This window comes from Amblyomma maculatum, chromosome 1, assembly GCF_055883805.1.
Source record: "Amblyomma maculatum isolate TAMU_Amacu chromosome 1, ASM5588380v1, whole genome shotgun sequence".
Lineage (NCBI taxonomy): Eukaryota > Metazoa > Arthropoda > Arachnida > Ixodida > Ixodidae > Amblyomma > Amblyomma maculatum.
The window spans coordinates 312,380,961-312,525,139 of NC_139344.1; the positions used below are offsets into that span (position 1 = coordinate 312,380,961).

Below are 144,179 nucleotides of genomic sequence, written 5' to 3' on the forward strand. Positions count from 1 at the left end.
ATACAGAAATAATTTCTAAATAATGAGTTGACCTTGAAATGCTCAGTTGTCGCGTTTAAGATTGAAATTTGTAGAATATATAGAGGCACAGCACAACATAGAATTATATTAATTTTTTTATATTATTACGCAAGAACAATTTATGCATTGATGAATGCTTAAGACATTTGTGGCACTCCTGGATTGTGAATCCAGCAACGCTGAAGTTCTTTTTACTGCTGTAACTTTTGGCTGCAATGAATAATGTGTTCTTAGCAAGAAAGGAAAGATTTAGGTACATGGTTTCCTCACTTCACCAAAAACACGCGGCCTCTGAGCAAGGGGTTGATTCTGTGGCCAAGTACTCGGTAAGCTTATCTTGCTCACTGCGTGTCTTTCATGGCACCGACAAGGTCGTGGACCGCAGATGCTTTGACTAGGTGCTACGGCCCATTTCTACTGAGGCTTGTTGAGGCCTGGCACAACAGACGTGGAAGAGCTGACAGCATACCGCGAATCTGGAAACTGATACCTAAACATCTGCCGAAGAGGAAGAGACAAGAGTCAAAATTCGATAGCCCACAAGCAGCCCTTCTGCTTGGTCGTTGACAGCTAGCAAAGATCTGTTCATGCCAGGGGTGTGTGGTGTAAAGGTGCATAAACATCTGTATAGAGAATTCACACACTCTTGTGTGGGAAAGATGCTGCAAAATACTGCTGTATTGTGACGCCTAGCACACCACAACCATATTCGTGCCTTTAAAAAAGTTGTGAATACTCTGGATTGGTGTGTCCGGCCTGGCCCCGCCCAAGCTTGAGGCACAGAGCTTCTGAGCGGCCAGAGTACGAGCTTTTGGGCTAAACTGAGCCTTCGCACACCTCTAACGGTAAGGGCCGAGTTGTGCCTCAATCTGGAGAAACCACATTTGCGGGTTCTGGGGTCAGAAGGGTGAAAGGCAAAGTTGCAATGATGAAACGTTCTGCGAGAGTAAGGGCGGCTCTGTAGAGCAGGTGCCAGCTTCAGTCATCCTCTAGTCCTAGGCAATCAGTTGTAGATGTGGTGCTCTAGGTCGCAGGGAAATATAAGCTTCCCACACATTTTAAGGCATAACCAAACTACTGAGCTGTGGCAGCACGTGCCTCCGGCCCAGTACATTCTTTGTTGTCCTCCTCTTGTGCAGCTGCGCTTAAGGCACAGCCAAAGAAGGATGCTGCAAGGGCAGCTTTTCTAACCAATTGTTCCAGTTTATTTTTTCTGATATTTTATGTTGAGCTTCTGTACTCTGTGAAATTTCTGGAACTCAGCGGAGAGTACTATAACTGTCGCAGCATTCAACAAATTCTTTTATTACAGTTCTGTATTCTCTGCATGAACAAGACAAATTTATATAAAAAAAAAAGGAAATGAATACATAACTCCTCAGGGCTGTTTCTTGGACTAGTTAGTGGGGTTTACTCATTTTGGTGAGGTCTGAAGTGCAAAACAGACAGTGACGTGAAAGAAACACAGGGCAAAGCGCTAACTTGCAAATGAATAATACTGAGCTCATAAAAATATTGGGGGAAGGGGGGGGGGGGGGGGGACTTAACTCTTCCTTTAAGGTCATGGCATGCCAGCGTTAATGGCGCCAGTTGCCGGTTTTCCTTGTGGACCTTCGTGTAGACACACTTTGCCACTCACTTGTTCAGAAGCTTTTAACTTGCGGCTGCATTGTCCCATACATAGTCGCAAGATACCACATTATAAAACCACCGCGACAAAGATCTAAAGCACCATTTTAACCAAGCCACACAAAGGTATCTTCGTGGCCTAGGGGTCCTGAAGGGCTGGATTCCGATTTAACCCTTCCATGTCACACCTGTGTTGGCAGCGCCTACCAATTCGGCCATGCCACGTCTCATGCCATCACACAACTCAATGACTAGCCATGCATGACCATGTCGTCTGCCAGCTACCACTTGCCAGAGCCATGCCCATGATTTTTTGCTCATAATGCGGACAATGGCTTTTCTGGGGGACGAAGAATGGTGCTGAATGGGAGAACTAGGGTTGGAACACTTTCATCCAGCGATAGAACTAGTGCAGTTTCTTAGCACCAAGAACAGTCAAGGGCAGTCCAGGCTGCACTTCAAACACAAGTTTGAAGGACGTTGCCTGACATCAAAAACACTGCATAATTGGTGTTTCACTCCTTTTAGCAGAACATTTTCGAGAACACTGCAGGATCTGCACTGGAGAAATGCGTAAGCATGCTCATTGCTGTGTTGTCCGCAAGATGTGTCAGCGGGATTCCGCGAGTAACAGATACTGCGCCTTTCCTTTCCTGTAAACCAATTATAGAAGGGTGGTGAACTGTGATGCGTTCAATGGAACACTAGTTGTGTTCAACAAGAGGCATGCGATGTACCGTGTGCAGCAGCAATGCTCAGGCTTTCGCAAGATCAAAAAACAGCGCGGCTACTTGGGACAAACAGAGAGGAGAATAACGGACAAGCGCTTGTCCGTTATTCTCCTCTCTGTTTGTCCCAAGTAGCCGCGCTGTTTTTTGATCTTGCAATGCACCAGCTAGCTCAGATTTCCGTTCTTCAGGCTTTCGCATTTCTCCACTGCAGATCCTGCAGCGCTCTCGGAATTTTTCAGATTGCAATTGGCTGATTACCTCTCTTTACACACTTTCTAACCATTCCTACCATTTGTGCACGCAAATCACGCCCTTTCCCGCTCGTTCACGTTTCAAACATTTCAAATTTCCCGCCACTGGAAGTTAGTACCACGTGACCCATTTGGATGTTGCCATTACCCCTCTAATTAATTACCTAGTTAACCCACATGCATCAAATTATTTACCCAGCAAGATTTTTTGGCCCATTCTTTTTCTTATAACTTGTTTCGTTCAAATGTAATTGTGATGACAATTCTGGTGACATGAAACTGCCGACATACCTACATAATGCTGACTCATTAAAATGGCAGTGACAAAGCATTACTGCCCTGTGCAGTCATACCTATTTGACACATGGTGCCTCTGTTGCCACAGAGGACATGGGCTCAACTTCAATGTCTTAGCCGTGAGAAGCTGAGGAAATGGAGGTTAGCATTTCATTTACAATCATGCCAGTCACAATACTGCGGTCTGGCTAGCGGTGGTGATCGTTCAAGGGGCAGAACATGCACACCCTCTCTTGGCATGCTACTGCACTGCTCCTTACTACTTGGCATCTCTGCTCCCGTCCGCCTAATGCAATGAACTAGTACTGATGCGACAGCATTTGCTGACCGAGAAGAATGTCAGGCATTCGGCGTCAGTGTCCATGCGAAGCCTTCGCCTACTAACTGTGGCAGGTGGTGTTAAGAGGTATTTCCCGCCCTCCATTTATGGGAGAGGAGGGAGATATTTGGACACGAAAGATTTAGCAAAGTTGAACCAAAAGCCACGACGAATAGAAATAGAATATAATCGGGATTGGAATAATTGGAGAGTGAAAAAACGATGGAATTAAAATTGGATTGGTTGAAACATTCCAAATTGACTGGCTATGAGGGACGCTGTAGTGGAGGGATGCAGATAATTATGACTAAGTGAGGTTCTTGAATGTATGTACTCTGAAATCTCACAGCACGTGGGCACCTTGCATTTTGTCTCTATTGTAACATGGCAAGGGTCGAACCCGGGTTTCCAGGCTCTGTAGTCAAGCACCCAATGACCAAGCCACCACAGTGCACAATGAGAGTAGTAGTACATTGGTGAGTGAATTTCGTCTGCAGTCAGTCGAACTAACCGTCCTTAAATTTGTTTTTCCTACAACAAAACTTCCTATGAAAATGCTCTTTATGAACCGTTCCCAGCACTCAGGGGTGTCAGGCATTGCCCCTAGTATGTGGACCATTCACTTCTGATCTCTTCAGTAGGCACTCCAATCCTGAGTGACCCTAGTTCATTGCTGCAAAGTGGTGGCTGCACAGGATATTGGTGGCTGCAGGAGACAGGATAAAATGGAAAAAGGTCCAATTGAGTTATTTTCAGTAATGCTACTGCACATGTGCGAAGCCTTCTTCTCTATTTCTACATAGTAGGGCAGCAGTTCACTGCGTGTGCGAAAACCATGAAAGATGTCTGCCGGGTCATTGTCGCGACAAACTGTTGCGCAATAATTACATGCATTGCTAGCATGTACTTGGCCCTCAGGACCACATACATTTTCCCTGCCTGCTATTGCAACGAACGAAAAGACGCTGCCAGGTTTGCCTTCTAAGAGATCAAGTGCCGCTTGGAAAATAAACCCACCCTACTATTGTGAAAGAATTTCTGCAGAAAATATGTGAGGGAGCCTCGGTAACCCGCCCTGCCAAACATACCTTGCATGACGTCTGCAAGAAGAGGCGCGACTGGAAAAAGGTCTATAGCAGAGCTACATTGCATGTGCTTAACAAAGTTGTTTGCTGGGTTAACTAGTATAGCATCCTAAAATTTGAAAGTGCTTGGAAAGACAAGGACAAGAGAAGTGGACGAGACAAAAGCGTTTGTCCTTGTCTTTCTGAGCACTTTCACATTTTAAGACTGCAAGTGCTGTTGTGTATAGCAATAAATTTGGTTATTCATAATTTGTCTGTTTTTTATTCTTTTGTTGGCTATTCATGACAAGCTTACAGAGGGGTATTTACATGACCTCACACGTGCCGTTTTATTGCCCAGAAGATAGCTTTTGCTAAGAAATCCGGAGTAAATTGTGGTGAGCTGATGAGACATGCATAGCAGTTTTTTGCAACGCTCCATGAACAGCAAATTGGTGGCCACTGTGATGTTGGTGAATAGACCAAACGTGCACGCAGTTTTATGTAATGTAAACCAAAGGATTAAAAAAAAAAAAAAAGGCTGAGCACTGCAGCTTACTGAAACCGACGACATATTATTCGTCTTCGTGTAGTTCTGTTTGGAGTATTCCTTATATTTTATCTAATTGCTTAATTAGTTGAGATTAATTATTCTATTTTTTTTTTTTTTTTTTATATTCAGTTTAGGCCCAAGTACCCTTAAGTTTTAGAGGGGGTTCAAGTACAAATGACCCAGTTTTTTCTACTAACATACTTCCTGCATGATTGTTTTTTCCAGCATTTAAACAAAGTGCGCAAATATGAAAGGAAAAGAAAATACCACATGACTACGGTCTTGCTTTGCTAAAGTTTGAATTATCCGAATTCAGGTTTTATCTTGCATGAAAGATGACAGAATCCTCTTCATGAGTATGTGGCTTCTGCCCACACTGAAAATCCGGAAAGCCCGTCTTTTTTTTTTTTTTTTTTCGAATCAATGAAGCATACACGCCCACTGTTTCAAAGTGAGCAGCCACCGCCACTGTCAGCCAACTCTGACAAAGCTTTTATCGAGCTGTCCCACTGACAAAATTTGGCAATGGCAAACACAATGATGATCCCCAAATTTTGTCCAGACCACCCTCAAAATTTGACTTCGTCCGATTTGGACCAAAACCGACGTTCAGGCTAATTCAGCTATGTCAAGCATGATGGTGACTTTCAAATTTAGTCCAGGCCACTCTCTGCTGAAGCTGGATTCAGTTTATTGACAGGCACACCGGACAGCACTCAAAATATTGTTATGTCACTAGTGAGATCATGTATGTAACAATACAATAAAACAAGGTGAGCGCTTGTTAAAGAACAGAGAACACGTGCAATTAAAAAAATCATAGACTTTTTCCCGAGACGTGGTTACAGGGATGATGACAGTGTTTCACCGCAAGAGATTCCTTCAGTCGTTTTTATGCAATTTCAGTGCCAAATTAAAATAAATCCTCAATTCTTGGATATTGTAGTGCTCGATCTATACTAAATCAGACATTTTTTTTTACACCATAATCTAATTTAATACATATTGTTACATTTTGGTCCATGTTTTGTCCCTTTACAGGTCCAATGGGCACATTCAAGTGCAAGGCCCTTAGTAACAATTGTGCAGCAATAGTACCGTGTAGCTGTGCACTATCAGACATAAAGGGCCAGTTCTGGAAGGCCTTTTTGGTGTCCATGGGATCGAAACATAAGTTATAGTCCTGTGCATTGTTAATAAATTCAGCCTAGCCCCACCATCCACTGGTTGTCCTGGTTAGATGACTTGGTAGACAAACTGCCCCACATGAGTAACAGTCCAGGGTTCACTCCTTGGACCACGTCAAATTTTTCACTACTGAAGCTTCTGGAAAACTTATATAGCTTTTCTTTTTACCTGTATGGCTGCACTTATATGGGTGCTAATGAGTAAGTAGCCTCTATTTGAAGTCTACTTTATCTTGTTTTCACTAAGTATACATTTGACTGATCTAGCAGCCAATGCGTGGTACTGCTTTCTTTGATACACATCGCATAATTCAGCACTCTGCCTGAGATGAGCAGTGCACCTGCTGCTAATCATATTGCTGTAACGCATGTAGCTCAGCCAGAATGTTCTCCTCAGTTGAACAAATCAACCATTTTCTGGTCGGAGCATTTCATCAATTAAAATAATTAGTGGACAACACACTTTGAAACAAAATTATCTTTATTATTTCAATCGGTAAGCTACTATCATTTGCTTACCATGCATGAAACATTTTGTAGATTTTGAACTGTATACTCACCACAAGATGAGTTGAAACGGTTCCGACTGATAAAAGCTACAAGTGAATGGCATCCATCCTTCCACCAGTGTTCTTGTGACCTGCAAAGAGCAAGGCTCCAGAAGTGAAAGCTGCATGGGCCACAATCTCCACACGAAGTCTTGTATCAAGGCATTTCTAGAACAAAGGAGTTTATTCTAGTAATGTTGATAGGCAGTTCACTGAAAGGTTTTGCAGACACAGCTGCTTCTAGCCAAGGAGGAGCTTCAGTTTCTTGGGGTGTATTACCATTTTGTTTTTGTTCATGAACTTGCCGCAGAATACATATCTTTATCTGCCGACAGAACTTTTTTTTTATGTACTTTGTTCTTTTCAAGGCTGAAGCAGTACAATAAAGATAAGGCTGCAAAATAGATTGATTCTTGTGGTAAAGTATGTGAAGTAAATGAAATAGGCTTCTGCCACAGCAAAAACCCTCCACCTAGTAAACACTCTATTTCACTCCGGCAATGTAGTGCAAAGAGCGACGTGTCAAAGAACGCGAACTAAAAAAACTAAGCGCTGTTAAAGCTGATCGCACCATCGATCACTTCAAATCTTGCGTGCACGTTTCTGTACGGTCCTGTCGTTTTTCAGAGAATAACTGGCACTTTTTACATCGGAAACAATAAATTACTTTCTTCCTGCCGATACATTCCGAACATGCTTTTAGTGCGCTCGCCCAAGTTCTGTACTTGCCCCCACGCATTGACATTATAAATGGCACTGAACCATTTTAACCTCGCAGAAGCCGCTGAAATCATTGTACTCTCCTAAGCTCGTTTCCGATGCACGGACATTTTTTTAAATAGGAGCGAACTTACCAAGATTAGGTGAATTGCGCGTATCGGTCGGTGGTCTCTGTTCGCCGACGTTGCAAGTGTACGACAACAATGTTTTAGCACAGCGTTTAAGGGTCTGGTTGCCGACTTATAAAAACTGGGAAAGCATATGACAACCACAGCGGTAAAGAGGAAATGTAACAGCATAATAACGGCGCATATTTCTGCCTCTAACGCCGTACGTTAAATGCTTCAAGCACGGCGCCATGAAGAAAAATGCAAAAGCGAATGCAGCGCCACCGCGCCACTACTGGAAATTACAATTGCAACTTCATGGAAAATATTAGTAACAGAAAAAAGTTCCCTTCTGAATGACATCTAACGACATGACTTCAACATTTAGAACTTTATTCTTGATGAGAAAGCTGAGTATGTTGCATCCTAAAGAGAAAAAAAAAATGATTGGTAAGTGCCGCCATCTGCACCGCTCGCAAATGCAGGTTCGGCGCCCTATTTGAAATAATTATTTTAAACGAGCGCATGTTTGCGCAGATAGACCTCGCAAGGGCCGCTTTGCTCCATCGAAGCATTTGACGCACGACATGTAGCAGTGATCGCAAGGCACATCCGCGCAGACCTGTGAGGAACCAGTGCAAATGTGAAGATATTCCCTTGCTCCTTTTTCTTCTCGCAAGCAATATTCCAAGCACAAATAGAAGTGACTATGAAAATACTTTGCCGAGCCCAAAAGGAAGAATACACTGACGCTGAGCAGTCCCATTACGAATCCAACTGGATTGACATGTTGGAAAACAAGTGGCTGTTTTGAGCCTGGCAGTTTTGTTGATGTGCTCAACTGACAGCAAGCAGCCTAACTACTGGCACCAACTAGAGCACAACTCACCCTTGACGATTTTTTTTTTTTACTTTTTACAGTGACTCATGCTATACAGATATTTTACAAATGCACTAAACAAAGCGGCCCAAGCATACAAACAAGCGATAGTTTGTTTTGTCTCGCACTCTTATTTTTTCCTTCATGCATGAGCGCCCACACACCAGGAGGATGAAAATCCTGCAGGTTATGCACCTGTATGGATATGAACGAGGAATGACCAATGATGCAGCATTTGTCCAAACAAAGGCACATAATGCTCTTGAAGAGCCTATAGAAACTCTCAAATTGAAATAATCTTATACTACAATCCTTCTTTTTTTTCTGGATGAACACAACGCTTATAAAATATCTTCTGTAATGCAAGCACCTTTCCTGTCATCAGCAGGACATCCGCAGCTATGCATCTGAAACTTGCCGCCACTGTGGGGAAGCAATATGAAATGCAACAGTAAGATGCACTGCTTTGATCTAGCAATCTTTTTTCCGCCTCAAATGAGAATTCAGTGTACTCACCACGTTTACAACTATTACAAGGTCCTTACTACCCATCCGGTTAGCCCCTGAATTTAAATCTCCAAAATGAGAGGGCATGTGCTGCACTTAACATATTTGCTAAATATGCACTCAGGCACAACAAAACACAGTGCCTTTCAGGTCTTGCAGACATGCGTTACGTTCATCTGTCAAGAAATGTCTAAATACTTGCGTGTCTAGTTAGAAACAAGCCCCTATTTCACGAAAACTGGGGCAACTAAAAAATGTTAGGAACTCACACAAGCCGCACAGTTTCATGCTTGCAGAATAGCAGCTATGTTCTTCTACCAAGCACATATATGACCAACTGCTTATTTCTGTTATCTGAAACTGCTTCCCCAACAAAATCTTGGCTCTTCAGTAAAACTTCCCATCATGTCAGAAAAGAAAGAAATGAAGCACCATACAACACTTCCTAGCTGCGCCATAGAACTGAGCAGTGTCCACTTATTTTTTTTGGTAAAGTTGTTTTTCTTTTTTAGATACGAAATGGCTGTGCTATTCCAAGTTTGACATTGTGTCCACTCCTATCTTCGTCCAGGTTGGATCGATAGTATGTATAAATCGATAAATAAAAAATGAAGCTAGTGTGACTCGATGAAAATAATGCTCGGCACTTTCTGCACATAGGAAAGTACAAAACACTAGCCATGCAACAATGACTAGCATCTCACAAGTAGGTTTCCATGGATATTGTGTAAGTTTTTATGTAGGGGTGTCTTGCACTTTTTTTTTAGGTGAAGAGGATGCGATAGTGTGCAACAGCAAAGAAAAAAAAAATGGCAAGAGCATAGCCAAACAGGTTCCTCATCATCATCCTAACCAGCCTGACTACACCCACTGCAGGATAAAAGTCTCCTTTAATTCTCTTGTAAGGAGGAAGATGAGCATGCAGGAAGCTCAATGTCGGCAGCCACAGCCAGTTTGCTCAAAGTGGGAGACAAATCATCAAACTGCATGGGAGAAGTTCTAATTAGGCATTAACGCAGATGATGATGATGATGGTGCCATTGTCAGAGAGAAAGTCAAAACCTGAAATGGTGTCACAGCAGCACGACGAGAGAACAAATTCTATGGTACATAATGAGCTGTGAATGGTGGCCCTGGCCGTGCAGGCAGTCAAAGGCGAAAGACACTGCGCATTACGATGTGAGAAGCGAAAGATCAGATAATGTTGTCCACACTTTTATTAGCTTGTGCAGTTTCCTACACATCACAGATACAGTAGCCCCAGTATCAACAAGGAACGGCCCTACATTTGTTGACGTATTCGCAGTTCTTGCCTCAGGCAGTAACTAGTTTTCCTGGGGCAGAGATGCAGCAAAGGAACCGAGTGGCATTATGAGGATGGAGGCGAGTAGGCAGGTGGTGAGTGGAGGTGTCAAAGTTGTCTGCAGGACAGACGTGGCCAAGGCTCAGGGGCGCGTAAAGGCAGACACATCTGCAGGTGGCGACAATGACTCACAATGTGACCAGAAACTCTGCACGCATAACAAATAAGAAGGTTGTCATATATGCACCAGGAGTCCACACAAAGAGTGGACAGTTACGTAGGAATGAAGGTGGCAGGCTACAGTGGAAGGCGGAACGGGATAAACATGTCTGACCAGATCTGACGTTGCCATACATGAGCGTTATTGCAGCAGGAACCTGCAGATGAATGAATGGCAGCACTTCAGTCACTTGCTCTCAAATCAGCCTGAAGGGTCATGGCCAGGCTAGATGGAGATCCCCAAATGTCCTCAATTAGGAGTAGCTGTTATATCACCTCCCCAATCGCAGTCTTTAAACTGGTCCAGCAGCAAGCTGCTGACGGAACTAAGCTGGAAAGTGATTCAAAGTGCACAGAAGGTGGCTGAACCAGAATGCGCTGCTTTGCTCCTGCCAAAGCATGAATATATTGGCAACAGTGATAGGGTTTAGGACAACTGCGTCAGCCTCAATGTTTTTGAGAATGCGCTTTATCTGATCCATCTCTGGCTGGAGACTTCTAGATGTGTACACAGGTTCACAATGTCTTCAGTATAACTGGTGAAGGATCCTTGCAGCTGGGTTTAGGCTCACAAGTACTGTTTGGAACACAGCTTTTGTATGCAAGGGCAGCCAAAGATCTAAGAAAAGGCGCGTTTAAAAGCAGACTAGGTGGTGAAGTTTGCTTTGCGGTTTCTGCTCTACAAACTGGCAATGCCTGTCACGTAAAACACCATGTCGCTCAGCTTCACAGCGTCGTCTCCCTGGTTGTGGATGCTTAACCGCTTGCAAGAGGTAAGCCAATCCTATGTATTTTGGTCATTGAACCCATTGAAAATGGCCGGGTCCCACTATCGACATCAAGGTCCCTACATACCTATCTTAATGTTTAGCCAGCTGTGGCGACCTAATCCTTGAAAACTTCATCTCATTCGCACACTTCATTTTCTGCTGCCCCTTGCTACACGAAGTCAAGAATGTAGCACAAAAATAAAGAACAATGGACGAAGAAGAACACATAAGGCGATTGACTAGCGCTGGTCAATCATTTTATATGTCCTTCTTCGTCCGCTCTTTATTTTTGCGCTAAATTCTTGACTTCATGAATCATCAACTAGCCCGGCAGCAAGCTACACTTGGGAGGGAACGAATAAGGTTTGCCACATGAGGGACGGTGCATGAATTCAGGATCTCTGAACAGAACAGATATTCAGCTTAAGCGACGAAGGCGATCTTAGTCTAGAAGCAATGAGCGATAATTTCAGAGCCATTGATAATGAGTGCATGGCAGAGGTAGGCAGTAGGACAATTAGACAGGCTACCAGTAAACTATCTAAGCAGACGAAATATCTGATTATGAAATGGCAAGGCGTGAAAACCTCCCTCCGATGGGTCAGGATAGAACTGGCAGAGATGTTAAAGGTACTCGGTGAACGTAATTTGTTCGACGCAAGGGGGTATATTACGGAGAGAATCGAGCATGCTCTAAAATACAATGCTAGCCTGAAAGAGGTGAAGGGGAAATTAAGTAGGTGAAAATCCGATGTATGCATACCAAGGTAGCCGAGGAGTTCTACACTTAACCAGGCTGATAATGAGATTAGCAATAGTGAAGAGCAATCAGACGTTCCGTCAGTGACAAAGGAAGAGGTTAAGAAAGCTTTAGAAGCTATGAAAAGGGGGAAAGCAGCTGGGGAGGCTCAGGTAACTGCAGATTTGTTGAAGGACGGTGGGGATATTGTGCTTGAAAAATGGCCACTTTGCACATGCAATGTCTGGACATCGTCACCGGAGTTTTGGAAGAATGCTGACATTATTTTAATCCTTAAGAAAGGGGATGCTAAGGACTTGAAAAATTACAGACCAATCAACATACTACCTGTTGCGTATACGGAATTTACTAAGTCATTGCTACTACAGTTATATATATATTGAACTCGAAGTGGATCACGGAATAGTTAGATACATAGGCAATTTCATATACAAGGCAAACCAACAGATGAGGCTCTCTAACCCAGAAGCATGAATATGGTACATGTATGGCAGTGGTGCGTTGCCTGCCGGCAACACACTGCTCACTAAGGGTGCGGCGATGACCTGCAAGGTGTACACACGCACTGAATGTCACCTGCCACCTAGTGTCGAAAAGGAGAGTACATTGGGAACACTTCCAAATGCCACTTCGCAGGCGCCAGAAATCTTGGCAGGCAGCAGCTGCCATGACTGCACAACCCGGCTCTATGCATGAAAAATGATTGCCGGTGAGCTGTTAAAACAATCCTTTGCAGGGCACGACGCGCAATTCGAGGGACATGAACAACGCTGCTAAACTTTAATGTGGGATTTTCAGGGGGATATTTTGAGAGTTCGATATAGGAAAATGATATATGTGCATTTGATATATCCGGGATCAAATACAGAATCAGGACAACCTTAGACTTTAATCAACCAAATGATCAGGCAGGTTTTCGGAAAGGGTACTCTACCATCGATCATATTCATCATGCTATCAACGAGGTGATAGAAGGATGTTCGGGATATAACCAGCCTTTATAAATAGCATTCGTTGATTAGAATAAGCATTTGACTCAGTCGAAACGTCAGCAGTCATTGCCTAAGGGTGTATATGAGCCGTATGTGAAAGTATTGGAAGATATCAATAGTGGCCGCATAGCAACTATAGTCCTCCATAAAGAAAGTAATAAAATTCCCATAAGGAAAGGCACTAGGCAAGCAGACACGATCTCCCCAGTACTATTTGCCACTTGCTTAGAGGAAGTATTCAGAAACCTGGAGTGGGAACAATTATGAATAAGGGCTGATTTAATACATTGCCTTGTTAATTAACTCAGTGGACAAATTACAAAGAATGCTTAATGACCTAGGCAAGCAAAGCAAAAACATAGGCCTAAAAATTAATATGTGGAAGCCTACGGTAATGGTCAATAGCCTCGGATAAGAGCAGCAGTTTACAAAAATTCCGAGAGCACTGTGCAATCTACACTGCAGAAATGCGACAGCCTGAGTGTTGTTGGTGCACAAGGTGCATCACATTTGCTCTCATTATCATTACCAACTAATTGCATCGTCATTGTTAATTCCATCACTGCCATTATCACTAATTGCAGCATTACTGTTATCGCTACTATCATCCTCACTGTAGACAAGAAGAATTATGATGTGTTTCACAATTCCGGGCATGGCTTCAGTTTGGTAAAACTTCAGTTTTCAGTTTGGTAGAACTGAAAAAGTTTTAACCCGCCGTGTCACGCGAAAGTATGCTGGCACGTTTTATTGTTCATCGTCTTGTTTTGAATGTCTAAGTCGGCAATAAAGAAAAAAAAAAGGGGGGGGGGGGGGGGGGGGGGGCATGGCGCAGTAGGTTAAAGCGCTCGGCAGGGGATCCGAGATATGTTCTATTCCCGGTGGAGATCGGACTTTCATTTTTCTAGATTTAAGGACATAGTTTTCAGCGCAAAGGCAAGCGGCCAAATGAAAGAAGAAGAAGGAAGACTATAGGGACGAACACAGCGCAGTGTTTGTCCCTATAGTCTTTCTTTTTTTTTTTTTTCTTTGGCCACGTGCCTTTGCACTGAAAACTATGTCCTTAAATATAGAATACCAACTAGCCTAACAACTTACTCTACTGAAGTTCATTTTCCTGATGATGTTATTTTCGGTTTTGGGTGATGACGTCATAGGATTGATATCTATGTCTGACCGGACGAACAAACAGCAACAGTATGAGCCATTGAAGGCTTTCACCTTAATAGGTACAGAGGTGGAAGCAGGCTCGAGCATTTTGGAACAGCTCAGAAAGCAGTGGTAATGCCTCTTTGGAGCACTCAAATTATGCTTTGGAACATGTTTCTAGGGTAAACACTTTGAATAACAGCAATTTTTTTTCTGATATACAAAAAAATCCAATTTGATTACTTTTTATTCAAGATTCAATGCTGTACTACCTATGCACGCATATCTCAACATGTAAAGATGTTTAAAGTAACACAGCTGACTAAAAGCTTTTGCCTATTCTGACTTGACAGCTTTAGACATGTCCACGCTCAAGCACCACCACTACCTTGGAATTAAAATAAACAAGCTGCACATCGCCACTTTTTGATTCCGCAGCTGTGCTGATAAATTCCTGGGCACTGCTCAGTAGTACCTTCAGGAAGGATAGATGGCACTGAAGGGTAGCCTTTTCTTCCTTAAGCTTCTTTACTTCATGGTGGTCTCCCAGTGACTCATGTTTTCTTTTAAATAACACTGGGGCTACACGTCGGCAACAGGCTTTCTATGCCTTTCCAACACTCTTGAAAGCATTTTTTGCAATTAACACCGTCCTGGCATCACCCCCATAATGCTTCAAGTATGCTTTTGTCTGATGTAGACTGGACAGGTTTGTTGTTAACAACGATTCTATAGTGAAGTACACACTCATTTTCACAGCAGAACTGTTGGAACAACTCGTGTAGTTCTTTGTAACCAGAAAAGTTTCCTCAACAGCTCGTGGTAGTCTGTGGCAATTGCTTCGCTCCTTGCCCTCACTTCTCTCACCACCGGCGATTCAAAAGGCTGGGAGAAGTTGCTGTCATGCGCACAAAACATTTTTCTCGCAATTAATTCCTCCCAGTCGTTTGTGACTCGTTTTAGAATAACTTGAGATCAAAATATTTCTTATGCTCGCTTTTCTAGTTTATTAAAATTTTATATGTGTTAGCTAGGCCCAGCCAAGGTGCATTGTACCTCCACCACTAGTGTGCTGCCATCGTTTAAACTATGACGACCCTTATAGACCAGAATACGGAGGGTAAATTGATCGCTGCCATATTGAGGGCGCTATAAGGCTACCTAGAGGTGCTGCAGCGAAATGACTGCTCTGCACTACCAAACGAGGTGGCCATGGCTATTCATAGCGCTTACGCCTTTACGTTTCTTTGAAGTTTTCACAACTTGCTGCTCACAAAATCGTCAAAATTGCATTTCTGCCTCATGGCAAGGCTGTTCTACACATCTCGCAATGGCAGAGGCAAGCACAGCGTCCACAAGTGGAGCGAGTGGTTCGGTTAAGCGCATGGTACCTTTCTATGCGAAAAATACTACGGTTGTGACTTTTCTTACCCTCGCGTGGTGTCTGCAAAAATTTGTTGCAGTCCGCACCGCACAAACAGGTGGCATGCCACAAGTGCGAGTAAACCTGATGTCTCCGTTTGCATTTCAGCAAGGAAGTGCCTTTTTTTTTTTTAACAGCCATGATAAGCAACGCCAACCAGTCACAAAAATAAGACCTTGATATCTCCTGTTTGGTTGATGTGCTGCTGATTCATTTTTCAACCCTGCTGGAAAAGAAAAAAAAAACAAAAGAGACACCGGGGAATCATCGCCAATGAGAAGCATTCGCTCGCAGTAGCGGCATGCGGTCTGTTTTGTGAGGTGTGGGCTGCGGCAGATTTTTTGCAGTCACCACGCAAAGGTAAAACATATAGCAGACTGCAAAGGTTTTGCTGGTACATGGGACATTACTTGGGGGTGCAAATCAAATCAGAAAAGTCACAGCCATAGCAAGCCTGCATGCAATGGTACCATGCGCTTATAGGAACCACTCACTTCACTTGTGGACACTGTACTTGCCTCTGCCCTCGCAAGATGTAAAGAATAGTCTTGCTGTGAGGCAGAAATTAACTTTTGACAATTTTATCAGCAACCAGTTGCGAAAACTTCAAAAAGAAACATAAAAGCGCAAAAGCTAGACACCCACGGCTGCCTCGTTTGACAATCCAGAGGCATAGTTTCGCTGCGGCAACTATAGATGGTGCTAGAACGCTCTCAAAATGACAGTGTTCAATTTACCCTCCTTGTTCTGGTCTATAGACCTTTTCGAAAAGTGGTCGTGGGCGCTGCCATATTCAATACTGGGTTGTGCTGCTAGCATAAGAAAAGTTGAGAATTATCTCTCCCAAAGCCGCCCCACAGCCCAGTCAAACCGGTTTCGCCGAGGCTCGTGAAAAGGTCTATAGCACAACATGCCACTGCCCTGCTGCACTTCTCACAGTCACCTAACCAAATTGCATCGAACCGCATTTCTTGTACCTGGCGCAATTAATGGCCCAATACAATTAATGTTAAGCAAAAATCATGTTTCGCTAAATTTTATGGCAAAATACCAAGGCATCAAAACATCATGGCAAAACATCAAGTTTTGGAGTTTTGGAACAATATTGTGTTTTGGGGCAGGATGGCGCAGGCAAAGCAGTTTGGAGCAGAATAAAGCAAACGGAGTGAATGGAGCAGTACTTCCACCCTGCAGGTAACAAAGCTCTGGATGTTGTTGGCAAATGTGTCTGCTTAGGACAGGTAGCAACCGCAGATCCGGACCATGAAAGAGCGATAACTACAGGTTTTCCCCCCGAATTTAATCCTAGTGCTAGTGCAAATAATCTGAGCGCTGACTGATATAATCTGCGTGCCATGTAATTTAATTCGAGTGCCAAGCATTTAATTAAAGCGCCAGCATATCTATTTCGAGCGCGAGCTCAAATAATGCCAGCGCCAACTAATTTAATTTGAGTGCCAAAGCAATTAATACAAGTGCCGGCAAATTTAATCCGTGTGCCAACCAATTTAATCCATATGTGGAAAATGAATGCAATAGAGGGCTCCAAAGCACGAAACATGAATTCCAGAAATAAATCAAAATTGAGATCATCTTTCAGACAGTGCGCCGAATCAGCAAAGTGTCAACGTATAGGATAGCCTTCATCAGTATTATGACAAACATTGCCTTGATGCAAGTGTTTTAAACCTAATGTCTCCCAGAAAATAAAACTGCATTTTAAAGACGGCCGCTTCTGTGCTTTTACAAGCCTGTAGTTTCCTACGCCGCTACAATTACAGCCCAGGCAAATTAAGCACTGCTGTTTGGGTTAAAAGCTCTGCTGTACATAGTTTCAGCCACTTTGCCATGTCAGAGCCAGACTGAATGCAACGGCACGTGCTCTCTCTTTCCGTGGTAGTGGCCGTGTAAAATTGAGAAAGCGGTAAAATGAGATATGTTTCTCTGGCTCCATGTCTTCTCGCCTGAACCAACTCTGCTTTACACTAATCCTTCTTTTCTGCTAGTGGTGTTGAATCATTATTAGAAACACAAATACATTTCTGCACCGGTTGCCATTTCGTAAAAACAGCAGGCTGTTGTGTGAAGGCCGAAATGCCATCAGCATGCAGATTCAGTGCATATGACAACCCATAATAAGCAGTGCTTAACCAGCCAATTAGAAGATGACAGTCATATTTATTCACTTGTCATGCGTCTAAAACTAAAAGCTACAAGAGGCGTGTCATAAACTGCAGTTTTTCAGTTGCGCGTGGTTCTTGGTTTTTGCAAGATACAAGAACAAAGCAAAATAGTGCATGCAGATGTGATGCTTAAGCGTCGCATGGTCTGCGAAGTGATCTCAATTTCGATTTATTTCTGGAATTCATGCTTCGTGCTTTAGAGCCCTCTATCGCATTCATTTTCCACATATGAATTAAATCCGCTGGCGCTTGTATTAATTGCGTTGGCACTCTGATTCCATTGTTTGGCGCTGTCATCATTCGAGTTGGTGTTCGGATTAAATACACTGCCGCTTTTATTAAATGCTTGGCACTAAAATTAAATTACGCGGTGCGCAGATTGTATAAGTTGGCGCTCAGATTATTTCCGCTGGCACTAGGATTAAGTTCAGAAGGAAAACCTGTAGAACAAGTCTAGGATGGAGCGCATTTGGCAAGTTCTTTCAGGCCATGACTAGCAGCTTACCGGTATACCTCAGGAAAACGGTAAACAACAGTTGCATCTTACGAGTACTCATCTATGGGGCTCAAATGTGAAGGCTAATTAAAGGGGTTATACTTAAGTTGAAGTAGATGCATAGAACTGAGGAATGGAAAATGGTACGTGTAGTCTAGAGATAGGAAGTATGCAGAGTGGGTCCAAGAAATCAACTCTAAATAATGGCATTCTAGTCGAAATCAGTAAGAAGTTCGCAGGGGTCAAGTGGATGCAGCTAGCACAGAACCGGGTTAAGTGGAGAAGTATGGGAGAGGCCTTCGCCCTGCAGTGGGTATAATCAGGCTGATGATGATGAGTCGAAATCAAGAAGAAATGGTCACAAGCAGGACATGTATTGCAAAGAGAGGATAACCGATGGTCGCTAAGAGCAACAAATTGAATTCCAAGTGAAGGCAAGCGTGGCAGGGGGCGGCAGAAAGTCAGGTGTGTGGACGAGGTTAGCAAGTTTTCAGGGGTCAAGTGGGTGCAGCTAGCACAAGACCGGGTTAACTGAAGGATTATGAGAGAAGCCTTCGTTCTGCAGTGGGTATAGTCCAGCTAACGATGATAATGATGATGAGCTATGGACAAAGAAAAACCGTATGGACACAAAGGGCTCCTTTATCACATAAAAAACTGAATTGAAAAAAAAAAAAATCTTCCCACCAGTTGAACCAGACTTGCAACGACCTCATTAAAATGGCCAGTTTGCCGCCACTCTGAAATTAATGGCCGAGCAGCATAACTTTCGGGATCTGCACTCGCAAAATCAATATTGACATATACATTTCACTTGAGAAATCTGTCGCCAACGGTGACACCAGCATTTCATCTCTCCTCTTGAGTATACTCGTAACTCCCTGCCACTAAAAAGAAATATTGCTGACAAGTCGTATTGTCTACGAAGAGGCTTCACAAATTCGTAAAACATTTAGCGTAAATATATGTGCGGCTCCAACGCCTCAATTCGTCTTTTAATTAAACTGCACGTGCTCTTTTCTCTCTGTCTCAGCACGTGGAGGGGCAGCTCAACTGTGCATGTGCAAAGGTTATCGCGGCGCGAGACTTGTGCTTGACACGGCAGAAAGTGTAGATAAAGGGACAGAATGGAAGAATCGGGGGAGTCTGGCGGGAGCCCTGCTTGGGGAGCGATCACGTTGTTAGCTGTTGGCGAGCAGCCCGAAGCACCCTGATGTAATGGACCCTGATGTATGTGGAGCAGAGCAATACCAGGATGAAGACGGAAGCGATGCCTCCTGAGCTGGGTTTTTTGCTTGAGTTGCAGCCAGACGAGGAGCAATGTATTTTGTACTGCTCGGAGCCCCTTTTGCCATGTCACATAGGCCATCTTTACACCCCACTATGTTTTGTCTTGCCATGTAAAAGCACTGGCCCCTTACTTTTGTAGCAAAGCATTGTCCTGTCACGAGTCTCGACCACATGCTTCGCATTGCAGCAGCGTGCAGTGTTGTATCTTTGCAAAGTGCTTCTCTGCTGACCCGGAAATAAACTGGCATTTTTATCATCATCATCAGCCAGACTATACCCACTGCAGGGTGAAGGCCTCTCTCATATTTCACCAATTGGTATTTTGGAGCAGAATGGAATTCATGTGAATTTGTGACTAGTAATCGGGCGAGGCCCTGACTCGCGGACCCATTCTTCATATTAAACTACAAATAGATTAGGTATTTTTAGACCTGCATCATTATCATCACCACGTCGCTTTGTTGCTTCAGCAGCGAGTCATGGCGAGTCAGTGTGCCAGGTTCATCCATGCTATGATAGATGAAAGAATTCAGAAAATGTTGATGAATTCTGAATCAACAGTTCTTGAATTCCTGACCAAACCAAACCGAATTCTGAATCAGGTGAAAGTAACACAGATGAAAAAAGAACCTGGAAGGAAGTGAGGAGCAGTCACAAAAAAAAATCTTGGCAGTGAAAGGGTTAATAACAGTGCGCTCTTTGTGATTAGGGTCATCGGCTCTACCTCGTCCATCCATCCCAGAGGTCTTTCATCCTGCCATTTTCCATTCACTTCACGACATCTGCCATCTCAGCATCAGAGCCACATAGTGCCTCATTACCCAGCGGTACGTCTGGCCAAACATTAGACGTTCGCCAGTGGGCCCGCTCGTGTTTTGCTTGCCAGTACGTCAAAATGACTCACTATACAAAGACTCCTCCCCAGTCTTTCCTGCCATCTGGTTGTTGCTTTGACCACGTTCACCTTGACTTGGTTGGACCACCACCTCCATCTAATGGCTGCCGGCACATTCTGATGATGACTGACCGCTTCACTCGTTAGCTCGAAGCAGTGCCCACTCTGGACATTACTGCGCAAACAGTTGCCAAAGCCTTCGTTTCAGCATGGATTTCCCACTTTGGCTGTTACCACGGATCGTGGCCGCCAGTTTGAATGCATCCTCTTCACTTCCCTTACCAGTCTGCTCGGCACTAAACACTGCCGCACCACAGCATACTATCCTTGTGCTAACGGCATGGTTGAGAAGCTCCATCGTCAGCTCAAGACTGCCCTCATTGCTCGCCTAGATCGCGAGCACTGGGCTGGTCACCTTCCTATGGTGTTTCTTGGCCTACGCACCGTTTTTCGTCGCGACCTTGGCTGTTTGGTGGCCGAAGTCATCTCGGAGACTTGTTCGTTCCTTCGGCTTCCTCGTCCCAGCCCCTGCAGTACCTTTAACGCCTTTGGGACAGCATTCAACACCTAAACCCAGTCCCACCTCTATCATCTGACCGTCAGATCTTTGTGCACCCAGATCTTGCGTCCTCGAGGCATGTTTTTCTAAGGCGAGACACTGTAAAGGCGCCTCTTAGCCCCCCCTATGATGGCCCGTACCATGTCCTCAACAAGACTACAAAGTCGGCGACTATCCTGCTGGATGGTCGTGAGAGGTAGTCTCCCTGGATCGCCTTAAACCCAAATATATGGAGACACCTCCCCAGGAGCTCCCCTCGGATGTTGCTGGCTTATCTGTCGACATGCCTGCCGCTGAGGCACCCTCATCCCTGCCCCGTTGGCGCGTACATTTCGCAGCTCCGTTTGGTCGGGGGGCCCTGTAGCGCACAGCGCCGCTGTAAAGCGGAGGCACTAAGATCGGCGTTCACAGCCAGCAAGCACGGCACAGGCTGCTCAGTTCGAGAAGCCTGCCACGCTGGCCCTCTTGTTCTGGTGCTCCGCTGCAACGCCGTAAATTCCTTACATGCTCTTCACTGCAGGACACTTCCTGCCGGCTGCAAATATACATAGAACCAGCACTCCACTGCTTCAATACAATGCTGCTTTAGGCTTGGGCACTGCCAGCTTCGACAATAAAGGAATCTGCCGAAGGCCACGGACACAAAGAAAAATTTAAATGAAGCTGTAGTACAGCAGAAGGATCAGAATTCCCCGCAAAGTAATTTGAGATGCGGATCAAAAAGCTGCAAAGAAGACTGTTCTTTGCCCGCAGCTGCGAGGAGGGCTATCAAATGCAAGTGCCATATTCGGTTTGAGGTCGAGCACAGAGACTGGCATTCAACAAAAACAGTATGGAGCTCCTATCAGGATGGAGTCTGATGCCGATTTACGACCTACGGGAAGTCGGCGCAGCCGTGGGTGAGCAGCGCACCACGGGCGTACTGGCGGCCCATGACCGGTAAGCGAGCCATGATAATTCGGCCCCTTGTGTTTCCTCGTGACTGCGGCGACGGGGATTTCAACAGAAAGAGTCGGATGTACGGCCTGCATGTGGGGCCCGTTCGGCATAGAGGGTGGCCTGCCTCACTTTGGCAGCGGCACCAGGAGCAGAGCCCAACAACCAAAGTCCCGACCCCTGCCCTGATTCCTGTATTACATGGGCCTGCTGAAGGACCAGCCGTGCGACTCCCAAGGGGAAAACGGCACCCAGGTGGAGGTCATGATTAAGGGAGGAGGGTGTGGGAATTTAAGATTACCCACGCTTGCACGACACGGCTCTGTCTGCCTCACGGGGATACCTCATCTCTCTCCTTCCCCTGAAGCAGTGGCGGAGAGGGCAGGGGCGAGAGACCTGGCGTAGCGTGCCGGGCGGCCCCTCCTTCCCCCTACCCTCTAATATCGATGCACAGCATCTCATCGGGGGGAGACAACGCCGCGACGCCAGAGCCCGCGGGTGCTGCTATGACCAAGGATAAAAATTGGGAACTCCCAATAAACAGCCCAGCTCGGTGGCTCTGCCTCAGTGTTTCGTTCTTCCCTGCCACGGATGTGGTCAGAGCTAGCGGCGGGGCGTTCCGTTCTGAGCACAGAGCCCGAGTCCCGTGAGAACCCCCACAAGGTGTTGTTACATGTCTCCTTGACGTCAGCTCCAGCATCCATTGCAGTGAAGAGCAACGCCAGGGTTCAAAGCGATCGCTGAATGGAAATGTTTTTTTTTTCATCTAAAGCACAAATTAGATTAAGCTCTAAAAAATAAATGCCATTGAATGGTACTGTGTCATGCAATATATATATATATATATATATATATTACCCCGCACCTCCACCAAGTGTTAAGTGGGGATCCAGGCACTGGTAGCGGGCACTAGTAGCGAGAAGAACCGGAGCGGTGGTGGCTTAACTTTTGAGTCAGCTGGTCCGCAAAAGCACTTCCTCTTCCTCCTTCTCGGCTATCTGTCCGCTTAATCAAAACTTCTTCTTTACAATACACATATATAACTGCAAAAAATTTGCACATTTAAAGCTGACAGTGCCCAGGCCTAAAGCACCATTGCACTCAAGCAGTGGACTGCTAGTTCGTAGCCAGCAGAAAGTGGGCTGCTGCGATGAGCAGGCACAGAGCAACACCGTGGTTGCCTGCAAAGGCTCAACTTGAGAAATTATTTTCTCACTTAAAAGCACCCTGATTAAACTTTCAGTATTAAATGGCAATGAATGGCTCTGTGCAAACTAGTATTATTCATATCTTTAATAGGGCCACTTCATTACATAACTGACGGAGGAATAAACCTCAAACCTCAATAAGGTAATTTTCTCTGATTTAGAATACTTTTGCAGGTGCACCTTACATTGTTTGATCTCTTTTATAATTTTTTTGCAGGTGCAGCTTAAGTTGTTTGATCTCTTTTATAGGCTTTTTGTCTTCTAAAAAAGTTGGAGAAATAGATTGAGTACTATAATAGTAATAATTGGTTTACAGGAAAGGAAAAGTTTTCCCGTGGACACCTGAATCACGCTACAAGGGAAGGAAGATGGGAGCGAAAGCGGAAAGAGAGAGGCTCCATAGTGGAGGGCTACGGAGTAATTTTGACCACCTGGGGATCTTTAACATGCATTGACATCGCACAGCACACAGATGCCTCTCCGCTTTGCATCCATCGAAACGCAGCTGCCGGCAGTCAGATTCGAACCCAGGCACTCTAGTCTAATGCCTAGACCATAAGAATATAAAATTAGACAAACATTTCAAAATTTCAGCTTTTTGTACCACATTTTATGATTTATATTTGAACAAATATAAGGCAGAGTTTGTTTATTTCCTGCACATCAAAAGAACAATGCATTTTATTAATATGAAAATTTTTGTTTATAGTGATGCATCAAAAAGTTAATTTTTTTACAAATTTATCTCTGTGACTAGGTTTTGCTATTACTTGCAAGCTTAAAGGAGTATAGACCACCTTCACTCTGGCTACGTCATGAAGATGCGGTGGCGCTGTCGTAATTACAGACTTTCGCGTGGTAGGAAAAACAATGCTTCAGTTGCTTTCGCCTATTGTGATTGTGCGATGGTTTACTGCAGCCGAAAAAATAAAAAACAAAGCACCATGCTGACTAGTTGCATCACCGTGGCATGTGCTGGAAGGCAAAGAACGCAAAGTTTAGTAAGCTTGCACAGGTTTCTTATGGGCGAAGGTCGCCGTAAACAGTGGGCCATCGCAGTGTGGCGCGAAGGCTGGATACAGACACCTTTACGCCAGAGCGGTTATGGGCTCAAAGGCCATGAATAACTCGAGTTTGGCCTTCTTTATGACGCGTAATGGTATTTTGTGAGTGCACGTAAAATGTTGACGAGGCAGCCAGTATATTAATGCGTAGACCTGTTTATAATGTAAGCAATTCCTGAAGCAAATTTTTTTTTCACTTTCTAGTTGTATGTATTATGTGCATAGTGAGCTGCTGCGCATGCGATCAGTATTGCACTCCTCCGTGGTTATATTGTATGGCTAATATTAGCTTTGTTCACCTCAAATTATTTTAAATTTTGTGATGAAATATGCGTGTGCTGACAGCCACTGATTTGCTCAATTGGAGATGAATTTTATTATACCGAGGGGTTTGAGTGGTATTCACTGCAGCTAATTTTGAATGCGAGTTGTGGGGTTGAGCGTCCCGAGTGACATATGGGCCCCTGTTTCAGATTTTGAGGATCTTTACATCAACTACGTACTGCATGGCACACTGTCGCATTCAGAGTTTATCCTACATAGAAACGTGGTCACGGCGGCCAGGACCGAACTGGGTAGCCCTAACTACGGAACCAGCATGTGGACGCTGCAGCTTGTAATGCAAGCTAAAAGCTTGAATACCCATGAAGAAATTATAAACGCTAACGCCAATAACCTTCCACGAACAGAACAGTTAGGCGTGCAGCATGGTGATTTAAAGGAATAATGCAAGGATAAGCAAACCTGTACGGTGCCAAGGCACAGTGCCCTTGCTACTGTTGCTATGCTTACCAACAACGCTCATTTGATGCTCGGTATGAAGAATCATCCGAGAATGCAATGATGTTTTGAGCGGAATACTTCCTACCTGGTTTGCGTGTGCTGTTTACGAGCGAGAAAAATCACATTCCACTTACCCGACTGAAAGTTGTTGTATGCACCCAAAGCTTTGCAATTCTCGACGCATTCCGCGGCTAATGTGCTGGGCAAATAGCAAATATATATCAATCAACGCTACTCATTTTCAAGGCAGCAACAACTTCGCTCGTGCGCTTTAAACCCGCTCTTGGTCTGGTACGGTGTGCAGGACAAGGCGATGCATGCTGTGTACGTGAAGTTTTTCCAAGTATTGCTTTTGTACTCACACAGCGCGTGGGTATTTTATCTGCCAAAAAGGTGCCTGCATATCACAATAACACGCTCTTGGCAAGTATGGCCACAGCAGTGGGGTGGCACCACAGTGCCGCTCCCGTGCTTTCCGCCTGCTCTGGGGCCATAGACGACTGCCACGCCACTTTGATTGCTTTGTTTGTTTTAAACATGGTGGAGACCTATAGACACCTAATTTTCGGGTTCGTGTTTAATTAGCTGTAATGATGTGCAAGGTATTACTGTACAGAAAGCACCAGGTGATATCCACCTATGACCGCTAAACAATTTATCATTGAATTTCTTTCCTCATCCGTTTCGGTTTCAAAAGCTGTGTGATGGCTGTGACGCCAAAGTTAAGTCTAGGTCACGTGACGGGTGAAAAAAAATTGTGATATCCTGTGATGTTTAAATTCACTGCAACGCTGAAGCCAGCCTGCCTCAAGAACAGGAATCGCAACAATTGAAGAGCTGGAGATTATACTGCGGCTTTTTCATGCTGTGCATGGCTTGGACTTGATTGTGATGTCACAGCCATCTCTCAGCTGTTGAAACCGAAATTGGCGAGAAAAGAAAATTGAACTGAAAATTATTTAGCAGTCGTAGGCAAAAACCACTTGGCGACCCGTATACAGGAATGTCTTACAAAAATGCCACCAAAATTTGGCGTCTATACTGCTTTAAGATGGTGGTCACGGGCAGAAAATATTTCTTCGCCAAAAACAAGCTGGGATAATATTCTTCATAGCAATACAATTTGCTATGATTTTTTAAAAAGAAATTGAGGATAGTCAAGCCCACAACCTGTATCAGTTGGTGTGGAATGAAACCAGCACCTTTACCTTAGCAGATCATGCTAGCCATAACAGCCTACCAAGATACTTTGTTGGGCGAGTTGGTACTTATTCATTATTGATATAAACAGCGCGAACACGAAAACAAGGGACACGAAACACGAAAACCACAGTACATGCGCTGACTCACAACTAAGCCTAAGCCGTTTACTGCAAGGCCCAGAAAAACAAACATGAAGAAAACGAATCAGTCTCGTGAAAAACCCCTGGGTTCACCTGCTGCATAAAAATTACTTTAAAAATCACTTAAAAAAGACACTTCTTTCCTTGAAAGAGCAAGAGACGTCTTGCTGATACACTTATTGTCCGTTGAAATAAAATACGCTTCCACTATCTCTCTCGTTATCTTCTCTTTGAGGTTCTACCTGGAATCCACCTTCATAGGATGGAAGAACAAGTTATATACACAGAAGGCTGGAGTGTGCATTGGATCGAGTGTTGCACCGGTCTTGAGTGACATCTTCTTAATGTACGTGGACAGACACCTGAAGGATAACTTGGAGGGCTTGCATTATTCCACCTTCAGGTATGTGGACGACTTTTTAGTATTAACAGGCCGTGAGGGATTCAATCAAAGAATGAAGGACATTATGGATGTTTTTACTGAGTGTGGATCCGGCCTGGAATTTACTGTTGAGAAACCAGTGGACGATCAGTTACAGTATTTAGATATTTTGATTCAATTCGGTGATGATCATGTTTGTTGGGAATACAACCCGAGATCGATGAAGCCGTTGCTAGGCTCCAATTCAGGACATTCCAAGTTAGTGAAGAATGGGATGATAAACACTTGCTTGTTAAGTGCGTTGACGAAATCTTGTTACCACGGCATGGCCAAGAGTTTTGAAAGACAAGTGAAGAGAATTGCAAAGGCCGGTTATCGCGAGTCAGTTATTATTGAGGCCAGTTGCCGGGTACTGAAGAACCTTAAAAGAACGCACAGACTGAAATCCCTGCCTAGCATGGGTGAGAGGAAGAGGAAGGTTGCCGTGGTACCGTATGTGCACAGGATTTCGCATGGCCTCAAAAATGTAGGCAAGAGGTATAATGTGGACGTCGCACTGACCGCCCCGCTCAAGATGAAGAGGATCTGCCCGGCTGTTCAAAGGGAAAGAGAAGAGAAGAAGCAAGAATGTGGGGTGAAACATAGAAACCCCTATGTTGGATGCAAGACAGGTGTTGTGTATAGGCTTCCACTCTCTTGTGGAGCCAGTTATATAGGACAAACCGGACGGTGTATAAATAAGAGACTACAGGAACACTGTAACAACTTGGAAATTGGAAAGGACAAAACGTTTCTAGTATCCCATTGCCAGTCATGTGAAATAATGAAGAAGGAGAAGAAGAAATGCACTCCTAAGTTTGACAGTGTTAAGATTTTATATCGCCACAAAGAGAAGATAACGAGAGAGATAGTGGAAGCGTATTTTATTTCAACGGACAATAAGTGTATCAGCAAGACGTCTCTTGCTCTTTCAAGGAAAGAAGTGTCTTTTTTAAGTGATTTTTTAAAGTAATTTTTATGCAGCAGGTGAACCCAGGGGTTTTTCACGAGACTGTTTCGTTTTCTTCATTCTTCATTTTTCTTCATTTTTTCTGGGCCTTGCAGTAAACGGCTTAGGCTTAGTTGTGAGTCAGCGCATGTACTGTGGTTTTCGTGTTTCTTGTCCCTTGTTTTCGTGTTCGCGCTGTTTATATCAATAATGAATAACAGCCTAGCATTATCCTTGATGCATTAGCATGACAGGAAAAAAAAAAAAAAAAAAAGAACAGTGGTAGCATACGATATATACACCATTACAAAATCGAAGAACTTGAAGGTAAGCTGTCTAAAATTGTAAAAACATTTTTTTTTTTTTGTGGAACTGCAGCAGCATCACACTTTGTACCAAAAAAAATTGCCTTGACAAGCACTGGACCATATATATGCTGGTCTGCAAATATGAAACGCCTTTGCCCACACGTACCAGCCACAGCTATCCGATGGAAACTAAGGCAGAATCAAAAGCACAGAAGGAAGCCCCAGGTTGCCTCCAAAGGATCCCTGTTTCAGCACACACACCAAAGACAGGGAAGGACCTGGAAATCAGAACAATGCAATAAATGCCCACTCCTGGGAAAGCTAAGATGTGAAGGATTTTGTTACAACACAGAAAGTATAATGAATGAAAGTATGAATTCCGCAATTCATGGCAGTTGGTTATGTCTACTATCTTATCTTTGCAAACATTTGTCGTCACTTCAAGTAAAGGATCCATTTCTCGTTCCTAATTCTGAGGCAGTTGCTGATTTGCTCCAAAATGAGAGCTTGGTATACAGTGCTGGTTTTAGCGTAGATGTGGTTGATTTGTATAATCTCTTCCACACTCTCAACTCATCCAGTATGTTCAGCAATGTATTACGGAGGACAATGATGAATGCTGGTTCCAAAATGAGTGTGGAACCTTAACCGGATCCTTTTTGGAAATGTTATCTTACTACCTGAGTAACACGTTTTTTGAGTGAGATGGTCGACTTTATACGCAAAAATCTGGTGTGTGCATAGGTGCCAAGATAGCTCCCATCCTCAGCGACATTTATCTAAGCAGGGTTGATATGAAAGTTGAGAATGATTTAGCCAGTTGTTGCATGCACATTTTCCGTTTCGTGGAGGATTTTCTGGTGCTAGCTAGCTCTGTGAATCCTGAATTTGTGTCAAATGTTCTTGATGTTTTTGCACGTAATGGGTCGGGACTATGGCTCACGCATGAAGTCCCCCAAGAAACAGCCTTACAATTTCTCGATTTAAAGTTGTCTTTCCAACCTCACCATGTCTGTTGGCAGTATTCACCTAGGAGTGAAAAGCCCCTTCTGAATTACAGGGCCTTTCATTCAAAGCTCGTAAAAAGTAGTATTGTTACGGGATGCTTAGGCATGGCAGTGAAGAAATCTTGTCATCATAAAATGATGTCCAGTCTCTTAACTCAGGCGGACAAATGCAGGGAAGCTGATTTCCTGAACTCAGTTCTCGTCTCGAGTGCAGACAAAGTCCTCTGCGCGCTAAAATTGTCTTCAAGCATGTGAGGGTGGGAAAGGTGTTTGGAGGAAGGAAGAAGAAAGGTAGTAGTCATGCCATATGTACACACGCTGTTGCACCGAATTAAAAGAGTAGGAAGCAAGCATAATGTAAACGTTCTGTTTCCTTCTCCTAACAAACTAGAAAGAGTGGGAGCCGCGGTTCAAAGAATGCACGAGGGGGCAGAAGAAATGTGTGCAACATAAATCATGAAAATAGATATGTTCCTTGTAAGACTGGCATAGTATATCAAATCCCTCTGTCCTGTGGCCTTACCTACATAGGCCAGACTGTGCAATGCATTAAAGTGCGGCTCATGGAGCACGCTAATTCGCTGAAAAAGAAAGAAGCTAACCTAGCGAAGCACTGATTCATGTGCGAATGCACGTCATTTTTTGATGACAGTGATGTTTTGTTCGTTCATTCTTACCAGTGCACTAGAGAAGTAGCCAAAGCTTTTGACATAAGAAAAGTAAAGGGTGCGTGAGTACGCCTTTTGTCACATTATCTCCTCGGGAAATGAATATGCTGCACAGTGGGCAGCAGTTCTGCCGATGCACTCGTGCTTTTAAATGCTTTTTTTTCTTTTTACCAAAACTTGAGGTCGTTGACGTTGCGCATGTGCGCTGTTTCTCTGTGCGTATATATGATGTGATTCTTCCCAATAAAAAAAAATCAGCTGTAAGTTCAGCGCTATTCGTGTGTCTCGTTTCGTTTATTTCTTGGTCTCTGTATTTTTTTCGCTGTTACTCCCCCGCTTTTTATTGCTTTGGCTGTGGCGGTGCTGATCGAAATTCATGCCCTGGCCACATCAAAGTCATGCTGTGGACTATCTTCATAAATAAGGCGAGTTTGATTACATATATCAGCACCCTTGTGAAGCAACCGGTTTTTGCCAGCACATATTTTTACAAGCGGGTGCACTCAAGTGCTACTCACCTTTTCATGAGGCACAAGGCATACCATCGGGAGAGGCCATGAGCAGAAGCTGCGACGAAGCCAAGATCTCACAATCGCCGTGCATCAAGATTATTTCGGTACATACTGAAAGGAAACAGAAATGGTTGCTCTTGCTGGGACAGGGCTAGCCGGGGCCAAACGGAGGCGTATTCGAAAATGAACTACGAAAGGAAAGCCCTTTCGTGCGAGCCGCCGGGACTGCTTTTAAGCGCACGAAAAAGGGCTCCTTAGTTCCTCTACACTTCACTTGAAGTCACTGATAAATAGACTCATAGCAAGATTACAAAAAAAAATAATTGAGATCGCTAAACAATAGAGCGTCGATGCAGAAAAAAATTTCCAAACAATTTGTAACGAGAGGGCAGCGGTGCAATGGGTTGGCGAGGCAAGTACGGAATGCAACACGTGCTTTGCGCTGTATTTCGCAGTACTCACGAAAGTTTGGAGAAAGCAGCAGGGATGCGTGCCACCCAATCTAATTTGCAGAATCCATTCCAGTCCGGTCATTCTGAAACAACGCGACGCGAACAAGCCTCCCGCTTGCTTGTACCACTGGGCGCCAAAATTGAAAAGGGAGAAAAAAAAAAAAAGGCACCTGCGGCTGCGGAGGCGGCGATAAAAAAAAAAGCGTCTGGATTCGAGAGTACACGCAAGCAAAAAACAACAATCAGTTCAGTTCAGTCGTTCAGTCGTGTCCGACTCTTCGTGACCCTATTGACCATGTCACGCCACGCTTTCCGGTCTCTCACTATCTTCCTAACATCAGTGGTTAGAGCGCCCGTCTCGGCTGCGGGAGGTGGTCAGTTCGAAACCCACCGCCGGACACCCACCGGTAAAAATGGGTACAAGCGTCCCCCGGCCTGGTGCTCGGCTTTTACAGGGGTGTGCGTTTGGGAGAAGCTCCGTAAACCCCGCTGCGCGCCCCTCCTCCGCAGTGGGCCCAAACCCAGTTTCGAACCTCGCAGCCTGCAACGGTGGTTCTGTTTGTCTTGCAAAGGTACTTCCTTTGACCCTCACCTGAAGTGCTCCCTTAGAGCCTCAGCTGCAGCAGTCCTAAAAAAACAAAACGAAAAAAAAAACAACAATAGGCAATTTATTACGTCACATCCGCCAGACTACAAACAAATTCTCCTCGCCTACCTTCTTTCTTTTCGCGCATGCGCAGCTTATCAAGATCGCGCGGTGGCGACACCTGCCGGTCGCCACCGCGCGATCTTGGTAAGCTGCGCATGCGCGAGAAGAAAGAAGGTAGGCGAGGAGGATTTGTTTGTAGTCTGGCGGATGTGACGTAATAAATTGCTTATTTTTGTTTTTTGCTTGCGTGTACTCTCGTACCCAGACGCTTTTTTTAATCGCCGCCTCCGCAGCCGCAGGTGCTTTTTTTTTTTTTTTTCCTTTTCAATTTTGGCGCGCAGTGGTACAAGCAAGCGTGCAAGCGGGAGGCTTGTTCGCGCCGTGTTTCAGATTCACCAGACTGGAATGTATTCTGCAAAATAGACTGGGCGGCACCCATCCTTGCAAGTTTCTTCAGACTTTCGTAAGTACAGCGAAAATGCAGCGCAAAACACTTACGGTGGCATCCCGTACTTTCCTCATGGCGCCGCTCTTCTCACGTTACAGCTTGTCTGCATCGATGCGTTATTGCTAAGTGATCTCAATTCTTTTTGCGGCATCTTGCTGTGAGTCGGTGGCTTCAAGTGAAGCGTAGAGGATCTACGAAGCTCTTTTCCGTGCGCCAGGAAGCAGTCCGTGCTTCGATCGGTCGCCGGCGGCTCATTTTCGAGTGCGCCTCCGTTTTGCTCCCAAATAGCCCTGTCTTAGCAAGAGCAACCATTTCTATTTTTTGTTTCAGTGTGTGCCGAAATACTCTTGCTGCACAGCGATTTTGGGATCTTGGCTACGTCGCAGCTTCTGCTCATGGGCTGTCCTGCACCATGAATGCCTTGTGCCTCATGAAAGGTGGGTACAAAATGTGTGCTGGCAAAAACAGGTTGCTCCACAAGAGCGCTACTATATGAAATAGAAGTTACCTTATTTATGAAGCTGGGGCACTGGGCATGCATTTCGGTCAGCACCGTGACAACCAAAGCAGTAGAAAAGGGTGAGGGGGGTGGGGGTGCCAGTACATATCTGCCGGACTGTTCTGACCACTAGATAGGACTAACCCGGTCATACGACTACATTTTAGCTAAGCTACATTTTAGCTAAGCGTGATAATATTAATGACATTTTTGCATCAACTCTAGGTGAATTCAAATTCTGTTTCTAGTTATGACTGTATATTGTCTTGTGCACCATACAAGGTAATTGCTGTTGATGGGCACGGTAAAAAAAAATGTTTTTCAATGTTCACTAGCAAATCTACTCAGTGACAGTGCTATTTCTGTGGCCATTGTATAGATCCTTTTTGTATTCCTGACTAGAGCTGGTGAAATCGCTTCTTTCAGCTGTAGCGCGTTACCAAAATAAATGCTGGTGCATATTTTCCAGTAGCTGTCAAATACAGTGAGAGGGCATTCAGGTGCACAAGGTGGGACTAGGCTGAACCAGTCTGTTCCATATAGAGATACTAGTGCCCACGTAGGCCTGTCATGGTAGAAAATAGAATTGTATAATTGCTCGAAGAGCTTTCCAGTAGCATGCTTTGATGGGCTAGCTGGCACACCACTGCAGTGTGGTTTGGCTGTGCGAACAGGCCAAGGACGAAAGGAACGCACATGGAAATGCCAAGTTTGTTTTATCATTTCTTCATCTCCGTGTTTCTTTGGTTTACACTGCCAAATCATATTCACGCTTTCCTATATGTTATCTTGCAAACAGCAAATGCACTGCTAACACTAGGGGCAAATTTTATTTGCTCTTTTTGGTTGAGGCCAATTTATTTTACTGATAGAGCATTAAATGTTTCCATGTGAGTGCCATGTGACAGCTACTAGCATTATACTTTCATTCTGTGTTGCAGCGGGATCATTCATGTCTTACCTTTCCCAGGAGCCGGCATTTATTGCATTGTTCTGATTTCCAGGCCCTTCCCTGTTTGGTGCGTGTGCTGAAACAGGAACCCCTTGGAGACGATTTGCAGCTTTTGTTCATCATCTTGATTCCGTCCCCACATAGGTAATAGCCACTGCGGTGGCACAGGATTAGGGTGCTCAATTGTTAAACCCAAGGACACAGGATGAAATCCTGGTTGCGGCAGTCCCTTTACAATGGAGGTGAAAAGCAATGCCGTGAACTGTGCGATGTTGACACACATTTAAAGTTAAAGACAAGGTTGTTGAAATTTCTGGAGGCCTTCACTAAAGCATGTATCTATGTCCCAATATGGAAACAGTCTGTCCGGGCAATGGACAGGGAGAAAATCCAATGAGGTCAAGAGCATATTTACCACGGTAGCAGGGGTGAATTTAGGTGCCTACCCTGTTGGGGGGGGGGGGGCACAGCTAGTATTATTGCGACATATCTGTAGTGCTTCCTGATATATATTTTTTTACATAGTGGCCATGCAGACCAGTTATTGCAAACCTAACTTGCTGGACATGGACATGGGAAGCCAAGGACATGGGAACTCAATACAAAGAAGTACATGGGACAACACTGTTTGGTCTGAGACCCATTTCCAAAGCATTTCACCCCAAAAGAGCCAAGCATCAGGTCAGGGGAAATCCTGTACCAGTTGGAAAACTGTTGAGTACCTGGCGGCACCTGGAATCAAACCTGGTACCTTCTGAATGCGCAGCATTTCTTTTTCTTGTGTTCCCGTGTCTTTGGCTGGTCCAATATGTTAGATTTAAGTTTAGTACAATACCCCAAGAAAACAAAAATGACAAAATATTTTTGGTCAGTACATAATCTAATTGCCCACTGTTCTTTTAGTTTTCATGGCATTGTTTGTCTATAAAATATATATCCATGAAATTTGTTGCCGCTTAACTAAATTTGTGCAGAGCTAAACACAAAATTTCACCGATCCAGTTTTTGTGTGTGTGCGAGTGTGTTCAGGTAAAGACTATCAGTGTTACAGAAACATTGTTCTACATGCTAGTTTAACATATTTGACAATGGCTAAGTTTCAGAAATAAAAAGCACAGCTATGAGGTTCCTGAAAATTTTCAGACAGCTCGTCCCAGTGTATATTATTTTTTTTTAAGAACATTGGTGAGTATGCTGAGCACTGATGTCTTCTTGCAATGAAATTTTTTCTAGCTTGGTCAGTTCTTTCAAGAACAAACTTAGTATTATCCTTTAACCATAATCATCACGGAATGACACGGATCTGGTGTGTGAATCCACCCCAAGTGCTCTGTAAAAAAAAAAAAAAAAAAAAAAAAAAAAAAAAAAAGACGAAAATGTACTGCACACACCAGCGTACCTTTGACCAAGGCCTTTCTGAATTCATGAACGATCATTAAGCTTTTTTAAGATCTTCCAAAGCCACGTTGAGCACCATTAGAACGAGAACCCGAGCAAGGGCTACTACCCCACCAAGGCATGATGGCCTTGTGACAGAATCTGCCTCACATTCAGGAGGTACCAGTTTCGATCCTGGTGCTGGTGGGTACAAGATTTCTCCCGGCCTGATTCTGGGCTCTTCTGAGATAAGATGCTTGGGAAAGGTATTCTAGTTCACTCCAGGAAAAGGGCCATGAACCAAAATTCACGATTCATTCCACCATTAGACAACCCTAAGTCCGCTTCGTGCAGCAGAAGCCCATATACAGTTCCTTTTTCCTCCTTTCCTAAGCCATGAGCCCTGGTAAGCCAAGCACCAGGCTGGGCCATAGCTGGTACACATTTGAGAAAATTGGAAGTGGAAGTCGAACCCACCACATTGCTTTAATGTGGAATGATGCTGAGATAAGGAAATAGTGAGCCAGCACTATTACTAACCATTCAAGAAAGACTACTGATTACTCACACTGTGGTTCATTAAAAGGATGTACTCAGGGGTGCAAAAGCTCAAATAAGATTTGTAGCGATTTTTGGAGCAGCAAAATCTTCGTTTTAGAGCAATAAAATTCATATTTGGAGCAGCTCACAAGAAAAAAAAAAAATGGATTTCTCGGGCGACACTGCAGTTAAAAAGAAAACTGAAACGGATGAAAAAGAAAAAAGCAACTAGTAATTCTCCGGAATTAGAACAAAAGATCAGTTTGCTTAGCTCCCAGCTCAAACAAAACACTATCGCTGACAAACAGCGTTACTTTGAAGAATCGTTACCCAAATTTATCTCGGAGTCTCCCGGGAAATTCTGGCGTTTGGTCTCCCCAACATCAAAGGTTAATAATGAGTTTGAAATCAAAGGTGTTTTGGTCAGTGATGCAAAAACAGTATCTAATGAATTCAATAAACATTTTAAGTCCGTGTTTAATGATGACAATAACATTTTTCCGAAATTTGAAGCTTCCCTCCCGCCTCTGGATGACGTTGTAGTTAGTGAGCATGGCATTTTAAACATGTTACTTAACCTTGACATAAAGAAATCACCTAAACCAGAGAACATACCTAACGCCTTTTTGAAAAGATATGCACAATGGACATCTAAGTACTTATTTGTTATATTTACAAGGTCCTTACATGAGGGTCAGGTGCCGAGAGACTGGGGGACTGCTAGAGTGAAACCGCTTCATAAAAGTGGAGACAAGCGATTAATCAAGAACTACCGCCCTATTTCACTCACATCAACTGCTTGTAAACTACTTGAACACATAATTCACAATCACATATCAAACTTTCTTGAAGCTAATAATTTTTTTACTAAATATCAGCATGGATTCAGGAGGGGTTACTCAACTTGTACACAGTTAGCAGAAACTATACATGATTTCGCCTCGTCAGTTAACAATGGAACGCAGATTGATGCCGTATTTATGGACTTCTCGAAAGCTTTTGATAAGGTTACTCACGAAAAGCTAATTTATAAACTGGATACAATACTTCATAACAAACAATTAGTAAAATGGATATCAGCCTACCTTTCAAATAGAGAACAATTCGTTGTCTTTAACCATCATTCTTCTGACAGGCTTACAGTTAACTCTGGCGTCCCTCAGGGCTCTGTTCTTGGTCCTCTGCTATTTTTAATATATATTAATGATATTGTTGTTAACATTCCTGTAAAAATTAGACTTTACGCTGATGACTGTGTTATTTATACAGAAGTGAGAAATGTGTCTGATCAACAACTACTTAATAGTGCGTTACAAACAGTTTTCGCATGGTGTGAAGCATGGCAAATGTCCATTAACTTTGAAAAAACTGTACTAATGAGAATCACTCACAAAAAGAAAGTCTTACCCTTCGATTATTGTATTAACGGCATGACACTAACTGAAGTGGCAGAATATAAATATCTAGGGCTCTGGGTCAGTAACAATCTTAGTTGGAATAAACATGTTGATCTCATAACGTGTAACGCTTTCCGTAAACTTTTTCTTGAGACGGGCATTGCGGTTGTCTACCCCATCTGTACGCCTGCTTGCTTACAAATCTATTGTTCTGCCTACCTTAGATTATGCTTCAATCATTTGGGATCCATTTACGCAAACTAACATGAATAAATTAGAGAAAGTTCAAAAGAGGGCGGCACGATACATATATAATAATTACCGGCGTACATCAGTAACACACCTTTTAATTCAAGCTGGCCTTCCGACAATAACTGAGCGAGATCGTTGTGCACGACTTAAATTTCTGTACCAATTAATTAAAGGACACTACAGATCAGAACTCACCGATTTGCTTGTTTTTTCGTCCGGATACGCAACTCGACAACGACACCAGCTAACTTTAACTCCTTTTCGCATTCGAAATAACTGCTTTAAATACTCATTCCTTCCACGAACTATTTCCGATTGGAATAACCTCACTGACAATGAAGTGCTGCAGCCATCACTGACGTTGTTCTCGCAACATATAACCTAGTTTCTCTTTATTGCTTTTGTTATTTCACTGCTGTGTTGTATATGTTTGGATTGTTCAGAAGAGCTTCAACTTGCACTGTAATTATTGTTTATTTTTTTGCCTGTTTTGTTAAACTGGATTGCAGTATCAATAAATAAATAAATAAATAAATAAATAAATAAATAAATTCAAATTTTGGAGCTGTTAAACATGGAAGAAACTTTGCTTTCGGCACAAAAGAATGAAGAGGTGTGAATATCGGACTGTATGAATGCGATAAGGAAATCTAGCAAAGGCCACCTATCACCGATGCTGCGTGTATTTATTTTTGTAAATAAGCTTTTTGTACTGCTAGGCATGCTATCACACACACAAAAATGTGAATCATAAAATTGAAGAGGCTAAATAAAAAAAACTAGAGAATATGCCTTTTTTTTTTTTTTTTTTCATTTAGCACGGTTTGACAACCTTAATCATGGGACTTTATGTTGCTTGCAAGGCTCAAAAAACATTGTTTTACTCTCTGCGAAATCCACAGCTCGTGTCGTGCGAGGGCAGCTCCGAAAGAGCTTAATTTGAAGCAGTGACTGCGATCAGCCTGTGTCCAGAAGCGAGCGCAGTGTAAAGACAAAATGTTGATTAAAAAGCAAATACAGAAACGGACAAAAAGAAACGCCGACCAAAAGGCGAAATGGCAAATGCCGAAAGCAAGTTTTAAGCAAAGAAAACCGACGAGCGAGCACATCTTCGGCTTGTAAATTATACTTCTTGTGGACTGGCGGTGGCTTTGACACAATATTTTGATTAAGGAGAGGTGGACGATTATTAGGTTATGTATTTCATGCACAATGCATACCTTATAGTACTTCAATGTTGCAGCATGCATAAATGTTAATTTTGGCAGTCTTGGGCTCCACTACGGCATTATGGAATTCAATAGCTAGGCTGCTGTGCGTTTCTCGACCTTCTGATGTTCGAAATAAATTTCACATGTTCCACCTCCAGTTGTATTAGCACGAACTTCGGCGGTGATGCAGGCATTGCGAAATCAGGGGGTAGACGAGTCGTACGTGAAAGTGCTGCAAGATATATTTAGTGGGTGCACAGCAATCATAGTTCTGCATAAAAAAGTAACAAAATTCCCATACAGAAAGGTGTTAGACAAGGAGACGCTCTCCCCAGTACTATTCACAGCTTGCTTAGAGGAAGTATTCAGAGACTTGGAATGGGAGCAGTTAGGGATCAGGGTAGATGGAGAATACCTCAGTAATCTGCAATTTGCTGATGACATTGCCTTGCTAAGTAACTCGGGGGATGAACTGCAAATAATGATTGATGACTTAGACAGGAAAAGTAGAAAGGTAGGCTTAAAAATCAATATGCAGAAGACTAAGGTAATGTTCAACAGCCTCGGGAAGGAACAGCAGTTTACATTAGGTAGCGAAATACTGGAAGTAGTAGGCGAATATGTCTACATAGGACAGGTAGTAACCGCAGACCCGGACCATGGAAAGGAAATAACAAGAATAAGATTGGGATGGAGCGCATTTGGCAAGCACTCGCAGATTGTAACTAGCAGCTTATTGGTATCACTCAAGAGGAAAGTATGCAACAGTTGCATCTTACCTGTACTCACCTATGGGGCTGAAACGTGGAGGCTAACCAAGAGGGTTCTACTTAAGTTGAGGATAACTCAGAGGGCTATGGAACGAAAAATGGTAGGGGTAACATTAAGAGATGGGAAGCGTGCAGAGTGGGTCAGAATAACTCAAGTTACCGACATTCTAGTGGAAATTAAGAAGAAGAAATGGACATGGGCAGGACATGTAATGCAAAGAGAGGATAATCGATGGTCGCTTAGGGTAACAAACTGGATTCCAAGGGAAGGAAAGCGTAGCAGGGGGCAGCGGATGAGGTTGAGAAGTTCGCAGGGGTCAAGCGGATGGGAGAGGCCTTCGCCCTGCAGTGGGTATAGTCAGGCTGATGATGAAACACAGAAGCCACCTCCTACACTATCTGATGATGGGAAAGTGAGTCTATCGACAAGACAGTATAAAAATAACCTTAGTGTACATGAATGAACCAACAGGATATCGAAAACTTCCATGAGCCGCATAAAAAACTAAGATACATCCAATAAAAACATGCAGCACTTAAAATGCAGGGTTGAAGTATTGCTCCAAAATCACAAGTACCACTACGGCCCACCACGGAAGCAATAGCAGTGGTGCCTTGTCACAAACAGCCCACTTGCGTTATAGGGTTCCTTCAGCGCATAGACAGTGACTGAACTGGAAAGCGGTGAAAGCACATGGATGCAAAGAAAATATGAGTAGCCATTGGAATGCCATGACGCCATCTCAAAATAAAACTAAAATGCCAGTGACGCATGCTACAGTGTCTGAAGCATCGTGATTGGTTATATCACGGCCGCAGAAAGTTGTCACTGAGTATGGCAAACTTTTGTGGATAGTCGGGGCATTTTGGCACAGCATGGCGCAAATTTCACGCTTAATGCACAGCTTGGTGCAGAAATATGTAGCCGTATCAAAATATGCAATTGGTGCAGCTGTTGCACCCCTGTGTGCTGTCCGCTCATCATTCTTGGATATTCAGGCACCAAGCCGCTTCTGCTCGAGGCCTGGGAGAGGTCTGGTGTCTTTGCCTTTTTAACTGCTTGGAGCACGACAGATTTTATTAACCCTATTCAGTATGCCCACTCTTTTCAGCCTTCCATTAATAACCTGGTACGCAGATTTAGGGTGTCTTTGGCAGGCGCACCTCCTGCATATCCTCCACAACCTCTAGCAGTCTCTCCACTGCTTTGAAGCTCCGTTCGATCGATAGCCTTTGTCCTGCGAAGCTCCCTAGAAATTAAATACTGAAACCAAATACTGTGGGAAGTCTCGACACTGACAAGAAAGAAAAAGTAAGGGGAACAAAGGACTCCTTTGCGGCGCGACGGAGTCCTGTATTTTTTCTTCATTGTGCATGATCATCCTTTATAGATGTATCGCTGTCATACCTGCTTAAGTGCTTCCGCACTAACTGGGAACCAACATGGCGGCCCACCAAGCCTGACTGCCGTTTTTAGCCAAAATAGGGAACCCTAGCATGAGATGTCACCACCCTAAGCCGGGCGCCGCGGCGCAACATGTAGGCTCCCTATCCTCTGAATTCGGCGCCATCTATTAGTGTTGTGAGAAAGTGTCTGCTGTCCCATATTGCCTCCGAGATCATCCCCACGCTTGCGGGGGTGATCTCTGAGGCCATGCTTCCCGCCCTTCCTCGCAAACATCTCCTCGCCTTCGACTGTCTTTTGACCGAGCCACTTTTTTAAAAGAGCGAGAATGAGTGGCGACTCACTGAGCGGCCACTCTTTTGGAGAGCAGTCGCTTAGTGAGCAGTGGTTCTTTTGGAGAGCCGCTGGTTCAGTGAGCCATCGGGAACCGTGAGCAGCGTTTCTTTTGGAGTGCTGTTAGGAACCGTTCTGCCAGAGTTAGGTCTTCTGTTTGCTGCTACTTTAGCGCCATCTATTAGCAGTACGAGAAAGCAACTCCAGTGGTCAGGCACAGGTGGATTGGGCCGGCATATAAAGAAAAGAAAAAAGTGTGCTGTCTGCACAATCCTTCGCAGGTAGTTGGTCGGCTGCTTCGGCGCCGTGTCGAGGCTCCGCGCCGGCGACCTGGCAGCCGCAATGTGTGTATGCTTCGGGTGGTCGCCGCTGTTTTTGTGCGTCTTTTGTTTTGCTTTCAATAATTGCTATGTGTAGTTTTCTCAAGCTGCATTACAACAGGGCGAATGTGGAATGCATGGCCCCTTCCGCAGCCAGCCCAGCAGAAAAAAAATATCTGGTTCAGTCATGAACAGCACTGACTGCAGCGCGTCGTGTGCTCAAAACGGGAACAGATGCTTTATGAAAATTAAAACCACACTTCACAGCATGAATGGCGAGCGATTCGGCTTGAAGTAGATACAAAATGAATGAATTAATTAAATACGGTCGGTGTATGTATGTGGCGGCAAAAACAGGAAGGTTGAACAAGTTTGGGTTAGGGGACCGGGCCAGAAACCTGTTGCCAGGAATAAAGGAAGCAGTGGGAGAAGCCGGGGCGCTGAGAGCTGTGGGCATTGAGAAAAACTGTCGCAAAGTTGAACAGGGTTATAGGAATATACGAAAAACGAATCAGCTAGAGAAAGCATGTGGGGGGAGGGGAGATTTAGAAAGTGAAAAAGGACTAACGCGGACTCGAGCTACAAAGCGCACACTGCATTAAAAAAAATTATGCATTTATACTTCAGGCTCCTCCTGAGTTCACTGTCTCCGGGAATATAAGAGGGACCTCGAATCAGGTAATCTGCTTTCTCTATATTTATAATTCACTATCTATATCTGTCTACATTGTCACTATCAGTATTTATTAACAGTCAGTCCACAAGAGATTTTGGGCTAGAGATTGATGGCCCGAAGTATTTATTAAGGATGATTCTCAGTGTGTTTAATGATGGCCAATGTTATTCAGATAATTTTGAAACGATAGGGTACGAAAAGAACGAAGTCCTCTCTTGGACTTCGTGGACATAAAGTGGACATAAAGAGTAAGAATCGAGCCTAAAAAAATATGGATGTTGCTGTTTACTGAGATTTTGTAGTCACCATTAGGGGAGATAGGATGGACACACAAATATTTCCACGCTTTCGTTAAGTTTCGGGAGGTCGAATGGGTGCGTATCAGTGAACGAGAGAGAGGCAGAGTTGGCTTTCTCTCTCTCCAATAGACCACTGTTCGCTCCTGAGCGACCCAGGCTTAAGTGAGCCGGTGAACCGTTAAATGAGCCGGCTCACTTCAGTAAGCTGAGCCGTTCTGAGCCGCTTTGCTGATCTCTAGGTCGTCGTCTCTTCAGCTCACTGTTCCTGAGTCTGCGTCGCTTGGATGGTAGCTATTGGAAGGTACTCTTGAGAAGATAAAGGTGGCAAACACCTGCCACATAGCGGCTGCGACGAGGCACTGGCTGGAGATTCCCAGGATGTTTTACCCAGCACCTCCACCAAATGTAGCGGATGAAATGGGTTTAATACAGGTCAACGTTTGAATAATGAAGGCTGCTTGCAAACGGCCCAAAGCCCAGAACAGTCTGCACGCATCTCTCTCTTCCTCGAACTTCTCAGTAAGCACTTCCTCATTTGAAAGTAAAAATGGGGTATTTCACATATAAACCTCTGGCACCCATTGCATTGACTTATGCTTTAGTCCACTTCAGCAGATCATAATGGTTGCGGAGCACTGCAACTTTCATTTTCAACCGTCAAAATGTGGAGCACATGCAGTCGAACCCTGCAAAGGAATTTTTTTTTTTTTTTGTTCCCGCGAGAATTTCACTCTTGCAAAAGTTGACAAATAAGTAAATATTAGCAATTGGCAATTCAGCTATAAGTTGTGATGGCTCAAAAAGTGAGCATGAAAGCGGCAAATACGCACTTCTCAGAATTCACAACCAGGCCGTGCTGTTGGAGGTGCTGTAAACTGCACGCAGGTAGTTCTCGTTATCTATAGACATATTGCTGACTGTGTTCGCATACATCAATGATCGATGTATGCGAACACAGCTGGGTTTGAGTTGGGTTCTGAAGTCCAACGGGCATCCACACATACTCTAACAGCCCAAACGCAGTTGTGATGGCTGCTTTAGGTATGCTGGCAAACACAGTGGGTATCTGGTGATGTGCCTAACCAGGTCCACTTTGTTAAAAATGGTGCAGCCATTCAGATGTGATGTGAAGCAGTGGATAGCTGTCGTGGACAGTCTTGGCATTCAACACTTCATAGTCACCGCACGGACGCCAGTCACTTGGATCTTTTTTTAGATATGAGATGGAATGAAGCCCATGCGCTGGATGATGGGTGTATAATGTCGAGTTGCATCATGATTGAACTCCCGTTTAGCAGGTGACCACCAAACAAGAGGTGTGATCGTGCTGGTGGTGGTGGTCACACCATATGCTTTGGTGGCTGGGTGAGATTTAAACGCTTTGCCAGTTACTGAAATCACACCGGGATGTTCTCAAAGGAGGTGATGGTATCAGCATGCCGATGCCAGTGGGGACAAGGTTAGACTCGACGCCAGATATAGATAGCCGAGTGAAGCTGTCTGTCGGGCTGCATGCTGAATGAAGCCCAAGTGAAAGTACGATAAGAAATATGCGCTGATGATTGGGTCAACATCAGCGATGACGAACACTCATCAAAATGTGTGGCAGGGTACCAAGTTGAGGGTGAGGGAGCGAAGTCTATATGTCACTATGGTCGAAGGGATGGCAGCCCGTTGCGATTGCCCTGCCAGCTAGGCAAGATGGCTTTTTTTTTTAAGGATCACGCTGACCTCTGCACCATTGTTGACAAGGAACGGATTATGACAGGTCTTGTCAATTACCACAAAAGGACTCCGCCGGGGTGGCGCAGTGGTTACGGCACTCGACTACTGTTCCCAAGGACGCGGGATCGACTCCCGGCCTCGGCGGCCGCTTTTCGATCGAGGCGAAAAGGAAGGCGCCCGTGTGCTGTGCGATGTCAGTGCACGTTAAAGAACCCCAGGTGGTCGAAATTTCCGGAATCCTCCACTACGGCGTCTCTCATAGCCTGAGTTGCTTTGGGACGTTAAACCTCACAAACCAAACCACGAAAGGTGGCCGCATTGGGGAGCCACGAGTTGCCATTAATGGTCTTGAGGGGTTTTTCCCAACCACGAGACATGCACTTGGTGGCAGGATGTAGGAATTGCCAGTCATACCAGCAGTGTTAAGTTATGGCTCTTTGTGCGCGATGGAAAGTGGTGACTGGAATATGGTGAATGGTCTCTTGGGACAGGCTCCTGAGTGTGTCAACTGAGGTAGTAAGCTCATCAGTACAGGCCTCGAGGCAGGAAATTGCCGAGTCTGCCAGTGGTGAGACAGCTGTGGCTTGCTGGAAGGCCACCTCATGAACCTGGTTGGTCAGCTCCATGGTTGTGTCACTGGCCGCTGGGAAGGCAAGATGCAGATGCTTGGGCATCAGCAAGAGCTGAAGAAGAGCTCTCGAAGCAGCAGAACATGGGTGGTGAGTCCTCACCGAGGAGCTGCCAAATCCGGTGAAGCAGTTGTGAAAGGCGACAGTCGTCAAGGTCCACCAGTAAGGAGCTGCTGTAGGTGAGAGCGTTCTTACGCCATAGTTCTCTCGGGTACTTTGGTCTTGAGGTGCTGATGAGGGCATCTCCCATGAGTTTATAAGAATATCCTGCAAGTCACTGATCATGTCAGGAGAGAGCGCAGATACATGATTGTACTAAATCACCTTGTGAGGTTATGCAGTCAGTAGAGATGTGCACGGGCCGAAATTCTGAGCCCGAGCTAGCTTGGAATCTGTGTTACAGACCAAGTCTGGCATGGCAACGTGTTCAGACTTAAAGGGCCCACGAAGAGCTATTTACGAAAACTAGAAAACGCACTCTAGATATATGTATCCTATCAGTCCTCTTTGCAACACACAAATTTTTATGCTAGTGTCAGTAATACCGAAAATATTGGCGACTGAAATGGCGCTCGTCCTCTGCACGCTTAACCTGACGCATGCCGCCACGGAAGAAAAAAAAAATGAAAACAAGCTGAGACGGCACCCCACCACGTTCCATTCTGCCCGGGTCACCTGGGAGCATCCAGTGAGCGGGCACAACCAGCAAGCCCCGATGGAGGTCGCCCTAATCAGTTGAGAGCTTTAACCAGGAGCACTTTTTAAAAATTAGTTGTCAATTGTCTCCACGCAAAGTGTTTGACTCAAACACTCACAAAGACCATCTCTATAAATTTCTTTCACTAGAATATTAGAGCAAATATTGTTTAATGGCCCTTTAAGGCCCTGGTCTGGCCCAGAATGATACAGAAAGAAATAATTTCCAAATAATGAGTTGACCTTGAAATGCTCAGTTGTCGCGTTTAAGATTGAAATTTGTAGAATATAGAGGCACAGCACAACATAGAATTATATTAATTTTTTTATATTATTACGCAAGAACAATTTATGCATTGATGAATGCTTAAGACATTTGTGGCACTCCTGGATTGTGAATCCAGCAACGCTGAAGTTCTTTTTACTGCTGTAACTTGTGGCTGCAATGAATAATGTGTTCTTAGCAAGAAAGGAAAGATTTAGGTACATGGTTTCCTCACTTCACCAAAAACACGCGGCCTCTGAGCAAGGGGTTGATTCTGTGGCCAAGTACTCGGTAAGCTTATCTTGCTCACTGCGTGTCTTTCATGGCACCGACAAGGTTGTGGACCGCAGATGCTTTGACTAGGTGCTACGGCCCATTTCTACTGAGGCTTGTTGAGGCCTGGCACAACAGATGTGGAAGAGCTGACAGCATACCGCGAATCTGGAAACTGATACCTAAACATCTGCCGAAGAGGAAGAGACAAAAGTCAAAATTCGATAGCCCACAAGCAGCCCTTCTGCTTGGTCGTTGACAGCTAGCAAAGATCTGTTCATGCCAGGGGTGTGTGGTGTAAAGGTGCATAAACATCTGTATAGAGAATTCACACACTCTTGTGTGGGAAAGATGCTGCAAAATACTGCTGTATTGTGACGCCTAGCACACCACAACCATATTCGTGCCTTTAAAAAAGTTGTGAATACTCTGGATTGGTGTGTCCGGCCTGGCCCCGCCCAAGCTTGAGGCACAGAGCTTCTGAGCGGCCAGAGTACGAGCTTTTGGGCTAAACCGAGCCTTCGCACACCTCTAACGGTAAGGGCCGAGTTGTGCCTCAATCTGGAGAAACCACATTTGCGAGTTCTGGGGTCAGAAGGGTGAAAGGCAAAGTTGCAATGATGAAACGTTCTGCGAGAGTAAGGGCGGCTCTGTAGAGCAGGTGCCGGCTTCAGTCATCCTCTAGTCCTAGGCAATCAGTTGTAGATGTGGTGCTCTAGGTCGCAGGGAAATAAGCTTCCCACACATTTTAAGGCATAACCAAACTACTGAGCTGTGGCAGCACGTGCCTCCGGCCCAGTACATTCTTTGTTGTCCTCCTCTTGTGCAGCCGCGCTTAAGGCACAGCCAAAGAAGGATGCTGCAAGGGCAGCTTTTCTAACCAATTGTTCCAGTTTATTCTCATATTTTATGTTGAGCTTCTGTACTCTGTGAAATTTCTGGAACTCAGCGGAGAGTACTATAACTGTCGCAGCATTCAACAAATTCTTTTATTACAGTTCTTTCTCTGCATGAACAAGACAAATTTATATAAAAAAAGGAAATGAATACATAACTCCTCAGGGCTGTTTCTTGGACTAGTTAGTGGGGTTTACTCATTTTGGTGAGGTCTGAAGTGCAAAACAGACAGTGACGTGAAAGAAACACAGGGCAAAGCGCTAACTTGCAAATGAATACTGAGCTCATAAAAATATTGGGGGAAGGGGGGGGGGGGGGGGACTTAAACTCTTCCTTTAAGGTCATGGCATGCCAGCGTTAATGATGCCAGTTGCCGGTTTTCCTTGTGGACCTTCGTGTAGACACACTTTGCCACTCACTTGTTCAGAAGCTTTTAACTTGCGGCTGCATTGTCCCATACATAGTCGCAAGATACCACATTATAAAACCACCGCGACAAAGATCTAAAGCACCATTTTAACCAAGCCACACAAAGGTATCTTCGTGGCCTAGGGGTCCTGAAGGGCTGGATTCCGATTTCACCCTTTCATGTCACACCTGTGTTGGCAGCGCCTACCAATTCGGCCATGCCACGTCTCATGCCATCACACAACTCAATGACTAGCCATGCATGACCATGTCGTCTGCCAGCTACCACTTGCCAGAGCCATGCCCATGATTTTTTGCTCATAATGCGGACAATGGCTTTTCTGGGGGACGAAGCCTTTAATGGTGCTGAATGGGAGAACTAGGGTTGGAACACTTTCATCCAGCGATAGAACTAGTGTAGTTTCTTAGCACCAAGAACAGTCAAGGGCAGTCCAGGCTGCACTTCAAACACAAGTTTGAAGGACGTCGCCTGACATCAAAAACACTGCATAATTGCTGTTTCACTCCTTTTAGCAGAACATTTTCGAGAACACTGCAGGATCTGTACTGGAGAAATGCGTAAGCATGCTCATTGCTGTGTTGTCCGCAAGATGTGTCAGCGGGATTCCGCGAGTAACAGATACTGCACCTTTCCTTTCCTGTAAACCAATTATAGAAGGGTGGTGAACTGTGATGCGTTCAATGGCACACTGGTTGTGTTCAACAAGAGGCATGCAATGTACCGTGTGCAGCAGCAATGCTCAGGCTTTCGCAAGATCAAAAAACAGCGCAGCTATTTGGGACAAACAGAGAGGAGAATAACGGACAAGCGCTTGTCCGCTATTCTCCTCTCTGTTTGTCCCAAGTAGCCGCGCTGTTTTTTGATCTTGCAATGCACCGACTAGCTCAGATTTCCGTTCTTCAGGCTTTCGCATTTCTCCGCTGCAGATCCTGCAGCGCTCTTGGAATTTTTCAGATTGCAATTGGCTGATTACCTCTCTTTACACACTTTCTCACCATTCCTACCATTTGTGCACGCAAATCACGCCCTTTCCCGCTCGTTCACGTTTCAAACATTTCAAATTTCCCGCCACTGGAAGTTAGTACCACGTGACCCGTTTGGATGTTGCCATTACCCCTCTAATTAATTACCTAGTTAACCCACATGCATCAAATTATTTACCCAGCAAGATTTTTTGGCCCATTCTTTTTCTTATAACTTGTTTCGTTCAAATGTAATTGTGATGACAATTCTGGTGACATGAAACTGCCGACATACCTACATAATGCTGACGCATTAAAATGGCAGTGACAAAGCATTACTGCCCTGTGCAGTCATACCTATTTGACACATGGTGCCTCTGTTGCCACAGAGGACATGGGCTCAACTTCAATGTCTTAGCCGTGAGAAGCTGAGGAAATGGAGGTTAGCATTTCATTTACAATCATGCCAGTCATAATACTGCGGTCTGGCTAGCGGTGGTGATCGTTCAAGGGGCAGAACATGCACACCCTCTCTTGGCATGCTACTGCACTGCTCCTCACTACTTGGCATCTCTGCTCCCGTCCGCCTAATACAATGAACTATACGAGTACTGATGCGACAGCATTTGCTGACCGAGAAGAATGTCAGGCATTCGGCGTCAGTGTCCATGCGAAGCCTTCGCCTACTAACTGTGGCAGGTGGTGTTAAGAGGTATTTCCCGCCCTCCATTTATGGGAGAGGAGGGAGATATTTGGACACGAAAGATTTAGCAAAGTTGAACCAAAAGCCACGACGAATAGAAATAGAATATAATCGGGATTGGAATAATTGGAGAGTGAAAAAACGATGGAATTAAAATTGGATTGGTTGAAACGTTCCAAATTGACTGGCTATGAGGGACGCTGTAGTGGAGGGATGCAGATAATTATGACTAAGTGAGGTTCTTCAATGTATGTACTCTGAAATCTCACAGCACGTGGGCACCTTGCATTTTGTCTATATTGTAACATGGCAAGTGTCGAAGCCGGGTTTCCAGGCTCTGTAGTCAAGCACCCAATGACCAAGCCACCACAGTGCACAATGAGAGTAGTAATACATTGGTGAGTGAATTTCGTCTGCAGTCAGTCGAACTAACCGTCCTTAAATTTGTTTTTCCTACAACAAAACTTCCTATGAAAATGCTCTTTATGAACCGTTCCCAGCACTCAGGGGTGTCAGGCATTGCCCCTAGTATGTGGGCCATTCACTTCTGATCTCTTCAGTAGGCACTCCAATCCTGAGTGACCCTAGTTCATTGCTGCAAAGTGGTGGCTGCACAGGATATTGGTGGCTGCAGGAGACAGGATAAAATGGAAAAAGGTCCAATTGACTTATTTTCAGTAATGCTACTGCACATGTGTGAAGCCTTCTTCTCTATTTCTACATAGTAGGGCAGCAGTTCACTGCGTGTGTGAAAACCATGAAAGATGTCTGCTGGGTCATTGACGCGACAAACTGTTGCGCAATAATTACATGCATTGCTAGCATGTACTTGGCCCTCAGGACCACATACATTTTCCCTGCCTGCTATTGCAACAAACGAAAAGACGCTGCCAGGTTTGCCTTCTAAGAGATCAAGTGCCGCTTGGAAAATAAACCTACCTTACTATTGTGAAAGAATTTCTGCAGAAAATATGTGAGGGAGCCTCGGTAACCCGCCCTGCCAAACATACCTTGCCCGACGTCTGCAAGAAGAGGCGCGACTGGAAAAAGGTCTATAGCAGAGCTACATTGCATGTGCTTAACAAAGTTGTTTGCTGGGTTAACTAGTATAGCATCCTAAAATTTGAAGGTGCTTGGAAAGACAAGGACAAGAGAAGTGGACGAGACAAAATCGTTTTTCCTTGTCTTTCTGAGCACTTTCACATTTTAAGACTGCAAGTGCTGTTGTGTATAGCAATAAATTTGGTTATTCATAATTTGTCTGTTTTTTATTCTTTTGTTGGCTATTCATGACAAGCTTACAGAGGGGTATTTACATGACCTCACACGTGCCGTTTTATTGCCCAGAAGATAGCTTTTGCTAAGAAATCCGGAGTAAATTGTGGTGAGCCGATGAGGCATGCATAGCAGTTTTTTGCAACGCTCCATGAACAGCAAATTGGTGGCCACTGTGATGTTGGTGAATAGACCAAACGTGCACGCACAGTTTTATGTAATGTAAACCAAGGATTAAAAAAAAAAAAGGCTGAGCACTGCAGCTTACTGAAACCGACGACATATTATTCGTCTTCGTGTAGTTCTGTTTGGAGTATTCCTTATATTTTATCTAATTGGTTAATTAGTTGAGATTAATTATTCTATTTTTTTTTATATTCAGTTTAGGCCCAAGTACCCTTAAGCTTTAGAGGGGGTTCAAGTACAAATGACCCAGTTTTTTCTACTAACATACTTCCTGCACGATTGTTTTTTCCAGCATTAAAACAAAGTGCACAAATATGAAAGGAAAAGAAAATACCACATGACTACGGTCTTGCTTTGCTAAAGTTTGAATTATCCGAATTCAGGTTTTATCTTGCATGAAAAATGACAGAATCCTCTTCATGAGTATGTGGCTTCCGCCCACACTGAAAATCCGGAAAGCCAGTCTTTTTTTTTTTTTTTTCGAATCAATGAAGCATACACGCCCACTGTTTCAAAGTGAGCAGCCACCGCCACTGTCAGCCAACTCTGACAAAGCTTTTATCGAGCTGTCCCACTGACAAAATTTGGCAATGGCGAACACAATGATGATCCCCTAATTTGGTCCAAACCACCCTCAAAATTTGACTTCGTCCGATTTGGACCAAAACCGACGTTCAGGCTAATTCAGCTATGTCAAGCATGATGGTGACTTTCAAATTTAGTCCAGGCCACTCTCTGCTGAAGCTGGATTCAGTTTATTGACAGGCACACTGGACAGCACTCAAAATATTGTTATGTCACTAGTGAGATCATGTATGTAACAATACAATAAAACAAGGTGAGCGCTTGTTAAAGAACAGAGAGCACGTGCAATTAAAAAAATCATAGACTTTTTCCCGAGACGTGGTTACGTGGATGATGACAGTGTTTCACCGCAAGAGATTCCTTCAGTCGTTTTTATGCAATTTCAGTGCCAAATTAAAATAAATCCTCAATTCTTGGATATTGTAGTGCTCGATCTATACTAAATCAGACATTTTTTTTTACACCATAATCTAATTTAATACATATTGTTACATTTTGGTCCATGTTTTGTCCCTTTACAGGTCCAATGGGCACATTCAAGTGCAAGGCCCTTAGTAACAATTGTGCAGCAATAGTACCGTGTAGCTGTGCACTATCAGACATAAAGGGCCAGTTCTGGAAGGCCTTTTTGGTGTCCATGGGATCGAAACATAAGTTATAGTCCTGTGCATTGTTGATAAATTCAGCCTAGCCCCACCATCCACTGGTTGTCCTGGTTAGATGACTTGGTAGACAAACTGCCCCACATGAGTAACAGTCCAGGGTTCACTCCTTGGACCACGTCAAATTTTTCACTACTGAAGCTTCTGGAAAACTTGTATAGCTTTTCTTTTTACCTGTATGGCTGCACTTATATGGGTGCTAATGAGTAAGTAGCCTCTATTTGAAGTCTACTTTATCTTGTTTCCACTAAGTATACATTTGACTGATCTAGCAGCCAATGCGTGGTACTGCTTTCTTTGATACACATCGCATAATTCAGCACTCTGCCTGAGATGAGCAGTGCACCTGCTGCTAATCATATTGCTGTAACGCATGTAGCTCAGCCAGAATGTTCTCCTCAGTTGAGCAAACCAACCGTTTTCTGGTCGGAGCATTTCATCAATTAAAATAATTAGTGGACAACACACTTTGAAACAAAATTATCTTTATTATTTCAATCAATAAGCTACTATCACATGCATGAAACATTTTGTAGATTTTGAACTGTATACTCACCACAAGATGAGTTGAAACGGTTCCGACTGATAACAGCTACAAGTGAATGGCATCCATCCTTCCACCAGTGTTCTTGCGATCTGCAAAGAGCAAGGCTCCTGAAGTGAAAGCTGCATGGGCCACAATCTCCACACGAAGTCTTGTATCAAGGCATTTCTAGAACAAAAGAGTTTATTCTAGTAATGTCGATAGGCAGTTCATTGAAAGGTTTTGCAGACAGCTGCCAAGGAGGAGCTTCAGTTTCTTGGGGTGTATTACCATTTTGTTTTTGTTCATGAACTTGCCGCAGAATACATATCTTTATCTGCCAACAGAACTTTTTTTTTATGTACTTTGTTCTTTTCAAGGCTGAAGCAGTACAAGAAAGATAAGGCTGCAAAATAGATTGATTCTTGTGGTAAAGTATGTGAAGTAAATGAAATAGGCTTCTCCCACAGCAAAAGCCCTCCACCTAGTAAACAATCTATTTCACTCCGGCAATGCAGTGCAAAGAGCGACGTGTCTAAGAACGCGAACTAAAGAAAACTAAGCGCTGGTAAAGCTGATCACACCATCGATCACTTCAAATCTTGCGTGCACGTTTCTGTACGGTCCTGTCGTTTTTCAGAGATTAACTGGCACTTTTTACATCGGAAACAATAAATTACTTCCTGCCGATACATTCCGAACATGCTTTTAGTGCGCTCACCCAAGTTCTGTACTTGCCCCCACGCATTGACATTATAAATGGCACTGAACCATTTTAACCTCGCAGAAGCCGCTGAAATCATTGTACTCTCCTAAGCTCGTTTCCGATGCACGGACATTTTTTAAATAGGAGCGAACTTACCAAGATTAGGTGAATTGCGCGTATCGGTCGGTGGTCTCGGTTCGCCGACGTTGCAAGTGTACGACAACAACGTTTTAGCACAGCGTTTAAGGGTCTGGTTGCCGACTTATAAAAACTGGGAAAGCATATGACAACCACAGCGGTAAAGAGGAAATGTAACAGCATAATAACAGCGCATATTTCTGCCTCTAACGCCGTACGTTAAATGCTTCAAGCACGGCGCCATGAAGAAAAATGCAAAAGCGAATGCAGCGCCACTACTGGAAATTACAATTGCAACTTCATGGAAAATATTAGTAACAGAAAAAAGTTCCCTTCTGAATGACATCTAACGACATGACTTCAACATTTAGAACTGTATTCCTGATGAGAAAGCTGAGTATGTTGCATCCTAAAGAGAGAAAAAAAAAAAATGATTGGTAAGTGCCGCCATCTGCACCGCTCGCAAATGCAGGTTCGGCGCCCTATTTGAAATAATTATTTTAAACGAGCGGATGTTTGCGCAGATAGACCTCGCAAGGGCCGCTTTGCTCCATCGAAGCATTTGACGCACGACATGTAGCAGTGATCGCAAGGCACATCCGCGCAGACCTGTGAAGAACCAGTGCAAATGTGAAGATATTCCCTTGCTCCTTTTTCTTCTCGCAAGCAATATTCCAAGCACAAATAGAAGTGACTATGAAAATACTTTGCCGAGCCCAAAAGGAAGAATACACTGACGCTGAGCAGTCCCATTACGAATCCAACTGGATTGACATGTTGGAAAACAAGTGGCTGATTTGAGCCTGGCAGTTTTGTTGATGTGCTCAACTGACAGCAAGCAGCCTAACTACTGGCATCAACTAGAGCGCAACTCACCCTTGACGATTTTTTTTTTTTTTTTTACTTTTTACAGTGACTCATGCTATACAGATATTTTATAAATGCACTAAACAAAGCGGCCCAAGCATACAAACAAGCGATAGTTTGTTTTGTCTCGCACTCTTATTTTTTCCTTCATGCATGAGCGCCCACACACTAGGAGGATGAAAATCCTGCAGGTTATGCACCTGTATGGATATGAACGAGGAATGACCAATGATGCAGCATTTGTCCAAACAAAGGCACATATTGCTCTGGAAGAGCCTATAGAAACTCTCAAATTGAAATAATCTTATACTACAATCCTTTTTTTTTCTGGATGAACACAACGCTTATAAAATATGTTTTGTAATGCAAGCACCTTTCCTGTCATCTGCAGGACATCCGCAGCTATGCATCTAAAACTTGCCGCCACTGTGGGGAAGCAATATGAAATGCAACAGCAAGATGCACTGCTTTGATCTAGCAATCTTTTTCCGCCTCAAATGAGAATTCAGTGTACTCACCACGTTTACAAGTATTACAAGGTCCTTACTACCCATCCGGTTAGCCCCCGAATTTAAATCTCCAAAATGAGAGGGCATGTGCTGCACTTAACATATTTGCAAAATATGCACTCAGGCACAACAAAACACAGTGCCTTTCAGGTCTTGCAGACATGCGTTATAACGTTCATCTGTCAAGAAATGTCTAAATACTTGCGTGTCTAGTTAGAAACAAGCCCCTATTTCACAAAAACTGGGGCAACTAAAAAATGTTAGGAACTCACACAAGCCGCACAGTTTCATGCTTGCAGAATAGCAGCTATGTTCTTCTACCAAGCACATATATCACCAACTGCTTATTTCTGTTATCTGAAACTGCTTCCCCAACAAAATCTTGGCTCTTCAGTAAAACTTCCCATCATGTCAGAAAAGAAAGAAATGAAGCACCATACAACACTTCCTAGCTGCGCCATAGAACTGAGCAGTGTCCACTTTTATTTTTTTGGTAAAGTTGTTTTTCTTTTTTAGATACGAAATGGCTGCGCTATTCCAAGTTTGACATTGTGTCCACTCCTATCTTCGTCCAGGTTGGATCGACAGTATGTATAAATCTATAAATAAAAAATGAAGCTAGTGTGACTCGATGAAAATAATGCTCGGCACTTTCTGCACATAGGAAAGTACAAAACACTAGCCATGCAACAATGACTAGCATCTCACAAGTAGGTTTCCATGGATATTGTGTACGTTTTTATGTAGGGGTGTCTTGCACTTTTTTTTTTAGGTGAAGAGGATGCGATAGTGTGCAACAGCAAAGAAAAAAAAAATGGCAAGAGCATAGCCGAACAGGTTCCTCATCATCATCCTAACCAGCCTGACTACACCCACTGCAGGATAAAAGTCTCCTTTAATTCTCTTGTAAGGAGGAAGATGAGCATGCAGGAAGCTCAACGTCGGCAGCCACAGCCAGTTTGCTCAAAGTAGGAGACAAATCATCAAACTGCATGGGAGAAGTTCTAATTAGGCATTAACACAGATGATGATGATGATGGTGCCATGGTCAGAGAGAAAGTCAAAACCTGAAATGGTGTCACAGCAGCACGACGAGAGAACAAATTCTATGGTACATAATGAGCTGTGAATGGTGGCCCTGGCCGTGCAGGCAGTCAAAGGCGAAAGACACTGCGCATTACGATGTGAGAAGCGAAAGATCAGATAATGTTGTCCACACTTTTATTAGCTTGTGCAGTTTCCTACACATCACAGATACAGTAGCCCCAGTATCAACAAGGAATGGCCCTACATTTGTTGACGTATTCGCAGTTCTTGCCTCAGGCAGTAACTAGTTTTCCTGGGGCAGAGATGCAGCAAAGAAACCGAGTGGCATTATGAGGATGGAGGCGAGTAGGCAGGTGGTGAGTGGAGGTGTCAAAGTTGTCTGCAGGACAGACGTGGCCAAGGCTCAGGGGCGCGTAAAGGCAGGCACATCTGCAGGTGGCGACAATGACTCACAATGTGACCAGAAACTCTGCACGCATAACAAATAAGAAGGTTGTCATATATGCACCAGGAGTCCACACAAAGAGGGGACAGTTACGTAGGAATGAAGGTGGCAGGCTACAGTGGAAGGCGGAACGGGATAAACATGTCTGACCAGGTCTGACGTTGCCATACATGAGCGTTATTGCAGCAGGAACCTGCAGATGAATGAATGGCAGCACTTCAGTCACTTGCTCTCAAATCAGCCTGAAGGGTCATGGCCAGGCTAGATGGAGATCCCCAAATGTCCTCAATTAGGAGTAACTGTTATATCACCTCCCCAATCGCAGTCGTTAAACTGGTCCAGCAGCAAGCTGCTGACGGAACTAAGCTGGAAAGTGATTCAAAGTGCACAGAAGGTGGCTGAACCAGAATGCGCTGCTTTGCTCCTGCCAAAGCATGAATATATTGGCAACAGTGATAGGGTTTAGGACAACTGCGTCAGCCTCAATGTTTTGAGAATGTGCTTTATCTGATCCATCTCTGGCTGGAGACTTCTAGATGTGTACACAGGTTCACAATGTCTTCAGTATAACTGGTGAAGGATCCTTGCAGCTGGGTTTAGGCTCACAAGTACTGTTTGGAACACAGCTCTTGTATGCAAGGGCAGCCAAAGATCTAAGAAAACGCGCGTTTAAAAGCAGACTAGGTGGTGAAGTTTGCTTTGCGGTTTCTGCTCTACAAACTGGCAATGCCTGTCACGTAAAGCACCATGTCGTTCAGCTTCACAGCGTCGTCTCCCTGGTTGTGGACGCTTAACCGCTTGTAAGAGGTAAGCCAATCCTATGTATTTGGTCATTGAACCCATTGAAAATGGCCGGGTCCCACTATCGACATCAAGGTCCCTACATACCTATCTTAATGTTTAGCAAGCTGTGGCGACATAATCCTTGAAAACTTCATCTCATTCGCACACTTCATTTTCTGCTGCCCCTTGCTACACGAAGTCAAGAATGTAGCACAAAAATAAAGAACAATGGACGAAGAAGAACACATAAGGTGATTGACTAGCGCTGGTCAATCATTTTATATGTCCTTCTTCGTCCGCTCTTTATTTTTGCGCTAAATTCTTGACTTCATGAATCATCAACTAGCCCGGCAGCAAGCTACACTTGGGAGGGAACGAATAAGGTTTGCCACATGAGGGACGGTGCACGAATTCAGGATCTCTGAACAGAACAGATATTCAGCTTAAGCGAAAGAAGGCGATCTTAGTCTAGAAGCAATGAGCGATAATTTCAGAGCAATTGATAATGAGTGCATGGCAGAGGTAGGCAGTAGGACAATTAGGCTACCAGTAAACTATCTAAGCAGACGAAATATCTGATTATGAAATGGCAAGGCGTGAAAACCTCCCTCCGATGGGTCAGGATAGAACTGGCAGAGATGTTAAAGGTACTCAGTGAACGTAATTTGTTCGACGCAAGGGAGTATATTACGGAGAGAATCGAGCATGCTCTAAAATACAATGCTAGCCTGAAAGAGGTGAAGGGGAAATTAAGTAGGTGAAAATCCGATGTATGCATACCAAGGTAGCCGAGGAGTTCTACACTTAACCAGGCTGATAATGAGATTAGCAATAGTGAAGAGCAATCAGACGTTCCGTCAGTGACAAAGGAAGAGGTTAAGAAAGCTTTAGAAGCTATGAAAAGGGGGAAAGCAGCTGGGGAGGCTCAGGTAACTGCAGATTTGTTGAAGGACGGTGGGGATATTGTGCTTGAAAAATGGCCACCCTGCACATGCAATGTCTGGACATCGTCACCGGAGTTTTGGAAGAATGCTGCCATTATTTTAATCCTTAAGAAAGGGGATGCTAAGGACTTGAAAAATTACAGACCAATCAACATACTACCTGTTGCGTATACGGAATTTACTAAGTCATTGCTACTACAGTTATATATATATTGAACTCGAAGTGGATCACGGAATAGTTAGATACATAGGCAATTTCATATATAAGGCAAACCAACAGATGAGGCTCTCTATAACCCAGAAGCATGAATATGGTACATGTATGGCAGTGGTGCGTTGCCTGCCGGCAACACACTGCTCACCAAGGGTGCGGCGATGACCTGCAAGGTGTACACATGCACTGAATGTCACCTGCCACCTAGTGTCGAAAAGGAGAGTACATTGGGAACACTTCCAAATGCCACTTCGCAGGCGCCAGAAATCTTGGCAGGCAGCAGCTGCCATGACTGCACAACCCGGCTCTATGCATGAAAAATGATTGCCGGTGAGCTGTTAAAACAATCCTTTGCAGGGCACGACGCGCAATTCGATGGACATGAACAACGCTGCTAAACTTTAATGTGGGATTTTCAGGGGGATATTTTGAGAGTTCGATATAGGAAAATGATATATGTGCATTTGATATATCCGGGATCAAATACAGAATCAGGACAACCTTAGACTTTAGTCAACCAAATGATCAGGCAGGTTTTCGGAAAGGGTACTCTACCATCGATCATATTCATCATGCTATCAACGAGGTGATAGAAGGATGTTCGGGATATAACCAGCCTTTATAAATAGCATTCGTTGATTAGAATAAGCATTTGACTCAGTCGAAACGTCAGCAGTCATTGCCTAAGGGTGTATATGAGCCGTATGTGAAAGTATTGGAAGATATCAATAGTGGCCGCATAGCAACTATAGTCCTCCATAAAGAAAGTAATAAAATTCCCATAAGGAAAGGCACTAGGCAAGCAGACACGATCTCCCCAGTACTATTTGCCACTTGCTTAGAGGAAGTATTCAGAAACCTGGAGTGGGAACAATTATGAATAAGGGCTGATTTAATACATTGCCTTGTTAATTAACTCAGTGGACAAATTACAAAGAATGCTTAATGACCTAGGCAAGCAAAGCAAAAACATAGGCCTAAAAATTAATATGTGGAAGCCTACGGTAATGGTCAATAGCCTCGGATAAGAGCAGCAGTTTACAAAAATTCCGAGAGCACTGTAGAATCTACACTGCAGAAATGCGACAGCCTGAGTGTTGTTGGTGCACAAGGTGCATCACATTTGCTCTCATTATCATTACCAACTAATTGCATCGTCATTGTTAATTCCATCACTGTCATTATCACTAATTGCAGCATTATTGTTATCGCTACTATCATCCTCACTGTAGACAAGAAGAATTATGATGTGTTTCACAATTCCGGGCATGGCTTCAGTTTGGTAGAACTGAAAAAGTTTTAACCCGCCATGTCACGCGAAAGTATGCTGGCACGTTTTATTGTTCATCGTCTTGTTTTGAATGTCCAAGTCGGCAATAAAGAAAAAAAAAAAGAAAAGGGGGGGCATGGCGCAGTAGGTTAAAGCGCTCGGCAGGGGATCCGAGGTATGGAGGTTCGATTCCCGGTGGAGATCGGACTTTCGTTTTTCTAGATTTAAGGACATAGTTTTCAGCGCAAAGGCACGTGGCCAAAGAAAAAAAAAAAAAAAAAAGAAAGACTATAGGGACAAACACTGCGCTGTGTTCGTCCCTATAGTCTTTCTTTTTTTTTTTCTTTGGCCACGTGCCTTTGCGCTGAAAACTATGTCCTTAAATATAGAATACCAACTAGCCCAACAACTTACTCTACTGAAGTTCATTTTCCTGATGACGTCATAGGATTGATAGCTATGTCTGACCGAACGAACAAACAGCAACAGTATGAGCCGTTGAAGGCTTTCGCCTTAATAGGTACACGGGTGGAAGCAGGCTCGAGCATTTTGGAACAGCTCAGGGAGCAGTGGTAATGGCACGTTGGAGCAGTAAAACGAGTGTTTTGAAGCACTCAAATTATGCTTTGGAACATGTTTCTAGGGTCAAGCGCTTTTAATAACTACAATTTTTTTTTCTGATATACAAAAAAATCCAATTTGATTACTTTTTATTCAAGATTCAATGCTGTACTACCTATGCACGCATATCTCAACATGTAAAGATGTTTAAAGTAACACAGCTGACTAAAAGCTTTTGCCTATTCTGACTTGACAGCTTTAGACATGTCCATGCTCAAGCACCACCACTACCTTGGAATTAAAATAAACAAGCTGCACATCGCCACTTTTTGATTCCGCAGCTGTGCTGATAAATTCCTGGGCACTGCTCAGTAGTACCTTCAGGAAGGATAGATGGCACTGAAGGGTAGCCTTTTCTTCCTTAAGCTTCTTTACTTCATGGTTGTCTCCCAGTGACTCATGTTTTCTTTTGAATAACACTGGGGCTACACGTCGGCAACAGGCTTTCTATGCCTTTCCAACACTCTTGAAAGCATTTCTTGCAATTAACACCGTCCTGGCATCACCCCCATAATGCTTCAAGTATGCTTTTGTCTGATGTAGACTGGACAGGTTTGTTGTTAACAACGATTCTATAGTGAAGTACACACTCATTTTCACAGCAGAACTGTTGGAACAACTCGTGTAGTTCTTTGTAACCAGAAAAGTTTCCTCAACAGCTCGTGGTAGTCTGTGGCAATTGCTTCGCTCCTTGCCCTCACTCCTCTCACCACCGGCGATTCAAAAGGCTGGGAGAAGTTGCTGTCATGCGCACAAAACATTTTTCTCGCAATTAAAGCGCCAGCATATCTATTTCGAGCGCGAGCTCAAATAATGCCAGCGCCAACTAATTTAATTTGAGTGCCAAAGCAATTAATACAAGTGCTGGCAAATTTATTCTGTGTGCCAACCAATTTAATCCATATGTGGAAAATGAATGCAATAGAGGGCTCCAAAGCACGAAACATGAATTCCAGAAATAAATCAAAATTGAGATCATCTTTCAGACAATGCGCCGAATCAGCAAAGTGTCAACGTATAGGATAGCTTTCATCAGTATTATGACAAACATTGCCTTGATGCAAGTGTTTTAAACCTAATGTCTCCCAGAAAATAAAACTGCATTTTAAAGACGGCCGCTTCTGTGCTTTTACAAGCCTGTAGTTTCCTACGCCGCTACAATTACAGCCCAGGAAAATTAAGCACTGCTGTCTGGGTTAAAAGCTCTGCTGCACATAGTTTCAGCCACTTTGCCATGTCAGAGCCAGACTAAATGCAACGGCACGCACTCTCTCTTTCCGTGGTAGTGGCCGTGTAAAATTGAGAAAGCGGTAAAATGAGATATGTTTCTCTGGCTCCATGTCTTCTCGCCTGACCAACTCTGCTTTACACTAATCCTTTTCTGCTAGTAGTGTTGAATCATTATTAGAAACACAAATACATTTCTGCACCGGTTGCCATTTCACAAAAACAGCAGGCTGTTGTGTGAAGGCCGAAATGCCATCAGCATGCAGATTCAGTGCATATGACAACCCATAATAAGCAGTGCTTAACCAGCCAATTAGAAGATGACAGTCATATTTATTCACTTGTCATGCGTCTAAACTAAAAGCTGCAAGAGGCGTGTCATAAACTGCAGTTTTTCAGCTGCGCGTGGTCCTTGGTTTTTGCAAGATACAACAACAAAGCAAAATAGTGCATGCAGATGTGATGCTTAAGCGTCGCATGGTCTGCGAAGTGATCTCAATTTCGATTTATTTCTGGAATTCATGCTTCGTGCTTTAGAGCCCTCTACCACATTTATTTTCCACATATGAATTAAAACCGCTGGCGCTTGTATTAATTGCGTTGGCAGTCTGATTCAATTGCTTAGCGCTGTCATCATTCGAGTTGGTGTTCGGATTAAATACACTGCCGCTTTTATTAAATGCTTGGCACTAAAATTAAATTACACGGTGCGCAGATTGTATCAGTTGGCGCTCACATTATTTCCGCTGGCACTAGGATTAAATTCAGAAGGAAAACCTGTAGAACAAGTCTAGGATGGAGCGCATTTGGCAAGTTCTTGCAGGCCATGACTAGCAGCTTACCAGTATACCTCAGGAAAACGGTAAACAACAGTTGCATCTTACGAGTACTCATCTATGGGGCTCAAATGTGAAGGCTAATTAAAGGGGTTATACTTAAGTTGAAGTAGATGCATAGAGCTGAGGAATGGAAAATGGTAAGTGTAGTCTAGAGATAGGAAGTATGCAGAGTGGGTCCAAGAAATCAACTCTAAATAATGGCATTCTAGTCGAAATCAAGAAGAAATGGTCACAAGCAGGACATGTATTGCAAAGAGAGGATAACCGATGGTCGCTAAGAGCAACAAATTGAATTCCAAGTGAAGGCAAGCGTGGCAGGGGGCGGCAGAAAGTCAGGTGGGTGGACGAGGTTAGTAAGTTTTCAGGGGTCAAGTGGGTGCAGCTAGCACAAGACCGGGTTAACTGAAGGATTATGAGAGAAGCCTTCGTTCTGCAGTGGGTATAGTCCAGCTAACGATGATAATGATGATGAGCTATGGACAAAGAAAAACCGTATGGCAACAAAGGGCTCCTTTATCACATAAAAAACTGAATTAAAAAAAAAATCTTCCCACCAGTTGAACCAGACTTGCAATGACCTCATTAAAATGGCCAGTTTGCCGCCACTCTGAAATTAATGGCCGAGCAGCATAACTTTTGGGATCTGCACTCGCAAAATCAATACTGACATATACGTATTCAGATATGTGGCGCAAACAAACACAAACACAGGAGAGGATACACACCACACGCGCACACTACCAACTGTAAGAAGAACCGGAAAACACTTCCTCTTCTACACTCAGGCACGTCTCAACTTCCTCTTCTTTGCCCAGGAAAATGAGGAAAATGAGAAGAAGAGGAAGTTGAGACGTGCCTGAGTGTAGAAGAGGAAGTGTTTTCCGGTTCTTCTTACAGTTGGTAGTGTGCGCGTGTGGTGTGTATCTTCTCCTGTGTTTGTGTTTGTTTGCGCCACATATCTGAATACGATGATGCACCAACTAGCCCCTCAAGCCGTTATTTTGAGATAACTGACATAAACATTTCACTCGAGAAATCTGTCGCCAACGGTGACACCAGCATTTCATCTCTCCTCTTGAGTATACTCGTAACTCCCTGCCACTAAAAAGAAATATTGCTGACAAGTCGTATTGTCTACGAAGAGGCTTCACAAATTCATAAAACATTTAGCGTAAATATATGTGCGGCTCCAACGCCTCAATTCGTCTTTTAATTAAACTGCACGTGCTCTTTTCTCTCTGTCTGAGCACGTGGAGGGGCAGCTGAACTGTGCATGTGCAAAGGTTATCGCGGCGCGAGACTTGTGCTTGACGCGGCTGAAAGTGTAGATAAAGGGACAGAATGGAAGAATCGGGGGAGTCTGGCGGAAGCCCTGCTTGGGGAGCGATCACGTTGTTAGCTGTTGCCGAGCAGCCCGAAGCATCCTGATGTAATGGACTGTGGAGCAGAGCAATACCAGGATGAAGACGGAAGCGATGCCTCCTGAGCTGGGTTTTTTGCTTGAGTTGCAGCCAGACGAGGAGCAATGTATTTTGTACTGCTCGGAGCCCCTTTTGCCATGTCACATAGGCCATCTTTACGCCCCACTATGTTTTGTCTTGCCATGTAAAAGCACTGGCCCCTTACTTTTGTAGCAAAGCATTGTCCTGTCACGAGTCTCGACCACATGCTTCGCATTGCAGCAGCGTGCAGTGTTGTATCTTTGCAAAGTGCTTCTCTGCTGACCCGGAAATAAACTGGCATTTTTATCATCATCATCAGCCAGACTATACCCACTGCAGGGTGAAGGCCTCTCTCATATTTCACCAATTGGTATTTTGGAGCAGAATGGAATTCATGTGAATTTGTGACTAGTAGTCGGGCGAGGCCCTGACTCGCGGACCCATTCTTTAGAAGGCGGGGCCTACAAATAGATTAGGTATTTTTAGACCTGCATCATTATCATCACCACGTCGCTTTGTTGCTTCAGCAGCGATCAGTGTGCCAGGTTCATCCATGCTATGAAAATGTTGATGAATTCTGAATCAACAGTTCCTGAATTCCTGACCAAACCAAACCGAATTCTGAATCAGGTGAAAGTAACACAGATGAAAAAAGAACCTGGAAGGAAGTGAGGAGCAGTCACAAAAAAAAAAATCTTGGCAGTGAAAGGGTTAATAACAGTGCGCTCTTTGTGATTAGGGTCATCGGCTCTACCTCGTCCATCCATCCCAGAGGTCTTTCATCCTGCCATTTTTCATTCACTTCACGACATCTGCCATCTCAGCATCAGAGCCACATAGTGCCTCATTACCCAGCGGTACGTCTGGCCAAACATTAGACGTTTGCCAGTGGGCCCGCTCGTGTTTTGCTTGCCAGTCCGTCAAAATGGCTCGCTATACAAAGACTCCTCCCCAGTCTTTCCTGCCATCTGGTTGTTGCTTTGACCACATTCACCTTGACTTGGTTGGACCACCACCTCCATCTAATGGCTGCTTGCACATTCTGATGATGACTGACCGCTTCACTCGTTAGCTCGAAGCAGTGCCCACTCTGGACATTACTGCGCAAACAGTTGCCAAAGCCTTCGTTTCAGCATGGATTTCCCACTTTGGCTGTTACCACGGATCGTGGCCGCCAGTTTGAATGCATCCTCTTCACTTCCCTTACCAGTCTGCTCGGCACTAAACACTGCCGCACCACAGCATACCATCCTTGTGCTAACGGCATGGTTGAGAAGCTCCATCGTCAGCTCAAGACTGCCCTCATTGCTCGCCTAGATCGCGAGCACTGGGCTGGTCACCTTCCTATGGTGTTTCTTGGCCTACGCACCGTTTTTCGTCGCGACCTTGGCTGTTTGGTGGCCGAAGTCATCTCGGAGACTTGTTCGTTCCTTCGGCTTCCTCGTCCCAGCCCCTGCAGTACCTTTAACGCCTTTGGGACTGCATTCAACACCTAAACCCAGTCCCACCTCTATCATCTGACCGTCAGATCTTTGTGCACCCAGATCTTGCGTCCTCGAGGCATGTTTTTCTAAGGCGAGACACTGTAAAGGCGCCTCTTAGCCCCCCCTATGATGGCCCGTACCATGTCCTCAACAAGACTACAAAGTCGGCGACTATCCTGCTGGATGGTCGTGAGAGGTAGTCTCCCTGGATCGCCTTAAACCCAAATATATGGAGACACCTCCCCAGGAGCTCCCCTCGGATGTTGCTGGCTTATCTGTCGACATGCCTGCCGCTGAGGCACCCTCATCCCTGCCCCGTTGGCGCGTACATTTCGCCGCTCCGTTTGGTCGGGGGGCCCTGTAGCGCACAGCGCCGCTGTAAAGCGGAGGCGCTAAGATCGGCGTTCACAGCCAGCAAGCACGGCACAGGCTGCTCGGTTCGAGAAGCCTGCCACGCTGGTCCTCTTGTTCTGGTGCTCCGCTGCAACGCCGTAAATTCCTTACATGCTCTTCGCTGCAGGACACTTCCTGCCAGCTGCAAATATACACAGAACCAGCACTCCACTGCTTCAATACAATGCTGCTTTAGGCTTGGGCACTGCCAGCTTCGACAATAAAGAAATCTGCTGAAGGCCACGGACACAAAGAAAAATTTAAATGAAGCTGTAGTACAGCAGAAGGATCAAAATTCCCCGCAAAGTAATTTGAGATGCGGATCAAAAAGCTGCAAAGAAGACTGTTCTTTGCCCGCAGCTGCGAGGAGGGCTATCAAATGCAGGTGCCATATTCGGTTTGAGGTCGAGCACAGAGACTGGCATTCAACAAAAACAGTATGGAGCTCCTATCAGGATGGAGTCTGATGCCGATTTACGACCTACGGGAAGTCGGCGCAGCCGTGGGCGAGCAGCGCACCACGGGCGTACTGGCGGCCCATGACCGGTAAGCGAGCCATGATAATTCGCCCCCTTGTGTTTCCTCGTGACTGCGGCGACGGGGATTTCAACAGAACGAGTCGGATGTACGGCCTGCATGCGGGGCCCGTTCGGCATAGAGGATGGCCTGCCTCACTTTGGCAGCGGCACCAGGAGCAGAGCCCAACAACCCAAGTCCCGACCCCTGCCCTGATTCCTGTATTACATGGGCCTGCTGAAGGACCAGCCGTGCGACTCCCAAGGGGAAAACGGCACCCAGGTGGAGGTCATGATTAAGGGAGGAGGGTGTGGGAATTTAAGATTACCCACGCTTGCACGACACGGCTCTGTCTGCCTCACGGGGATACCTCATCTCTCTCCTTCCCCTGAAGCAGTGGCGGAGAGGGCAGGGGCGAGAGACCTGGCGTAGCGTGCCGGGCGGCCCCTCCTTCCCCCTAGCCCCTAATATCGATGCACATCATCTCATCGGGGGGAGACGACTCCGCGACGCCAGAGCCCGCGGATGCTGCTATGACCAAGGATAAAAATTGGGCACTCCCAATAAACAGCCCAGCCCGGTGGCTCTGCCTCAGTGTTTCGTTCTTCCCTGCCACGGATGTGGTCAGAGCTAGCAGCGGGCGTTCCGTTCTGAGCACAGAGCCCGAGTCCCGTGAGAACCCCCACAAGGTGTTGTTACATGTCTCCTTGACGTCAGCTCCAGCATCCATTGCAGTGAAGAGCAAGCACAGAGCAACGCCAGGGTTCAAAGCGATCGCTGAATGGAAATGTTTTTTTTTTTTCATCTAAAGCACAAATTAGATTAAGCTCTAAAAAATAAATGCCATTGAATGGTACTGTGTCATGCAATATATATATATATATATTACCCCGCACCTCCACCAAGTGTTAAGTGGGGATCCAGGCACTGGTAGCGGGCACTGGTAGCGAGAAGAACCGGAGCGGTGGTGGCTTAACTTTTGAGTCAGCTGGTCCGCAAAAAGCATTTCCTCTTCCTCCTTCTCGGCTATCTGTCCGCTTAATCAGAACTTCTTCTTTACAATACACATATATAACTGCAAAAAATTTGCACATTTAAAGCTGACAGTGCCCAGGCCTAAAGCACCATTGCACTCAAGCAGTGGACTGCTAGTTCGCAGCCAGCAGAAAGTGGGCTGCTGCGATGAGCAGGCACAGAGCAACACCGTGGTTGCCTGCAAAGGCTCAACTTGAGAAATTATTTTCTCACTTAAAAGCACCCTGATTAAACTTTCAGTATTAAATGGCAATGAATGGCTCTGTGCAAACTAGTATTTTTCATATCTTTAATAGGGCCACTTCATTACATAACTGACGGAGGAATAAACCTCAAACCTCAATAAGGTAATTTTCTCTGATTTAGAATACTTTTGCAGGTGCACCTTACATTGTTTGATCTCTTTTATAATGTTTTTGCAGGTGCAGCTTAAGTTGTTTGATCTCCTTTATAGGCTTTTTGTCTTCTAAAAAAGTTGGAGAAATAGATTGAGTACTATAATAGTAATAATTGGTTTACAGGAAAGGAAAAGTTTTCCCGTGGACACCTGAATCACGCTACAAGGGAAGGAAGATGGGAGCGAAAGCGGAAAGAGAGAGGCCCCATAGTGGAGGGCTACGGAATAATTTTGACCACCTGGGGATTTTTAACATGCATTGACATCGCACAGCACACAGATGCCTCTCCGCTTTGCATCCATCGAAACGCAGCTGCCGGCAGTTAGGTTCGAATCCAGGCACTCTAGTCTAGTGCCTAGACCATAAGAATATAAAATTTGACAAACATTTCAAAATTTCAGCTTTTTGTACCATATTTTATGATTTATATTTGAACAAATATAAGGCAGAGTTTGTTAATTTCCTGCACATCAAAAGAACAATGCATTTTATTAATATGAAAATTTTTGTTTATAGTGATGCATCAAAAAGTTAATTTTTTTACAAATTTATCTGTATGACTAGGTTTTGCTATTACTTGCAAGCTTAAAGGAGTATAGACCACCTTCACTCTGGCTACGTCGTGAAGATGCGGTGGCGCTGTCGTAATTAGACTTTCGCGTGGTAGGAAAAACAATGCTTCAGTTGCTTTCGCCTATTGTGATTGTGCGATGGTTTGCTGCAGCCGAAAAAATAAAAAACAAAGCACCATGCTGACTAGTTGCATCACCGTGGCATGTGCTGGAAGGCAAAGAACGCAAAGTTTAGTAAGCTTGCACAGGTTTCTTATGGGCGAAGGTCGCCGTAAACAGTGGGCCATCGCAGTGTGGCGCGAAGGCTGGATACAGACACCTTTACGCCAGAGCGGCTATGGGCTCAAAGGCCATGAATAACTCTAGTTTGGCCTTCTTTATGACGCGTAATGGTATTTTGTGAGTGCACGTAAAATGTTGACGAGGCAGCCAGTATATTAATGCGTAGACCTGTTTATAATGTAAGCAATTCCTGAAGCAAATTTTTTTTTCACTTTCTAGTTGTATGTATTATGTGCATAGTGAGCTGCTGCGCATGCGATCAGTATTGCACTCCTCCGTGGTTATATTGTATGGCTAACATTAGCTTTGTTCACCTCAAATTATTTTAAATTTTGTGATGAAATGTGCGTGTGCTGACAGCCACTGATTTGCTCAATTGGAGATGAATTTTATTATACCGAGGGGTTTGAGTGGTATTCACTGCAGCTAATATTGAATGCGAGTTGTGGGGTTGAGCGTCCCGAGTGACATATGGGCCCCTGTTTCAGATTTTGAGGATCTTTACATCAACTACGTACTGCATGGCACACTGTCGCATTCAGAGTTTATCCTACATAGAAACGTGGTCACGGCGGCCGGGACCGAACTGGGTAGCCCTAACTACGGAACCAGCATGTGGACGCTGCAGCTTGTAATGCAAGCTAAAAGCTTGAATACCCATGAAGAAATTATAAACGCTGACGCCAATAACCTTCCACGAACAGAACAGATAGGCGTGCAGCGTGGTGATTTAAAGGAATAATGCAAGAATAAGCAAACCTGTACGGTGCCAAGGCACAGTGCCCTTGCTACTGTTGCCATGCTTACCAACAACGCTCATTTGATGCTCGGTATGAAGAATCATCCGAGAATGCAATGATGTTTTGAGCGGAATACTTTCTACCTGGTTTGCGTGTGCTGTTTACGAGCGAGAAAAATCACATTCCACTTACCCGACTGAAAGTTGTATGCACCCAAAGCTTTGCAATTCTCGACGCATTCCGCGGCTAATGTGCTGGGCAAATAGATATCAATCAACGCTACTCATTTTCAAGGCAGCAACAACTTCGCTCGTGCGCTTTGAACCCGCTCTTGGTCTGGTACGGTGTGCAGGGCAAGGCGATGCATGCTGTGTACGTGAAGTTTTTCCAAGTATTGCTTTTGTACTCACACAGCGCGTGGGTATTTTATCTGCCAAAAAGGTGCCTGCATATCACAATAACACGCTCTTGGCAAGTATGGCCACAGCAGTGGGGTGGCACCACAGTGCCGCTCCCATGCTTTCCGCCTGCTCTGGGGCCATAGACGACTGCCACGCCACTTTGATTGCTTTGTTTGTTTTAAACATGGCGGAGACCTATAGACACCTAATTTTTGGGTTCGTGTTTAATTAGCTGTAATGATGTGCAAGGTATTACTGTACAGAAAGCACCAGGTGATATCCACCTATGACCGCTAAACAATTTATCATTGAATTTCTTTCCTCATCCGTTTCGGTTTCAAAAGCTGTGTGATGGCTGTGACGCCAAAGTTAAGTCTAGGTCACGTGACGGGTGAAAAAAAATTGTGATATCCTGTGATGTTTAAATTCACTGCAACGCTGAAGCCAGCCAGCCTCAAGAACAGGAATCGCGAAGAGCTGGAGATTATACTGCGGCTTTTTCATGCCGTGCATGGCTTGGACTTGATTGTGATGTCACAGCCATCTCTCAGCTGTTGAAACCGAAATTGGCGAGAAAAGAAAATTGAACTGAAAATTATTTCGCAGTCGTAGGCAAAAACCACTTGGCGATCCGTATACAGGAATGTCTAACAAAAATGCCACCAAAATTTGGCGTCTATACTCCTTTAAGATGGTGGTCACGGGCAGAAAATATTTTTTCGCCAAAAACAAGCTGGGATAATATTCTTCATAGCAATACAATTTGCTATGATTTTTTAAAAAGAAATTGAGGATGGTCAAGCCCACAACCTGTATCAGTTGGTGTGGAATGAAACCGGCACCTTTACCTTAGCAGATCATGCTAGCCATAACAGCCTAGCATTATCCTTGATGCATTAGCATGACAGGAAAAAAACAAAAACAGTGGTAGCATACCATATATACACCATTACAAAATTGAAGAACTTGAAGGTAAGCTGTCTAAAAATTGTAAAAACATTTTTTTTTTGTGGAACTGCAGCAGCATCACACTTTGTACCAAAAAAAATTGCCTTGACAAGCACTGGACCATATATATGCTGGTCTGCAAATATGAAACGCCTTTGCCCACACGTACCAGCCACAGCTATCCGATGGAAACTAAGGCAGAATCAAAAGCACAGAAGAAAGCTGCAGGTTGCCTCCAAAGGATCCCTGTTTCAGCACACGCACCAAAGACAGGGAAGGACCTGGAAATCAGAACAATGCAATAAATGCCCACTCCTGGGAAAGGTAAGATGTGAAGGATTTTGTTACAACACAGAAAGTATAATGAATGAAAGTATGAATTCCGCAATTCATGGCAGTTGGTTGTGTCTACTATCTTTGCAAACATTTGTCGTCACTTCAAGTAAAGGATCCATTTCTCGTTCCTAATTCTGAGGCAGTTGCTGATTTGCTCCAAAATGAGAGCTTGGTATACAGTGCTGGTTTTAGCGTAGATGTGGTTGATTTGTATAATCTCTTCCACACTCTCATCCAGTATGTTCAGCAATGTATTACGGAGGACAATGATGAATGCTGGTTCCAAAATGAGTGTGGAACCTTAACCGGATCCTTTTTGGAAATGTTATCTTACTACCTGAGTAACACGTTTGTTGAGTGAGATGGTCGACTTTATACGCAAAAATCTGGTGTGTGCATAGGTGCCAAGATAGCTCCCATCCTCAGCGACATTTATCTAAGCAGGGTTGATATGAAAGTTGAGAATGATTTAGCCAGTTGTTGCATGCACATTTTCCGTTTCGTGGAGGATTTTCTGGTGCTAGCTAGCTGTGAATCCTGAATTTGTGTCAAATGTTCTTTATGTTTTTGCACGTAATGGGTCGGGACTAAGGCTCACGCATGAAGTCCCCCAAGAAACAGCCTTACAATTTCTCGATTTAAAGTTGTCTTTCCAACCCCACCATGTCTGTTGGCAGTATTCACCTAGGAGTGAAAAGCCCCTTCTCAATTACAAGTCCTTTCATTCAAAGCTCGTAAAAAGTAGCATTGTTACGGGATGCTTAGGCATGGCAGTGAAGAAATCTTATCATAAAATGATGTCCAGTCTCTTAACTCAGGCGGACAAATGCAGGGAAGCTGGTTTCCTGAACTCAGTTCTCGTCTCGAGTGCAGACAAAGTCCTTTGCGCGCTAAAATTGTCTTCAAGCATGTGAGGGCGGGAAAGGTGTTCGGAGGAAGGAAGAAGAAAGGTATGTAGTAGTCATGCCATATGTACACACGCTGTTGCACCGAATTAAAAGAGTAGGAAGCAAGCATAATGTAAACATTCCGTTTCCTTCTCCTAACAAACTAGAAAGAGTGGGAGCCGCGGTTCAAAGAATGCACGAGGGGGCAGAAGAAATGTGTGCAACATAAATCATGAAAATAGATATGTTCCTTGTAAGACTGGCATAGTATATCAAATCCCTCTGTCCTGTGGCCTTACCTACATAGGCCAGACTGTGCAATGCATTAAAGTGCGGCTCATGGAGCACGCTAATTCGCTGAAAAAGAAAGAAGCTAACCTAGCGAAGCACTGATCCATGTGCGAATGCACGTCATTTTTTGATGACTGATGTTTTGTTCGTTCATTCTTACCAGTGCACTAGAGAAGTAGCCAAAGCTTTTCACATCAGAAAAAGTAAAGGGTGCGTGGGGTGCGTGAGTACGCCTTTTGTCACATTATCTCCTCGGGAAATGAATATGCTGCACAGTGGGCAGCAGTTCTGCCGATGCACTCGTGCTTTTAAATGCTTTTTTTTCTTCTTACCAAAACTTGAGGTCGCTGACGTTGCGCATGTGCGCTGTTTCTCTGTGTGCGTATATATGATGTGATTCCTCCCAATAAAAAAAATCAGCTGTAAGTTCAGCGCTATTCGTGTGTCTCGTTTCGTTTATTTCTTGGTCTCTGTATTTTTTTCGCTGTTGGGCCACCATTAATTTCGATACTCCCCCGCTTTTTATTGCTTTGGCTGTGGCGGTGCTGATCGAAATTCATGCCCTGGCCACATCAAAGTCATGCTGTGGACTATCTTCATAAATAAGGTGAGTTTGATTACATATATCAGCACGCTTGTGGAGCAACCGGTTTTTGCCAGCACATATTTTTACAAGCGGGTGCACACAAGTGCTACTCACCTTTTCATGAGGCACAAGGCATACCATCGGGAGAGGCCATGAGCAGAAGCTGCGACGAAGCCAAGATCTCACAATCGCCGTGCATCAAGATTATTTCGGTACATACTGAAAGGAAACAGAAATGGTTGCTCTTGCTGGGACAGGGCTAGCCGGGGCCAAACGGAGGCGTATTCGAAAATTAACTACAAAAGGAAAGCCCTTTCGTGCGAGCCGCCGGGACTGCTTTTAAGCGCACGAAAAAGGGCTCCTTAGTTCCTCTACACTTCACTTGAAGTCACTGATAAATAGACTCATAGCAAGATTACAAAAAAATAATTGAGATCGCTAAACAATAGAGCGTCGATGCAGAAAAAAAATTCCAAACAATTTGTAACGAGAGGGCAGCGGTGCAATGGGTTGGCGAGGCAAGTACGGAATGCAACACGTGCTTTGCGCTGTATTTCGCAGTACTCACGAAAGTTTGGAGAAAGCAGCAGGGATGCGTGCCACCCAATCTAATTTGCAGAATCCATTCTAGTCTGGTCATTCTGAAACAACGCGGGGGGAACAAGCCTCCCGCTTGCTTGTACCACTGCGCGCCAAAATTGAAAAGGGAGAAAAAAAAAAAAAAAAAGGCACCTGTGGCTGCGGAGGCGGCGATATAAAAAAAAGCGTCTGGGTTCGAGAGTACACGCAAGCAAAAAACAACAATAGGCAATTTATACGTCACATCCGCCAGACTACAAACAGATTCTCCTCGCCTACCTTCTTTCTTTTCGCGCATGCGCAGCTTATCAAGATCGCGCGGTGGCGACCGGCAGGTGTGGCGACCGGCAGGTGCCGCCAGGTGGGTCTAGGCGAGCCTGGGCCTGGGATGCTGGGATCGTTTGTAATCTGACGGATGTGACGCAATGAAGTTCCTTCCTCCATGTTGTTAACTAAATATTTACATTTTGTAAGTATAAAATAAACAAAACAAAAACTAAAAAAAAACAACGTAAAAGTTGTTGTTAAAACACAATTGAAAGATGTGTTAATAACTTGTCAAACCAGCAGAAGGCAGCAGAAAGCCGCAGGGCAAAGCTGGGTTGTCCTGCATAATTGTCCTGTGTACATCTCTGTGTCTTTGTCCTGCTGCTAGTTTTAATATCTTTTAATCTCTACGAATATATGACTAGCCCAGTACCTACTAATTTTTGTATCAGTTCTATGTCTACTGAACTTGACGCCTGTGCATGGTAGGTCTGTCCACAATGGTCGCGATTGTGGCGCGCTCTGAAAACACGTGACTCCACCTTTTTTCTCCTTTCACGCAGGCGATCTGAGGTCCTGGACTGTTCTGGATCTCGAATTCCAGGTATTAACACAAAATCCTTAAAGAAACGTTCGTATATGCTGCAAGGCGTTGTGGATTTAATTATAATATGCCTCGTATGCTCGTGTTGTCGGTTGTGTTAAATCAGGCCTTTGAATATCAAGTTTCTGCATGTGTCGTGGCCCATTTGTTAGGGTTAAACGGGAGTGGCGTGGTTCTTGCCCATCATGATTTCGCTTTTCACAACTTTTGATTGGCACTGAAAAGACTTGTAGACTTGTTTTGAATCTACGTACTGTTTGGACTTTTTGTTCACTTGTTACCTTGGGTACTCGAAGTCTGCTTTGGCGTCTAGTGTCACGCAATGTAACTGCTTTTCCAGTGGCAAGGTCTATGAGTGTTGGGCCTTTGAAAAGCTTGCCGTTTGATTGTCGCACCTGTCGTAGGCTTTGACCTATATTTTCTTTCTTTCTCTCAATGCGTAGATAGGTGAAGATGAAGATTGTCATTCAGTGTCAGGAGAGCCACGCCGTCGATGTGACCGGCGACGAGACAGTGGCCTTCCTCAAGGTAGGAACCTGCAGTTAGCGCTAAGCAAAACAATCATTTATCTGACAGACTTTTCCTCTGAGCTAGTTGGTAGAAACGGTTTTGAAGGAAGTGTTGCCTAGAATTAAGGGAGAATCGTGCAGTAAGGCTTCACAAGCAGATAACAGCGAGAGCTAAGCGTTAATTTCGCCGCACGTTAATTCGCGTGTTTTGGCGAGGTGTTGTACCGAGCTTGAGCTTGTCAAGTTTTTGTTTCATTGGGAGCAGAATGCAAAAAAAAAAAAATCAAAAAAGCCCTCCACTATGACATCTTCAATGTTCGAAAGACTGTAGACACCTGATTGTAGTTTTAGTTGCATGTCTTCGTTTCTGTAATGATGCAGAAGACAGTAGAATACATAAATCACCACGAGATGTCCCCTTGTGTCTCCGGCCTCGGCGGCTGCTTTTCGATGGAGGTGAAAAGCAAGGCGCCCGTGTGCCGTGCGATGTCAGTGCACGTTAAAGAACCCCAGGTGGTCTAAATTTCCGGAGTCCTCCACTACGGCGTCTCTCATAACCTGAGTCGCTTTGGGACATTAAACCCCACAAACCATCCAACCCTTGTGTCCACTAAAGGATCTGTAATCAAATTGCTTCTTGATGCCATTCTGGTTATCAGTTGAACGGTGGCTGTGATGTGCCATCATTTGTGTCACATGAGGCATAGAAAAATTTATAGAATCGCTGATATATAACTTAAATTCACTCTATAATGATGAAGCCATCCTCCTTCAAAGGCTGCAAAGAAAATAAACTGAATCAATGATATATGGGTTTTATAATGCATCATGTGACCTAAGCACTTCATGTTCGAAAGAGCATCAAGGAGAAATTCAGTTAAAATATTGAGTAGCTGTAGTGGTAAGCCATGGTGTGGTTCACATATTGCAGTAACTAACGCATCATTTGAGAGAATGTATGCAAGAAAATTTTGGTGTCTGTAGATCCTCTAACTCCAAGAGGAGTTAAAGTTCCTTACCAAGACTAGTTCATCGGGAACTTCTTTTCAAGTGTTGCCTACTGTTAAAGTATCTTCTGGTGGTTTGCAAACTGCAGTAAAATCTCGGCGATACGAATCCGATTGATACAAATTAGTGAAATTTCCCAGCTGAAGTGTGTACAATGTGCAAAATTTTCGGATGTTCCGAACACTGTCCTGCGCCACTACAGATAATACGAGCGCGCATACTGCACTGCAACCTTGAGCACTACGCACTCTTTGCACATTGTTGATTCTGCGACCGCCAGCCGCGCTGTATGTTCACATCACGAGCGGTTTGCGGTGACGCGTGACAGGCACCTCGCTGACGTTGCAATTTGTCGGGCTCGCGCCACGAAAAGTTTTTAGCGGCACGTGGCCCCCAAACCGCAGACGTCGACCCACAGCAGTTAGCGGTGGCGTACGTGGCGGGCGCGCACGGACTGCACATCGCTAGCTCTGTGATCTTGATCCGCCAGCAGTTTGCGGTGCTGCGTTCCCCGCATGTCGCTATCTCCTGTTGTGCTGTACTTGCCGCGAGAAGTACGTGGAGGCAGGTGGACCGCACATCACCGGCATTGAGATTGTTTCCCATGCCGCGGAAAGTTTGGAGTTACGCACGTCTGTTAGTAGTAGGCAGCGCACGCAGCGGGCACCCACGGGCCACACTTCAAAGACTTCGCGACGGCTAGTTTTGCTTTTACGTATCGCAAGCAGTCTGCAGTGCAGAGCGGCCGGCACATCGCCATCTCCTGTCGTGCTGTGTGTGCCGTGAGTGGCGAGCTGTGGCCGCGCGACCGTAATAAACTTTCTTGGACATAAACAGATTTGTGCAAGTTTACTGTCTTTCCCATGCTTCTGCACACTTTTCTTTCATATTGATGATATGAATGTTCAGATATGAATTTTTTTGCGTCCCCTTGAAATTCGTATCAACGAGGTTCTGTAAAATGCCTAAGTGATTGTACTGGAGAGCGTGCTTCATCGCTGAAAAGGGGCACCATCTATCTGGTCACCTTGCTTTCCACTGTCAACGTTGGGCGCAAGCTTCCCGATTGGTGCGAGCGGCGCTAGCATCTTTTGCAAGTGGGATCATGTCATTTGTCTTACTGCTGGGGCAGTTGCTCAATTGAATTCATGCATTTTAAAATTACAGTAGTCACGTTTTTCTCAATAATTTTGCTTGTTAGCGAATGCCTGCATTGCACATTGATATTGCATCGTCGCTGGGGTTGCTGCAGTTTATTTAGGCTGTTGCCATGGCCCATCACTGCTCTGTACCTCAGTGTCGGGTGTATGCGATAGAACCCATCTCTAGCTCCCTGCCTAAAAATAAGGTGGAAAAAGTTTGGTTAATGACGCTGCGATTTGGCAAAGAAGGTTGGTCGTTTTTGTGTGCAGCAAGCAACATTTTGGCTATGAAGTTGGCACTAAACAGTTGTGATGGGTAGCAGCTTAAGGATTGTTATTGTTCCCCTTGCGAGGTAGGCGCTGGCTCGAACAACTGGTGCTCGCATCTCGTGCCGGCGCGCTGGTGCCAGGTCATCTTCTTTACAATATATTTAATATTAATGCATAATCAAACTGCCTAAGAAATCGTAGCACAACAAGAGGTAACGCGCATTATCCGTGCCACAGAAGTACTCATGGCCAATATTGCTGACATTCACAGCACTGCCATCACAAAGGGTGAGGGAGGAGAGTTGGCTATGAGCTTTAAGAAGCTTTCATCAGGATTGTCATTTTTTTGTAACAAAAGGGGAAATCTTAATTTTAAGAGCCCGCAGGCCGTTTAACAACACAAACAGGACTCGTGTTTGATATCTCCAACAGACATCCTCTAATTGGCAGTTCCACATCTCACTTTTCAGGGCTACCTTCAGAAAGTTGAAGGCATTGCGCCTGAGGACCAACGGCTCTACTCTGATGGGGGCAAACCACTCAATGATGAGGATGTGCTTTCTGCCTGCCTGACCGATGGCGCATTTGTCAACGCTGTTGTACCTTTGGTTGGAGGTAAGCTCCTGCCATTGGTGGTGAGGCTGGTATTCTGAGTGTGCTTTCTTGCTGAGCCACGCAAGAACCGCGTTTTTTGACATGCTTGGGTTAAATGGGACTGCATGCTCAGGGGGTGTTTCACTTGTTGCCATGAAGCAGAGGAAGCATCAACTTCCAGAGCTTGCTTCTTTCAAGAGCACTCAGTGCTGCTTTTCTCCTGGCAGTGCGGAGTGTGTCATTCTGCTATATAAATAGATTGCACATAAAGTGACATCGGCAGGGCTACTGCTGTATTATGCGCCTTTGATTCAGGCTTCGCCTCTGGCACTCGCTAAAAACCACCATGGTCATTGATGAAATGAGTTGCACCAGTTTTTTGGTTTGCTCATTCTTTCTTTTAAGCACCACACTGTGGTTTAGGGCACATTATACATGCTTTCGGATTCTTGCCATGTATGTGCGGTAAATTTCATTACAGTAAAAAGCCTGTTAATTCACAACTCGTTAATTCAAAATTTTGGATTATTCGAACTAGTCGTCGTGGTCTGGTCCGCATTGCATAGAAGTCAATCTGTATAACAGCTCGCTAATTCATTCAAAAATTGGCGCTGCCACCGATAATTCAAACTGCGCGCCGCCAAGCGTCGTTGAAAACCACCGTTTGAAGCTTTCACGGCTGAATGACAGTTGGCAGAACCGTTGACACGCTGGTCTAGTTGGGAGACTGGGCAGGCTAGGCCTTTTTCCTTTGGACGGCGAACGACTCAGAGAGACTATTGGTGCTGTGAGCGCTAGTTTTGCACGCCGCTTGCCTTGAGCTTGTGTCTGAGATGTGTTTGTGCGGAAAATACTGCGCCAAGACGGTGCAGGAGAAAGTGGATATTTTGCGTGAAGTGGACTAAGGGAAGATCAGCAAACAAAGCTGTTTCTTGTCTTCTTCCGAGAAACTGTCCAAATATTGCCGCAGGGCACCGCTTCGCCACGTCGCACAAGTCTCTGCGTCCACTTCTTTTGCTTCACCGGACAGCACTCGTAAGACAAGATTATATCTGTCTCTAAAGCGGTGGAACCATCCTTCGGAGGCAACAAAATTTTACACATTCATGCGCAGGACGAAATCTGCCACCTTCGCCATGATGATTGGGCCACTCAGGGTTATATTATTGCTTCTCATTTCCTTCACCCATGTGATGACTGCGGTCTCAACCTCTGGATACTTTGCTGATCGTAGCTTTTTTCTGCTGTTGGATAAATCTGATTAGTATGCATCCTCGATGGCCTTTCTATTGCGTACATACGTCGACAACGGGAAAAGCACGGGCAACCAAAAAAGCCACAGCATCGCATTGCTCTCAGCAATGCACATGTTGGTGCGTGCATGGGAGCAGGTAACGCCGTCTACGATTGCGAACTGCTTCCACCGCTGTGGCTTTGTTGCTGAAATGGAGGAAAGTGGCAACGACGAGTCTGGTACCCCTGCCTGCGGTGATGCATGCTGCTCTTCAGGACATAAGTTTTGATAACTACGTTGAAGTGGACTGCGATGCTGCAGTTGTTGGCGAGCGGTCTATCCCAGAAGATGTGGAAGACGAGGACGACTAAGAGGAAGAGGCGCCCGTGCGGCCATCCGTGACGGAAGCACTGGAAGCGCTGACTCTTGCGAGCCTTTTCTTCAGCTTTGAAGAGGAGGAAGAAGACTCCCTGCGTCGCTTTCGCGTCATGGAAGATAGAGTGGCGGCCGTTGCCTCTTAGAGAAAAGAGGCAGAAGGTGGTAATCTATTTTTTTTTTAGCAAATATGTTTTTCGTGCCCTCCGAGTTTCAAGCGCGTTCATTTTTGCTCACTTTCATTAATTCGAATTTTCGTTAATTCGAACTGGCTTAGTGGTCCCGTGGAATTCGAATTAAGGAGCTTTTACTGTATCTATAGTGAACATTTTAAATTTCTTAGTATCGGCTGGTGCTGCGACATCACTAAGTGGGAAGAGTAACAAGCTTGGTCGCATCAGTCGTGGTTGTGACGAATCGCGTACATATAATGTGCACGCCAACACCTTTTGAAAGTCAGCCATGTATATGGATATGCTGAGAAAATCCAAGCGAGCGAGTGCAGCAATTCGCTTGGGCCGATCTTAGCCCTTGTATTAGCTTTATCACACAACGCTTTGCTGATTGTTGGCGGACGTCTGTACTGGGGGCTCGTAGTCACAGCTACAAGAATAGTCAGTCACCCTTTTCACACATTTTAGTGGCGCAATGCCTGTCTGCACTGGCAACAACTTGCCGCCTTCAGCCGTGTTGCGAGAATGCTCTGGATCCTATGGATGTCGATGCTGTTCGCTTTTTTCTGCTGCTATTTTTTGTAAAACTCACCGGGCAAAACTCACCGAGACCATGCTCAACACACAGAAGTCTTCCGAGGGCTTTCTTTTCTTTCCGCTTCTTCTCAGGGGGCTTGGACAGGTACGAAGGAAAGTCTGAGAAAACTTCGGGACAGTACCTTCAACGAAGCTCCACTTGCCACGCGGTGTTTCAACAACATTCCAATTGATTACATGTACACATACCTGCCAACTCTTCCGAATTTTCCGTAAAATGTACGAATTTTGACCAGTCTTACGATTTTACGAATCTTGAGAAAATTTTATGGAAAATGTTTTATTTTCAGAAAAAAAAATGCAGACATCTATTAACATCATGGCCTCCGAGATAACACCACACGCGCGGAAGGGCAATCTCGGAAGGCCATGTTAACACTATTGTGGTACCTTTGGCGACCACGAGAGGGCAACACATATTTGTGATATCATCATCAGCAGCTGCAAACGTAGTGACTTCTATCGTCTACTCGGGGGAACACGAATCCATATCCAAAACTCAATAGCGCCTCCGCCAGGCTAGTGGCTGTTCCTTTGTTCACGTGTTTGGACAACTTTGGTGTTGGCCTCTGTTTTTGCGTGATCTGCGGCCGCATCCGACTCAGTGTGACTCTGAAGTTTTAGTAGTAGCGGTTTCGCAGTGCAATGGCGAGCTCAAAGCCGCGACAGTACTTCCAAGTATTTTTGAAGTCGTACGCGGCAGAATTTCCATGCTTCGTGCAGTGTAAGAAAGGAGAGAAGTTTGGATTTTGCACCACGTGTGCCTGTGATGTTAACATTTCACATGGTGGCAAGTCCGACATAAAGATCCATATCGCTTCGAAAAAGCACTAAGGATACGTGCGAGCTGTGGACAGCCAGCCGAGCCTGACAAGTTTTGTTCGCAGTGACAGCGACCTCGGTGTGATTCGTGCAGAATGCCATTTCACGGCGTTTTTAGTTGAACACAACATACCGCTCAGTGTCAGTGATCACGCTGCACCACTTTTCTGGAAAATGTTCCCCAAGTGCGAGGAAGCCAAACATTACGCCTGTGGACGGACGAAGACGACGGCAATTGTTTGTGAAATGGCCGCGAACGCAGAGACTCCTTTGCTGGATGCCCTAAAAAAGCAGGTATTTTCGATTGCTGTGGACGGAAGTAACAATAGGGATACGCAGCTTTACCCTATTGTTGCGACATACTTCGTTAAAGAGACCAGTAGAGTTGAAAGCCGCCTCCTTTGCCTCGGTACAATCCAAGGGGAAGCGACGGGTCAGAAAATTGGAAATCTGATTCTGGACGAAATGAAGTCTCGAAGTTTGCCTCTTGAAAACCTGTTGGCATTGTCTTCGGACAATGCCCATGTCATGATTGGCAAAAAAAAACAAACTGCGTTTTGACTGTATTGAGGAGGCCTAACCAGCTTTGATCGGGGTTGGTTGCCCATGCCACCTCATCAACTTGGTCGCCCAAAAAGGAGCTGCATGTCTTCCTGTAAAGGTTGATGAGGCATTGGTTGGCATTTTTTTTTTACTTAGAGAAAAGCTCAAAGCGGAAAGATCGACTGAAAGACTTTCAAAAATTGCACGACGTCGACGTCAGGAAGATGCTGAAGCATTCGCCGACACATTGGCTGTTTTTGGGGAAGTGTTTGAAGAGGCTGCTGGACCAGTGGAAACCACTACTTAGCTTTTTCTTGAATGAAACAAAACAGTGCAATAAGCAGAGCTTGTTTTTGGAGTCTTACCAGATTCCCAAGACTTCTCTACAAATCGCCAAGAACCCTGCGCCGGCCTCAAATACTCAAATACTGCTGCACACTTTCCCAAGGCTGCTGCAGGTGTTGGAAAAAAAAGCACCGATTGTGATGGACCTTCACTAAAAAGAAAAGGAGTTCATTCTGCACCACAAGCAAAGAAACTTAAACTTCAATGCGAGGCATCTGCAGAAGCTAGCCACGTGACCCGTGAAGAGCGCCTATTTCTTCTTTTGTCATCGGAGCTAAGCAGGGCATGCTGTCTTTTTCTCCAAAATGTTATACCTCTTTTTGAGAAGACAAACTGTCTACTTCTGTCACTGGCTCCTCAGATTCATGTGCTCAGGGGCCTCTTGAACTGCCTTCTCGAGGATCTCTTGACTCGATTTGTGTGGCCAGGTGTTCTCAAGGGATGCCATTCATTGCCTGAAGTTGCCTATGGAGCTGTAGATAATCAAAAAGGTGATAAAGACATCGTCATTGGCACGACAACCTCCTCTGTAGTTGAGACGCTGACCTCAAATGAGAAAGAGCAGTTCTTCTCGGCTGTACGTCTCTACCTCACTGCAGCATGTGATTATATTTGCCACAAGTTCCCGCTGGAAGACGTCAGCCTGAAGATGGCTGAAGTTGCCCAAAGAGCAGGCTCTAGAAACTGCTTCATTCAGCAGTGTACTTCATTTCATTATGGCGTTTCCTGCTATTCTGCCCCAGCAGAGTGGGGAAACAAGAGAAGAAACAATTGATGCACTCGAAGTGGAGTTTGCCAACATACAAGCTTACCAGATTCCAGCAGACATACTGAATGAGCCAAGGTGTGACATGCAGAGGTCGCAATTGGGAAGCATTCGAGATGTCGACAAATCAACCAGATTCCGCAGAATCTCAATGGTTATGCTGGGCATACTCTCCATTCCCCACAGTAACACTGAATGTGAGAGAATATTCAGCTCTGTCAACAAAACTCGTAGTTTCGCTCATCTGTTTCCGAGGAAACTCTAGAAAGTCTGCTGATGGTGAAAGGACACCAGAGTGGCACCTGCTTTGAGCAAGCCTACACAGAGAAGTTTTTGAAGTAGGCGAAGTCAGCAACTGCAAAAGCGTTGCAAAAATAAATCGTGACACAATGAAGTTTTCGCTCATTACTCTATGGGACATGGATTTTGCTTGTGGGTGAGTGAGCAAGGGTGTCTCCAAGATAAATTCTTAGAAAGTAAAAAAAAAAAAAAAAATATATTTGAGCACTTTATGTGGTCCAATCACAATAAAATTTCACTTGGTTATGCTTTAGCATGTCCTGAATTCAAAGAAACAACTTCCAGAGCTTTTATCTAACACTTTCAGTAAATGACTTCAAATATTTTTTTGTTGGAAGTGGTAAAACTGAAGCTTTACACAGAAATTTTTTTCTTGACAAAAACGTAAAGGAACTCTACTTTTTTCTGCTTTATTGAATTCTACCGTTCATTAGGAGCAATATGCACTATTTCCTAGTGTTCTGTTGTGCTCTGTGTTATTACCCCAGTGCGCACAAACATACATTGTTTTTACAATTTTATGACATGTAAAGAAAAGAACCAGATGAGCTATCAAAAAACTAAAAGCAGATTTGAAAAGAGCTCAAACTCCATACATGGTATATGTTTGTTGATCTGTGACAAAATTTAAATTTAAAGTTCTTTGCCCGCCAGGGTGGCGCAGTGGTTAGGGCAAGGAGGCGGAATGAAATCCCGGCCTCAGTGGCCGCTTTTTTGGTGGGGGTTGCTAGGCGCTCGTGTGCTGTGCAATGTCAGTGCACGTTAAAGAACCCTAGGTGGTCAAAATTTCCGAAACCCTGCACTGCAGCGTCTGTCACAGTCTGTATTGCTTTGCGAAGTTAAATCCCAAAACCAAAGCAAGAAGTCTTTTCGAGTAGTACCTGCCCTTAAAACAAGGCTCAAGCAGATCGATGGAATTAACCCTTCGACATTTTGCCGTTCGGGTACTAAGCGCTAAGCGTATTAAAAAAAATTGACACTGGGGGTGAATTTTTTTCGGCATATTCGACAGTCAAAGGGTTAATAGGTGAAAAAGGCTTTTCATGTGACAGAGCACCTTCTTTCAACCTTTTCAGTCACCTATGGAGAGAGAAGTGATGCAGTTACTGCAAATTACCACGAGCCGTTGGGAAACTTGTCCAGCTGCATAAAACTTCGAGTTCTGATGGTTCTGTTTTGAAAGCAGGAAGGTACTTCACCATTAAGTCTGTTTGACAATAACAATTGTGCAAAGCCTACTTCAAACAAAAGCATACTTGAAGCGTTTTGGGGATGTGCCAATCACTGGAAACCTTCTCACGGCCGTACAGGGCTTATAGCCAACATGTTTAATTTGAGGAAGTGCCAGTGTTCTTCAGGGGAAAAAAAAATCAGGAACCACTGGCTGAAGGAGGAAAAGACTACTCTTGGGGACAGTAGTGACCAAATTGGTTTCTTTTTGTATGTCAATATAAAATTGCAAATAATCAAGGCGTTTCACCTTAGAAACATGCTACAAAACATAGTTTGAGTGCTCCAAAACTTGTGTTATTGCTCCAAAGCTGTTCCAAAATGCTGGAGGCTGCTTCCACCCCTGTGTCCAGTACATTCAAGATGCTGCATCTTCGAAAGGCCCGCACAAACAGTTCGGTCGGAATTTCGTCCCTTGCCGCGGCAATCCAGTTCACCACTTGGCTAAGTGAAGCATGCACCTGGACTGTGTGAGCTGGTGGTTTTGCAGTGTCAGCCATAATGCTTCTGTAGCCTATCCTTAAATGGTTGTTGATGGCAACTCGAGCAGTTGTAGTCTGCTCGTCATATCTCCCGGTATCACAGCAGTGTCCATACTGCTGTCTTAAAGCACGGCATCTGTCAAGTGGCCACGGTAGGAGTTAAGAACCAGGAGTGACTCTTGGCCCTGGGATGGCGTTGCCAAATGGCCTTCACCCAGTCTTCAACAAGGGCACCACTCATCTATCCATTCTCATGAGCAAAGACGTTTTCAGGGAAAGCCTCTCCGGGTGAAGCGTCTTCAGCTTGAATATCATGTAGGGTGGCAGTTTTCGCCCGTCAGACATGCAGCATAACATAATGTAAAACGTTGCTTCCTGACTCAGCAGTTCTTAAACTTACACTTGCCATGTAACTGTGGACGGCAAGGTTTCTTCTCACAAATATTCCCTCTGCACCTTGCAAAGTGTCATTTGCCACTCGCTGAAATGGTGAAGTTGCAGCACTGCTTTTACAGCATGACCAGGTGCTGTTAACAAATGCACATATTTTTGCAGGGAAGGTCCACGGCTCCTTGGCTCGTGCTGGAAAGGTCAAGGGACAGACTCCTAAGGTCAGATATGCTTACTGCATGCTTACAGCTACTTTGACCTCATAAGCCGGTCTTGCTTCCAAGATCACAAACATACCATGTGCATGTAGACAACAGCAGATTTGTCATTTGGTGCCATTTTATTTAATATTCTCAAGTAAAGCTTTATCAGTGCTTGCAAATGGCCCTTAAAGAGAGACTCGTGAATACTAATTAGAGCCAGCAGATCAAAGGGCCTTGGCGAGTAAAATCTCGTTAATTTGGCCTTCAAGACTAGAAAAAATGTTTGGATAATCAAGTAGCTCTAAAGAACTGCTGAAAACTACTTGTGTCACTGCAATTTTATCTAGTAAATACCGTATAAACTGTATTATAGGTCAAGTGGATATATAGGTCCACCCCTTTACTATGAAGTGAAAAAAAAAAAAAAAAAAGTGAAGCGCATATAATTATAACACCGGCTGTGTTCCTACATCACCGAAGCTATAATCTCACTCCAAAATTTCAGCAGCGTCGTCTGTTGCTCGCCACCTCCCAGAGTGTGTCATCTAGTTCATCTAGCGTCTTGCTTACGCAGCATTTCTTGAAAGGTTGCATGTGAACAGCTGATCATGTCCATGGCACCGCACGCTCTTTTCTGAAACGCCAAACTGTCGCTGAGAGAGCGGCCACGTTGCTGTTCACTGCGGCGAACGCCACTTTTTCTGAAAAGCCATTGCAAACTGCTTCCACGTGCCATTACGCATTGCTAAAGAGGCATTTTATGCTCCCATAGGTCGAGCGAAAGTGCGCACCTGGGACTTAAAAAAAAAGAAAGCCAGCAACTGCAGGATGTCTATACAGTTCTACCTGTCCGTTTGTGAGCAGGCACACCACTTTTTGCCAAACTACGCCTCAAATTCTGCTAAAGGCTGCTATATAAGACAAGGGGTGACTTTAGCTTGCTTTCAGAAGAAAATCCCGACCTATATTCCTGTTTATACGGTAGTTGTGCAGTGGTTTAACAAAACTTGAAAACTGGCTAGATGGTGCATTGCAACTTGACGAAAGATAATAGCGCACGGGAAGACACACACTCGAGAGAAGACAGTGCGGGTCCTGTGTGTCTTCTCTCTAGTGTGTGTCGTCCTGTGCGCTATAATTTTACGTCAAGTTGAAAGTACAGTGGTTGTTTGCATTGAGATAAAACCCAAGTGAAAATGTTTTCTGGTGCCAAGTTTTTTTTTTTTTTTTTTCCCCACACACACTGTTTGGGTATGTTTAATCCTCTCATGCATACGGGCCTCATATGAGGATACATATTTATCTGGCTATAAGAATCTTTCACTTGTTAGGAGCATGTCGCTAACCGCATAGAGTCCTCAGCTGACATATCAAGGTTCCTAACAGTTTCACAGATAACTAGTTTTTAATGCCAGGTTCTAATGGGGACCAGGCTTGTTTGAGGTCATTGAATATTCCTAAGTAAGAAAAAATAATTCGAGTGGCAGTGGCTCTGTCCGAGTATAAAAAGTATATGCGCAAAGTACAACCCTTGCTGAACACTTTCCTCGTGGATGGTCATTTCTCTGAAGAAAGGTTGACTGCCTCGCTGTGGGCACTAAGCGAGACTGGTCGTAGGACACACACTGCTGCAGCTAAAGTTGGGACGAGTCCGGGCGTGGAGAGAAGCATTGAGCGCGCACACCAGTGACATCCACTACTATGTTGCTGTGAAGCGCAATTGTCTGTCAGGCATATCACAGATTGGTGTTATTGTGTTGTGCAAGTTCTGGGGCTGGGGTGCTATGGTATGTCAAGCATCGGCATCACTTTTGTTTTTCAGACGTCTTATAGTTGCGCGAAAGAAGACACACACACGACAGGGTACAGGTCTTCTTTCGCACAACTGTAAGATGTCTAAAGTACTGCATCAACTAGGCCGACAACATACCTTACTGAGGCATCACTTTGCAGATCCAAGGGGCCATCGCTTCTCTGGTTCGCAGTATAATTGAGATCGGGCATTAATATAGATCTTCAAATTAACTTGCTTGGTGCAGTATTTTAAATTAATCGAGCTCAAATTATGGATATTTTACTGTAGTTTGGTACAGCACGATTTTTAAAGTTGTTGAGAGAGAGTTTCTGTGGGATGTCAATATAAAAAACTGCAACTGATAAAAAAAAAAGGGCTACAAACTCAAATGTTTCGCATTGGCACATTTTTAAATATTGTAATGCAATGATGCAGCAGGCTCCAAAATTGGAGGTTAATTTTTGTGAGATTTCATGCCAATGTACCGTTGCAGCATTATCAGCTTACTAACCTGCTGTGCCTACCGTAGAACCTGATGCTTTCAAATTCAGTGGCCAAGAGAAGTGATGCATGCTGGGTAATCCGCCATGTCGCAGCCAGGCTGCCTTCTCTTCGATATCCACTGAGCAAACGCGGGTGTTCATGAGCTGCCCTTATGTGCGTGCAAGATGTCTGCAGATTCCTGTGGAACGTATGTGTCGACGCTGTGCCCGAAAGATTGGGCGCGCTATAAAAAATTCAAATCTGTGCTGCTTGGACATGTTTAAGGGGGGATGTGGGTCTTAAAATTTTTTTTTTTATTCTTGGTCCAATCTGAATAAAACTTGACAGCCTTGTTCAGTTTTTCACACTGATTTCAAATCTGTAATTAGATTTGTGATAGCTGCACTGGTTCATGAAATTCTGAGGTTTAAAAGGAAACAATAGTGGTAATTTCTTACGGGACTTTTTGACAATTTTGCCTTTTAAAATGCAAAAAGCAAGTATGTGGCTGCAATGCCAAAGACATGCTCTAGGGGGTGATGCTATTTTTGTTCATTTTAATGCAATTTATAGGCAGAAAACTGGACCAACATTTACAGTGAATAATTTCGCTCAAATTTCCTCTCATTACTATCCTAATTTGTAATTAGCAGAGTAATGCTACAATGATATAAATAGCATCACCCCCTAGCATTTTTCCTCGTGATTACAGTGATACCATATTTATTATTGTCACTCAATGACAACATAGAAAAAAAGCCCGTAAGATTGAGTGCGGTGTCCAAAAACATCGAACTGAGAAAAACGCATTTGAAGTTTTAGACAACTGTAACTTTTGCTAGAATGCAGGTACAACAATTTAAATAGCATCATTGTGTAGCCCTGCTTTTCAGAAAGAAGGCCATACTAAATATGTAACTGTAGCTTCTCATAAAATTGGCAAATCCCAGCCATAAAGCCATGTACGTACCCCTAGACCAGCATGAGAAACTGAATTTAGCATTTGAGGTGCCCGTTTCAGTGCCCTCCAAGATAAATAAATGCTCAAATTGTGTAAGAAAACGGCCTTGCCATAGACAGACAAACTTACACGAAGTTTAGGTTGAAACATGGTGGCATGTTTATTCAAACGGCTGGTCACTGTCCCAGAATAACTGTTCTATAGCAGACCAGGGCTATACGCAGGATCCCTTGTTGGCTTGTGTCGCTTAGCAAACCTTGCCTTGGCAGCACTGTTCTCCTGGTGTTCTTTCCGAGACTTCTGTAGCCTGTTTCTATCCTTCTCAAGGCTGCGGCGCACCAAGCAATTTCCAGCACTGTAACCGAGCTTCTCGGCAATTTGTGTGCTGCTTTTGACGGCTCCCTGGTTGAAGCGGCTGATAGCCTCAGCCACTGCTCTTTCAGTGCTGCGCAGTGAGGCATGCTGACTTTTTGGGACCTGATCCCAGATCATGGCATGGAGACTTTCATTTGAGTTCTGTGTGATCCCATCACTGCACCGCTTCAACAGGGCATCGTCACTCAGCCTCCTAAACACAGGCTCCAATGCCTCGCAAACGAAGCCAGGCAGGCTGTTTTTGTGTGGTGGCGGCTCCTCATTCATAGCCACGGCCCTGTTATATCTGCACCAAGACTCCGGGCCTTCAGGGCAGAATTCGTGTCTTGGTGCCTCATCCGTTGACGACATGTGGTGCAATGTAGCCTGGACTGCTTTCTGCATGCCCAGCACATCGTTTCTGTGGCTCCGTAAGGCATAGCCATAATAACTCGTGATTTTTTTAATCTTTTCTTGAGTGAGCCTTCCTTTCCCACCAAGTGGCTGACCTTGGGCTTTTTTTTTGTCGACAAGGGTGCGCAGGGCAGCTCCCATGCGTTTGTGAACGTGGTTTATACAGTCCTTTTTATCCACTTTTATGTACCCATATACTTCATCTTCAGTCAGGGCATGGTACGTCCGGCTATCCCCATCAGACAGCATTGTTGTGTATCGCAGCTTGTGTTTTACAAGAGACCGCCGAAACAAGCACAGGGCTGCTTCAACTTCCATCTGGCCAGCCTTGCAGTCAACGTTTTTTTGGCAAAGTGGGGCATGCTGGACCAGCCAGGCTGCATGTCCTTCTTCATTTTCTTTAGGGCCTTTTGTGCAGCCGAGGCAAAAGTTTGATAAAACAACATGGTCTATTACAAGACCAGTATACATCTCAACGATGCACCCCACACAGATGTGGGAACTGTGTCCACGAGTCAGCCAGGTGCCGTCATACACTACGTCGATGTTTCCTGGCGCGTTGCCGAACTCCGTATATAATTCCTTGATGCGAGCAACGCTAGCGGCCTCGCACTCGGTAGCGGTCGCAGTGCAGGCTTCTTGCATCATCTTCATGTGGCCCTGATAAGTTTTGTGATGCAAGCCGCGGTGTGATATATTCATCACGGCGAAAAAGTCGGACAGGGCTGTCGCTCCCTTGCCGATGCTGTGAATAGCTTTCATAGCGCGCACATTCACCTCAAAAGCAGTTATCTTGGCATCAGTCGCACCGGCCACCCTCGGAGATGAGAAACGCTCATCACGCAAGTCGCAGGTGTTACAGGACAGCACGAGCTTTGCACACAGCCCATACTCTGGGCCCGACTTCGATAAAGTCACGCTTTGCGTGCCACACTCAGGGCAAAGCACAAGCCCAAGGAACGTGTTCACCGCGGCTAAGTCCACGATGATGAATTCCGTAGAGTTTTCCTTGTCGCTGTCGCTAGCCTGCAGATCGATGTCTAGAAGCTTGAACTTGCGTTCTGTTGCGCTCTGCGACGCCAGATGCTCTTTCACGTCCGCAGCATTTCTCGCGCACTCGGCAGACTCACCAGCAGAATAAAATACTGTGTCGATGCGGTCTTTGATGCCTCCAGAAGCATCCGTTGACGGTTCAGTAACTCCAAATGTACTGCAGCTGGGCTGGCTAAGCAGAGAACAGGCCGGTTCAGATGCAACAGGCGATCGTGGTAGCGCGCCGTCGTCCGGGGCAGCTGGCGTCAAGGCAACGCCGTCGTCCTTCGGCCGCGCGTTCCATGGACGCTTTCGTTTCTTCCCGTACGCTTGACGCGTCTTCTTCTTTAGACGAGCGTCTCCAGCCATTCCGGCACAAAACAGAAATGTACTGTGTCGAGAAACACGATCGGAAACCAAGACGCGCAAAGCGGCAGTCACGGCGGCGAACGTAGAAAAAAAGAAGAAAAAGGCATGACGTGCCGGTCGCGCCAGCCAATGGGAGGCGCGGAACGGGACGCTTGAAACGCGCGCGCCCCACGAGCCAATCAGCGGCCCGGAAGTTTCCCTCAGAAAACCGGCTAGGGCGGCCGTTCTGTTTGAGCGACGCCATTTTGAAAGGCCGCAAAATGCGCACAAAGAAACCAGCTTCGAAACAAGCCCAAAATGGCGCCGATCGGCCGGCTGCTTTGCTCGTGGCGCGCGCGGGAAGTTCGAACAAATTTTGTCCTTTCTCGGTCATTTCGGGGCTCCCTTGGTGTTTTGAAAACAGATTTTAGCGCATTTCCCGATCAAATTCAGCGTTAATAATTTAATGGCAGGTGCTTGAAGGTACAAACAATCCGAAAATGAGTTTTTCTCAAAATCGATTTTTTGGCTATTTTTGACCGTTCTAAGACCCGCGTCCCCCCTTAAGCCATGTCCGGGCAACTGACCACACAATGTGTCTGGACCTGTGGCCGCCCGTCAACATGCCAACATTCAGGGTTTCAAGTTCTGGCAAGTAGTTTGATACTTGCCCGATTGGCATCGATTTCTCGCGTCTGTTGGCCCGTGCAAGCCATTCGCGTTGGCGTTGCTAGAGGGATCTTTTGCCTTTTCTTACTTTTGCAAACATGTTTTTGGAATCGTGAAGAACCTGCAGAGTAGGCCTGTCCGATCGCACCAGCATTGTCCGCGAAAGCGTAGACAAGGCTGTGTGCCAGTGCCTTGCTACGTCATCTGATGCCCCACCGGGGTGGCGCAGCGATTAAGGTGCCAGACTACTGTGCCCAAGGAAGCGGGATCGAATCCCAGCTTCAGCGGCTGCGTTTCGATGGAGGCAAAACGGAGTGGCGTCCGTGTGCTGTGCGATGTCAGTACACGTTAAAGAACCCCAGGTGGTCGAAATTTCCGGAGTCCTCTACGGCGTCTCTCATAGCCTGATCGCTTTGGAACGTTAAACCCCACAAACCAAACCATAACTACAAAAACATGGCAGATTACCCAGCATGCATCGCTTCATGCAAGCTCCCTCTAGGATGTATTCACTGAGGTCGTACTACCCGATGGTGCGAGCATCGTCATGCCTAGTTGGCTTGTTGGTCTCCGGTAGTATCGGTTCGCGTAGACTTGTGCAATATCAGGTTCGTTATCAAGTACCTGCCATATTTGTCAGGTGCCTGCCATATATTGGAAGGGAAATACTTGCACATCCACTTTTCGTTGTGGAGCCCTTTATGCGCATGGAGCCCGCAGTGGTATTTTCATGTTCGGACTGAGCACTGGGAGACGACACTACTGTTCAACTGCGACCCAGATACTCAACCCTGACTGGCTGAAGACGCCGCCGAAGCTCAAGGGCTAACAGCCGTTGTCTAGGCGGGGTGTGACTTGTACACGACTCGCCTATATCCATTGGACGATGTCTTTCCGTCCATGCTCCGGTACATAACACTGCCTGTTCAGTGTCGCACGGGGCATGCACCCGTTCAACAGCTCGACAGCAAAAGTGGCCGGCTGCCCACTGCGCACAACATGACTTGCAGCTCATTAAATCCATTGTTAGCTGCCACTGAGGCAGAACACAGCTTGAAATGACAGCGCATTGCCCCGATTTCAAAGCTGGCATGGCAATGGAACACACATTTCTAGTGGCAGTAGTCGCAAACTGCCTATCGAAGTTTGCAGAGGCACTGTTCCAGCAGTAAAGTGAAGCAATGCAATTGCTTAATTTGGGTGACAGAAGGTCGAGCAAATACTGGCATGCGCTCGCTACATAAACTGCACACTTAGCGAGCATGTTTTACAAATTTAGTGTTTGCAACATACTTCTGCTTTAAAAGCACATAACCCATGGAACCTAGGATCGCAACAATGCGATGTGGAGCGATAACCCTTGATACATTTGTAACAAGTCACTTTGAAGTCGGCAGAGGTAACAGCACTAGCTAAGCAAACGGACACGTCACAATTTACTCAAAATGGCACGCCGGCCATCGACGCCCTCGTGCACGTGTGGCTCTTGGCCTCGCTCGCTTGCTAAATGCTTCCATGGATTTGTACTTCTTAATTTCTTCACCTGTTGCAAAACTTAAGACCGCAGTTCACAAGACAGGCCCAGATGTCACGGAATTCGACGCGAAGCAACGGTTTGTATGCCGCACACCATGATGAAGTTACGGCAGTTGTACGAGCTGTTTTCACAAAGTAGAACATTTTATAGAGACCGTCGTTTCTCTTGTTCCACGGAATCCATGGGTGTTTTCGCTGGCGCACACCAATTTCGACGGGACGTGAAAGGCGCACGTACCCATTGATCACAACGGGTTAAATACCACAGCTGGTTGTGGCGTCCGCACACATGACCACGCATATGGCAACCGCCGGCTAGCGTCCCTTGCTGATCACGTCGTGTGGATTATGTGGTCATGCAGGAGTGTTACGGGTTGCATGTGGTGTTATGAAGGAGAGGGACTTCCCTTGTTTTGACTGGAGATTGTCTGCATTAAATTTGTGCTGATGTTTGATTTGTTTTGGGACATTGCAGGTGGAGAAACAGGAAAAGAAAAAGAAAAAGACCGGCCGTGCGAAGAGGCGCATCCAGTACAATCGCCGCTTTGTGAACGCTGTGGCCACCTTTGGACGCAGGAGGGGACCTAATGCCAACCAGGCCTCCTAGAGATGCATCGCTGTACAGCTGCCCAGTAAAGGCATTCTCGCAAAAATTGGCCTCTTCTGCATCGCACTGTGTTCATTGCTTGCCCTTGCACTCTTAGATTGGGAAAACATTTGAAGCCAAGCATATGTGGCTTCATGCAGAAATGTGTGAGTGAACTGTTGCTGTGACCTCTGCATGGCAGCTGATTTGCCATGGCTATTGCCCTTTTCTCACAGTTCTAGCCACGGCTATGGTACAGGCGCTCGTTCAAGGTTGAATTGTCACGGAAATTTTATGTGCTGGGAAAAGTCAGTGAAATGTCAGAAACCATCAAAAATTTTGCGAAGTCAGAGAAAAGGCAGAATATATTCTGTAATGCATTTTCAATTATGAGCTGGCGCACAGCAAGGATGGTATTTATGCAGGGATTTTTTTTTATGCTGTCTTGCCAGAGCACGGCCGCGCCGCAAGGCCAGGCGTGATCACGTAAAATATAAGCTAGGTGACACGCCTTTGCGGTGCGGGGATAGTGTACTTGAATGGAGTGTCGAGAGTGTGCACCATTCAGGCCCGCTAGGGTGCCTTGATGCCTTCCGCCTTTGCTTTCAGGGTGGAGGCCCTCTCCGGCGGCATGTTGGGTCCCACTCGCCTGTTCGGAAGCATTGCGCGCTAGGGGACGGCTGGCGGTTTCGATGATAAAATTACCGCTATCGTGCGAATTTCCAACAATTTGATGCTCTACCAAGGCAAGATGGTATCACGCGTGTTGTAGGTGTGAAACCAAGTCAGTTGCGTTAAATTGTGATATTTTGTTATCGTCCCAGAAACTCTGCCTTTTGGGGATACACACGAATCCCCTGCCCCCTTTAAAAAGGCAGTGCGTAATTGCCATTCGGGATTAAGCGCGCTGCTAGGGAGGACCGCGAGGAGGGGGCACACTGGCCACCCCTCACAACCTGCCAGCCTCCCGTGGCGACACTGCGCTAAAGTGAGCTAGAATTGGGTAGTGGGCTCACTCCTCAGCCAGCGCCATACATTGCGATGACGCCGCCTATGTCAGCAGATTCTAGTTCTGCGCGCCTCTGCAGGGGGCCGCCACCGCCGCCTTCAATGTAGCAGCGCGCGACACTGCGCGCCGTTTGCCTTTGCCTGCCTTCCCCTTCGTTGCTGTATTCTTGCCATTGCGGAGGTTTTGTTTTGCGGTGGGCGATGTGACTTCTTATACGAAGAAGCCACCCCGATGACAAAACCATTGTGCTAGGCTGCCGGACATGCTTACGGGAAAGGCGCCACGAATTGAAAGATATGTGGCTCCTGGAAAATAATGGGGGCGAATATAAATACTCCCTAAAGGGTATAAATACACGATGACCTGATCACATCAATGACACGTACACCAGCCTAGTTTTTCAGTTGTATTTCATTCTATGGCCTTGTGGATAAGCCAGGGGAAGGGCAAGCAGGGCCAGCTAGCCGGATTGTCGACATGCTGCATCAAGGAAGCACAAAGCCAGACACGAATGTGAACAAAAAGGAGGACCAGTAGTTAGGAAACAACTTTATTCAACGCATTACTAAGCGTCAGGAATACGCTGGTATATCTGTTGACCACAGCCAGCATATTATAGCCGAAGTGCGTGATTATAGGCTAATATTTCGCACTACTGGATATATGTTGCTAAATAGAGTCTAATGAAATTGAATTGCGAAGCTTGTACAAGCCTGCTAACCGCTTACTCGGCGCAAACTTCCGCAACAATGGGAACTCAGCTATTGTAAGTTCAGCTTTTGCTTCTTGAGCAAGCTCGAAAAATGACTGCCTGTGGGGCAATCATTCATGACTTGAAAACCACTACACGGCGCAAAGACAACACAAGAAATAAAAGAATGCCATGTGAGCATTTGCTGTCCTTTTCTTTCTTGTGTTGTCTTAAATTTGCGCCGTATACATGCAGTGGTTCTCAAATATATGTTCACGGAGTTTTTTCTTTTTTTTCGTGCCATAAACTGCATTCAGGCAGCAAATTAATTGATGCACTCTGAGTAGTAAAAGACACGCTCCCGCGAGAAATCGGATGCTTACAACATATACGTCTCGCGTCTCTCATCAGTTATGAAATTAACACGGGTGTACTTTTTGTCAAGGGAGCCAGCAGTGGAGCCGCCGTTCATCGGCCCGAGATGCCTACTAAATGCTTGTTTTCACACTCCTAGAGCTCCTGTCAGGTACTTCCCTATCGATCAGAACACTGTCTAGACGAATATAGCTAATTCGTAATTGTGCAGTTATTTGAAAATTTTCAGATTAAACTGCTGATAATGGACGGGGGATGCTCAAATGCAAGCTTTTAAGATGTGTTCAATAATGACTTGTGGCAATTTTTATGCACCTTTCTTCCATAAACAGCGTCGACAGTAAATTAAAATTCACGATCCAGAAGGCAGGCGCGACAAAAAGGTGCTGACAGCTGCAGCCTATTAGGAATACGGATACAGCTTTACACGTTACACACGTAAACCTACGTGTCTCTGTACTCTATCATCGCGGCCGTGAATCACAAACCTCATAAAATTGGGCAATCGAGCGCCGCAGTCATTTTCGTACAAGCGCCTTAATTCACTTTTCGCCAAGGACTCCGGAGAGAAATCAGACACGCGTTTGCAGTTAGAAACCTCTTAGTTCATCTTATAGCACCAGTAGTAGCACAACTTGTTAATATATCCAACCTCTGCATAGCTGCCACATACAAATCTAAAAAGTGTGGACGAAGACGGTGCGTTTTTCTAAAGCGAGAAGGTTGCAACCCCTCAACCAGCAGAGCGCTACATTGAAGTCTGCGGTGGCGCCACCTAGCGCATGTGACACAGACTGCGTCAGGGAAGGAGCCCCAGTGAGCCCACTACCCCATTCTAGCTCACTTTAACTGCGCGCTCTTTCCTTTCGGCCTAGCCTGGACACCTTTCCCTCGGTACGAGTCGCAACTTTTTGGGGTCTTTCGACGGTTGAGCGTGGCACGCGTACGGTTACATTAGAGAGATTTAGCACACAGTGATCCGCCACCGCGCGTTCCATTGCGCATGCCCAGATCACTTTCATGCCGATAGATGGCGCCACATACTTGATGTCTGCCCATTGACCTGGCGCATCGGAACCAATCAGCTTGTACGCCCCGCCCACGAGCGGTAGTGTGTCACGGTGGCGAATCGCGGATCACGGTATGCTAAATCTCTATTTTTCTTCGGAGAGACCGCCGCCAATTACCCTCCTCGCCTGGTGCCGCACGCACTTACGCTGTGCGCCGTGAGAACGAAGCCGCGGCTCGCCTCCTTGCTTGTGCTTCCCCATTGCCAGGCCGAACCACGTGGCAGCGTTTCTTCGGCGCCGCGTCAGCCGTCTCGGCTATCGGCGTCGCCGGAGGCGAAATTCTGGCCCTTGAAGCGAGGTGACGCTGAAAGACGCAGGTATCTGGCGGCGCCAGATCTCGGCGTCGACGCCGGAGACTATTCACAGCCGGGGACCAATGACAAACCACGCATGGACAGCTGCAGAACCCGCCGCCACAGGCGCAACTCGTTTCCGCGGAAGAAAGAGCTGCTCTTGTCTGCGTGCGTGCCTGCACCTTTGCCCCCCTTGCCTCCCCCACCCTCCCCAGTAAGTGCCTGTCGTCGCTGAATAGGAAGATTTTAGCTACGGATGGGGGACAATTGTTCGAACTTCCAGGCTTGCCCCGCGCTATGGGTTGCAGACGCACGGCCGGTCTCGAGGGAGAGCGCGTTTCTCTCTTCTCTTACGGCCTCTCCAATGGGGTCTGGTTCCACCGCCCGCCGCTCCTCGGTGGGGTCGCCCCCGCCCCACTGCTGCTCCTCCGCTACAGCCGTTCACGCGCAAGGGAAACGCGCGCTCGCTCTTCGCTCCGCCCGCATCGGTTGCAACCGGCAGGTCCTGATATTTAACCCCTTATGGCTTATAGGAAGAAGCCGTAATCAGCGTCTGATTTATCGTGTATGAGCAATAAAATAGTCAATAATGCGCGTGCGCGCGAGAGCGCGCGCGCCTTCGTCAGTGCTGTCGCGCACGGTCGAATGAAGTTTCGGGTGCACTTACATCAACACTTTTTGCCCCTAAATTTTTCACAGAACTATATGTACCATTTTATGCAATGTGCCTTTGAAAGCTGTAAGCAGGTATAACGCGACCTGACGCTAGTCTGCATGGCAAACTGTTCGGTGGATATTCAAAGTATTCTGCCAACCACTGCCGTTTTCGTTTAGAGCAAAACAGGCACTGACGAAAATTCATAGCACGTCTCAGACTCAGAGTAAGGAACAACAATTTACGCATACAGTTAAAATTTCAGTTGTCTAGTGGAGTGAGCTGTTCTAGCTTCGCTTAAAATAAATCAGTAGGTTGAAAGACAGCAGATGTATACGTAGTCTCGCGACTGACGCACACGTAGACAGTCGTAGTCAGTTTAATACCAGTAGTAAAAAAAAACATTTAATCAAGGAAATATGGGCATAAACAAATATGCGTAATTGAAAAGAGCAGCAAGCAATAAAAAAAACTATCCTTCAAAGTTAACGCATTGCACTCATTCATCAAAACGGTGCATGCGGCTAGAAAATTAAAGACTCAAAATCTTTTTGGACGGTTTGTGCACACAAAGAGCTGGCCTTTCGTTCCTGTCTGTCACATTCTTAGCATAATTGACAAGAAGGAGTCTGAGAAATTTCTCACATATTAAAGAAGCGGACCTTGGCTATTGTCAATGCCTTCCGGGCAACTCAGCAAAGGTGAGTTCTCAAGTGCTGGCTGGATTAAGATTTGAAGGACTTCAAGGTGGTAGGTGCACGACAGCTTTTTCAAAAAAAGACACAACCTTGTCCAAGAGGGCTACAAACCCTGGTTTTGGATAATGCAGTCCGCTAGAATCTTGTCCTCGCAGAATAGTGTACATGGGGCTGCTTCTTTCGCTGGTTTCAAGAAGGATAGCACGTCACACCCGAAGTCACTGATTAACTTCACAATGTATCCAGCGACGTAAGCTAAACCAGAATACGTGACAGTGGGTAATGGGATGACAGGAGATACCATCACTTCTTTCAGTTCCTCGGTTACTGATTGCGGTAGAGCTGAAATGATTTCGTCGGTGTCGACACTAGGTGCCTAGGCGCACAATACAGCGCGACATACAACTCCTATAGTCACCTCTGAATAAATACTTTTATATCCATTATTGAGGAGTGTCCCTTGAGTAACAGTGGCGAATGTGTAATAAGCAACGCATTCTACCAAAATAATGGGGCAGCGATTGCTCTCTAAGGCAGGCATTACTGCACAGATAGTTACAAGGAACTATTAGTTCAAAAACATACTAGAAAAAGAAAGAAAATATTGCTAGGAATTAGTGCTTGAAATAGATTTCCTGTTTTTTTTCATGAAATAATCATGATATCATGTAAACATTTCATTAAACCAACGTTTATTTGCAAAATTAAAATAATGTTTATAATACAACATAAAACATTTGCTGGTCTATAAATTAAAGCAAAATTGAAAACAAAACTTAAAATCGTTTACTCTGACGTTATAATACTAACACTTTATGCCATGTAAGCATTGTGCAACTTACATTACATTTTTATAAAATTATTTTCATCTTCGGTGTTACATCGATGGTTTCTCATCTAGCGCTGAAAGACGGTTTTGCCATTGTTGCTGTTATGTTTGCCTTGAAGCATCGATGTGATCACTGCTCATTCACTTTTTTTTATTCATCTTCTTGTACAGGCTTGGGCAAAAATTCAGATTAAAATGAACAAAAGTAGATACAATGCCGCAATACATGTCATATGCTTGTCGAGCGTGCTGAGCGACAGCGTTTTTTTAATATAAAGACTCCATTCACGTGTGTAGCACGCTGACAGGATGCCGCTGCAGCATCTACCTTCTGTAATCTTTCATTTAGGGGCTGCACTCACCACGAAACCCGCGGGCGACAGCGCAAAACTAGGCAAAAGCCACCCGCCGCCACTGAAGCAGATGCGGAGCGAACAGTGAGCAGGTCGCGCCCCTTGCGGCGGCGGAGAGCGTGACTCAAGGAGAAAAGTTCCCATTGTTCACGCGGCGATTGAGAAGGCCGTAAGAAAGAGCGCGCGCTCTCTCCCTCGAGACCGGCCGTGGCAGACGCCAGTTCGTATGCCGTCATGTGTTTGGTCACCCTCTCATGCGCGCGCGGCCTAGCGACGACGCTCGTAGACGAGGCGCTGACGCGACGCCGAAGAAACGCTGCCATGTGGTCGGGCCGAACGTCCTCTACGCGAGCGGGACGGGACGTTCGCTCGCTACGGCGGTTGTATTTAAATGTGCCTTGCCGTGTCTCGAGCGCAATAAACTTCGAGTACGTAACTCTGTGTTAAACGAAACTGCTGCAATATAGAACACGCAGAAATGTTTGTGAAGTGTGTCACGGGATTGGTTTTACAACAACCAGCTTAAGTGTGAACGTACGTATGTTGGTCAGACAGGTCGTTGCGTGAATGAACGTGCAGGGGAGCATGCTCGTTCAATTCAGTCTCTAGAAGGAGCGAACTTGCCCGCTCACTGCATTGCATGCAACGGTTGCGAGCTAAGGCTCAGGAACATTAAGATTCTGGGCCAGAGCAAAGACAGCCCGTGAGCTTTTAGAAGCGCGCCATATCAAATTAAAAGGCGCTGATTGTGTCAGTGATACTTCTGTAATGGTGTATAATGCTGAAAAGAACTTCCTGCGCGGCTTTCGTTGACTTGTGCGCAGACTTTATTTGCCTTTACCCTCCTCCTTTCCCCGCTTTTTAAGGCATGTGTGCACACTGCCTATATAAGCACCTACCGATATTAATAAAGCAGCTGATAGTTCGCGCTCTTGTCTGTTCCATTGTCCTCTTCCTGTGTTGTGCGCGCAATTTGTCCTTAACAGTAAAGTGCTCAACATGTTGATATGCGAATTTGGAACATAGCAAAAGTCACCCATGCCTACCCCTCAAAACTGCTTTGGACAACTAATTCTCTTCAAGCGACAAAAGCATTTGTTGGGCGAGTTGGTGTTTTTGTTGATCCATAATCGAGGAGGAAGGAAAACTAGGAGGGAGCATGACTTTACGCGGCCAACCTTCGCAAGCCAAGTGCCGATGAAGCCGCTCCCTCCCCCGTTTTTTTCACTCTCCTAGTAAGATCCTATGCTTTGATGTCGGTACGTTTTCGTGCGCGCGTCTGCCATGGCGTGGGAGCGCGGCTGTCTGCTGTGTGGGCTGCTGGGCTGGGTGCTGCGCGCGTGGTAGTAGATATCACCGCACGCTATCACGTGGTCTAACACGTAGGGGCCGACTCGCTCCCCTTTATTTTTTATGACTAGGCTTCACAGATATTGCCGCGCGCTTCCTCCTAGTTTTTCGTTCCTCCATGTCCATAACTACAGCGCAAACGACAGGACAAGAGATTTCAATGGGTACCTCCATCTCTGCCCTGTCGTTTGCGCTGTAGTTATGGATCTTCAAGCGAACGTCGATCGGGGGTGCGCTCAAATCTTTATATTTATTAATATAAATATGTCATCATGCTGGAGTTGTGACCCTTAGGGGGGTCGAAAATTCGCCTTTGCAGGGCTTGCGTATCTGGGGAACCACTGGCAGCACACACGCGGGTTGTATCAACCGATTCGTCTCTACGAGATGTGTGCGAAATTAGATTGAGATGGATAACAGCTTACGTTCTTGCATTTCAAAGCCTGTCTGCGGTGGATGCATCTTTTAAGGCGAAAGCCTTTAATGGCTCATGACTCGCCAGCGTGTCCGTCGTGCGTGCGTCCACGAAGAGTGTCCCACTTCGCGAGATGCCGTGGGATACCTCGAACTGTGACTTCATCACCTGGTGGCGTCATGATGGGATGTGACGTCACATTGTCCAATCACGTATAACAGGAACTGACGCCGTCATGACGTCACGTCTGGTCATGACTGATGACGTCTGGTCACCAGGCGATTCGCGGAATTTGAAAATTTAAGACCAATTTCCCTAACCTCATGCGTAGGGAAGTTGCTAAAGCACATAATACAGACGAGATTAACTTGCTTCATGGGGCAAAACAACCTGTGGCCGCACGAAATGGTCGGTTTCCGACCACACTTGTGCACGCAGGACGTAATGCTCCGACTAAAGCATGATACCATAGACTCGCGATCGAGAGACGCCAAAGTGATCCTGGGCCTAGACCTCACCAAAGCCTTCGACAATGTCAGGCACGAGGCTATCCTCGAAGTGCTCGGAGTAGGGGAGAAAACGTACAACTACATAAAATACTTCTTATCGGGCAGAAAAGCCTGCATGATATTTCAAAATTTAGAATCTGCTACGATAAAGTTAGGAAGCAAAGGCACGCCGCAGGGCTCAGTGCTATCGCCTTTCCTATTCAACGTGGCGATGAGAGGCCTCCCGGGTAAACTTAACCAAAACAAGGGGCTAAATTTTAGCATGTATGCGGACGATATCAACCTCTGGATTAACCGTGGGAGCAATGTGAGTACAGAGGAACGCCTGCAGGCAGCGACCGACATCATTGTCGATTACGCGGCTAAAAGGAGACTTTCGTGCTCCCCGCATAAATCTGAGTTATTCGTTTATAACCCAAAGTACCTCCGCTGCAAGAATAGCGGGGAGTTTCATATTCAGGTGGAGGGCAAGCCGATGTCAAAAGTAGAACAGATCAGGATTTTGGGGATGGTCATCCAATCCCATGGCCATAACGGAGAGATCCTGAAAAAATTACAAGTTACGCGATGCAAACCCTCGGGCTCTTGAGGAAGGTCGCCACTAAAGGAAGAGGCCTCAAGGAGAGAAATTTACTAAAACTAATCCAGGCGTACGTAATAAGCAAAATCAGTTACGCCACGCCCTACCTGGACATCAAGGCCGGCGAAAAAGAAGTTAGAATGCCTGATTCGAAGATGCGTTGAGAAGGCGCTAGGACTGCCCATGGGTACCTCGAGCGAACGACTGCTCGAACTCTGGGTGCATAACACGTGGCCAGAATTGGCGGAGGCAGTACGAGTCTCCCAATTAGAGAGACTAAGCACGACCGAGACGGGCAGGGTAATCCTTGCAAAAGTAGGCCTCAACCCAGACAGAGGAGTTCAAATAAAAGTCGAAATTAATAGTGAAATTAGGAATGCCTTGGTAGTCCCCCCCCTTCCCTAGAAATATGCATCCAGAATTTCATGTCGAAAGAAGGGCCAAACGAGCCGAAGCTCTAGAGCGATGGTTCAAAAACATGGGAGCGAAGGAAATAGTCTATGTTGATGCGGCAAGTGGCAGAACAGGTGCGGTGGTAACTTCGGTAGTCGATGGCCGAGGGGCGCCGGTATCCGCGGCAGCCATCAAAGGCCGCGACATAGAGACTGCGGAGGAAGTTGCGATAGCGCTAGCTTGCGTAGGAACGGAAGCCAAGTTCATAATTAGCGACAGCTAAACTGCCATTCAAAATTTTGAGAAGGGGAGGATATCGCCGGAGGCGGCCAAAATCCTCACCCAAAGAACGCTGAATATGAAAATTCAGTTAATTTGGATACCCGCTCACGCTGCCGTCCCTGGTAACGAGGCGGCTCACGAGCTAGGCCGAGCTCTATACTTCCGGGTAGCCGTCGAGCCCCCCGAACACTGGGCATACGACGAGCGTCTGCAAAATTACGGGGAAATCATCGACCATTATAAATTGGGACGCTGACTGGTACCCCCCCAGATGTTAGACTAAATAATAGAGAAGCTGTCGCGTGGAGGCGGCTACAAACTAATACGTTCATGAACCCAGTCTGGGCGTTTCACGCGCTACCAGACCTTAGGGACAATGATCTGTGTAAACACTATGGGGCGAGAGGGACCCTCGACCACATAATTTGGGAGTGCCCACAACCTCCAGGGATAGGACAAAATATTACGAGTAGCCTGGGATACCCTGCTGCGAAGCGCGGACCCTGCGATCCAGCACCGCACCGTCCATCTGGCGGAAGAGGCCGCAACAAGCCAAGGGCTACCTGCCAGCCTCTAACCCGCGGGCGCACGACTCCCCGTCTTCCCCGGCACGCGTGCCAGGGGCAGGGAAGAAGACGCCCATTTTCGATGGAATTAAAAGTAGTACAACCAACCAACACAGGCGAAGCTGACCCCGCCGGACGTCCGATCCGGGCGCCCGTGTTGTGCCTCTAATTTGCGCTTCTTTGAACGCTGCATCATACAGCATACAAATGCAAAACGCAGCACAGCAGACATCAGAACCGTTGAAAATTGGTTTACAGGAAAGAAAAGGCGCAGTATCTGTCACAATTCTCCGCGGACACCTGATTTAAAAAAAAAAAAAAACATTTATTTATAGGAAGGGAAGGGCGGGGTAACTGTCTCACTTGTTTTCTGTGGACACCGCAACCGCGCCGTAAGGGAAGGGAGGAAGATGGGAGTGAAAGTGAAAAGAGAGAAAGAGGAGCCGTAGTGGAGGGCTACGGAGTAGTTTCGACCACCTGGGGATCTTTAACGTGCGCTGACATCGCACAGCACACGGACGCCTCTTCGTTTCGCCTCCATCGAAACGCAGCCGCCGCGATCGGGTTCGAACCCGGGTACCGAGCCGTAAGGAAAAGGAAGAAGGTGGGGGTGAAATAAGAGGCGCCTTAGTGGAGGGCTGCGGACCACCGCACTATAAAGGCTTTCGTCTCGCCGCACTTTGGTGGTCCAACGTGCCCCCTAGAATCTGTGAGAATGGGAAACTCGAGGCTTCGCACGCACGCGCGCACACACGTTTTTAGAGCGCAGCTCTGGCGCCCGGTCCTGGGTTTTGCATCGCCGTCGGCGTTGTCCCTCGTAACCAGCTCCACTTTCACTCCCACCTTCCTTCCCTTACGGCGTGAATCAGGTGTCCACAGAAACAAGTGTGAAAGATACTGCACCTTTCCGAGTCCTTTGAACCGCTTCAGAGCTCAAGTGGAAGACGTAACCACACATGGTGCACACTGCAAAGATAATTCATGAATAATGCGAGTGCCCACACCGAACTGCAGGGTAACATGTGCAGTAACCGAGAATTCACACACTCACAGAGAAAAGCATTATATTTTGATGTAGTTTGCTAGTTCACCACAGTAAAAAAAAAAAGTGAAAACTGCTTTTCAAAAAATGCTTCGCATCTCATCGTTAAGCTGTTTGGTGTCCGTTCTTGGTTGTTGCGTCATTGCCGTCGCCGTTGTCCTTCGTGAGCAGCGCCGCAGCGAGGGCAGTGCGTGCTCCCCCTTCTCTCTTTCTGCGTGGCGGCGACCGCGCGTGTTCTCCTATTGCTGCGCGCGATCCTGCCACACCTTTCGCTGCTCGTGCACAATTATCTAATTAGCATAATTAATTAGGACCGAAAATTAGCCCATTACAATTATACTCGACATATGCTATCTCGATGACGTTTAAAATTAACAGTTCATTAGCAGTTCATTCATCATGTTTAATTAAGCCTTGCAATTAATGCAGTGCTATTATACTCAACATAAGCCACGCAACTATGCATTAATAGCGTTGCTACGGCTTCACTCAAAGGTTTGACAATGTTATCCGCGGTGTCTTCATACGATTAACACAGCCGAATGCGACGCACGAGCCGACCACGATCTGTCAAAACGCTACTAATACGCTCAGGAACCATTCATGACGCCATACACCAACATTAATTCAAGCGGCGCCATGCAGTAAAGAAATATACGTAAACGGGCCGCGCGCTTGACTGCGGCTGCTGCCGTGAATGTGGCCGCCTGTATGTTTTGCCCCTGCCAATATGACGGCACGTTGGCGTCATTTTTTGGACGTCACATCCACCCCAGAAGATTTTATGTATGTAACCTCCTTGGGTTGGGGTGCGAGAGCAAAGGCGTCGAGCATTGTACAGGAGCACGCCGAGCGAGGATGTAACTGTCCTCCCACGGGAAGCTCTCTGCGTGTCGAGAAAAGCGCGCCCCGACCATGTGACCGCACTTCTCTCCCCAGCATTCTCCGCCTGCCCGCAGCAGTTGCAACCCGAGGAGAGGCCAATGCTCCGTGAAGAACCGCTTGTTTTGTATGCCTTTGTTCTCACAGCGCGGTGACTTGCCTCCTTTGGCCCTTTCGATGCCAGCAGCGACTCTCAAACATGCATACAGCACCTGAACAATGCTTTCCGCTCCTGTCGCGAATGCGCTTGATGCCGATCGAGCTCGCCGAGCTCTGACGCTTTGCAGCCGCCATTTTGAGCGTCGCCGACTCAAGTGAAAAAAAAAAAAAAAAATGGCGCGGATATGACGCTTTATGCCATATGACTTCCTCTACGCTCGCTTTAGACGAGGGAGCAGCCGGGAGTGCACTCGACTGCTCTCAGCGGTGGAAAAGCCCTCCTCCTCTACCATTGGAAGCCAGTGATTCTACAATGTGCTGTGCGATGTCAGTGCACGTTAAAGAACCCCAGGTGGTCGAAATTTCCGGAGTCCTCCACTACGGCGTCTCTCATAGCCTGAGTTGCTTTGGGACGTCAAACCCTACAAACCAAACCAAACCAAACCAAATCAGTGATTCTACTCCTGCTCTCCCACTGGAGGACACCCGCTTGTCTGAGAGCACTTTCGAAGTGCTCTCGAGTGCACCTTCTCTCCCACTCGAATTTGCCATTAGACCAGCCCATTACGGAGGCTGAAGTATGGCGGAGCTTCAAAATTTGAACACATCCTCCAACCCCGGACTGGACAGTATCGCGAACAGGGCACTACTAAATCTGAATCTACTAAATTTTGTGTATCGGTATCAGGTACCGAGAGCTGAAAATCAAAGTATCGGAGTATCGGTATCGAAAATACATTTTTGGTGTATCGTGTAGTGTAACGATACTGGATACTCCGCAAAATATTGAAGCCACTGTGTGTCAGATGTTTGGTCGACGGCGCTCGCTCAGGCGCTAGTACAAGCCGGAAGGCATCTTTGCTTGCAGTGCATCCTGATTTCCCTCCTGCTCGAAGTTTCCTTCAAACGCTCCGTCTTTTTAGCCCTCCATCTATCCATGTTCTATTTCTTTAAAACTGGAGGAGCCAATTGCAAGTAGGCGCTCATGAGGTTGTTTGCTTGTGAGCATCGAGTGCGTACCGCGAAGCCGCTAAGCCGTTAACAGACACGCAGAAACAAAGAACAAAATCGACAAAGAAACCTCAAAGAAGACAAACAGGGAGTAGGGACCACGCGCACTTCATCCCTAGCTGCTCTCCCACCATTTGCAATCCGCCTCCTTGTCCGCCTCTGAGGCATGTGATTCTTGTCAAGTGGCATGCTCAGTGTGCTGACGAACGCAGTAACTTATGCACGACCATAGCTCTCCAGATCCTTGGGCTTCGCATGTCGGCTTTGCTTGGCGGCAAGAACGTGAACGTCTAAGGCCCCAGTTGCGCACGATGCAGTCGCCATTCTTGTGGTTTACAGGGTTTGATTCGAAACAAACATCTTTCTTCCACTAGGCTTTTTCTGTAAAAATTATTACGTCTAAAATATTAAGAAATACACGATGTAAAAGCTATGTAACTGCAATTTTCCAGCACATAAATTTTAATAACAAATACACGGTCAAAGAATTTTTTGACAGTAACATTTCAGCGAAACGTGAATAAAACTTGTGAAGATACCCTTGTTTCATAATAAACTGTAAAAATGTTTTTAAAATATGCGAATTGATTGACGTCATATTAGCCACTCTCTCTTAGCAAGAACGATTTCTTTTATCTAAACCAGACTAAAGGCCCGTTCACACTTGCGACTAGCAGCGGTCGCGCGACCGTTTTGGTTGAAAAGCGACAGTCGCAAATGGTCGCATTGGTCGAAAAGCGACTGCCGCGGGCCGATCGGGCACTGCTCGAATCTCCAGTCGCGCGACTACTAGTCGCAAACCATTTCACCAATCAGCGAGGTCCCGGAAGTAGGTCATGCCTGCGCATATCAGGTTGTCATCGCCGATGGCAAATTGGAAATTGGCGGGAAGACGAGAGAAAATGGAGTACTCGATCGAGCACTTCCTCAATGCAATTATATACCCCCCCCCCCCTCTTTACAACAAACGGCACTCGGAATTCAAATGCAGGGAGAAGGATATGGCTTGGGAGGAGATTAGAAAGATATTCGGACTATCCAGTAAGTACCATGAACTTTTGAGAAATGGGTTTCTCACGCAGGCGCAACATTCTGGAGAACGGAAAGAATTCAACTGCTCGTTAAGCTTTATATTGGCGCCACGGAGATTGACACCGTCTATTCGTCGTCGGCGTTCTCCGGGAAACACGAGAGCGCGGCATGCGCACAAAAAGCTGAAGTGTCTGGCAAGCGGCCGCTACCGACGTTCGCTGTCATCGCCCAGCAGCTCTCCTACTGTGCCTGACGTACTGAACCAGGTGGCGCTCAAAAAGAGTTGCCGTCGGCGTTGTTTCTGCGCCGAGCGCGCTGCAAAACGGCGACGGCGTCCTCCTCCTCAATTGAATCTTCAAACATGATGTTTTGCGGGCAAAAGTATGCGGGACGAACGCAAGGATGGCGCAAGCGTTTCGCGTCGAAACAGACGGAAAAAGCGCTCGAACGGCGCCATTCCCGGTGGTTCTCGTTCGGAACGAGAACAGAATGAGAAGGCGACAGTCGCTAGTGTGAACATCGGTAGTGGCGAGCTCCTCTCCTCATGTCGCGCGACCTCATCTAGTCGTAAGTACCTTCAAGATCCTCGAGTCGGCGCGGCTATACTTCACTTTTACTTCCGGTAAAGGGCCCCTTCATCAAATGTAACAGTGCGGCGTGCTGGACTAATTATATAGAGAGGCTTTTCTTATTTGCCTTGTTTACAGAACGCCCTCGCCCGCCCACACGGCGGGCATATTTCTGAACTCATAAAAACGTTCAGCCATTTTATTGTTGTTATCCTCTAGATTTGCGAGCTTCAAAAGTCTGCTATGGCACTAATATCAATATACCTGCTCAGTTCCTCAAGCGCACGCAGCACTGAGCCTTATAGCAAAGAGAAAATGGAAGCGGCCATCGGGTAATTAACGTGTAGTATATGAAATGGAAAGCCACAAAAGAAGTTCCAGATTTAATTGTATGTAGCCAAGTTCTCAAAGGGTGGCTCGTATGAAGAACACTACATTAAAGAAATTGTTCGCTAGGCTGCTTGAGGAAGCTCTGTAACCATGGCTTGAGTTTAATGTGTTCTGACAAGGCCAGCTGCCCAGACAGCGGAGCTTCAATTAATCGGTGCTGTCGAATTTGTTTAAGCCCTTTCCGAGAAACAAAAGCTGCGATATAGGTACCACTGAAAGTTCTAGAAAGCATGGTAAAATTTTCCAGCTTCGCTAATATTATTACTGCCTTTGTCACATTAGGATTTCAGAGATGTATCGAGTACCTGTATCGGAAATCGATTTCGGTTTGGTGTCTTGTATCGGAAATACAATTTTTCAAGGTATCGAATATCGGTATCGAAGATACGTTATTGAAGTATCTTGCCCAGCCCTGCTCGTCGGTGGAATATCCATCCGGCACTGACCCACGCGAGCTGCACTATAGCTACCCCAAAACACATGCATCAGAACGCACCTTGGCACTGCACAGAGGGATCCCAATGCCTCGCGATATCCATCACGCGCGCCTTGCGGCAACACCACGTCTGAGGCTCTACACTGTAAAAACATTTTGTTGAAAAATACAGAAATTTTCTATTCTGCTTTTAATCTTTCTGTGATTTTAATTTTTTCTTTCTCTTTAGATCGGATAGAAAATTTTTGTAAAAATTGAAAAAAAAAATTCTGTTATACGACGTTTTCTGTTTTTTATTTTTCAGTTTTTTTTCTGTTGCAGTTAAAACAATGATGTAATTATATCTTCTTTAGTCGTTTTCTTCCTGTTTCTTCAATGAAGAGTATTTTTAGGGCGAAAGCCTTGCTAACTCACCTTGCTCGATGGCAGCCATAAAGTTGGCCGCGCAACGGCAGTTGTCACCAAAAAGAGGCGAGTGGAAAAATGCAAAACAGATATCAGTGTGGCCTACGCAGCCGATCGTCGGACAGCGCCTTCGGGTTCGCTTTATATTCTGCATTTATTCAAGTAAAAATTAGTTTGCAGTAGAAACAAATATATATCGAATTGTTTGCCTTCCAATCAAGGTTTTGGCTGGAAAATAGAAAATTACTCTTATTTTCGAGAACTTTCTTCGGTCAATGAAGTAGACCAGATATTCTATGTACGGGGAAAGAAATTTTCCTAAAAACTATCTGTAATTTTACACACATTTTTTGCAGTGATAGCCATCTCTTCCTCGGGCGCCACCAAAATTATATCTGACTCTCAAACAGCCATCCTAAATTTTAGGTCTGGACGCATCTCTCGGCAAGCCAGCGCTATATTCAGGCGCTGGACCCCAACCAGAAACGTAAATCTCATTTGGGCGCCAGCCCATGCGGGACTACCCGGAAACGAAGAGGCACAATCCCTCGCCCGAGATCTTACCCTCCGGGCGGGTGAGCACCCCGTCGCCTCCGTCGATGGGGAGTGTCTGTTAAACTTGAGAAACATTATTGAATACTATCGCTCCAATAGACAGATATCCTCACACATCGCTATCCAACTTGCAATCAACTTTCTGCGGCGGCTACAAACTCCCAATAGTCGGACGCTTCCCCGACCTTTTCTCCGCCTCCTGGCGACCCACATCCTCCCAGAGGTGGCACTCGCTCTCATGTCGCGTTCATCGCTGCAAGATCAGCGACTCACGATCACCAGTGCAACCCTCTAGTGGCTGGTACATCATTTGTAAAGGAGGACGCGTTGCGCGGAGGCCATGAGGGGTGCTCTGCCCCCAAACTGTATTTTTTATGGCCAATAAAATTTACACCACCACCCTTCTGGTCACACCATACTAATCTCGAAAACCACAGACGCATGTCGGTTGAAAACTGTTGAAGGGTACCGTCCGACATACTTATGCAACGTGGACTATAAGATATTCGCGAAGGTTCTTTCTTCTCGTCTGCAGCTTTTGGCATTAGTCTCTTCGCCGCGCAACGTTCCTATGGGCCAACGCGCTGCCTCCCGCAACCTCCCGATAACTTAATTGCCCTCTTCATTTCTCCGACCACAAAACTTCCTTCATGACAGTCAAGAACTGTGAGTGGAGTGTTTCTTGAAGGAATATGTGTTAAAAATAAAAAGTTCTCTGTAATTGTACATACACGTCTTGCTCTAAATCTTTGCCTCAATCTATAGAAAAGGTGAAACAGCTGATGAGCTGCGCTCAAATTTCGCATTAGGAAGTAACGTAATCGTCGGCAAATTATTTTGTTGCGAAATCATTACTTCACTGAGTAAATGGGGAAAACGAGGTGGATGGAGAGAAGACGACGCCTGCCTTCTTCTGATGGAGGCGAAAGAAAGGCGCCCGTGTACTCTGCGAAGCCAGTACATGCTAAATATATACGCAGGTGGTCGAGATTTCCGGATCCCTCCACTAAGGCGTCTGTCATAGAGAGACATTAAACCTTATAAATTAAACCAAACTAAACCAAAGTAACATGAGGGCGGGATCTAGATCGCATTTCGAGATCTCGCCGCCGTGATCGGAAATTAAATGTCGTGTAGCGCAGAACCGGTGTCAAACTACAACGACGTACTTCCTCGAAGGCGCGAATTCCTGCTTCGTGCATTCAATGAAGCATGAAAACCAACGCCTACGCGATCCCCGGAAGTCAAAAGCTACAAAAATGCGGACGTGCGTCGAATGGATGACGAATGGCTTGCGTAAAGAGCGTTAGTTTACTCATTAGTGTAGCCGGAAAGAAAGGAAATCACGAAGGCTGCCCCTCGCGGTCCTCTAGCGGCTTGTGTATGGAGACCTCAGCGACAAAATAATCAAGTATACCCTGAAGGCGAAAGAAAAACGTGGAATGAACCAACTGACCCCAAAATGCTTGCCGTCTCGCCGTTTGGCTAAAAACAAGACAAGCACACATTTCATTGCTGGTGGTCCCGTAACGTGAATGGCCTCAACGAGAGCACGCATACACCGGCCTTCACGACACGAGGCAAGAGCTCGTCCTCGTTCCCCGGTGCATCGCTTCTCATCGTGTGCTTGTTATTCGGGAAAATGTGAGTGCAAGCGCATATCACTTGAAGCAAAACATAGCTTAAACCATGCGTGGCCCAATGCTTCGTGTAGTTTAGCTAAACAGGAAGTGAGATGCTCTGAATCGTAGACAACGTAATTCAGCTAAACTATACCGAGTTGAGCGTCAAGAGCACCTTTTCAGTCCGCTGTTTTTCTTCTTCGTTCAGTTTGGTTTCGGAAGGCGATATATGTCTCGGTGGGCACTTAGCACGCATGTCGTCGATTCGAATCCCCTAACTATGATATCGAATAGGAAGTGGCGAAAACACCCTGTACGCTGCGCAAAACGAAATTACGAGGGACTTTAGCGACTAAAGTAGTGAAAGGCGAAAGCCTGATGTCTCTTTTTGTGTAGCGTTCCTGCCATCTGCAAACCTTCACTTGAATGCGCGCCAAGGAACGCCACGCGACAGGAGCGATGGCTTGCCGTTCAAACACACACTTGTCAGAGAAAGTGTGACAGATACTGTGCCTTTCCATCAGAAGTCTAATTTTGTCTAGCGCTTTCGCCATCTGCAATGAGCGCGCGCCAAGGAACGCCGCGCGACAGGAGCGATGGTGCACCGTCAAAACGCACATTTTTCGGAGAAAGTGTGACAGATACTGTGCCTTTCCTCCAGAAGTCAGAAGTCTCTTGTCTAGCGTTCCTGCCATCTGCAATCCCACACTTGAACGCGCGCCAAGGAACGCCACGCGACAATAGCGCTGGCGTACCATCCAAACGTCGGAGAAAGTCTGACAGATATTGCGCCTTTCCCCCAGAAGTCTCATCTTGTCTAGCGTTCCTGCCATCTGCAATGAGCGCGCGCCAAGGAACGCCACGCGACAGGAGCGCTGGCGTACCATCCAAACGTCGGAGAAAGTCTGACAGATATTGCGCCTTTCCCCCAGAAGTCTCATCTTGTCTAGCGTTCCTGCCATCTGCAATGAGCGCGCGCCAAGGAACGCCACGCGACAGGAGCGCTGGCGTACCATCCAAACATCGGAGAAAGTCTGACAGATATTGCGCCTTTCCCCCAGAAGTCTCATCTTGTCTAGCGTTCCTGCCATCTGCAATGAGCGCGCGCCAAGGAACGCCACGCGACAGGAGCGCTGGCGTACCATCCAAACGTCGGAGAAAGTCTGACAGATATTGCGCCTTTCCCCCAGAAGTCTCATCTTGTCTAGCGTTCCTGCCATCTGCAATGAGCTCGCGCCAAGGAACGCCACGCGACAGGAGCGCTGGCGTACCATCCAAACGTCGGAGAAAGTCTGACAGATATTGCGCCTTTCCCCCAGAAGTCTCATCTTGTCTAGCGTTCCTGCCATCTGCAATGAGCGCGCGCCAAGGAACGCCACGCGACAGGAGCGCTGGCGTACCATCCAAACGTCGGAGAATGTCTGACAGATATTGCGCCTTTCCCCCAGAAGTCTCATCTTGTCTAGCGTTCCTGCCATCTGCAATGAGCGCGCGCCAAGGAACGCCACGCGACAGGAGCGATGGTGTACCGTTTAAACGCACATTTTTCGGAGGAAGTGTGACAGATACTGTGCCTTTCCTCCAGAAGTCTCTTGTCTAGCGTTCCTGCCATCTGGAATCCCACACTTGAACGCGCGCCAAGGAACGCCACGCGACAGGAGCGCTGGCGTACCATCCAAACGTCGGAGAAAGTCTGACAGATATTGCGCCTTTCCCCCAGAAGTCTCATCTTGTCTAGCGTTCCTGCCATCTGCAATGAGCGCGCGCCAAGGAACGCCACGCGACAGGAGCGCTGGCGTACCATCCAAACGTCGGAGAAAGTCTGATAGATATTGCGCCTTTCCCCCAGAAGTCTCATCTTGTCTAGCGTTCCTGCCATCTGCAATGAGCGCGCGCCAAGGAACGCCACGCGACAGGAGCGCTGGCGTACCATCCAAACGTCGGAGAAAGTCTGACAGATATTGCGCCTTTCCCCCAGAAGTCTCATCTTGTCTAGCGTTCCTGCCATCTGCAATGAGCGCGCGCCAAGGAACGCCACGCGACAGGAGCGCTGGCGTACCATCCAAACGTCGGAGAAAGTCTGACAGATATTGCGCCTTTCCCCCAGAAGTCTCATCTTGTCTAGCGTTCCTGCCATCTGCAATGAGCGCGCGCCAAGGAACGCCACGCGACAGGAGCGCTGGCGTACCATCCAAACGTCGGAGAAAGTCTGATAGATATTGCGCCTTTCCCCCAGAAGTCTCATCTTGTCTAGCGTTCCTGCCATCTGCAATGAGCGCGCGCCAAGGAACGCCATGCGACAGGAGCGCTGGCGTACCATCCAAACGTCGGAGAAAGTCTGATAGATATTGCGCCTTTCCCCCAGAAGTCTCATCTTGTCTAGCGTTCCTGCCATCTGCAATGAGCGCGCGCCAAGGAACGCCACGCGACAGGAGCGCTGGCGTACCATCCAAACGTCGGAGAAAGTCTGATAGATATTGCGCCTTTCCCCCAGAAGTCTCATCTTGTCTAGCGTTCCTGCCATCTGCAATGAGCGCGCGCCAAGGAACGCCACGCGACAGGAGCGCTGGCGTACCATCCAAACGTCGGAGAAAGTCTGACAGATATTGCGCCTTTCCCCCAGAAGTCTCATCTTGCCTAGCGTTCCTGCCATCTGCAATGAGCGCGCGCCAAGGAACGCCACGCGACAGGAACGATGGTGTACCGTTTAAACGCACATTTTTTTTTTTTCGAAGAGTTTGCCACAAGGCATAAGTTGAGAAAGGGGGAATGGGATGCAGGAGAGAGCGCCCCGCCGGGGTGGTGCAGTGGTAAGACGCCCGACTACTGTGCCGGAGTTCCCGGGATCGAATCCCGGCCTCGGCGGCTGCGTTTTGATGGAGGCGAAACGAAGTGGCGTCCGTGTGCTGTGCGATGTCAGCGCACGTTAAAGATCCCCAGGTGGTCGAAATTACTCCGTAGCCCTCCACTACGGCTCCTCTTTCTCTCTTTCCACTTTCATTCCCACCTTCCTCCCTTCCCTTACGGCGCGGTTCGGGTGTCCACAGAGCAAGTGTGACAGTTACTGCGCCTTTCCCTTCCTGTGAACCAATTTATTATTTATTATTATTATGCAGGAGATAGAAAGTTAAAAGAAGGAGTGCAGTCCAGTTGTGCTTATGAATTCGAGAAGGTTGGCAGTATAGCGATTGTCCATTGTCCATTTGTCATAATCACTATCGCGATTCCACCGCAGGCCCACCTTCATGATTATCCGTTGCCTGATGTGCGTTGTTGATGGACACGTCCACAACAAGTGGCGCACATCGCAGACGTCAGGTGGAGTGTCACAGTGAGGGCACCTGTCAGTCACTGGTAGGTCTTTTTCCCGCCATCGATGTCGAACAGATGGGGTCAGAGCCGCCCCTGCCCGGATCCGACGCACTGTCACCTCCTCCTGCCGAGTAAGACTACGGGGGAGAGGGTGCGAACACGGAGGAATGAGAGCGCGTGTTCGGTGGCGCAGAACTTGCGAATCGGAAACGTGGGACAGGAACGGATCTGGGGGAAGAGGGGAAGGTGGTGGATCGGCTGATGTGTTTATATGCGTCATAGCATCTGCTTGTGTGTTATGGGGATCGCGAGCATGGCCGCGAATCCAGTGTATGCGAATAGGACATGGGTACTTTGAACATAGCAGATGTATAGACTGTGTTATTTGGAATGTGCGTCGAACGGCCTTAAGCTGTTTAAGGGCAGTGAGAGAGTCTGTGTAAAGATGAACTGCATTGAATGTAGGAACTGGTGGGAGGGAATGTATAGCATTGTAAATTGCTTGGAGTTCCAGTGCCAGAGGGGTGCACGTATCCGCGGTATATGTCACGTGAGTGTTGAGATGCGGATGAGAGGGACTATACACGGCAGTAACTCCTCGCTCTGCAGTATGTGATGCATCGGTATATAATATGCACCCTTCAGGCAGATGTGCGGATGATACCGACGGGGAAGCAGTGGGGCGATTGTCCGTGAGCTGGCAGTACGACCATGGAGGTAGTGTCTTTAAATGATGTAATTGTAAAGACTGTTTGCGAGCTCTGTTTGCCGTCCGCTGATCAACGAGTTCAGTGAGCGTATTTAGCTGGGCATACTCCTGAAGTACTGGTATGGGTGTTAGGCGGGGGAGGTACGTTATTGCACGCATAGCCTCACGATTGATGGCCTCAAGGGAGTCCCACTGTCTGCGGGTGAGACGTTGAAACTGTGCCTGGTATATTATACGTGGCTGGAGTACAGAGCGAACAAGCTGGCGGGCCGTGTGAGCACGCGCGCCGCCAGAGCGCATAGCTATGCGACGAATGAGACCTAAAGTAGCGTGAGCGGTCTTACGGATGGCTGTCAGCCACGGTGTGCCAGTCCCAGAGGAATGTAGAAGAAGACCAAGAATGCGAACGGTTTGTACCTGAGGAATTGGGGTATTATCTATCATAAAATTTATATTGGGAGCTTTCCGTAAGCCAGCTTTATTTCCAATTCGAATGAAACAGGATTTTGTATGCGAAAGAGTTAGGCCCAAAGGAGGGAGGCGAAATGTCAATATATCCAGCGCATGCTGGAGGGCCGCCTGATGGACAGACGTATCTGGGTGACAGCACCATAAGGTTATATCATCGGCATACGCAAGCACCCGTATAGAAGGGATGGCCTCTAGGGCTCGAATAAGTGGAATGAAGGCCACATTAAATAAAGTAGGGGCGAGAACGGAGCCCTGGGGCACTCCTCTGTTTGAGGGGAAGTGACCAAAGGGCTTTCCATGGACACGCACACTGAATGTTCTATTTGTTAGAAAGGCGTGAATGGCGAGGAGAAACCTGTGAGGAAGACCAAGAGTTTGTAGGGAGGCAAGAATGGCTGAGTGAAGGATGTTATCATATGCCTTTGTTATATCTGTAGCGATCACAGTTCTAACAAGATGACTGTGCGGAGAGTGGTGAAGCACGTCAGCAGCCAACGTAGCAAGACCGTCCTCCGTTCCTATTTGCGGGCGGAAGCCAATTTGGGATTCTGGATAACAATCATGGGATTCCAACCACCACGATAAGCGAGTGGCGAGAATGTTTTCGTAAAGCTTGCAGATTGTTGGCGTCAGGGAAATTGGACGAAGGGCCGAGAGAGAAACTGGAGGATGACCTGACTTCGGTATTGGAACAACAATAGAATGCTTCCACTCGTCCGGCATGACACCAGAATGCCACACGTCATTGAAAGCATCAAGCAGGGCCTGCAAAGCAGTCCCTTCCAAGTTGCGGAATAAGGAGTTAGGTATGCCGTCGTGGCCGGGAGCAGAGTTAGATTTGAGGCGTTCAATGGAGGCCAGCAGCTCTGCCATGGTTAGGTCAGAAGTAATCTCATCGGGGGGTTCGGTAACCGGTAAGCAAGGTGGAGAAGTTGAGGTGGAATCATAGTGGGGAAAAAACTGTCTGGCCGCCTGTTTTGCAAATGTGTCCTCATCTACATTCATAGCAAGGCGAATGCTCTCTGTGTAATCAGAAACTTGAGAAGAGCGCTCCATGGCGTGAAACACTCTCCAAAGTTGTCGATTACTCTGCTTGGAGGACAGGCGCTCACACCATGAAGCCCAACGTTGCCTTGCTAGACGCTTTTCATACCGCCTCGCACGCGCGGTAGCCCGGTGAAGAGCGGGGATAGCCGATGGGTCATCGGGGTTACGAGCAGCATAATGATCTGCCTGGCGACGCATAGCCCAAAGATTCAGGAGGTGGATGTCCGGGTTTGGCTCGTCTTCATTTACAGTGGTGGTAATCGTGTGGGACGCAAGAACAGCAGAGAGAGTAGACAATGCTGATGGGGTGAAATCAGATAAGCGATTGTCTGCGCGTACAGAGTCCCAAGATGTTATTCGTACGCTACGGCGTATTTTACGTATCCGCGAAGGAGTGAGAGAGATAAAGATAGGACTGTGATCACTACCCCAGGTATCTGGTTCAACAGCCCAACGAGGGCTACCAGGGCCTAACCACCAAGTCAAATCAGGTGAATAAGGCCCACCTCGTGGACGGGTAGATGTATGCGGGTGGTTTAAAAGGTGAAAAGAATTATCTGAAAAGCTTCCCTGGATGTGTGCACCCCTGGGAGAATCCGATGGGTAACCCCACGAGGTGTGTGCGCCATTGAAGTCTCCACCGACTAGAATAGAGATACCCGAGTAGGTAGAACGCAGAAAACGAACCCATCCAAGATTAGGAGATGCGGAACCAGGACGGCCATAAAAGGAAACTAGTATAAGTGGCGTGCGTACAGGCTTAACTAGGAGTGCTACCACCTCTTGGCGTGTGTTACACCAGCGTGAAAGGTCGATCGGTGTGTGGGGAACTGAAGTGTGAATATAAATTGCAGATTTACCTGGGCTGTGGGAAGAGGTGATGCAACGGCGATCAGGAATGGAAGGTGAATGGTAAGCGCAGAATCCTGAAAGGCGAGGAAGTGAGTTATGCTCTTGAAGTAAGAAGGCCCACGCCTTTAGCTTTTTGTCGCGAAGACGGATGTTCACTTCAGAGGCCTTATTCGCAAAGCCTCGACAATTCCACTGCACCACCAGAGACAGTGCATTATCCATTGCGAGGCCGAAGAGCTTCTACGATGAGGGAGGTCACCTGCTCCATAAGGGCTAATATTTTATCCACTGTCGGGGTATTCGGGGTTAACGTGTTGTCTGCACGTGATTGTGGATTGTTGCTTATTCGAGGTGATTCATTTGAAATCTTATCACGAGGTATTATAGTTCTTCGAGAGGGGTGAGAGCGACGCTGTTCTCGGAGCTGGGTGAGTTCGTCTAGACGTTGGCGAGCCTCTGCAATGGCATTGTCTAAAACAGCGTCTTCATCTGCGGCATCCACATGTGATTGGTGCACTGGCCGTTTTGGTGTACCATTTGATCCACGAGGGTGGGTCGCTTGTGCGTATGAACCATGCTGAGAAGACGTATGATGAGCAGGTGGGTCAAGTAAAGGAAGTGCAGGGAAGTCGGTTTCTTCACATGTAAGAGCAGCGAAGCGATTACTTGTAGGAATATCTTCTTTTCCAGGCGGCTTGCGCGACGGCCTCGTTCTCTTCTTCTTTGGACAAGCGGGGGAGCGCATGTCATGGTCCGCCGATTTGCATAGGGCACAAAGCGCTATTGGTTCATTCATGTCGGCCACAGCTGCCGGATTAGGGCAGGTATTTTGCAAGTGCCCTTCTTTATGGCAGTGATAACAAAATATACGACGAGGTCGGAAGGGCTGTGGTTTGATAATCGCACCATAATAGGTTAGGTACTCAGGCAAAGTCAGCGGGCCTTGTAGAGTGAGTAGGTATGAACCCCTGCGCCCCAGAGGCCGTGCTTGCAACACTGAGTGAGTTGAACAGCGAATGTTTGCTCGCACCTCCTCAGAAGGACTTCTGCTGTCAACATGGTAAACGACGCAGCGGAGGGTGTCAGGGCCAGAGGCAAAATATATTTGCACTGGGACATGCTCATTCGCATCCAGGGGAATTTGAGTAACTGCACACATTTTCTGGGCGTCCACCAAGGATGGCAAGTTCACCGTAATGGTGTTCGATGGGCGATGGACGACAAATCCACAGTAGTTAAACCTAGAACTTGGTCAATTGTGGCTTGGACACACCGGGGAGGGATAGTCGTTATATCAAAGCGCAATGTAGGCTTGATGGTGACGCGGAACGAGTTAGCAGCAAGTGGAAGCGAGGCTCGACTCACTGGCGGCATCTGTGGTGGTGTCAGGGGCTGACACGCTGTAGTTGGCCTTGGAAGGGAAGACTGAATCGGTGCGACAGGCACAGTTCCTTGAGGGAGGGTTACAGGCACCGAGGCGGCGGTGCAATCCATGGGACAAGCCGAAGTCGTTCCATCCGAAGACGAAGCAGACTGGGGGCATGTAAGCGTTGATGATTGCGTGGACGTGGATGTTGCGCCAGGTTGTAACACAGCGGAAATCCGCACACCTGTCGTCGGCGGAGCAGAATCCATGCAGGCGCGTAGCCCAGCCTCGCTCGGCAACGCCGAGCTAAGCCTAGCCTGCGCCTGAGGGATGCGGTTGGACTTTCTTACTTGAGAAAGGGCCCACCGAGTCGGAAATCGCTCCACAGGGGCGTCTTCGTCATTCGTTATTACGGAGGGCACTGTCCTACCCACACAAAACGACAGTTAATAGGCGAAACAAGATAAAAACACAGAGCTCTAAGAAGACACGTATCAGCTCAGGCGCTTCTTCTTCCTTTTCGCACATTTTTCGGAGGAAGTGTGACAGATACTGTGCCTTTCCTCCAGAAGTTCCTTGTCCAGCGTTCCTAATATCTGCAATCCCTTATTTGAACGCGCGCCAAGGAACGCCACGCGACAGGAGCGCTGGTGTACTGAAGGGTGGCAGTTCCTGGCCCTATGGGGCTGGGACGGTAGGTCAATAGAGAGTTTTAGTACTGAGTAGTGAGCGCTGCGTACGCACAGCCCACGTACTTTGAAGAACGCTACGGCATGGTCGCGTACATGTCACAGCAAGACTTTCAGTAAAGCGGAAGCGCATACGTACGCAGGAGCCCAAAACCTAACGCTGGAAGTGCAGTGGCATATGTGGTGCCATCTCGCAGCCATCCAAAAACTAAACTTTCCTGCGCAGGAACACCTGCTTCGTTGTTTTTCCGACAGGCGAGAGATGGAACCCATGCTGCAAAGGTGCGGCTTTGGTTGGTCGTTGTTACAGAGGATTAGAATATAATGAATACCTTTGACCGAATCAGGACACTACTCCCTGCAAACGTAGTAGAAAGCAAAAATTAACAATACAACAGCGTGCAAAATTTGCAAAGAAGCAAACCGTTGTTTCTGTTCCGAGAGAAACGATGTCATTTCAAAGCAGTTATCTGTGTTCACAGTGCGCCTATGATGCCATCATTTGGTGCAAAGAAACTATGAACATCGCAGAACAGATTGCGAAACAATATGAAGTCTCATTAGAGAGACGAATTATATTTAAAACGCCATGAAGTGTATGCCGTACAAGTCGGGAGCACGGCCAACGGAAACATATGCAAAGAAAACTAACCAAACCAATTTTCCGGTTTAGGAGAGCATCAATGAACACATCAGATGGTTAAATGTTAAGGGATGTTTTGAAGAAAAAGTATGACAAAATATGCTTCATTTTTTTTTTTTGGAGCCAAACAACATTTAACGTGCCTAGATGAATCTGCGTTGTAGATACCTACATACGCCTGAAATCCGCTGGGTGCTTCTGAAAGCTTCTCCTGTTCTCCTAATTGTCTTCGCGCAGGCTGAGCTCCCTCTTAAATGCTGTCGCTCAAATGATACAAGCTTTTAAGCTGGAGACAGTCATCACTCGGCACGAAAAACGAACCGTGCACTACAGCAGACGACCAACAGTCCGCTTGCTCACATGAATATCGTTCGCGGTCGCCGGCGTCGTCCGCGCTCGAATAGAGCGTCGGCTCCACCGCCGTCTGCTACAATGGGCCGTTCTCTTCCGTTCTTTTGTTTTGACGTCTAAAAAAGCTTTTTGAATGTAGCTTTGTCTATAGGCTGCTTACTTTGAATAACCGGTACTAACAAAATTTATTACATGAGGCAGCATAGAAGGTTGCGCGATTGGGAGAAGCACCCATCGCATTGCGAGCGTGTAGGCGGTATGTACGGCTTCAGAACACATATTTTAGCGGTGTTTATAAATAGTTTACCCGCGGAATGACGTAGAATACTTTGTCACACATTTATTCAAAGCAACTTTTAATGATCAGCAGCTTCCACTGGTACTGTACTAAATGAGAAGGATACTTGGGTAAGTTGTGTTTATCATGCTTTCTAAGGGCCAACTCACACCCCTATAAGTCTCACAGCGTTATATAAATGCTCCGCCTTTGAAATGGCGTTTCATAATTTCACAGTCTGTTCTAAGATGTTTGTAGTAGCTCTGTACGAAAAAGAAAGACCCATAGGTGCCCCGTGAAAACATATAACGGCTTTGAAACCTTTCGCTTCCACGTATTCTGATGGGTGGTAAGCCTATACATTTCACCTCCAGTCTGCGCGGAGTCGTGAGCGCCCCATTTGTTCGTAAACACGGCGTTTGTCTATAGGTATAAAGCCCACGGGAAACTTGGTACTTGCTGTTCAGGTTTTAGCGATCCTGGCGACGAAGTACACCAGCTATAAGTCGGAGCGTTCGCGCAGTGCATCCATAGAAAACAAAAATTTGTACATCGCATAAGGCACAATTTGCAATTTGCGCTCTCTACTGAGGAGCAACAAATGAATTTGAAGTTCTTACTTCTCGCGAAATGCCAAATCGTCTGCAATAAAAAGAAAAGAAACAAACGCGCCCCGTTTTTGCTGCTTAGCATGCGTGGCCATATAGCCAAGCGTGTCTACCGGGCTTTCTCATATGTGAGAGCAACACGCAGATGATTCAGCTACAGATATTCTAGTACACTGTAATTCAGCGAAAACACGCAGATGTACGGATTTCTGCGTACGCAAGCAATTGCGTATAGACCAACACCGTGTTTACAAACAAAGGGGGCGCTCGCGGCGCCGCAACCGACTGGGGGTGAAAAATAGGCTTAGCGCCCATAGGAATACATGGAATCGAAATATTCCAAAGCAGTTTTCTCATTTAACGGGGCACCTGTGATGTCTTTATTCGGTACAAAGCAACTATGAACATCCTTGAACAGATCGTCAAAATATGAAATCTCATTACCAAGGCGAAGTATTTTTAAAATACCGCGAAACATGTTGGGGTGCGAGTTGGGAGGGCGACCGTAGAAATACATGTAAACACAACTTACCGCAACATGTTTCTCATTTCACAGAGCATCAGAACTGGTGGCCGGTCGTTAAACGTTGACCAGCGCTTCGAAGAAGTGTGTGATAAAGTATGGAGCGTCCTTACGGAGGCAGTCTACTTTTAAAACTCCCCGAATAACCGAATAGCGAATCGCGCAGTTTTGCTTACAGTCTGATATGCTGCCGCATGGGGTAAATAAGCTTGATAATACTGTCGCTCCAGTGATACGTGCTAGACAGAATCACATTTAAAAAGCAGTTGTCAAACTCCATACGACAATATGAACCGAACGAGATTCGCGCATTGCTGCAGACGACAGCGTAGCTGGCGATACCCACTGCGGCCGCCTCCAGCTCCGGAGCGTCTGCTAGCGACAGTGGTTGGTGCACGGTCGTCTGCAACTGTGCGCGGTCAGTTTATCGCGCTGTGAGCGGTCCCGCAAGTCGTGAGACTTGCATTAGTTGCAAGAGAATGTAGTGTGTCATACAACATCGTACAAGACGTTCACCAAAACATCGTCGTACAAGACGTTCACCAAAACATGAGAAGGGTTCAACGCTGCTGAACGGAGCACAATGTTGCGGTAAGTTGTGTCTACATGTATTTCTATGGGTCGCCCTCTCAACTCGCACCCCCATACGTTTCGCGGTGTTTTAAAAATACTTCGCCTCGGTAATGAGATTTCATACTTTCACGATCTGTTTTAGGATGTTCATGGTTGCTCTGTGCTAAATAACGACATCGTATGTGCCCTGTGAAATGAGAAAACTGTTTTGAAATCTTTCACTTCCATGTATTCCTATGGGTGTTAACCCTACTTTTCACCCCCAGTCGGACCACGCTAGCGACAGAAGCGCCACCGCATCGTGCTTACGTCACAGATCGGTGTTGGTCTATATGGTACGAGTTAAAACGAAAGAAAGCAATAGGACGGTAGATCGTAGTTGTATCAGTGCAATCCACTCTCTTAATATTATTATTATTATTATTATTATTATTATTAGTCACTAGACATTAAATTAACCCTTACATAAAAAGATAAATTTAATGTGCCCTTCTCGAAGAATCATTGAACAGACAGGTGACTGACGACTGCTTGCAGTCATTCCTTTCTCATACCTTACGTGAGCTTGCGCCTTTTTCATTTACATGTATGTTTATCGAGGGCCTCCCCTTCGTTTTACAGCTTGCAGCCAAAGTGGCGGGCGCGCCTTTTGTTCGTAAGCTGGCTTCTGCTCTTTCGGCTCCGCAGCCGGTGTCCGATCTCAACTAGCGGACAAAGCGCAGACCCGGGAACCCCACGGCATTTCTTAGAAAGTAAGCCACTGCACATAGGCGCGCCTCTGGGTTTTTGTGAGTTTTAGGTATCTTTAAGTGCGTTTCTGTCAACGGGGCCGAGAGTTACAAGGACAGTGGCAGTGTGGGCGAGAGAGCGAGATGTGTGCGCGGTGCTCGAGCGTGTGAAAGCGCAAGTGAAGGTCCGCGTCTCCTCTTCTCTTTAGTTTTTGAGTACACTTGCACGGTGCACCACCCCTATTTTTCCTCACTTCTTATTTTCGTTTTGTGTGGTCACTTACCAGTGCCCCTCTCGCGTTTGTGCACCCGCGTTTACTCACAACCGGCCGCTTTTCTGCGGTACGGCCAATCGTCACCCTCCCCCCCCCCCCCCCCACCACCTAAGAAACAAAAATCAGAAGATACAATTCTCAGATTCTTCCTTTCGCAACATTCTTTTCTTTTCATTTTTTTTTTGCTTCTTTAGCTTTTAGTTGTGCGCTATACCTCCGACTGGCGTATTCCTGTTGGTCTAAAGAAATATAAAGACAGGCCCTTCTCGCTTGTCAGAACATCGCGGCGGCTGCGTGGATTTCTGTCGCTTGTCGACCATGCAGGCATCTCATCGTTTCGCCGGAGGGACACGCTAGTCAGTGTCCAAACTCTGCTCTTCCTCCGTGTTGACGCGTTGCCACCCTGCTCACCACCCGCTAGTCTTCCTCTCTTGACGGATATTGTGCAGTCGAAGAAAAACTAAACAGCTCCCGTAGCATGGGTTAAGTGTTCGCGTTTCATTATCCCACTGGGCGTGGTTCTCTCGCCGCGACTAGAAGCTGGTGTCTCAACCGCACGTTCTCATTGACACCAATCGTTCCTGGAACGCGTCTGCTTGGAAGTCGCCCCGAAACGGCGTCGGTGAGCCGTCCGAAATCGGCAAAAAAAAAAAGCAGCATCTAAACAACATGCTGTGTTCTTCGCCATTTAGCGTGGCCGTCTTTTTCAAGGGAAGACACGCAGCCATGCCGTGGTCGGCGACTTGCTGTAATTTATGACGGAAGTTTCCACCCTTTCCAGCTGAGGTCTGCCCTTCTTCTTCGAGGTCTATCGCATTGTTGCGTTCGGCGTCGAGGATGCATGACATGGTTGCGGTTATGACAGGTGTGGTTATGGTAGATATAGCGAAAAAATCTAAATATACCGACGATGATGAGTGCGCGCGCAGTTGTCGAATTGACGAAGACATCGAAGGCCTTTTCCGTTACATTAGCCACGCAAAAGAAACGAAAAGCACTGTAAACTTGGAATGCATTCACTGCGACAAGAAACTGTGTGGACAAGGAAACCAGCTTTTGAGCTTCTCTCGGCATCTCAAGGTAATGTGCGAATTATCCCTAATCCAACGTATAATTTTTTAAACTTACATCAATGATAAAAGGAATGTTTTGGGGCTGCAAATTCACCGTTAGTTATTATAAGTAGAAGGGAGGGTAATCTTTCCAATAATTTGCCACGGCATTTGTTCTATACAGCACAACCCACTCGTCAGGATTATCGAAAGTAGCGCAATGTCAAAAGTCAAGCACACTTTACCTTTTCGTAACTAAGTGTCTCTGCAATGGCAACATTTTGTTCTGTCCGCCTTTTATGATATGTCCCACGTCAGAAGTCAATTTGATAAAAGAATGTTATGGTACTACAACTTCCATATATACGTAAGTGGTCGATCTACTTTTTTTTTGTTTTGTAACAGAGACGTAACACTGAAGAAACATTAGATTGCTTGTGATTTTGTCATCCGATTCGATCTCAAATCGCAGGAAAATGTCTTCACTAAGAAATTATGACTTGCTTGTTATCAGGAAACACTATTTGACGGTCACAGATATGTGCGACGTTTCACTGCAGACCTTCGGGGGTTCGTATCCAGCAGCGCCAAGGACACACAAGCATTACAGCGGGAATTAGGTCAAAAGTCACCATATCAAAACAAATAAAAATAAAATTTGAAGATTTGAAACTGATCAATTATACTGCCGTTATTAGGTCAGCCTGCTATGGATCAGTAGCCCCGCTGGAAAATGTTTATTTCAATTCTTTTACTTTACAAGTAAGCCTCATCATATTCAATGTTGTTTAAAATTTATGTCGTGATTCTGGCGTGTCACCGCACAGGACTTGTGCCATGACGTTTTATAGTTAGTGTTCTCAAGTGAAAAACCTTTTCTTTCTTTTTCTTTTTTTTTTTGAGGTCGAGCGACCGACCTCAAACTCACAGTTTGAGTTTGAGGTGAGGTTGAGTGAAGTCGGTGGTGGCATCGCAAAAATTGAGGTGAGATCACCTGGTCAAACCTCAACCTCAAAGCGTGAGGTTGAGGTTGAGTGAGGTCAGGAAATTTTTATTGAGGTTGAGGTGAGGTTGCACTTTTTGAGGTCAAATGCCCACCTCTGTAACTGACCACTGACCGATAAGGATATACGCTCTGGTACAGCGAAAAGGCGAAACCTGGCGTAGTTTTTTTTATAATTGGTTCACAGGAAGGGAAAGGCACGGTCACTGTCTCACTTGTTTTCTGTGGACACCTCAACCGCGCCGTACGAAAAGGGAGGAAGGTGGGAGTTAAAGTGGAAAGAGAGAAAGAGGAGCCGTAGTGGAGGGCTTTGGAGTAATTCCGACCACCTGGGGATCTTTAACGTGCGCTGACATCGCACAGTTCACGGGCGCCTCTTTGTTTCGTCTCCATTGAAACGCAGCCACTGAGGTCGGGTTCGAACCCGAGTACTCCGGACAGTAGTCGGGCGTCTTACCACTGCACCACCCCGGCGGGGCTGGCGTAGTATTGCTTTCGCAATAAAAGAAAAGAAGAGAAAGAGAAAGACGCGCTCCGCAACAGCCGTCGTGCACCACCTCAGCGGAGGCGGGTGCAATGACGGCCTACAACAGAAAAAAATTTGGTGGCTGGCTAGCCCCCACCGCAAGCGGCGTTGAACTACCGTCCCAGCCCCGTAGGGCCAGGAATAGCCACGCTTCACCACCTCCTCCCTCCCCAAGTGTATGTATATTGCCACCTGGTGTCCCCATGTTCTTGCTGCGCCTGAAAGAAGAGGACACTGAAGTTGACTCTCGCGTGCTGTGTGCCGAACTTCGCCTGCTGGTACAGCTTCGTCCCGGCGTTTTAGTCAAGTCTAGCCCTGTTGTCCGTGACATATTTTGGTGTCGGCGCAGGGTATCGATCCCAGTATATGTCCCGCACTCCTCCGCATACCCAGGATTCAGGTCCTGTGCCAATCGACACTCCTGTTCACCGCGCTAGCCGGAGGAACCTAGGCCTACCACCTGAGCACGGGCCGTTGGAATTCACCACCGCAGCCGCCTCTCGACCTGTCATGCAAACTCCAACGTACTACACTCTACAGAGCCCACGACTGCCTAAGGCTTTCCACGGCTGTCAGACGGAAGACGTCGAAGACTGGCTCACCCAGTTTGAACGGGTCGCCGCATTTAATCAGTGGGACGACGCCGCAAAGCTCAGGAACGTCTTCTTTAGCCTGGAAGATGGCGCTCGTACTTGGTACGAGAATCGTGAAGGCGTGCTAACATCGTGGCGCGAGTTCTGCCGCTGCATCCTGGACACCTACACCAGCCCGGATCGCCGAGAACGAGCAGAAAGGGCCTTACGCTCTCGAATACAGATGCCGAACGAGACCATAACCATGTACGTGGAGGACATGACTAGGTTGTTCCGACGATCTGACCCGGCCATGCCCGAAGAGAAAAAGGTGCGCCATCTCATGCACGGCGTTAAGGAACAACTGTTCGCTGGGCTCGTGCGCAACCCGCCGAGCACAGTTGCCGAGTTTGTTTCGGAAGCAATCACGATGGAAAGGATGCTCCAGCAGCGGTCTGCGACCTACGACAGGCCGGTACTCGCCGCTTCGCTCACTGAGCCGCCTTCGGCCTTCGGGGCTAGTCCGGATCTTCTTCGCGACATCATCCGCTCCATTTTGCGCGAAGAGCTCCAGAAGCTTTTCGGTGCTCCCCAGCCGACGGTCAGCTCTGTCGCTAGTATTGTCCGAGAAGAACTCCAGCAAGCACTTCGGCCTTCGGTACCAGCTGCTAACCCGCCATCCTTTTCCACCGAGGCCTGTCGGCCAACGTATGCGGAAATCTTGCGACGTCCCCCGACTGATTCCACGCAATTACTGCCACCCGACCAAGGCTCACTTTATTCAGCCCACCCCGAGCCGTACATCGACAACCGCCGACCACCCCAGCGAAAGGCAGACCTGTGGCGTGCCCCAAATCGGCAGCGCCTGTGCTTCCACTGCGGAGAAGCTGGTCACCTGTATCGCCAGTGCCCATATCGACAACTGGGACTGAAGGGTTTCCCCATCGACATGCGTAACCCTCCTTTAGGCCAACGATCCCGGGATATTGAGGACTACGTAGCCCAGCAGCGCATGGCGCCAACTTTTAGACGACAGTCACGATCTCCGTCTCCACACCGACTATCCTCGCAGCCCAGCTCATCCGGGATGGCTCAGCGACGGTCGCCTAGTCCGAGCCGGGAAAACTAAAGACAGCGACCTCAGGGGGCGAGGCCGCTTCAAATCGACGCGACGAAGACCCCCCGACAACGCGACCTGTGAGTGACCGCGACTTGACGGCCCCGACGACAGTTCGTACACGTGAAGACAGACTCTCGCTGGATATACCTGTGCTCCTCGACGGCTATAAGGTTAGCGCATTGGTAGACACTGGTGCTGATTTTTCGATTTTAAGCGGGAAGCTAGCGGCGCTTCTAAAGAAAGTGATGACGCCATGGTCTGGCACGCAGATTCGAACCGCTGGCGGACATGTCGTAACTCCGAGCGGTCAGTGCATGGCGAGAGTCCAAATTCGCAACTCCACGTTTGTTGTCAGCTGCCTTGTGATACCTGACTGCTCCCGCGACTGTATCCTTGGTGTCGATTTTCTCCGGGAGTATGGGGCCATTATCGATCTCCGGAAGCGCACCGTGACCTTTTCGACCGAGAAAGCTGATGATACTGACACCGCAGACCGCCAAAGCCGTGCCCCTCTTCGAATTTCTGCCGAGAGCATTTCTATTCCGCCACGTTCTAGTGTTTTTGTGACTGTTAACTGCGATGAACTACGTGACGGAACGGCGCTGAGGGCAACCAGTCCCTTTTGCTCACCCACGGCGTCACCTCGGCGCGGAGTCTCATCCATCTGCGTAACGGCCGATCTAAACTCCTGGTGACTAACTTTACGAACGAACCCCGCCATCTTTTCCGCGCTACTGCAATCGCATTCGCCGACGCCTTAGCGGACGTTTCTGAATGTTTTACGTTCGAAGAAGTTGAAAATGTCCGCCCATCCCTTAATCGTCTGGATATTAGTACAGATCTCTCGGAAACACAGCTTTTGTCATCCCAGATGGACTGTATGAGTTTAAAGTGCTGCCATTCGGCCTATGTTCAGCGCCGGCTACTTTTCAGCGCATGATGGACACCGTTCTCGCGGCCTCAAATGGCAAATCTGTTTAGTTTATCTCGACGACGTTGTCGTGTTCTCTGAAACCTTTGGAGAACACCTCGAACGCCTTCGCGCAGTATTAGACGCCCTCCGGTCAGCTGACTTGACGCTCAAGCCCGAGAAGTGCCACTTTGGCTACAAAGAGTTCTCGGTCATCTTGTGAGTGCCGCAGGCGTTAGGCCAGACCCCGACAAAACTGCCGCTGTCGCCAAATTTCCCGTTCCTGCCACGAAGAGGAGTTTAAAACGTTTCCTGGGTTTGTGTGCGTACTACCGCCGCTTCATCGCCGACTTTTCCAAGATAGCCGCACCCCTGACCCGCCTCACGCGGGATGATACACAGTTCGTGTGGGCTGCCGAGCAGCAGGAGGCTTTTGCGGAGCTGCGCAGACGACTGCAAACTACCTCTGTTCTTGCGCACTTTGATGAAGACGCTGCCACCGAAGTCCACACCGACGCCAGCAACATCGGCCTTGGCGCTGTACTCGTACAACACCAAGCTGGCGTGGAAATGGTCATTGCGTATGCCAGCCGCACGCTCTCCCGCGCTGAAACAAATTATTCCACTACGGAAAAGGAATGCCTCGCGGTTGTGTGGGCAACTATGAAATTTAGGCCTTACCTCTATGGCCGTACGTTTAAAGTCGTTACTGACCACCATTCTTTGTGTTGGCTGGCCAATCTCCGTGACCCATCGGGGCGCCTAGCACGATGGAGCCTTCGCCTCCAAGAATTTGATTACTCCATTGTATACAAATCTGGCCAGAAGCACGAAGATGCTGACGCGCTCTCCCGGGCACCCATCGGATTTGTCGATAACGTCACAGATTACAGAGGGTTTCTTGGACTAGTGAATGCCTCAGACATAATGACCCGACAGCGAGCTGACCCAGAACTTCGACCTGTCATTGACCACCTGGAGGGTCGCGCTGCTGACGTCCCCCGTCAGTTTGGAAGGCACCTGTCTGCATTCTGTCTTCGGAATGGCGTTTTATTCAAGAAAAACTCCAGCACTGTTGATCGAGCGCACCTCCTTGTCGTGCCGGCCGACCTTCGCGACGATATCCTTTTTGCTTGCCACGATGAGCCCACATCCGGCCACTTGGGCTTTGCACGCACACTCGCTCGAGTTCGTCAAGCCTATTATTGGCCTAAACTTTCTGACGCTGTCCATAGCTACGTCAGAGGCTGCCGCGAGTGTCAGCGTCGAAAGGTGCCTCCTCTCAAGCCCGCGGGTTTGCTCCAACCTATTATTCCACCTCGGTCGCCGTTTGACCAAGTCGGCATCGACCTACTGGGCCCATTTCCGCTGTCATCGATGGGTAACAAATGGATTATAGTCGCGACTGACTATCTCACACGTTATGCGGAAACCAAGGCAGTGCAGCGGGGCACATCAATTGAGATCGCCCAATTCTTTATGCAGCAAATCGTGTTGCGTCATGGTGCACCGTCCCTAGTCGTAACCGATCGAGGCACCGCGTTTACGGCACAGCTCATGCATGACGTGCTCGAGCTTAGTCATACCAGCCACCGAAAAACTACTGCATATCACCCGCAGACGAATGGCCTCACGGAAAGACTCAACAAAACCATCGCCGACATGATTGCAATGTACATAGACTCGCAGCACAGAAACTGGGATGAAATTCTCCCCTACATCACATATGCCTACAACACGGCCACCCAAGAGACGACGCGTTTTACACCATTTCGCCTAGTCTACGGACGTGACGTTGAGACGATGTTGGATGCCATGCTTCCGAGCTGCATAGATGATCATCCACTCACGCCAGACGCCGAGCAGTTTGCTCAGCGCGCTGAGGAAGCACGTCAACTTGCCCGCATTCACATTCAACAACAGCAGGGCACGGATGCACGCCGCTACAACCTCCGTCATCGACACGTCGCATACCATCCTGGAGAGAAAGTTTGGGTGTGGACCCCGGTGCGTCGGCCCGGCTTGTGTGATAAACTGATTTCCCGTTACTTCGGACCTTACGAAGTTCTGCGCCGAGTCACGGAAGTGACTTACGAAGTTCGTCCAGTGGGTACTGTGCAGCCCTCGCGTCGGCAACCACGCTCCGAGGTCGTGCACGTTGTCCGCATGAAGCCCTATTTCACGCGGTAGTGCGCTATGCGCTTGTTTCGTTGTCGCGTAGGGCACCTTACCCCGCCTCCGTTATCTATGCTGTCAATGTGCTGGTCTTTCGTTTCGCTTACATTGGCCATCGCTCGCGCTCCGTCCCTTATTTCGTTTTAAGAGGGGGAGTAATGCCACCTGGTGTCCCCATGTTCTTGCTGCGCCTGAAAGAAGAGGACACTGAAGTTGACTCTCGCGTGCTGTGTGCCGAACTTCGCCTGCTGGTACAGCTTCGTCCCGGCGTTTTAGTCAAGTCTAGCCCTGTTGTCCGTGACAATATATATGGCTTTCCTTTCATTAAATCTGGGAGGGGAGGTGGTGAAAGGTGGCAGTGTTTGTTAGCAGCTCTCGGGCTTCGTCGGCTACAGCTCAACATGGTGTCAGAAGTAACACGACTCCCACAGTAGGTCAGCCCGGGGCCCCTTCCTGTCGCACGGCTACCCCTTCTACGTCGGTAAACGTCAAGCAGCGTCTACGGCCGGGACTACGCGGCCGGCACACGGCGTCCTTCGTCATTCAGCCGCCCGAGGCCTTCTGCTTCACGACTCCTGCTCAGTGGCCGAAATGGAGAAAGCGGTTCGAGCGTTTTAACGCGGTAGCGTTAAGGAGCTCGTGTCGCAGAAAAGCCGGTGTCGTCGGCGGCGTTGGCCGTGAGCGATAAATCCCGGCATGCACTTCATAAATAAAAAGCAACTTGCAAGATGGGCTGGGTGGGAATCGAACCAGGGTCTCCGGAGTGTGAGACGGAGACGCTACCACTCAGCCACGAGTTTTTTTTTTTCTTTATTGCCTGTTTTGAGTTCACATCAATTCAAAAAAGATCCACAATAATGGTAAAACTCGCAACATCGGCTGTCACGAAAGGTTTAAAATTTTTTGAGGACAGCCAGTTCATCGAGCACACTGATCCAGTCAGGTGGATCAGAAAGCACCCGATACGTTTCTCTAAGGAGCAGCACACTCTCGATAAAGTTCTCGCGTACAGAACGCGTATTGACATCTGCATGTTGCACTTGCATCCTTGTTTTCCACAGGCTGTGGAGGCCCAAGACCATGACTAAATCCAAAGGAATACCCTCACTCTCGACTGGAAGGAACCGTATGCCATACGGATCTAACGGAAGGTCTTTCTTTAGTGTTCTCTAGAGAACATCCCAGTGAAAGACTGGGTCCCAGCAATCCAGAAAGACGTGCTCGATTGTCTCTGGTTTTTTGCAAAGGAGACAGTCTGTTGTCCAGGGAACGAATAAGCCTCTTTCATGTAACCAGGTTTTAACAGGTAATGTGTTGGAATGTAGCTTAAAGAAGAACGTTTTAACTGAAGGCCTAACTGGCATCTTTTTCACACGCTTTAAGACATCCTGTCCGGGGCCTCCACGGTGTGGTGCACGGTAAATCGGCAACGGTATCATCACATCCAGAAGATCTTTGTACAGCTTCTTCTTACACACTTTGCTCAAGTATTCCATTGAAAAACGCGCATGCAACATTCTGAAAGACAAGACAACTTCGCGCATGTACCCTTTTAAAGCACCACTCATATTCTCACCAGAACAGACAACGTATTCTGGAAGCATTTTACACAGTCGTACTTGTATGACCGTCCTCAAGAATTTGTCGTTTTGATTACGAAGGAAAAAAAAACGCGAGACAACCTGTCGCAAAAAGAGATGCACAAGGCCCAAGCCCTGCCTTAACAGGAAGAAAGAGGTTGGTTCTGCTGCATTTTTCCCATGTTGATGCCCACATGAAAACGGCAAAGACACGATGAATTTTTTTAATGCTAACACGCGTCGCCGAAAGCACATTCATTACGTACCATATCTTTGCCACAAGGAAAACATTGCACACATAAGCGCGTGAGAACATTGACAACGGCTTGCCCTGCCATGAATCAGCTTTCTCTCTCGCTCTCTCTGCTTGGCCAGCCCAGAAAGGGGTGGGATCTCGGTACGATTCAAGCGGCACGCCTAAATACTGGGTCGGCAATTTTGACCATTGCAAACGAGAAAAGTATTCAGGCGTAACATCCCAGTCTCCATGCCAGAAACCGGCACTTTTTTCCCAATTTACTTCACAGCCTGTCTGTCGGCAGAATTTTTCAACAAGGGCAGTAACTTCTTGAATGCTTTCTCTGCTTGAACAGAATACAGCGATGTCATCTGCATATGCCAGCATTTTGACCTGTGCTGACTGCAGCATAAAACCAGTTATACGTTCATTGTTTATGATAGACCGGCAGAGAGGCTCGAGATAGGCCGCAAACAGTAGGGGTGACAGGGGGCAGCCTTGCCTCACTGACGACAGCACACGAATGCTGTCAGTGAGCTCTCCATTCACAATTATCCGTGTCGTGCAGTTCGCATACACCATTCGAACACCTTCCTCAATCACTCGCCCTATGTTTGAGTGTGTCAATACTTCGAACAAGGCATCGTGCGAAACGCGATCGAATGCTTTGGCGAGATCCAGCTGTATCATTGCCACTCGAGATCCAATCGCGTCACAACACTCCAAAACAGTTCGTACCACGTGCACATTATTTGCGATGCTTCGACCTTTAATGCCGCACGTCTGGTGTGGCCCAACCAGACTCGGTATTACACTTTGAAGCCTTTTCGCCAGCACTTTCATGTATATTTTCTAATCCACGTTGGTGAGGCTTATCGGCCGATAAGAACCCACCAACAGGCGTTTTCCTGGCTCATCATACTTCGGAATCAAAACAATGTGCGAGGTAGAAAACGAAGGTGGGACCTGCTTACGTTCGTATGACTCATCTAGCACTTTAAGCAAAATCTGGGCTGTGTAATCTTTAAATGATTTGTAGAAAGCAGCGCCAAGCCCGTCAGGTCCTGGCGACTTTCCCATTGGAAGGTCGTCTATCGCACTTTCTATTTCTGTCAAACTTATGGGTCGTTCTAGACGCGTTTTAACATCCTCATCGAGCTTTGGCATTTGGCGCAAAAATTCTGCCTGAAAGCCATTTTTGACTTCGCGTTTACGGCCAAGCAATTCATTGTAGTGTTCTATAAAGGTATTTTTGATAGTAGCAGGGTCACTAGTTACAGCACCTCGGTTGTCAATTTGCCGTATTTCGTTTTGATACGCGTGCCGTTTCTCATCTGACAGCGCTCGCTTAGTTGGCGTCTCCCCCGCCCAAAATTTTTCCGACCTTGCTCTTATCACTGCTGCCTTATACTTTTCAGTGTCAATGTTTTCAAGTTGTCGTTTCAAGGCTTTTATTTCTTGTGCATATCTTCCCGGCTGGACGCTATCTATGCTAAGCAAAAACTCAAGCTCCTCGTGCATTTCTTTCTCTTTTCTTTTTTCCTCATATCGAATTGCGCTTGCAGTTTTGATAGCTAAAAGCTTTACTCTCTGCTTTAGCTCCTCCCACTCAACTATATAGCTTTCGGCCTGCGTCGAAAGTAATTTATCGAGTTCTTTCGTTGTCTCTCTTACAAAACTGTCGTCCTCTAAAAGCTTCACGTTAAATTTCCACAGGTGCCAGTTAAATCGTGACTTCCGCTGTTTCCTGCCAAATGTTCCAATTACTAAGCAATGGTCACTGAAGCTTACGGGCTTAACGTCATACTCTGTGCACAATGAAGCCAGTTCAACAGAGACATAAATTCGATCTAATCTGGCGTGGCTATCCCTTTGAAAATGCGTGTATTTAGTGTGTGCGTCGTAAGAGAATAAATAGCCAACGTCTTCGAGATTACACTCATTAATTAAAGAGTGCAGCAGCTGAGCACTCTTATCCCTCACTGGCAAATTTTTTGCGCGGTCCTGAGCGAAACAAACACAGTTGAAGTCTCCTATCAATATTACTACCTTGTCGCACCTAAGATGCATTTCGAGACTTTCGAAAAATGTTCTGCGCTCGCTCACCGCGTTCGGAGCATAAACACAGACAACACGATAACTATAATTTGAAAACGAAAAGTCAACAACAAGAAGGCGACCGCATTGGGAAGCCACAACGGAAGCAACGTTGATGCCTAAACTTTTACGAATAAATAAAACGCAGCCACCCGACGCGCCTACGGAATGGCAGACGCATACGTCATACAAAGAAGAAAAGGACGACGCCATACGATCAGTTAGCTCTTCGCTTTCAATCTTAGTTTCTTGGATAGCGATTAGGTCAAGGTCATTTTCAAGAATTAGGCGTCGCAGCTGACTTTGTCGTCTTCTTGCTCCCAAACCCCGGACATTTAAAGATGCTAGACGAAGTGTTACATCGAGATTAACCGCCATGTTTAGTAACAAAAGCCCCGCTAATAAGAGTTCGTGGCGGGTAACAAAACACTAAACTCACAGTGCATAAAGCCTCCATGCAGCGTTCCCCAATCCAGTCTTTCGCAGGCGCCGTACAGATCACAGCCAGCACCGTCTTTACTGAGTCCACCTGGCCACACAGGCCAAAGGATTATGGAGGCGGTTTCACCGCCTGCCTTGGCTCGGACGGGACGTTCGGGTTCGGCCGCGATTTGACGGCCGGCCGTCTCCTCCCGGTTGTTTTTGGTGGCGGCTCCCCGCTGCCACTGCCGTCCAGTTGCTCACTCTCGGTATCTTTCTGGTCACGCGGCCGCTTTCCGGGAAGTATACCGGCACCGACGCCAGCTGCTCCCTGAGTAACGTCCATTGCGGGTGCTTCGGCGCCCTCGATGTTCGGTTCGTCGTCGTTCGTCGCGTTATCCAACGCAGATTCCTCTTGGTCGGTAACTATTTGTTTGCTCGGTTGGCTAGCGTGAACACTAGGCTTCTGCGGCACAAGGACTTGAAGATTAGGCTGCAATACTTCCTTGTCCGCTGGTCCTTTTCCTGCTTTCGAAGTCTCCTCAGCGTCCGCCTCATCCATGTACAGCTCGAACGCTTCATCGCTTTTGCCGGGACCGGTGACGCTTGCGTATGTGCGAGTGCACTGACTCTCTTCGTGTCCGAACCGACGGCAAGAGCTGCATCGCGGAATGCGGCACTCACGCCGTATGTGACCTGTACCTTGGCAGCGCAGGCAAAGCGGGGCCCTGCCAGGCACTACCACTAGAGCCAATTCGCCACTGACGCTCACCTGATGCGGAAGGTCGTCGAGCTTGACACCTGGATTCAACTTGAGTGTCACAAGTCTTGTTGTTGAACCCTTATCCGACACGCCCTGTGCTCTCCACTTCTCCTTTGCAACATCTGTCACCTTCCCGAAAGCAGCAAAGGCGAGCCGCACGTCTTCGTCTGGTACACTGTGCAGCAACCAGTGTACCTTCATTCGGACGTCTCGGTTAGCAGGATCGATGACGAGACACCGAGCACCTTTAACCTGCAGGTCTGCAAAGCGAAGTATCCTCTTCATCGAGTCAGCGTCCTTGAAGGTCACGGCCCAGACGTGGTTCATGCGGTACGCCCCCAGGGCGATAACATCCGGCATGAGCGAAAGCGGAGCAAGCGCATCACGAAAGTCTTCCACCCGGTATGGGCGGGCCCTGATGTCACCGTGCAAAAAAACAGTATTTTCAACAAATCGACCTGTAGGCAAACTTGGCAGTACAACCTGATAATCACTGTCCGAAACAAAAAGCCTGTTTCCGCGGCCAGACATGACCGCTGTACCAGCTCCAACGGAGCCCAACATAACACGTCCGTTCGCTACGGCGGCCGGAAGTGGAGTCACTCAGCCACGAGTTCAATGCTTGAAAGCGGTACAAAAGCGCTTCTAGTGAATGCGGTGTTGCCTTAGAAACGTGCCGTAGAACGTTATACTGCGGTGTATATAGGTAATTATGAGCATGCTACTTACACAAGTCGCAGTTACACGACTAGCGAAGTACGTTTCCGCCACATTTCTTCTGCGTTCTGCGCACATGCAGAGCCATCTTGCGGCAAACACAGAAAAACCCCTCCTCATAATGTGCGGCGCTGCCCCGACACGTGGCGCGCTACTCGCCCCTGACGTTTCGCCGTGCACCCTCACGGGTTGCAGAATCAAGCGTCTTTCCTTTCTTTAGATACTATCTTCGCTTACCCGCTTCTCCCCTTCGGGCCGCGCGGTACCGGTGCGAGGATGCCCCAATACCCTTGCGTTTAATAAGTTTTCTCGACGAGGTGCAATAATGCTATCGCGTTCCACTCTTGAAGGCGAAGCTTAAAGGTCCACGGAAACGGCCCCCAAGAAACCACTGATAAACGTGTTCAGTGTGTAGAACACATCCTTTTGAGCATTAATGCAAAGTATAACTCCTTGGAATAAAGCCAGCGATTTATTATTAATTTTTAAAAACAGCATTTTTTGAAATTCGCGGGCAGAGAGAATGTCGCTTGGCGGTGTCGCATGGAACTATTTCCTAGTCCCGGGACGTCACGGGTCGGTTGACTGGCAAGGCTTGCTAGAAGCTGCCATTCGCTGCGGTCACTGCAACCATGACGTCACGGACACACTTCCGGTAGCTGCGAAAGTCGTCTGCTCGTGCGCTGCTCGAACTCTGTGCGGGCTGTTACACAGCTAGCCGCCCTTATAGGGGAGAAAACCTGGGCCAGGGGGCGCTGCGCCGCTCTGTGCGTCAGCGCCCTCCATGGAGACCCCGTCAAAATCTACGCGCAGCCCGGACGCGTCGTCTGCTAGCCGCCGCATAGAAAAGCATGTTGTCGTCTGCTCCGCGCTGCTTTCTAGCACGTGTTTGCGCGCGCGTGCTCGGTTGTTTCTCTCCTCCTCCGACCGCATTGTGGCCACCGTCGCGCTCTAACAGTGAGGGGGGAAAAAGAAAGAAAGAAAAGAGCTAGAATGAAAAAAATGACGGCGCACTTTTTTCGCGAAGCTTGTGTGGAAACGGTAACGGAATGGTTGTGGGCCTTTCTTTCTTTGTTTTTTTTTTTTTGGGGGGGGGGATATCTCGTACCGTTCGTGTGTCGTACTTCTCTAACTGGCGGTGCCGAAGCAGCCATCGTGGAACCGAGTCGGCCTCAAGAAACAGATATTCGTCATTAATGCGATCACTTTACGTCAATCATCCTATCCTCATACGCGATCCTGCTTCAGGAGCTCAAAACTGCGCGTTCGCTATAGGAGATAACTGAACTAGGAATTGCGCAGCGTAACAGTGGAATTAAGAAGACAAAGGTTTCCGTGGAGAGATGTCCCCGTCTGCAAGGAAAGTCGTCAGACATTTCCTCGCTGTTCATCTCGTGGAGAGGAAACTGCCGCAAAAATGGCATGCCTCGGCTTCTGGGGAATGACCCAAGTCGTTAGGAACCCCTCATCGTTAAAGGTAGATAGGTCATTGATTTCGAACGGCAGCGCCGCAGCAGCGAACTTCCCCTGGCCAGTGTCGGCAGGAACCAAAGGGTAAGGCGGCATGCTTTGTGCCTTTGTAGGGAACGCATCCTAAACGCGCCGAAAACAGGCCCCACGGCGCCGGCAGCACTGCCTAAAACATTTGTCCCCAAAGAGCTGAATAGGCCCCTTTCAAGTCACCAGTCACAAAGGGAAAGGAAGGAGCACTCGTCGCTGTGTACGAGCCTATCGGTTATTCTCAACCAGGAGGCTGGACCCTTCATTCTGTGAACATGGATAGAGGCATCAAGAGGTGCCGCCTCAAGTCCTTCAAGATACCTGTCGTTTGCCTCCCGCCTTCAAGTAGCGAATTCGTGTTCATTTTTTTTTTTATGTCTGAGCCTGCCAACAAGCGCTCTTTGAAAACGATGTCCGGCGATCAATTATTCATAATTTCTTGCTTTCGAAAGCACCGATAAAAAACATGCCTCCAGCCAGCCACTATGTCAGCCGGGGCACAGAAAAAAGCAAAATTAAGAAATCCCACTGGCAAAGAGCGCCGGCTCTGCGCGCAAAGACGCGCCACCAACCTCCCTCGTCCTCACTCTCCTTCTCCCGCTCCGCGTGCACGCGCGGCTGAACGTAGCACGCGCTCCCGAGCGAGCAGGCTGCGCAGACTCCGCAGACAGCCGCGCGCAGCGCGGGCGCGAATGCGCGTAGGTTTTGTAGTTCCTCTCCGCTCCGCTGGAAACCGAGCGCTGGCGTCGCGGAGCAAACTCCAGCTTTGGTTCCCTATCGGTTAGGTGGCCATTGCCCATTAAGTGCAACAACCGAAGCGACGCAGGGATCGGCAGAACGAAGCTGCATTTACAAATATCTTATATATATAACGTGGTTTCAGGAGTATCGGAGTGTCGTCCGACGAGGCGTCAACAGCACGGTCAAGCACCGCACGATGGCAGCACCTCCTCGACCGCCGTAAACACCGCCGCGGTGGCCCCTCCTCCCGCATACCGTTCGCGAACGACACGGCGGATCGTTAGCACCGATGTCCGAAATAAAGCGTGCTAAAATTTGTTGGCGTCTGGAATACTGAGCCGAATATCAAGTATGAAGCCCTCGTGAGGATCGCTGACCAGCAGCAAATTGCTGGTAAGAGCGATAGCCGTGATACAAGCTAGTTTCTGCTCAAGCCAGCTGCCGCTGGTGCATTTCGGCTGATCCGATCTGCAAGTACGAGCTCTGCGATTAATGCGTCGGCAGAGTTAATCCTATAATTATTTTACTATGGCAGAATAGGAATTACTATAAGGCAGTTTCATAAGTAGACGATTTACGACAGCGTTGATCATGTTCCAAAGCGTCGACCGCCGTGGCTTCGAAGCGAAACAATGTAGGCCTAGCGACGACTAGGGACGGTCACGCACGGCGCCGGCGTTCGCCGCGCTCGCACGTTCCACCCCCGCGGTAATTGTGTAACGTACCTCAGCCTGCTTGCGGCATCCCGTGCTGCAAGCATTGCAAACTCGTGTACTTTCATAGCTAAGGCCGCGTATTTTTTGACGTTCTGCTCAGCAACAAGCCGTTCAAACGATACTGTAGGCAAGACAAGGCTTCAGTACGCAGTCGCTGCACTGTCGGCCGTAATCGAAGACGTCGGGCCGCACCATAATCTATACATCGATCTTTAAACGTGATACAGTGGGCAAATGAATAACTGTGAAGCAGACCCGCTCGTACGTTTCGCGCACTCGGGCGCCGACGAGTAGCTTCCGTCAACAGACGCCGTCATAACCTCGGTTAACGCCGCAAACCGAGGTCGTCAAGCTCGGTTTGCGGTAACCGCGGTTAGTGGTGCAACCATGATTTGGTCCGCCGTGTAACATAGGATAACCACGGGTTCGCGGTTACACTAACCGTCGCTGCGCGAACTGGCGAACTCCTCAGGCGTGTGCGGGCGAGGACGGGTTGGCGCGAGTACGCCAGCGAGCGAGCGCGCGGCAACCGGAAGTTCGTCGAAGTGACGTATGTCTGCGCGGAGCTTTGAACTTGCTTGTATTCTTTGTTTTTTTATGGCTCCCTTCGGCGTACGAGTTGAGAGGGAAAATTGGAAGGGTCATTTTTAATCGCCGATATCTCTGGTGTTGCAGAAGCTAGATCGAAAATTTTTGCGGGAGAATGATGGGTGGTTCAATAACTATCAGTGTTATGGCGTTGTTTACCCTTCTTTGTGACCCCTTTCAGGGGACCTTTAAGCGTCCTCCAAATTTTTACACGGCTTCTGGTCTCTGCGACGAGTCAGCGTCACACCAGGTAGACACGCTCCTTTACTTGATGGGCGAAGAGGCTGAGTACGTTTTCGGAACATTCAAATAGAACGCCAAGAACTTAGAGGTTGTCCTGGAGTAGTTCGACAATTACTTCATTCTGCGGCGAAACGTGATCTTTGAACGGGCGCGCTTCAACACGAGGGTCCAGCATAGCGGCGAATCTGTGGAAGACTTCGTGACGGCGCTTCACACGCTTTCCAACCATTGCGAGCATGGCACCCTCCGAGAGGAACTGGTTCAAGACAGGCTGGTCATCGGCATTCAGGATAAGAAGTTGTCTGCGAGACTGTAGCTTGACGCTGATCTTACCCTTCAGAAGGCACTTGAGTCCATCAGGCAGGTCGAAAGCGAACGTCAACAGCAAGCGGTGCTTCACCCAGAAACGCTGACCGTCAACGAAGTTGCAACAGGCAGGCAACAAGTCAAGCATCCCACAAATGCTACTCATGTCAAAGACGGCCGATCGCAGTCTGAACCAAGACCACATCTACGTGCACCTGACGAGGTTCCGACAATGTGTCGTTGGTGTGGAAAATACCGACACCCGCGTTCACTATACCCAGCGCGGTCACAGGTACGCAAGTGCTGCCACAAGAAGGGCCATTACGCATCTGTCTGCATGTTTATTTATTTATTTATTGATACCTCAAAGGCCCCATTTAAGGGGTATTACATGAGCACGCCGGGCTGACATCGTTAAAACATCAGAACCCGACAGCGAACAGGCATTTCTTGGAACGGTCACGTCCTTCGATACATCGACACGGGAGACGAATATCCTCGTACAAGGCCAACCTGTCAAATTCAAGATTGACACAGGCGCCGACGAGTCTGTCCTCCATCCCGTGACTTTCAGCATGATTCGAGATCAGCCTCCGTTGTCGTGTGCTCCGCGTCAGCTTTACGGTCCTGATGGGAGTCTTCTCGCAGCCAAAGGCGTAGCTCGTCTTCTACTCTCCTACCGTGAACGTGAAACGTTGCAAGACGTCTACGTCCTGGTAGATGTCCACACTCCTCTACTCGGGAAGCCCTCCATCAAAGACTTGCAGATGCTAACCTTCGTCAGCACCATCGCAAAGAAGGTGAGTCCAAGATACGAATTTCCTTCTTCCTCCTTACTCCCCTGGACGTAAGAGCTTTCTACGAGAATCGTCAACAGCTCACCGTAGAAGACGACTTGGTACTATACGAAACCCGTGTGGTGGTGCCTCTCAAGTGCAGGAAAGAAATTTTGCGCCTTTTGCGCGAAGGTCACTTCGGCATCACGAAGACACAGGCCCACGCAAGGGACTCCGTTTGGTGGCCTACAGTGGCCAAAGACATCGAAACCACCGTAAAACATTGCCAAGAATGTGTCAAGACGTCCAGCAACCGAAAAATCTCCTTCAGAGCACTGAGTTTCCGTCAAGATCATGGCAGAGAGTTGCACTCGATCTTTTCTTGTTCAATAGCCACTGGTGGTTGATTGTGACTGATTACTACTCCAGATACCGGGAACTGACTCGGCTAGAGAAGATATCATCGAGTGCAGTGATCAATCACTGCAAATCAATTTTTGCCCGACATTTAATTCCAGAGGTGGTGGTCTCCGACAATGGTCCGCAGTTCTCGTCCTCTGACTTCACCAAGTTTGCTCAAGAATACGGATTCAAACGCATCACATCAAGTCCACAGGCTACCCTCAGAGCAACGGACTCGCAGAGGCTGCTGCGAAAATTATCAAAACTTGAATGAAGAAGACTCAAGACCCGTACCTGATCCTCTTATACTACAGGGCGACTCCATTGAAAAATGGCTACGCCCCTCTGAACTATTAATGGGGAATCGGTTACGGACAAAGCTTCCTCTTATTCCCGGAATGCTTGTTCCTCATTTGCCAGCGGTCCCTAAGTTCGGAAATTTTGAAACCCAATACCGCGAACAGCAGCGAAAAAACTACGATAGACGACATGGCGTGTGGCAACTTCCCAACCTTCTGGAAGGGGATGATGTATGAGTGACGGACTTAAAGCGAAAAGGGACCGTGGTGGCACCCTCGGGCGAGCCTAGATCGTTTATGGTTGACACCGGAGACGGCACTGTGCGGCGAAATCAGACCCTAAGGGCAACAGGGGGTATGAGATGAAGGATGAATAAATGATTAACTGAATGGAAAAAGGTTGGCTGATTTTATGAAGTCCAGAAGTGAGCGATGATGAGGTTTCTGCGTCCAAGTGACGTATGAGGCAGGATTGGTTGCTGAAAGGCCAGCTATGCTCAGGTGCCGGATTCGTGTTGGCTTGAGTGCTGGGCAGTCCCACAGCAAGTGGTGGATGTCGGCTTCGACATCCTTGTTTTTACAGATCGGGCATCCTGGGCGAGGATATGTGTTGGAAGTATGACCACGTCCTAGTTACAGCTGGTGTAAGGGCAACACCGACCCAGATCCTCCTAAGCGCAACCTCCTCTGCACGGGTGAGACCGCGGAGACGGGATATCGCACACGGAGGGATAAGTGCACGTGTGCGGCGCCGGAGGTGCTCCTTTCTTGTCAAAAGGAGAGTAGCGTCGTCGACTTCGAGGAGCCGTGGGATTGATGCGTCTTGGTTCACGAGGCGGGTTGCGAAATCAGCTTGACTTTGGGAAGGCAGCAGATCCCGTGGGACCCACTTAATGCGTATTGATTGTGGGATGCGCGCCGCAAGCTGGTGGATGTCCTGGCAAATTTTAGGGCAGCGGCTGACACGTCGACGTACTGCTTGAAGTGCGTCAGTGCGGATGACAACGTGGGCTGCAGGGAGCATAGTTATAGAAGTCACGGAGCAGAGTGCCTCCTGAACTGCCACAAGCTCAGCGCAGAAAGATGTAAGTGGTTCCGAAAGCTGAAACGTAGTTGTCTGATTCAGGCTAGGTCTCCGTGGACTGTAGATTGCCGTTTTGGCTTCACAGCCTTGCAGGCTTCCACCTATGTACACTACTATGGAATCTTGAGGCTGGTGAGCATCTTGCTCTTCAAATTTCTGGCGTAGCAACGATGCCGAGTTGGCAGACGTCGGTTTGCGGATGTCAGTTGGCTTGTTGTCTCCTAACTGTATAAATTTCCAGGGAGGGAAAACTGGCGCAGGTGGCTGAAGAATAATGTGTGGCGTTGCATACGCTCTGAGTGCTTGCGTGGAATGGGAAAGTGGCCATGAGTCTGCGAGGATCACGGCGCTGCTGCACCAGTTCATCGATGGTGTTGAGCTACGCATTCTCCAGTAACGCTACGACCGGTGTGATTCGTGGAAGGCATGTTGTGGTCCTCATAGCTTCTCGATTTACGGCTTCAAGGCAATCCCATTGTGTCCTTGTAAGATGCTGGAACTGGCCCGATAAACAATACGTGGCTGCAGAACCGCCCTCACTAACTGGCGTGTAACAGACGAGCCAGCGCCACCCGTTTTAGGTGCAATTCTTCTTATTAAACGCATAGTTTGAAGGGCTTGCTTTTTTGCCTGAGGAAGCCGAGCAGTCGCTGATCCTGATTTGTGAATTGTTAAGCCCAGAATTTTCAGGTTCGAACTTTCCTGTATTGGGGTGCCTGATAGAGAGAGATGAATCGGATTTGAGGTAAGTTTACGGCGTCCCCAGCGGTTGGCGACTGACGTGTATGAAGTTTTACACACAGAGAGTTGAAGGCCAATGGAGGATGCGTAATCAGAGGTTACGTCTAATGCTGACTGAAGGGCGGCCTCTTGAGTGAGAAGATCATGGTGAGTGCTCCATATCGTGATATCATCTGCGTATTGCAAAAACTTGATTTCAGGGATATCATGTAAGCGCCACGCCAATGGTATGAAAGTAATATTGAACAACGGCGGAGACAATACTGATCCCTGGGGCACGCCACGTAGTGAAACGAATGAACCAACGGTGTCACCGCTGAGGCGTATTGCAAATTTTGTTCCGTCCAAAAATTATGCGACAAAAGTGCGTATTCTCTTAGGGAGATGAAGCATGTCAATGGCATTCAGGATTGCAGCATGACTGATATTGTCATATGCAATTTCAGCGTCCATTGCTAATATGGTACGTACATTGCGGCTGCGGGTAGATGATAGAACTGCTGATGCCAAGACAGCCAACCCGTCCTCTGTACCTATGTATGGACGAAATCCAATTTGAGCAGGGTGATAAAAACCGTGCTGTTCAAGCCACCAAGAAAGTCGTGTGGCTAGCATTTTCTCTGCGAGCTTGCAAAGCGTTGATGTTAAAGAGATTGGTCGTAAGTTGGCGAGGTCCGTTGGAGGCTTCCCAGGTTTGGGAATAGGGATCACGACAGCGGTTTTCCAGCTCTCGGGTACAACACCATCAAGCCACACTTTGTTTATGGTGTCTAGTAGTTGAGGAAGTGCAGCAGTACTGAGGTTCTTGTAAACCTCATACTTAATTTTGTCCAGGCAGGGCGCTGTTTTCCGTTTCGCTTCGTCAATTGCAGCTAGCAGCTCGCACATCGAAAAGGGGCTCGCAATTCCATCTGCGTCGGCAGCAGATGGTAGTTTCCATGCGTCTGCAGGGATACCTGCCAAATTAAGATTTACAGCTGAAGGAGGCAGTATATCGTATTTTGGGGAAAATTTTCGAGCAGCTTGCTTCTTTGGCGAAA

The 144,179-nt window shown here is 46.7% G+C and overlaps 1 protein-coding gene and 4 long non-coding RNA genes across 10 annotated transcripts; 2 read left to right on the plus strand and 3 right to left on the minus strand.

Annotated features, from left to right (window-relative positions):
• Window positions 1–7,902: 7,902 nt before the first annotated feature.
• LOC146207115 (uncharacterized) lies at window positions 7,903–30,908 on the minus strand. Of its 3 annotated transcripts, none has more exons than XR_014706593.1 (4): window positions 30,515–30,906; window positions 30,059–30,163; window positions 28,032–28,143; window positions 7,903–10,285 (listed from the first exon to the last, which is right to left on the minus strand). It is a non-coding gene; the product is annotated as an uncharacterized LOC146207115 (long non-coding RNA). The 3 variants fall into 3 exon arrangements; XR_014706600.1 differs by lacking the exon at window positions 7,903–10,285 and adding an exon at window positions 13,903–23,972 and having other exon boundaries at window positions 30,515–30,908; XR_014706592.1 differs by lacking the exon at window positions 7,903–10,285 and having other exon boundaries at window positions 13,903–28,143; window positions 30,515–30,895.
• A 586-nt stretch (window positions 30,909–31,494) lies between these two features.
• On the plus strand, window positions 31,495–51,389 carry LOC146207116 (uncharacterized). Of its 3 annotated transcripts, none has more exons than XR_014706615.1 (5): window positions 31,495–31,616; window positions 31,932–32,038; window positions 33,105–33,196; window positions 41,285–41,335; window positions 50,780–51,389. It is a non-coding gene; the product is annotated as an uncharacterized LOC146207116 (long non-coding RNA). The 3 variants fall into 3 exon arrangements; XR_014706609.1 differs by lacking the exon at window positions 50,780–51,389 and adding an exon at window positions 41,888–46,421; XR_014706607.1 differs by lacking the exons at window positions 41,285–41,335; window positions 50,780–51,389 and having other exon boundaries at window positions 33,105–33,678.
• LOC146207117 (uncharacterized) lies at window positions 34,272–52,660 on the minus strand. The gene is made up of 4 exons (XR_014706627.1): window positions 52,306–52,660; window positions 51,477–51,556; window positions 36,055–36,193; window positions 34,272–34,382 (listed from the first exon to the last, which is right to left on the minus strand). It is a non-coding gene; the product is annotated as an uncharacterized LOC146207117 (long non-coding RNA).
• A 2,202-nt stretch (window positions 52,661–54,862) lies between these two features.
• Window positions 54,863–72,084, minus strand: LOC146207118 (uncharacterized). Its single transcript, XR_014706638.1, has 4 exons — window positions 71,933–72,084; window positions 71,479–71,583; window positions 69,434–69,545; window positions 54,863–55,139 (listed from the first exon to the last, which is right to left on the minus strand). It is a non-coding gene; the product is annotated as an uncharacterized LOC146207118 (long non-coding RNA).
• Window positions 72,085–72,711: 627 nt separating this feature from the next.
• RpS30 (ribosomal protein S30) lies at window positions 72,712–92,042 on the plus strand. 2 transcript variants are annotated; one of them, XM_084601918.1, is made up of 5 exons: window positions 72,712–72,814; window positions 73,258–73,342; window positions 76,214–76,358; window positions 83,760–83,815; window positions 91,865–92,042. In XM_084601918.1, the coding sequence occupies exons 2-5, from the start codon at window positions 73,268–73,270 to the stop codon at window positions 91,994–91,996; spliced, it is 408 nt and encodes a 135-aa protein (XP_084458044.1). In that variant the 5' UTR covers window positions 72,712–72,814; window positions 73,258–73,267; the 3' UTR covers window positions 91,997–92,042. The 2 variants fall into 2 exon arrangements, with proteins under 2 accessions (XP_084458044.1, XP_084458114.1); XM_084601988.1 differs by having other exon boundaries at window positions 72,745–72,841.
• The last annotated feature ends 52,137 nt before the right edge of the window (window positions 92,043–144,179 follow it).

Coding starts and splice junctions, on each gene's coding strand:
- RpS30 (XM_084601918.1), top strand. CDS start 73,268: ATGAAGATTGTCATTCAGTGTCAGGAGAGCCACGCCGTCGATGTGACC. Junction 73,343..76,213: donor AGACAGTGGCCTTCCTCAAG/GTAGGAACCTGC, acceptor CTCACTTTTCAG/GGCTACCTTCAGAAAGTTGA. Junction 76,359..83,759: donor TGTTGTACCTTTGGTTGGAG/GTAAGCTCCTGC, acceptor ATATTTTTGCAG/GGAAGGTCCACGGCTCCTTG.